At 51.5% G+C, this 144,179-nt stretch overlaps 1 protein-coding gene across 5 annotated transcripts; it reads right to left on the reverse strand.

The window, feature by feature from the left end:
• Positions 1-8,821: 8,821 nt before the first annotated feature.
• On the reverse strand, positions 8,822-117,825 carry dnpep (aspartyl aminopeptidase). 5 transcript variants are annotated; one of them, XM_087989360.1, is made up of 15 exons: positions 117,767-117,825; positions 66,053-66,143; positions 51,381-51,469; positions 45,750-45,863; positions 38,224-38,349; positions 37,604-37,728; positions 34,833-34,917; positions 32,296-32,403; positions 28,983-29,060; positions 27,768-27,851; positions 25,169-25,329; positions 21,962-22,001; positions 18,829-18,930; positions 15,942-16,109; positions 8,822-10,131 (listed from the first exon to the last, which is right to left on the reverse strand). In XM_087989360.1, the coding sequence occupies exons 2-15, from the start codon at positions 66,138-66,140 to the stop codon at positions 10,081-10,083; spliced, it is 1,419 nt and encodes a 472-aa protein (XP_087845486.1). In that variant the 5' UTR covers positions 66,141-66,143; positions 117,767-117,825; the 3' UTR covers positions 8,822-10,080. The 5 variants fall into 5 exon arrangements, with proteins under 5 accessions (XP_087845486.1, XP_087845484.1, XP_087845485.1 ...); XM_087989358.1 differs by lacking the exon at positions 117,767-117,825 and adding an exon at positions 79,848-79,870; XM_087989359.1 differs by lacking the exon at positions 117,767-117,825 and adding an exon at positions 72,499-72,644.
• Positions 117,826-144,179: the final 26,354 nt, after the last annotated feature.

The raw sequence follows: 144,179 nt of genomic DNA on the forward strand, positions 1-144,179 counted from the left end.
CACACACAAACACACACACAATCGCTTCCACACTTCCACACACAAACACAATCACTTGCACACACACAGTCACTTCCACACACAAACACACACACACAATCACTTCCACACACACACACACAATCACTTCCACACACAAACACACACACAATCTCTTCCACACACAATCACTTGAACACACACGCATGCACAATCACTTCCACACACACACAATCACTTCCACACACAAACACACACACAATCGCTTCCACACTTCCACACACAAACACAATCACTTGCACACACACACAATCACTTCCACACACAAACACACACACAATCTCTTCTACACACAATCACTTGAACACACACGCATGCACAATCACTTCCACACACAAACACACAACCACTCTCACACACATCCTCATAACAGCTAACCAGACAGCCCTGCATTCAAAACTGGCATCTAATTCACATTTGTACAAATCTCCTTCTTACACACAAATCCAATTCAGATGAGAAAACAAGAATGCTGAAGAGTGGAAAACAGTCAGCGATTGCTGGAGAAACCTAGCAGGTCTGTGGATATAGAAACAGAGTTAATGTTTTGAGTCCAGTGTGCCTCTTCTTCAGAATAATGGTCATCACCACAGTCTTAACCAAACCATTTGTCACACACCCTCTGTATTTGTGTAATATTAATTGTGGATTCAAGTGCTGTGTTTATATACTGGTATTAAAGATAATGTTATCAAAGCCCTGCTCTCTCACTGGAGAGTGACAACTGGTGGTGGTTTAACCTGAGGGTCACCATGTGTCAGGCACAGGCAGAGGTTCAGAAGGAGAGTCCTCGACGGTAACCTCGGCATGTGTGGGAATTGAACTTATACAGTTAGGATCACCCTGCATTGTCAACCAATCATCCAGCCAACTGAGTTTACCTCCCCCAATATCACATGGGTGGCACAGTGGTTAGCACTGCTGCCTCACAGCGCCAGGGACCCGGGTTCAATTCCCGACTCAGGCGACTCTCTGTGTTGAGTTTGCACATTCTCCCTGTGTCTGCCTGGGTTTCCTCCGGATGCTCCGGTTTCCTCCCACAGTCCAAAGATGTGCAGGTTAGGTGAATTGGCCATGCTAAATTGCCCGTAGTGTTAGGTGAAGGGGTAAATGTAGGGGAATGGGTCTGGGTGGGTGGTAGGTCGGTGTGGACTTGTTGGGCCGAAAGGCCTGTTTGCACACTGTAAGTAATCTTAAAAAAAATCTAAATTTGTATATTTGAAAGATAGATTTTTTAAGCAACTTCTAAAAAAATCATTCACAGGATGAGGGCATTACCAACTAGGCCAGCATTTACTGCCCATCCCTAATTGCCGAGAGGGCAGTTAAGAGCCAATCACCTGGCTGTAGTCTGGAGTCACATGTAGGTCAGACTAGGTAAGGATGGCGGTTCCCATCCCTGAAGGATATTCGTGACCCAGATAGGGTTTACCAAAAATCATCAATAGCTTCATGGCCATCAGCAGACCCTTAATTCCAGATTCTTTATTAAATGCAAATTCCACCATCAGCCATGGCAGGATTCAAACCTCGGGTCCCCAGAACATAGTCTGGGTCTCTTGATTGACAGTCCAGTGATAATAACACTCGTCCATCACTTTCCCTTTATCCACCTGTAAACATCATAAAAGCTTCCAAAGCACTTCACAGGGCATTACAGAGTAAATGTCACATGCTATTATGACCAAGCAAGGAATCAAATCCCCTCTTGGTCGGTTACTATAAATATTTTTTATTTTCTTTTTAGCACACAGCTATCACATTGCATTTACGACATTATCGATTCGATCAAAATGAAATAACTAGATTATAAGGTTTGGTAAAACAAAGGAATTTTATTACCTATCAACCCTGGAAAAAAGTCATTCATACACATGAATGCAAGTAATAAGTTTTAAAATATACCCAAGTACATAGAGGAAGATAGATGAATTGCAGTTTAAAGTTCTTTGAGTCCTTGTGTTGTGTGAATGACAGTTTAGCTACTGTCTTGTTTCATCAGCAGTGATGAATTTTGAAGATATCCTTGAGTTTTTGCTGGAATGTTGGTTCTTCAAGGATTTTCTTCACCAGATATTGATTTCTGAAATTCACGAAGGGAAAGGCAGAGAGCAAGAGATTGTCTTCCAGTTCATGTTTGCAAACCCATTAATCCTTGCTCGGCAATGCTGTTCCAAATCTGCTGTTGAGAAATAGTTCAGTGCGTATTCTGGAGTCTCGTTCTATTGTCTTTCCAAGCCAGCTGATTTATTCCCTTATTTTGTCACAGGAGATTTGAACAGATAGGAATTAAACCAGTTTGAAATGTTCAGCTGCCTTTATATATAGTGAACGTGCGTTTGTAATGAGTGGGCATAGAATCATAGAATTCCTACAGTGTGGAAACAAGCCGTTTGGCCCAACAAGTTCACACCGACCCTCCGAAGAGTATCCCACCCAGACCCAAACCCCTACTCTATTACTCGACATTTACCCCTGACTAATGCACCTAACCTACACATCCCTGAACACTATGGGGCAATTTAGCGTGGCCAATTCACCTAACCTGCACATCTTTGGATTGTGGGAGGAAACCAGAGCACCTGGAGGAAACACACACAGACACAGGGAGAATGAGCAAACTCCATTCACTCAAGGCTGGGATCAAACTTGGGTCCCAGCGCTGTGAGGCAGGAATCTGGATATATTTCCAGGAAAGGTCTGAAGTTGCATTTAATAAAATCAAATGAGCCTCTCTGGGAACAGCCTCTACCTTACATAAAATTCTTGAAAGACTTGAATCCATTAGGAGATGTAGATCTGAGTTTCAGTCTTTTAATAGAGATATTAACTTCAAACCTGTTTTCTGATGGTTTCATGAGGTTGGCTAAATCTGATTAGGTGAGGACAGCAGCCATTTTAGGCTAACATTTGTTGTCTTCCAAGGTCAACTTAGTCCAACTATGTCTCAGGCAGGAATAACAGGTGAAGAAAGTTGAGTATTGATTGTCCACATTTACTCGTACCATAACAGTCTATATGTTATGTGAAGTGACTGAAAGGATTGATCAATAGAGCAGGTTTTAAGGTGTGTTAGAAAGGAGAAAAGCATTGATGAGGAAAGGAAATGGTGAGCATGTACAAATCTGCTACTTTCAATTTGAAAAGTTCTGAAATGTACTTCATATTGAAATTTTATTTCCAGTTAAGAAGTAGGGATGCCTTACGGCAGTTATACAGGGCCATGGTGAGACCATACCTGGAGCATTGTGTGCACTTCTGATCTCCTTCCTGAGAGAGGGTGGACTTGCTATAGACAGAGATTGGTGTCAAGATTAGAGTGGTGCTGGAAAAGCACAGCACGTCAGGCAGCATCCAAGGAGCAGGAAAATCAACATTTCAGGCAGAAGCCCTTCATTGGGAACGCAAAAGAGGCAGTGAAGTGGAGGGTCACTGGGCAAATACCAGGGATGTAGACACAAAAAAAACCCCTGCAAATGCTGGAATCCAATGTTGACAGGCAGGAGGCTGGGAGAACACAGCAAGGCAGGCAGCATCAGGAGGGAGAGGAACACAGCAAGGCAGGCAGTATCAGGAGGGAGAGGGACACAGCAAGGCAGGCAGCATCAGGAGGGAGAGGGACACAGCAAGGCAGGCAGCATCAGGAGGGAGAGGGACACAGCAAGGCAGGCAGTATCAGGAGGGAGAGGGACACAGCAAGGCAGGCAGCATCAGGAGGGAGGGGAACACAGCAAGGCAGGCAGCATCAGGAGGGAGAGGGACACAGCAAGGCAGGCAGCATCAGGAGGGAGAGGGACACAGCAAGGCAGGCAGTATCAGGAGGGAGAGGGACACAGCAAGGCAGGCAGTATCAGGAGGGAGAGGGACACAGCAAGGCAGGCAGCATCAGGACAGAGAGGGACACAGCAAGGCAGGCAGCATCAGGAGGGAGAGGAACACAGCAAGGCAGGCAGTATCAGGAGGGAGAGGGACACAGCAAGGCAGGCAGTATCAGGAGGGAGAGGGACACAGCAAGGCAGGCAGCATCAGGAGGGAGAGGGACACAGCAAGGCAGGCAGTATCAGGAGGGAGAGGGACACAGCAAGGCAGGCAGCATCAGGACAGAGAGGGACACAGCAAGGCAGGCAGCATCAGGAGGCTGGGAGAACACAGCAAGGCAGGCAGCATCAGGAGGGAGGGGGACACAGCAAGGCAGGCAGCATCAGGACAGAAAGGGACACAGCAAGGCAGGCAGCATTAGGAGGGAGAGGGACACAGCAAGGCAGGCAGCATCAGGAGGGAGAGGAACACAGCAAGGCAGGCAGCATCAGGAGAGAGAGGGACACAACAAGGCAGGCAGCATCAGGAGGGAGAGGGACACAGCAAGGCAGGCAGTATCAGGAGGGAGAGGGACACAGCAAGGCAGGCAGCATCAGGAGGGAGAGGGACACAGCAAGGCAGGCAGCATCAGGAGGTGGAGAGGTCAACGTTTCAGGTCTAACCATTCTATGTCTCCTGCCTGTCTACTTCTGATACCAGGGATGGCAGGCTGGTCCTATGAAGACAGGCGTGTTCAACTGTTCTGTGGAAGGGTCACTCATCTCGAAACGTTAACAGATACTGCCAGACATGCCAGTAATTTCTGGGGTTTTTTTGTTTCTGTCCAACTGGGCCTGTATTCACAAGAGCTTAAAAGGATGAGGAAAGGTCTGACTGAAATGTATAAAATTCTAACAGGGCTGGACAGACTAGATGTGGGGAGGATGGTTTTCCCCTGACAGGGGAGTCTAGAACCAGGCGACACAGTCTCAGCGTACAGGTGATAGAATGGGGATGATGAAAGAATCCTTCACTCAGGGTGTAGCCAACCAGTGGAATTCCCTGTCACAGAAAGCTGTGGAGGCCAGGTCATGGAGTACATTGAAACAAGGATCGACACATTTTCAGATTTTACAGGCATCAAGAGGTATGGGGAGAAAGCGGGAATATAGTGTCCAGAAAAAGGAACAGCCATGACCATAGTGAATGACAGAACAGGCTTGAAGGGCCAAAAGGCCTACTCCTGCCCCTAGTTTCTAAGTCCTCTATGTCATTAGATGAGGTCTCTGGGATGGGATGTGGGCTCAACAGCAGCTGGTGGCAGTTAAATTTAATTAAGGAATCTGGAATTGAAAGCTGCTATCAGTGTCCGTGACCATGACAACTGTTGTTTGTTGTAAAAACTTATCAGGTTCGTCAATGCCTTTTCAGGAAAGGGATCTGCTGTCCCCACCTGGTCTGATTTCCATGTGACTCCAGACTCACAGCAATATGGTTACAGCGAGTTTTGAGAAGATTTGTAGCTCAGGTTGAGGTTTTGGATGTAGGTTTGCTCGCTGAGCTGGAAGGTTCATTTCCAGACGTTTCGTTACCTTACTGGGTAACATCTTCAGTGGTGACTGCAGATGCTGGAAACCAGATTCTGGATTAGTAGTGCTGGAAGAGCACAGCAGTTCAGGCAGCATCGAACATCTTCAGTGGGCCTCAGGTTTAGCAATGCTGAAAATTCCTGCTTTCTATTTATATGTTTGGGTTTCTTTGGGTTGATGATGTCATTTCCTGTGGTGAAGTCACTTCCTGTTCCTTTTCTCAGGGGGTGGTAGATGGGATCTAACTTGATGTGTTTGTTGATAGAGTTCCAGTTGGAATGCCGTGCTTCTAGGAATGAGGGGCTTCTGCCCGAAATGTCAATTTTCCTGCTCCTCGGATGCTGCCTGACCTGCTGTACTTTTCCAGCACCACACTCTCGACTCTGATCTCCAGCATCTGCAGTCCTCACTTGCTCCCCGTCAACTATTTATAATCCATCTTAATGACCTGGATGTGGGGATAAAGTGCACCGTCGCCAAATTTGCAGATCAGACTAAAGTAGGTGGGAAAGTAAGTGGTGATGGAGAAATAAGAAACGTACAAATAGACATAGATAGATTAGGTGAATGGGCCAAAATGTGGCAGATGAAGCTTATCGTGAAGAAGTGTGAGATTATCCAGTGTGGTCAGAGGAATAGGAAGCCAACTTATTATCTGAATGGAGAGAAGCTTCACATTCGGAATGCATCAGTGCAGTGGGATCTGGATGTCCTTGCGGATGTATCACTGCAAACTGGTCTGCAGGTACTGCAGGCAATAAGGAAGGCAAATGGAATTTTGGCATTCATTGCTAAAAGCACAGAATATAAAAGTGGGGAAGTGCTGCTACAAAGCATTAGTGAGATCACACTTGGGGTTTTGTGTACAATTTTGGTCCCCTTGAGAAGGGATATGATTAGATTAGATTCCCTACAGTGTGGAAACAGGCCCTTTGTCCCAACAAGTCCCAACACCGACCCTCTGAAGAGCAACCCACCCAGACCCATTCCCCTACATTCACCCCTGAATAAGACACCTAACACTAGGGCAATTTAGCATGGCCAATTCACCTGACCTGCACATCTTTGGACTGAGGGAGGAAACCCACGCAGACACGGGGAGAATGTGCAAACTCCACACAGACAGTTGCCCGAGGCGGGAATTGAACCTGGGTCCCTGGTGCTGTGAGGCAGCAGTGCTAACCATCGAGCCACCGTGCTGCCCCAAAGGATGTAGGTGCATTGGAGGCAGCTCAGAACAGGTTCACTCGATCGATTGCAGAGGTGAGGGGTTTGTCTTATGCAGAGAGATCGAGCAGTTTAGGCCAATACTCTCTGGAGTTTAGGAGAGGAAATCTAATTGAGGTCAATAAGATGCTAAAGTGGATTGACAGAGTAGATGTTGAGAGAAAACACTCTTAACGTGGAGCAATCTAGAATGGGAGGGCACCATTTTAGGATTTAAGCGGAGCTGAGGAGGAATTACTTCTCTCAAAGAATCGCGAATTTGTGGAACTCACTCCCCAAGAGTGTAGTAGATACTGGGGCATGGAGTAAATTTAAGGAGCATTTTTAATTAGTAACAGGTTGAAGGGTTATGGAGAGTGGAGTTGAGTCTGAGCTGAGGTCAGCCGTGATTGTGTTGAATGGCCTCCTCCTGCACCTAGGTCTTTTTTTCATCTGCCTCTTTATTAAGACATTAAATACAAAGCCTGATGAAGGCTGATGGACAATTTTTTTTTAAGATTACTTACAGTGTGGAAACAGGCCCTTCGGCCCAACAAGTCCACACCGACCCACCGAAGCGCAACGCACCCATTCCCCTACATTTACCCCTTACCTAACACTATGGGCAATTTAGCATGGCCAATTCACCTGACCTGCACATCTTTGGACTGTGGGAGGAAACCGGAGCACCCGGAGGAAACCCACGCAGACACGGGGAGAATGTGCAAACTCCACAGTCAGTCGCCTGAGGCGGGAATTGAACCCGGGTCTCTGGCGCTGTGAGGCAGCAGTGCTAACCACTGTGCCACCGTGCCACCCATTATTAGCCATTTTTGAATGATTGGCAACAAGCTCCTCCCACTCATTAATGTCGATGATGTCTTCCTTCAAGGAGGGTTTCAGACTGTCTTTGGGGTGTTTTCCTTGATCTCCCATGGAATGCATTACAGACTGAGAAATCACAAGATGGCAGGAGCTGCTTTTCAACCACCCGGATACAGTGACCTATCCTGATGCTGCAAGTGTTGCCTGAATGCTTCAAGAAGGATGCAGGTGTTTGATAATCCTCCATTGATTCTGGAAGGTGCTGTAGAGGCGTTGCTGGTGGCATGTTACAGCTGCCTGTATGTCACTGATTCACAATCCAGGTCTCACTGCAATGTGGCAGGGTGATGGAAATGACTGCCCTGTACACCAGGAACTGTGCGGGCTTGTGGAGATCATTGTTGTCAAACACCATGTTGTAGTTTGTAGACGGCTACGCTGGCAGTGTTAGATCTCCTTGTGAATGGTGGCCTTACCAGAGATTATTGCAAAGGTACAGAGCGTGCTCAACATATTCCAGAGTCTCACTTAGCTGGTGGAATGTTTGACTGGTACAGCTCTGGGTTGATACGAGGTCTGTTTTGACAACGTTTAAGTAGAGGCTCTCTCTCTTGTTTTGCAGGATTGTAGAGATTGGGTGTGGCTTGTATATCAGGAGCAGTGAGAATGTGAGGTGAGCTAAAGCTTGGTCAAAGAGGTAGCATCTGGAGAAGCCTCTTAAAAGGAGTAAAGGGAGGCAGACAGACAGAGAGCTTTGGAAAGGAATTCCCGAGTTTAGGAGCCAGGCACAGCAAGCAATGGTGGAGTGATGGGAATGGAGAAATGTGCAAATGGCCAGGAACACAGGGTGCTGCCTGTTGGACTTGCTCCAATCTCCATTCACTTGGCCACAAGTGGTTGCTGCGGGCCCATCCAACTGAGACATAGAGGGACCAGTGTGATTCAGAGTTTGACCTTCATTCGACCTTACCTTACAGCTGCTTTGCAACAGCAAAGGCTCGTATTGTGAATCTATGTAAGTTCTCCTGTCACTGCTCTGGCTGATGTCTCAGCTGAGGTGATTTAATTGTACAGACTACCAATCAAAACTCTTCTGTAATTCTGGTCCAACATTTCTACACTCAGACTGTGAGGAATAGAGAGTTGAGACAGATGGCCAGCCTGAAAAAATAGTTTTCTTTTACTCATTTATAGGACATGGATGTCACGGGCCAGGCCAGCATTTATTGCCCATCCCTAATTACCCAGAGGGCAGTTAAGAGTCAACCACATCGCTGTGGGTCTGGAGTCACATGTAGGCCAAACCCAGGTAAGGATGGCAGTTTCCTTCCCTAAAAGACATTAGTGAACATAGAACATGCCCATCTCTAACTGCCTTAGAAAAGTGAGATGCCTTCTTGAGCCACTACAGGTGGGAGGGAGATGGTGGTACACTGAACTAGTCAACCCAGAGGTGGAAAGGTGGGTTTGAGTTACAGGTAGATCAGCCATGATCTTACTGAATGACGGAACAGGCTCAAGGGGCCACACAGAATGACTACTCCTGCTCCTGATTGGTACATTCTTGTGAACTGGAACATTACTTTTTTTTTACAATGATAACTTGCATTTATAGAGTGCCTTCATCTCAAGCACTTTCAGGAGCATTTGTATCACAGTGAGAATAAGTAAGATTTTGCATCCAAGACCAACTTTGATTTCTAATGTTTATTCTTTTAAACGTGATCTATTTTAAAGAGACATGCAGGTGATTTCATAGTGAGAAAAAGTGATAAATTTCCTTCAGTCTGTACCTGAGTGTGTCTCTATATCTGAGAATCTTCCAGAGCAGTGTTGATAATTGTTCCTGAGATTGAAGTCAGAGTGCTGGAGACCATTCAGCCCATCTTGCTTGTATCAGAGATAGGATTTTCAGGTGGAGTTAATTACCAAAGCCCCATGCACTGCAGAAAATCTCTTGTCAACCCGTAACAGAGTGAAGAGTGAGTCATCGTTGTACTGGCAAGACACGAACTACCTTCAAACATCCTGCCTCACTTTATCTGGGTATGATGCCAGAGATGCAGCTGTATTTAGCTGAGCGAGATTAATGTGGTAATGTTAATTGCATTTGTCCATTGCGAGTCCTGAGAGAACTGGGAGAATGCCAGTGTTACGTCTGTCTGATGCTGCTCTCTGCTGACATGACTGGGAGTGCTGCAGGTGTGTACGAGAGTCCGAGTCTGTCAACATGTGTGGGAACAAGTTACCTACTATGGTGCATGAGTCTGTCCTGTAGCAGGCCGTGTAGAGACATCACCAGGCTAAGCTTTCTAAATACACAACTGGATAAGGTTGGAACAGGACTCCCAAAACTCCAAGTGCAAAAACGTTTAGGAATAGCAGGAAAATCACTGAGCTGAACACATCATTCGTTGCTGTGAAATATCAACTAGCAAGTTATTAATTGTTTTCAAATTTTGGTTGATTAAAGAAAGTTGCATACTTAAAGGTTACTGTCCTTCAGAGGGTTTCATGCGGTGGGGTGTGCGTTTGACCCACTGTGCTCGAGGTGTCCAGGCCAAAGACCCTGTGCACTGCCAGACAGCCCTCTGACCCTCCTGGAGCAACGAAGCCGCTGAGCTCAGTCAACCGTCATGTTGCTGATCACAGATGGGAAGAGGTCAAAGAAACCCTAGGATTAAACAGAGATGAAATGGACCATGCAGTAAAGGAAGGAGCCCTCCAACTCCCCACCGCCATCGTAAAGTGCTGAAGCGTTGAATATCGCTGAAGCTTTTCATCACAAACTCATCAGGGACAAACCCAAGAGTGTCCAATTCCAGACCGTTACAGCTTAAAAATACGGGGTAGACCATTTAGGACGGAGCTCAGGAGAAACTTCTTCACCCAGAGAGTGGTGGCTGCGTGGAATGCTCTGCCCCAGAGGGCAGTAGAGGCCCAGTCTCTGGATTCATTTAAGAAGGAGTTGGATAGAGCTCTCAAAGATAGTGGAATCAAGGGTTATGGAGATAAGGCAGGAACAGGATACTGATTAAGAATGATCAGCCATGATCATATTGAATGGCGGTGCAGGCTCGAAGGGCTGAATGGCCTACTCCTGCACCTATTGTCTATTGTCTAATTTATGTTACATGGGAAAAGAGTGTGGATTGGTTATCAAAGGTATTGCCATAGAGAAAGCAATGGGAAGTGAAGCCTTAGTAACCACCCCTCCCCCACCATGCTCCTGGGTAATTCAGGAAAGAACGGAGACTGAACATATTCTGTTTGTTTTTATTCATTCACGGGATGAGGGCGTCGCTGGCTAGGTCAGCATTTATTGCCCACCCCTAGTTGTCAAGATAAGAGTCAACCTCATTGTTGTGAGTCTGGAGTCACATGTAGGCTAGACCAGGTAAGGATGGCAGTTTCCTTCCCTGAAGGACATTAGTGAACCAGATGGGGGTTTTTCCAACCATTGACCATGGTTTCATGGTCATCAGTAAACTATTAATTTTTAAAATTGAATTCCAACTCCACCACCTGCCACGGTGGGATTCAAACCTGGGTACCCATGTCATTATTTGAATCTTTGGATTAACAGTTCAGAGATTATACCACTAGGCCATTGCCTCCCCTTGCTGAGAATGGCTATATTACCATATGGGTGTATACATAATGGTCAGCATGGACTGGGTGGATCGTAGGGTCTGTTTCCGTGCTGCTTGACTCTGCATTCAACTCTCGCGAAACCTTTTGAGATATTTTGCTCTTCCAGGTCAACTTGCCAATCATTCTTTCTGGCTCAGTATAAATTGACTGGGACCATTTGAATTTTGACATTCTTGGATTTGTCCTGATGAGTGTGAAGGCAAAAAGGTTCGATGATATGCCTCTCTTTTCAGCAAGATTCAAGTTTTGTACTAACACTGTCAACAGGGGTGGTACCAGGGGACTGGAGAGTGGCGAATGTTGTGCCCCTGTTCAAAAAAGGGAATAGGGATAACCCTGGGAATTACAGGCCAGTTAGTCTTACTTCGGTGGTAGGCAAAGTAATGGAAAGGGTACTGAGGGATAGGATTTATGAGTATCTGGAAAGACACTGCTTGATTAGGGACAGCCAGCACGGATTTGTGAAGGGTAGGTCTTGCCTTACAAATCTTATTGAATTCTTTGAGGAGGTGACCAAGCATGTGGATGAGGGTAGAGCAGTGGATGTAGTATACATGGATTTTAGTAAGGCATTTGATAAGGTTCCCCATGGTAGGCTTATGCGGAAAGTCAGGAGGCATGGGATAGAGGGAAGTTTGGCCAGTTGGATAAAAAGCTGGCTAACCGGTCGAAGTCAGAGAGTGGTGGTAGATGGTAAATATTCAGCCTGGAGCCCAGTTACAAGTGGAGTTCCGCAGGGATCAGTTCTGGGTCCACTGCTGTTTATAATTTTTATTAATGACTTGGAAGAGGAGTCGAAGGGTGGGTCAGTAAATTTGCAGATGATACGAAGATTAGTGGAGTTGTGGATAGTGAGGAGGGCTGTTGTCAGCTGCAAAGGGACTTAGATATGATGCAGAGCTAGGCTGAGGAGTGGCAGATGGAGTTCAACCCTGCCAAGTGTGAGGTTGTCCATTTTGGAAGGACAAATAAGAATGCGGAATACAGGGTTAACGGTAGGGTTCTTAGTAAGGTGGAGGAGCAGAGGGATCTTGGGGTCTATGTTCATAGATCTTTGAAAGTTGCCACTCAGGTGGATAAAGCTTGTAAGAAGGCCTATGGTGTATTAGCGTTCATTAGCAGAGGGATTGAATTCAAGAGTCGTGAGGTGATGTTGCAGCTGTACAGGACTTTGGTTAGGCCACATTTGGAGTACTGTGTGCAGTTCTGGTCACCTCACTTTAGGAAAGATGTGGAAGCTTTGGAGAGGGTGCAGAGAAGATTTACCAGGATGTTGCCTGGAATGGAGAATAGGTCATACGAGGATAGGTTGAGAGTGCTAGGCCTTTTCTCATTGGAACGGAGAAGGATGAGGGGTGACTTGATAGAGGTGTATAAGATGATCAGGGGGATAGAGTAGACAGTCAGAAACCTTTTCCCCGGGTACAACAGAGTGTTACAAGGGGACATAAATTTAAGGTGAAGGGTGGAAGGTATAGAGGAGATGTCAGGGGTAGGTTCTTTACCCAGAGAGTGGTGGGGGCATGGAATGCGCTGCCTGTGGGAGTGGCAGAGTCAGAATCATTGGTGACCTTTAAGCGGCAATTGGATAGGTACATGGATGGGTGCTTAAGCTAGGACAAATGTTCGGCACAACATCGTGGGCCGAAGGGCCTGTTCTGTGCTGTACTGTTCTATGTTCTATGTTCTAAAACAACCACAATCACGGGTTAGCGTAATAAGAACACAAATGATGACGTCTGTTGAATATAACCCTGTGACAATCTGCTAGGATGTGGAGGTGCTGGTGTTGGGCTGGGGTGGGCAAACTCAAAAGTCACATGACACCAGGGTATAGTCCAACAGGTTTATTTGAAATCAGTGCTCTGAAAGCTTGCAATTTCAATTGTACCTGGTGGACTATAACCTGGTGTCATGTGACTTCTGACAAACTGTTGAGTTAGAGTTAACTGTAGTTCAGTCACTCGGGTGAAGTGTTCTTGCGCTCAAGTCGCAATCCAGAGACAGAGGCACTCAATCCAGGTTTCTACTCCCAGTGTAACAATTATGCATTTCTTGAGATACTAAACCTCTATCGGCAAATCCCACGGTACAGCCTTGAGGTCCAGGCAAACTTCTCCCCACTCCCCTGGTTAATATTCCTCTTTCAACCAAAACCACTTAAATAAAGAATTAATCTGCAAATTGTCCCATTTGTGTGTTTGTTTGGGATCTTGCTGTGTGCAAATTCACTACCCTATCTCTTACATTACGACCGTGATTACAGTCTTATTGAAAAAAAATGACTTCTCTGGTTGCAAAGTGCTGTGGGTCATCCTTAGGAGGTGAAAGGTGCCATATAAATGCACGTCTTTCCTCCCCATTCTGGACTTGCCCCCACTGGGAGAAATCAAAGAATTTTCATGTCCAGTTGTGGCCCAAACTCCGAGGGTCAGGCAATGGGACACCACGTGATGAAGGAGCACTGCCACAGACAGTGGCCTCTTGCTGTGCCTTTGCTGCACTGATTTTCAGGGAGCGGGGTACAGCGTTAGGGCCACGTCCTGGAGCAAACGTTTCCTCAGACCCCCCTGAAGTCGGTGGTCCTCCGCTGCTTTTCCAGGAGGTGACCACCATGTGTGGACTCTGTTTCCAGGGGGCTGCGGTTTGCACTGTTTGGCGTTTGATAAATCAGTCAGACGCTTGGCTTTGTCCGATTAACTCAAGATAAACAATCTTTGTGAGACTGAGTGTCACTGCCACCGTCTGGTGGGTATCATGTATGCAGCTTCCACAGAACAACACAGACACACAGCACCATGGACACAACCAGCTCAGAGCTGGGCTGAGTTTAGATTAGATTAGATTCCCCTACAATGTGGAAACAGGCCCTTCGGCCCAACAAGTCCACACTGACCTCCGAAGAATAACCCACCCAGACCCATTTCCCTCTGACTAATGCACCTAACACTACGGGTAATTTCCCATGGCCAATTCACCTAACTTGCACATCTTTGGACTGTGGGAGGAAACCGGAGCACCCGGAGGAAACCCACGCAGACACGGGGAGAATGTACAAACTTCCACACAGACAGTCGCCCAAGGCTGGAATCGAACCTGGGACCTTGGTGCTGTGAGACAGCAGTGCTAACCACTGAGCATTCATGAGGAAGGGAAATTAAACATACTGATTCCCTACAACTCTCCATGAGCACTGCACACACAGAATCATTCCATGATACAAGTAGGCCATTCAGCCCATCATGTCTGCGCTGACTCGACATCTAAAAATCTAAATCTAATCTTTAAAAAGAACTGCTGTGGGTGTGGCAGCATAAACGTCCCTTCCATATGTCAGCTCTGATGAAGAATCATCTAGACTCCATGGATGCTGCCTGACCCGCTGTGATTTCCAGCATTACTTGTTCTCTGTATAGAATCATAGAATCCCTACAGTGTGGAAACAGACCCTTCGGCCCAACACTGACCCTCTGAAGAGTAACCCACTCAGACCCATTCCCCGAACCTATTACTCTACATTTTTGCCCCTAACTAATGCACCTCACCTACACATCCCTGAACTCTACAGGCAGTTTCCCATGGCCAATCCACCCCAACCTGCACATCTTTGGACTGTGGGAGGAAACCGGAGCACCCGGAGGGAACCCACGCAGACACAGGGAGAATGTGCAAACTCCACACAGTCAGTCGCCTGAGGCTGCCTTTCCCCTGCTCTCGTTCTATAAAACACTTCTCAAAACCTGCCTCGTTTACGATGTTTTTGGTCACCGGGTTCTACCCGGTTTGGTATCACATGTTCTCTGTTAACACTCTTGTGTAGACCCGCAGGGATATTTCAGCACATTTAAGATGCTATGCAAATGCAAGCTGTCACGATGTCAAAATGGAATTAAACTGGGGGGAGTGGGGGAGGGGCAGGGGTATTGGAGCCCTCACCATCAATGTCATCAGGAACATCAGCGCATCTTCACTGCATTTAGTTGCCTCAATTTCACAGAAACCTGGGTCTAAATTCTATGACGGTGTCCCCCTGTTTGGGGATTCTCTCTTGGACAAGGGTCTGCGTTTATCACCGTACCTGCCAACCACTGTGTCAGCCAACGAGATGGAGGGGAGGTTAGGTAGAACAGCAAGGCTCTCTGCAAAATGAGTCTACTTCCATAGAGGGCAGCACAGTGGCTCAGTGGTTAGCACTGCTGTCTCACAGTGCCAGGGACCCAGGTTTGATTCCTGCCTTGGGCAACTGTCTGTGTGGACTTTGCACATTCGCCCCGTGTCTGTGTGGACTTCCTCCGGATTCTCTGGTTTCCTCCCACAGTCCAAAGATGAACAGGTTAGGTGAATTGGCCATGCTAAACTGCCCATCGTGATCAGGGACGTGTAGGTTAGGTCAGGGATAAACGTAGAGTAATAAGGTAGGGGAATGGGTTTGGGTGGGTTACTCTTCAGAGGGTTGGTGTGGACTTGTTGGGCCAAATGGCCTGTTTCCACACTGTAGGGATTCTATGAAAAAGAGTCCCTCCAAACTACAGCAAGCCCAGTCTGCAGGTTTAAACTGGAGGCCACAACAGCAACGAAAGCCCACTGATAAAATCTGGCGTTATCTCTGGCAAAATGTAGCAAGTACAGATCCTTGACAGCATACAGAATGTGTAAGTAAAGCCAAGCCATTCACTGCTGCACAGTTACCAGGTGACACTGACACAGTGGGGACAACGTAACCAAACAGGTCCATACTGGCTGTGACTATAAACAGCACTATTTGTATATCACTGACACTACGAGTAGTTAACCTTCTCAGTGCTCACCAGGGAGCAGGGTGGCGCTTACCTTGAATAATGTGATGGTTTGCAATACACTCGATGTACAACACATCTCTCGGATAGAGTGCATGGCCAACTGTGGGGAACCCATGTCCAATACCTTCAGCCCAAGGCCAGAGGCGAGGATTGGTCCGATGGTAGTACCACAGGGACTGTCGTTCCTCACCATGACATCCTGAAAGGAATTTGATTTGGAAGTTGTTTAAACTTCATTGAGATTAAGGTCGAGTGATCTGTGCAGAAGCTAGGATTATTGAAACGCAGTGGTGATTTAATAGAATTGTTCAGGGTTAGAAGGGGTCAGCAGCTATAAAACAAAGACATATTTATTCATCCAGGAGATTACAGATTACATTACAGTGTGGAAACAGGCCCTTTGGCCCAACAAGTCCACACCGACCCGCCGAAGCGCAACCCACCCATACCCCTACATTTACCCCCTTACCTAACACTACGGGCAATTTAGCATGGCCAATTCACCTGACCTGCACATCTTTGGACTGTGGGAGGAAACCGGAGCACCCGGAGGAAACCCACGCAGACACGGGGAGAACGTGCAAACTCCACACAGTCAGTCGCCTGAGATGTAATTGTCATTGGACAGGTCACAGTATTTCACCTCAAATTACCCTTGAGAAAGTGGAATAGAAGAGTCAAAGTTTCGGGCATAAGCTCTTCATCAGGAATGTCCTGACGAAGGGCTCATGCCTGAAACATCGACTCTCCTGCTTCTTGGATGCCGCCTGACCGGCTGTGCTTTTCCAGTGCCACACTTTTCGACTCTGACTTTCCAGCATCTGCCGTCCTCACCTTCTCTCAAGGTGGTGGTGAGCCACTTTCTTGAACTGCTGCAGTCCGTGTTGGTGATGGTGAGGAATAGTTATGCCCATGGCATAGTTACCAAGGATTTTGACCGAGCGACTGTATAAGAACAGCATTATTGTTTCAAATAAGGACGGTACCCAGTTTGGATGGGATTTTTCAGATGACGGTGTGCCCCTGTCCTTGCTACCTCATACATTTAGATGATAGAGGCCTGAGATTTGGAAGGTAGTGTTGAAGGAGCCATAGGAAGTTACTGTAGTGCTTGCTTTAGATGTTACACACTATTACACTGTGTGTTACTGTCGGAGGGTTAAATGCTTGAAGTAGTGTAGGTGGTACTGATTAAGTAGCTTTTTGAGTGTTATCATCATTTAGGTAAGTGGAAAGTATTTCAGCACATGTCTGACTTGAGTCGTTTGGGTTCCAACTGATGGCAGTGCTGGACATGTCAGAGCTCAGAGTGAAACCTTGCTTGATAGATTTTTTTTGCAATTTATTTACCATGGCTGTCCATCACTCAACATACTGTCACAAGTCAAAAAGTGTGGTGCTGGAAAAGCACAGCCAGTCAGGCAGCATCCGAGGAGCAGGAGAATCGATGTTTCGGGCATAAGCTCTTCATCAGGAATGTGATGAAGGGCTTATGCCCGAGATGTCGACTCTCCTGCTCCTCGGATGCTGCCTGACCTGCTGTGCCTTTCCAGCACCACACTTTTTGACTCTGATCTCCAGTATCTGCAGTCTACACTTTCCCCTATATTATCACAAGGGCTGCTAATGTACTTTTAATAAAATGGTGTAAATTTATTATATAAAAGAAACAAAAACATAAGTCAAATTGGAAAGATCTTATCAAAAGTTGCAACCAGATAGATCCCTTTTACGAGCAACAGCCTTTACAGATAATCAACCCCAGTGAGGTATAACTCCTGCCTTTGCTCTAATTTCTTATGCAACTGGTGAGGTTGCAAATGTTTCCTTTCTTTGACATTTGACACCTTCACTGGATGTGGCGGCCCACTTGATGGGCAGACTGGCCTACTTCTAATCCTATATTTTATGTGATTATCTCCATCTCACTCTGTAATACATGATAGCCCTCAGGTTAAAAAAAAACAGATCTTTTTTCAGTTACTTTGAGGCTGCTAGAGGACACATCTCCTGATGAGTATCTTTTCTTCTGAACTGAACCTGTCTCTGGCCTCTCTTTCTCTGGTTTGTTAAAGTGCAACTTCAGAAACACTTCAGTGATGATCTCACCAGGTAGCTTGTCTCTTTAGATTAGATTAGATTAGATTACTTACCGTGTGGAAACAGACTCTTCGGCCCAACAAGTCCACACCGACCCGCCGAAGCGCAATCCACCCATACCCCTACATTTACTCCTTCACCTAACACTAGGGGCAATTTAGCCTGGCCAATTCACCTGACCTGCACATTTTTGGACTGTGGGAGGAAACCGGAGCACCCGGAGGAAACCCACGCAGACACGGGGAGAATGTGCAAACTCCACACAGTCAGTTGCCTGAGGCGGGAATTGAACCTGGGTCTCTGGCGCTGTGAGGCAACAGTACTAACCACTGTAGCTCAGATTTCTTAGAAATGACCCACAGCAAAAAAAAGAGCTTTTGAGCCTTCAAAAGGAAAAAAAAATGTCAACCTGATAGAACTGAAAGCCCATGATCCTCTACCCTGAGGCACAGGCACCCCCCCCCAACCCCGAAGAAAAAATTACAAAAGGCATCACAACACGGATTTAGAAGGCAAGCTACTTAAGACAGAACGCCTCGCCTCTGAACTGATTCTGTAGTTAAAGTATTGATGTGGTCAATTCCATGAAGTTTTTCGTTGATGGTCATGCTCAGGATGTTGATTGGTTCCACTTCCCTCAGTCAAAAAAAACACCCACTGTTTTCAATATGAACAGTTTAATTACTTCCCATCTCGCTCCAGCATCCCTAGTTTTATGGGGAATGAATTTCAAATTTCCACAACATCTTTCACTGTCTGTCAGACCTCAGCCAGGAAATTGGAGGGTAGGTGTGGGAAGAGTTGGGGAGCAGTCTTACCTGGAGTGGGACATCCACACGGTTAGCAATCTCTCGCACTATGGCGGCAGTGACAGCATTTGAGGCGTATCGCTGGTTACTGTTAAATTTAAGCACTGGCCCCTGGATGGCGATAAAAAGGAGCATCGTTAGTGCATCTCATGAAAGCAGCAAAGTGCAAGGGCTGACCAGTCCATTGGCCCCAGCACAGAGCACAACCTGCCACATTCCCGTTTTATAAATCTCTCCAGCCGTACAAGAGTCCATGGCCTGGTCTCATCAGTATCCCCAATCTTTAATCATTTCATTACTGACAACCATTCACTTAAGGGGGCTGGCCTTACTGATGTTTATAAAACCATGAGGGGCACGGGATAAAATGAATGAGAAGGCTCTTTTCCCTCGGGTGGAGGAGTTCAAAACGAGGAGGCATATTTTTAAGGTGAGGGGAGAAAGATTTAAAAATGACCTAAGAGGCGACTTTTTCATGCAGAGAGTGGTTGTATGTGGAATGAACTGCCAGAGGAAGTGGTCGACGCGGGTACTTTTATTAAAAGTCATTTCAATAAATTTACGAATTAGAAAGGTTTGGGCCAAGTGCTGGCCATTTTAGTTTGGTCAGCATGGACTGGTTGGACCCCCGAAGGGTCTGTTTCGGTGCTGTATGACTGAAAGGGCCCTAACCTCTGGAATTCCCTCCTTACAGCTCACCAGCTCTCTCTTCACCTTTAAGGTCCTCTTTCAAACCTCTCGCTTTTCGAAAACTTTTGTTTATCTTCCCCCCCGCAGTATCTCTGGAAGTGGCCAAGTCATATTTTATTGATATTGCTAAAACCATGTGACTAGGACTAGGGGACATAGCCTTATGTGGCCGGCCCCTTATTTGGAGACGGAGCTGAGCAGGCATTTCCACTCTTAGACTGGGTGGTAATTCTGAGAAATTCTCTGCACCAGAGAGCAGTCACTGAACAAGCCAAATACGGAAAACCAAAGATTTATAGATACTAATAACATCAAGGGAAATGGGGACAGCACAGATAAACATTCAGCATAATTGCACAGAATGGTGGAGCAGACTCAAAGGGCTGAACAGCCTCTTGTTGTTTCTAACATCCCAAATATCGCTGTGATGCATCTTTAGGAATTACTACGCTATAGATACCACATAAAAACATTCAACAGGCTAATTTCAGCAAGTACTGAACATGGGTTAGTGCTTAATGGAATGGAATTCTGTACGTGTGTTTGTGTAGTTTGTGGGGGGCATGGTGTGGGCTTGGTGTTGGGAGGGCTTAGTGTGGGGTGGGGCTGTGGTGTGTAGGTGTAGGCGTGACATGGGAGGGCTTGATGTGGGGGGTAGCTGTAGTGTGTGGATAGAGGCGTGGTGCAGAGGGGGATGGTGTGGGGGTGTTGTGGTGTGTGGGTGGAGGCGTGGCATGGGGGCTTGATGTGGGGTGGCTGGAGTCTGTAGGTGGAGGGGGTGTGGTGTGGGGGGTTGCAGTGTGTGGGTAGAGAGGTGGGGTGGGGGGGGTTGTAGTGTGGGGGGGGGTTGTAGTGTGGGGGGGGGGTTGTAGTGTGGGGAGGGGCGCGTGGTGGGGGTTATGATGTGAAGAGGTCGTGGTATGGGGGTGGAGACATGGCATGGGGGGACTTGGTATTTGGGACCTTGCTGGGGAGGGTAGTGGTATGTGGCTGCAGGTGTGGATTGCGGGGGGCTTGGTGTGGCGTGGCCGTCAGTGGGGCATGGTGTGGGTCGTGTGGTGTGGGTGGGGTGTGGTGCAGGCGGGGCGTGGGGGTGTGCGCCCTATGAACTTTCAGTACAGCTCTGAAGTTCAACATAATAAATATGGAATTTTATTCATCTTCATGTCAATGCAGGTATTTAAAAGTCCAATGGCTTCACCCAGCTTGTAGTGTGAGAAATGGGACTTAGGTCCATTTTGTCTGATCAATGTTAAAGATCCCATGACACCACTCAGTGAAGTATGTTTTCTCAAGGTGTCTCATCCAATACTGCTTCTGTAACAGTGGTGTAGCAGTTATTGGACAAATAATCCAGAGACCATGAGTACAAATCCCACAACAGCATGGACGGGTGGGACCAAAGTGCCTGTTTCTGTGCTGTATATCTCTATGACAGCTGCTGGTTCATTTCTTTCAGCTTTTAAAACATCTGCAAAAACAAGGAGAGAAGTCCAAGCCCCAAGGACATTGCGTCTGGTTCCAGGAGCTCTGAGTAGGACATTGAGGTGATCATTGTTTGGGTAATCTAGAATTGTGAGAATGCCACCTTAAATCCTCTGACTGTATTTCAGGCTCTGGATCCAACCTCAAAAGACAACTGAGCAAACACCAAACTAGTGTCACTCAGATTGACTGTGGAGTTGTCAAATTGTAGTCAGAGATTCATAGATGGAAATGTGTTGCTGGAAAAGCACAGCAGGTCAGGCAGCATCTAGGGAACAGGAGAATCGACGTTTCGGGCATTAGCCCTTCTTCAGGAATCTCCAGTCAGAGATTCATAGCCAATGCTCGACGAGAGGCTGTACAGAGAACGATGTAATTGTTCCTGGAGCTGTGTTTCAACTCCACAAACATCAAGGCAACAAACTAGCAGCAGCTCTGGAAGTGTCAGGGGTAACTGAAGGGGTAATAAGAAAATTACAGGCTGAAATACAGCAGGCATTGTATGAAAGGATGGTGGGAGTATCCATAAACAATGACCTACAAAGGAAATTGGTTAGATATTTGAAAAGGAAAAAAAAATTGCAGGGTTACACACAGTTGATCAAGGGAGCGGGACTTATTGGACAGTTCTTTCAAAGAGCTAGTGCAGGTATGATGGGCAGAGTGGCCTCTTACTTTGTTGCATCCCTGTCTCGCTGCATTGCTAAAGGAATAAATCTTGGTCAGGGCAAGAGAGGGCCCTCACCTCTATTTAAAAGTGCCATGAGATCTTTAACATTGGCTACAACAGCTGGGGAAGCAGGGAATGGAGGGGATCAGGTCTGACAGAAATAGAGAACTCAGTGAAAGACAAGAGAAGCAATACACTTGATTTGTAAAAACAAAAGATACAACTTGACCCGTTAATTTGACAGGACGACCCAGAGGCTCACTCTTACAGGGTTTGACACGGGTCGGTAAAGCTCACCTTGTGAAGGGCTGGCCTGTGATTTTCCTCATGCTTGTCTCTGAAAGTATTCAAAACACAAGGTCAATTTCACTCAATCTGGGACTTGTTTAGAATCACAGAATCCCTACAGTGTGGAAACAGGCTCTTCAGTCCATACCTATTCTCCGAAGGTAAAAAACAACTCTACTCCAGAACCTATTCTTTGAAGAGATCCATTCCCCTATCCTAACCACTGAGCCACCGTGCCACCCAAAGCTGGAGGTTTTCATCCTGTTCCTGAGGACCAACCCCATTTACCCCTGACTAATGCACCTAACCTACACATCCCTGAATGCTACGGACAATTTAGCATGGCCAATTCACCTAACCTGCACATTTTTGGATTGTGGGAGGAAACCAGAGCACCCGGAGGAAACCCACGCAGAGACGGGGAGAATGTACAAACTCCACACAGACAGCTGCCCGAGGCTGGAATCGAACCTGGGTCCCTGTCACTGTGAGGCAGCAGTGAGCCACCGTGCCACCCAAAGCTGGAGGTTTTCATCCTGTTCCTGAGGACCAACCCCATACCCTCCTGCACCCCACACGCTCACCCGCATTATAAGTGATTCATGAACCCTGTTAAAAAGTGTTTTTTTTCCCTATCAACATACTTAAAAGCCCATTATAAACTGATGCACAGCAAGATCCCACAACAGCTAACCAAGTGAATCACCATAAGTGACGTTCCTAAGATCCTGATACATTTTGAAGACGTGGGCCAAACCTAACAAATAGGACGAGATGAATTGAGGAAATCCGGTCAGCGTGGATCAGTTGGACTGAGAGGTCTGCTTCCATGCTGTACAGCTTTATGACTCTCTCAGTCTTAAACGGCTTGACTCTCATCCTGAGAATGTGTCCCCTTGTTCTAGAGTCACTGGCCAACCAAGTTCACCCTACAATATCCTGTAGGGGTGCTGTAAACTTCAATGAGCTCACCCTTCAGTCGTCAAAGCTCGAGAGAATACAGACCTGGTTTACTCACTCTCTCTTCTAAGGTGACTAAAGCTGATCACAATCTACCAGGTGAAACCTCATCAAGACTTGATACAACTGCAGCAAGAAATCTTTATTTCTGTATTCAAATCCCCTTGAAATCCAACATCTTCTTGCTGACAATAAAATGTCAACAATTTGCCTTTCTGATTGCTTGCTGCAGACGCATGCTGGCGTTCAGAGACTCATGGACAGGGACAGCTTGATCCCTTTGGCAATCTGCACTTCCTGACCTTTCAACATTTAAAACAAAAAGAATCTGCCCTTCTGTTTTGAAGTAAGTAGCTTCGCATCTATGCTCCTTCTGCTGGTCCATTCACCTAGCCTGTCCAGGTCCGCCTGAAGCCTCCCCACAGCTCAGACTGCCATCCAATTTGGTGGAACCAGCAAAGCCGGAAATGTTATAATAAAAGCAAAATACTGCAGACACTGAAGATTTGCTGAAATAGAAACAAGAAGCACTGGAGAAACTCAGTGGGTCTAGCAGCATCACTGGAGAGAGAAACAGGGTTCACATTTCAAGTCCAGTATGTCTCTCCTTCAGTGATACATCAGACCAGTGTCCCAATACAGAATGCTGCCAGACCTACTGGGTTTGCCCAGCACCTTCTGTTTTATACCTTTGCTCGTTATTCATTCTCGGATGTTGGTAGTTGCTGGCTAGGGCAGCATTTATTGCCAATTCCTAATGGCCTTTGAGAGATGATGATGAACCACTTAAAACAATTGCTGTCTGTGCCCATGTATGAAGATAAAGTGAGGGCTGCAGATGCTGGAGATCAGAGCTGAAAATGTGTTGCTGGAAAAGCGCAGCAGGTCAGGCAGCATCCAAGGAACAGGAGAATCAACGTTTCAGGCATAAGCCTGAAGAAGGGCTTATGCCCGAAACGTCGATTCTCCTGTTCCTTGGATGCTGCCTGACCTGCTGCGCTTTTCCAGCAACACATTTTCAGCCATGTATGAAGATACTCTCACAATGCTGTTGGGAACAGATTTCCAGTTTTGACCTACAGAACTAGTACCACAGCAGTTACGTTACTGGAATGGTAACCCAGAGGACTAATGATCTCGAGATGCATATTCAAACCTTATGTTAGCCACTGGGGAGTTTTGATTCAATTAAAGAAACTGAAAGAAAATATTACTCTCATTAATTATAATAATTTAACTATCAGACTGTCATAGAAACCCATCTGGTCCAGAAGGAAATCTGCCATCCTTTCAGGCTCTGGCCTGTGCTTATTCAAAACATATTCCTTCTGATCAGTTCATAAAGACTAGTCCTCACTAACTCAAATCAAGCCAAAACGGTTGTGGAATGTGAAGTTTTCGAGCATGCAAAGGATATTCATGGTCTTGCCTTTGTCTGAACTGCTCAGATTTGCAGATCCACAGCAACATGGATGGCACTCAACTGATGTTTGAAAACTAGGTGGAAGTGGGTACTCCAGATGCTGGAGATTAGAGTCAAGGTTACAGTGGTGCTGGAAAAGCACAGCAGGTCAGGCAACATCCAATGCTGCTGCATGCTGCCTAACCTGCCTTGCTTTTCCAGCACCACTCTAATCCTGATCTTTGGAAACATTGTGACAAAATACTAAGCTGCATCAAATCATGCAGAAAAGTTAGAACCTACAGGTAACAGGTGGCATGGTGGCTCAGTGGTTAGCGCTGCTGCCTCACAGTGCCAGAGACTTGGGTTCAATTCCAGCCTTGGCCAACTGATTTGTGTGGAGTTTGCACATTCTCCTCCTGTGTGCGAGCTTCTGCTGGGTGCTCCGCTTTCCTCCCACAGTCCAAAGACTTGCAGGGTAGGGTGGATTGGCCGTGGGGAATTACCCAGAGTGTTCAGGAATGTGTAGGTTAGGTGTGTTAGCCATGGGAAATGCCAGGTTACAGCCATAGGGTAGGGGCATAGGTCTGGGCGGAAAGTCCTTCAGACAGTTGGTGTGGACTCGTTGGGCTGAATGGCCTGTTTCCACACTGTGTGGGGATTCTAAAAACAAAATACATTGTTCTTTCTGTCTTAAATGACAGTCCAATGCAGCACTGCCCTAGACTGCTTCTTGACTAATTACTAAGTGCACATTATTTCCATCATTACTGATCTAGACAATAGCCAGGGATGATCTGACTAGCAACACCATGTCATTCTGTAAAAGCAGAATTGGAAATGGAAGCACTCACGTGTAGTTGGGGTGTACAGCATGCGCCATGTCCGAGCTGATCATGAATGACTTGGGAATGGCTTCTTCAAACGCAGTCGGGTTGTCGCAACAGGAAGCCAGGCGACGTAGAACTAACTCCGTCAAGGAGGAGCCTGCCCCCTGAGCACTCTCGCTGCCCACCTTTCAACGACCACAAAGCAGAAGGCAGAGGGAGAAAGAACAAGATTAGAAATAAAAAGAACCATGGGCGCTGAAAGTAGAAATAAAAACAGAAATAGGTGGAAAAACCCGGCAGGTCTGGCAGCACCTGTGGAGAGAAAGTCGTCATTGTCTACAGGTTTAGTACCAGAGGACTGGAGGATTGCAAATGTTGTGCCCTTGTTCAAGAAGGGCAGGTAATTATAGATCAGTGAGCCTTACTTCTGTTGTAGGAAAAGTTTTGGAAAGGATTATAAGTGATAGGATTTATAATCATCGAGCAAGCAACAATTTGATGGGAGATAGTCAACATGGTTTCGTCAAGGGCAGATCGTGTCTCACAAACCTCATCGAGTGTTTTGAGAAGGTGATGAAGCATGTAGATGAGGGTAGGACAGTTGACGTGGTGTACACGGACTTCAGTAAAGCTTTGATAAGATTCCACATAGTAGGCTGTTGGAGAAAATGCAGAGACATGGGATTGAGGGTGAGTTAGCAGTTTGGATTAGAAACTGGCTTTTGGAAACAAGGCAGCGAGCGGTGGTTGATGGAAAATATTCCGCCTGGAGTCCGGTTATTAGTAATGTGCCACAAGGATCTGTTTTGGGACCACAGCTGTTTGTCATTTTTATAAATGACTTAGACACAGGCAGAGGTAGATGGGTCAGTAAGTTTGCAGATGATACTAAAGTCGTGGAGTAGTGGACAGTGTGGAAGAATGTTACAGGAGGACTTGGATAAACTGCAGAATTGGGCTGAGAGATAGCAAATGGAGTTCAATGCAGATAAGTGTGAGGGCTTCACTTTGGGAAGAATAACAGGAAGGCAGAGTACTGGGTCAATGGAAAGATTCTTGGCAGTGTGGATGTGCAGAGGGATCTTGGAGTCCATGTGCATAGATCCCTGAAAGTTGCCACCCAGGTTGATAGTGCTGTTAAGAAGGCATACGGTGTGTTAGGTTTTATTGGTAGAGGGATTGAGTTCCGGAGCCGTAATGTCATGCTGCAACTATACAAAACGCTGATGCGGCCACACTTGGACTATTGTGTACAGTTCTGGTCGCCATATTTCGGGAAGGATGTGGACGCATTGGAAAGGGTGCAGAGGAGATTTACCAGGATGTTGCCTGGTCTAGAGGGAAGGTCTTATGAGGAAAGGCTAAGAGACTTGGGTCTGTTCTCATTGGAAAGAAGAAGGCTCAGAGGGGATTTAATAGAGACATACACGATGATCAGAGGATTAGATAGGCCAGACAGTGAAAGTCTTTATCCTCAGCTTGTACGAGGGGCATAACCACAAATTGAGGTGTGATAAATTTAAGACAGATGTCAGAGGCAGGCTCTTCACACAGACAGTGGTAAGGACATGGAATGCCCTGCCTGCCAATGTAATTAACTCAACCACATTAGGGAGATTTAACCAATCCTTGGATAAGCACATGGACGATGATGGGATAGTGTAGGGGTATGGGCTTAGATTAGTTCACAGGTCAGCGCAACATCGAAGGCCGAAGGGCCTGCTCTGCGCTGTACTGTTCTATGTTCGGTGTTCTAAAGCAGAGTTAACGTTTCAGGTTCTGTGATCCTTCTTCAGAACAGTTCTGCAAATTGGTCATCATATTTGAGGAAGGCACTATCCATTTGTAAATCTATCCTTATTTCATCAGATGCAGGGAATGTGATAACGTGTTCGCTGATCTTCTCCATGTTAAGAATGAAATAAATATCTGTTCCAAAATCAGACAGAACCCGAATGGCCTCGTTCTAAAGTAATTCTCATCTCCACCTGAGAAGGCAGCCCCACAGATCACAAATGATATTCTGAGATGAACTTCCTCCAGTTATGTATATATGAGCTCAGTAGGGTAGATGACTATCATGAGGTTCAGACAGAGAGATGCCAACAGTGCAGGTTCAACTCCCACACTGGCTGCAGTAGTTTAAGGAGGCCCTGCCTCCTCACTCTACCGTATGATAGATATAGGACCCCCAAAGCTCGGTTATCAATGGTCTCTCTCTCTAGACAGATGCCATTGATACTTTGTAGACTACACTTGGATATACTTATTAAGTTTGCATAAGTCATGTGGGCCTTTTGACTTTCATCCGTCTTACAGAGCACTCACACAGGAACAGGTCATTTCTCCAGTTGGCAAGCACTCATATAACTGCTCCTTCCCACTCTCCCATCTCATTGTATAACCTGTCATTCTAATCCTTTCTCCATTATGTGTTTCCTCTTTAATTCCATCCACGTTACTCGCTTCAACTGCTCCCTGTGGGAGTGGGCTCCACATTCTCATCACTTTCTGAGTAACAAAATTTCTCCTGAATTTCCAATTGGATTTGTTACTGTCTCACACTAGTCCTGATCTTATGCACAAACATCTTCGCAATGTCCATCATATCAAATGAACCTACCTCTTCATTGTCAAACAGCGTAACCACTCGGATATTGCTGTCCTCAGCCAGTGTGCCTTGCTCCTCGGATGATTCAATCAGGGCCTGTAAAGGATGCAGAAAGGGGTCTTACCACAGAGACACCAAAACAAGGAATGGAAAAGCCATATATGCCACTTTGGTTTGGCACTTGTCCCCTTGAGTTAGAAGGTTGTGGAACAGCATGCCAGGACTTTTACTCGTGTTTCTGCTGTGCACAGCTCAGTGGGAGAGCTGAACCCATAACCTTTTGACACTGAGGTGAGAGCACTGGCCATCTCACCATGGCTAATACAAAAGCAGGGGGTTGAGTCAGTCTCACACCAATGTTGAGAAACAAGAGAGCATTTCCAGGAACAAATTAATTCTCACTTATGCAGTGCCTTTAATATAAAACAGCATCCCAAAGGAACGAACGGGAGCACTGTAAAACTAAATGCAGCACAAGCCACAGTGCTGATATTAATCCAGGTGACCAAAAGCTTGGTCAAAGAGGTATGCTTTAAGGATTAATTTAAAGAAGGTGGAGAGGTTTACAGAGGGAATTGCAGATCGTAAGGTCTAGGCAGCTGAAGGCACTGGTGAGCTGAAGGCACTGGGGGATATGCAAGATGCCAGAGTTGGAGGAACACAACAATCTCAGAGAGTTGGAATGGCAGAATGAGATTTTAGAGCGACGGGCAAAACCACAGGGGCATTTGAAAACAAGGACGAGAAATTTAAAAGCGAGGTGCTGTTGGACTAGGAAACAATGTGGCTAGCGAGCCCGGTGATGAGTGAACACCTCCTGGCGAGGGTCAAATCATAGCGAGTAACCAAAGTGAACGCAACAGAGTGGGAGAGTGCAGAAGTGGTCTAAATAACTCGTGAATAAAGGACCAACAGGAACACCACCATTAGCTGTACGTTGTTAATGTTTCAAGTTGGATATTTGGAATGCTGCGTGGCTAGCAAAATAATATATACTTCTTTTACCACTTTAACTGTGCTATATATGTCCAAGTCCTTTAGACAGGTGCTACCAATGTAGGTTTGTCACTCAGCCACCTAAGACGATTTGGGAATGATAATCTTGGAAGTTGGTTTGAAGATGCAATACAAACAAGAGAGACAAATCGGGGCACAGGGAGGGAGAGGAATTCCGGCAATGTGTTCCTTTTTCTTGACTACGTGTTGAAGTGGGTTAATGCACATTACCTGCAAGGCACAGTAACAGCTGTGTAAATTATCCAACCGTGGAGCAAATATAAACTCCTTGAAGACGCCACCCAGAGCCTGGAAGGAAGAACAAGGTGGCTGGTGAAGCACAGTCAGAACAGCAATGACAATACCACCCCCCCACTGCTCAGATGTAAACAGCCGATTCTCACAGTGACCAACGCAGCCAGTAATAGTGAAGGAAAGCAATATTTCCATGGTGCAAAAGGAATCAAGAGTTAGGGGGTTGGATCTTTTAGCCCTGTGCTGGAGGACAGGGTCTGGGAGGGAGGACATATAATATCAGCCTATCGCCTTCTCATCCACATCTGCCCATTCCCCGTACATATCCTAAACCAGAACAAAGGATCACGGATACTGGAGATCTGAAATAATCAAAAACAGAAAATGGGTGATTGGAACTCAAAGCGTTAATTCTCCACAAGTGCTGCCAGACCCACTGAGTTTCTTCAGTTATTCCTGTTTTTAATCAACTTGTTTCAGATACATTTCTGGTGCAGTTGGGTCTTGAACCTGTGTCCCCTGGTTCAGAGGTAGGGACAATAAGACTGCCCAAAAGGAGCCCTTCCCACTACGTAATATGGAGGAGCTGGTGTTGGAATGGGAAGGACCAGGTCAGAAGTCACATGACACCAGGTTATAGTCCAACAGGTTCATTTGAAATCACAAGCTTTCAGAGAGTAACTCCTTTTGAATAAACCTGTTGGAATATAAACTGGTGTCATATGAGTTCTGACTTTGCACAACATAATATGTTTGGAGTTAGCAGGCAGAAGAGAGCAGGTAGTCCATCATTTTAACCAAATTCTTTAAACGAAGGTAAATTGAGTGCATTAGAGGCACCTCTCCCTCATCCTTACAAAGATGATACCCTGCCATCTGTAATTTCAAGCCTGTCTGCTGCACCCCACCAACCACGTCTCCATTCTCCTTAGCATAGCTGGTCCTTACTTGTCCAAATTCCAGCCCAAAATCCAGGATTTACTGGGTCCAGATGCTCTGGCTGGGGCTAGTCTCAGCAGTGCCCATTCGGGGTTTGCTGCTCTGGTCACACTGCAAGTCAGATTTGCCAGCAGCTTGAGAACAGGACATCCTCCTGCCAATGTGTGCACTGTTCACGCGTACTGAAGGCTGCCTCCATGATTGGTGCAGAGTAACCCTATTTTACATACACACCTGACATTGCGTCTGGGCTGGGAAGGCAAGCAGGATACCTCCTTACCCTGCAACATTCAGTCCAGTACTGCAGGTCAATGATATTTCAGAAAGACCTCCATAATTGTTTTCTTCACAATTTAAATGTTACTCATTTGGGAGGGGGGGGGGGGGGGTGGTAAGACCACCATTTATTGCCCATCCTGAAATGCCATTGAGTAGGTGATAGTGAATATAACTGAGGCCAATTCGAAGGTCAGTTCAGAGTCAGTTCATTGATGTGGAACTGGATGGCACAAAGATGGCTGATTTTCTTCCTTGAAGAATGTTAGTGAGTGAGATGGGTTGTTACGTCAATTGGCAGGAGAATCGATGTTTCGGGCATGAGCCTTTCTTCAGGAGCCTTCCTGAAGAAGGGCTCATGCCCGAAACGTCGATTCTCCTGCTCCTTGGATGCTGCCTGACCTGCTGCTCTTTTCCAGCAACACATTTTCAGCTCTGATCTCCAGCATCTGCAGTCCTCACTTTCTCCTGTTACGTCAATTGACTACTTTTACTGGTTGTCATTACCGATACTGGCTTTGTGTCTTACAATTATTTATTTAATTGATTTTTTTAAAAAAATTCATTAATGGATCATGAGCATTGTTGGAAATGCTGCATTTCTCCCTATTTTACAAAGGGCAGCTAACACTGCTGTAGCTCTGCACTCACAGACGCTGAAGCCTCTGGGGATGACTGTGTGCAAGTAGCTGACACCTTTACAACATTAAAACAGCGACTACACTTTAAAAGCACATCACTGACTATAAAGTACATCTTTGCCTTTAAGAGTGGCCTAGTGACAATGTCACTGGTCTAGTGATCCAGAGGTAAAAACAAGGACTGCAGATGCTGGAAACCAGATTCTAGATTTGAGTGGTGCTGGAAAAGCACAGCAGGTCAGGCAGCATCCGAGGAGCAGGAGAATCAACGTTTCGGGCCGGAGCCTTTCATCAGGCTCATGTTCTGGGGACAAGGGTTCAAATCCCGTCACGGCAGCAGGTGGAATTGAAAGGCAACTCATGATCGTGGAACTGAAGTCGAGTCTCAGTGATGGTGACCATGGAACTATAATCACTTGTTGCTAAGGCTCAGCTGGTACATGAATGTCTTCAATGGTCTGGCCTACTTGTGACTCCAGACTCACAGCAATGCAGGTGACTCGGAACTGCCCATTGACCAACATCCACTCAAAGCTGTGCAGCTGCTGGGAAACATGGCACGCGCGGGTCAGTGGGTCAAGGAACAGTTTCGGCTTTCAGAAGCCACTGTCGCACATGGATCTCTGAGTCCACACTGCGTTCGAAACAAAACTACATCAAGTCTTTCCTAAGAACCAGCACAGTAATCCGCTTAGAGTCATAGAGCTGTACAGCATGGAAACACACCCTTTGATCCAACTTGTCCATGCCAACTAGATATTCTAAATTACTCTAGTCCCATTTGCCAGCACTTGGCCCATATCCCTCTCAACCCTTCCTATTCATATACCCATCCAGATGCTTTTTAAATATTGTAATTGTACCAGCCTCCACCAGTTCCTCTGGCACCTCGTTCCATACACACACGACCCTCTGCGTGAAAAAGTTGCCCCTTAGGTCCCTTTTATATCTTTCCCCTCTCACCCTAAACCTATGCCCCCTAGTCCTCGATTCTCCCACCCTGGTAAGGAAACCTTGGTTATTCACCTTATCCATGCCCTTCATGATTATATAAACCTCTGTAGGGTCACCCCTCAGCATCTGACACTCCAGACAAAACAGCCCCTGCCTATTCAGCCTCTCCCTGTTTCTTAAACCCTCCAATCCTCTCCTGTACCCTTTCAAATTTAACAACTTCCTTCCCAGTTAGTTCACTTAGTTCAAGGGCAATGCTAATCATACCGGCGTTATCACATCCAAAGCAACAATAAAAACACCTTGGGAAGGTTTTGAAAGGCAGTATATGAACGCAAGTGACTCCCTCTCTATGTGTTTGTGTTGTGAGTTGCACCATTCCACACTCCCACTTACCATCCGATCGTCACCAATTCATCATTCCAACTCTGATCCACAATGATCACGCTGTCGGAACCTTTTCACAGAAACAGACTTACCCCAGGCTGAGTATCGGCCAGACATAGCTCAAAGTCAATGATTTTGTCCACATTGACTCCCAGTTGAGCACAGAGCAGGTTCAGCAGGACAGAGTGGTGCTTCTCGGACTGTGGATGAAAGCAAATCAACAAAAACACTGTGTCACACAATAATTACAGTGCAGGAGAAGGCTGCTCGGCCCATCGTGCCTGTACTGGCTCCTTTATCCAGAACCAACTTTTTAACTATTCCCCAGATCCCTGCACATTGTTTTTATCCCGATTATTAATGGTAAGGTCCTAGGGAGTGTTGCTGAACAAAGAGACCTTGGAGTGCAGGTTCATAGCTCCTTGAAAGTGGAGTCGTAGGTAGATAGGATAGTGAAGAAGGCGTTTGGTATGCTTTCCTTTATTGGTCAGAGTATTGAGTATTGGGAGGTCATGTTGCGGCTGTACAGGACATTGGTTAGGCCACTGTTGGAATATTACGTGCAATTCTGGTCTCTTTCCTATCGGAAAGGTGTTGTGAAGCTGAAAGGGTTCAGAAAAGATTTACAAGGATGTTGTCAGGGTTGGAGAATTTGAGCTATAGGGAGAGACTGAACAGGCTGGGGCTGTTTTCCCTGGAGTGTCAGAGGCTGAGGGGTGACCTTATAGAGGTTTACAAAATTATGAGGGGCATGGATAGGATAAATAGGCAAAGTCTTTTCCCTGGGGTCGAGGAGTCCAGAACTAGAGGGCATAGGCTTAGGGTGAGAGGGGAAAGTTATAAAAGAACCCTACGGGGCAACTTTTTCACGCAGAGAGTGGTACGTGTATGGCAGAGGATGTGGTGGAGGCTGGTACAATTACAACATTTAAAAGGCATTTGGATGGGTATATAAATAGGAAGGGTTTGGAGGGATATGGGCCGGGTGCTGGCAGGTGGGACTAGATTGGGTTGGGATATCTGGTCGGCATGGATGGGTTGGAACGAAGGGTCTGTTTCCATGCTGTCCATCTCTATGACTCTATACCCATCCAATGTCCCTCTTGAATGCCTTAATTGATCCTGCCTGCATCACAATTCCAGGCAGTACATTCCAGACCGTAACTACAACTTGTGAAAAAACTTTTTCGCACATCTCCATTGCTTCAATTGCACATCACTTAAAATCTATGCCCTCTTGTCTCGTTCCTTTTACAAACAGAGAACATTTTACACTACCCACTGTGTCCAGCCTGTTCATGATTTTTGTTTTATTCACTAGTGGGCGTGGGTGCTGCTGGCTTGGCCAGTATTTACTGCTGGGCCCTAATGCCCCTTGAGAAGGTGGTGGTGAGCTGCCTTCTTGAACAGGGGAGGTGACGGCCTGTATTACTGCTGGACGGTTACTCCAGAGAGTGAGGTAATGTCCTGGGGAACTGGGTTAGAATCCTGCCATGGCAGATACCGGAATTTGAAATCAATTTTAAAAATTGGGAATTAAGAGTCTAATGATGACCAGGAATCCACTGTCAATTGTTGGAAAAACCCAACTGGTTCACGAACGTCCCTTAGGGAAGAAAACTGCCATCCTTACTCAGGAGAGGCCTATACGTGACTCTAGACCCACAGCAATATGGCTGACTCTTAACTGCCCTGTGGGGTGGGCAACAAATGCTGGCCTAGCCAGCGATGCCCCCATCCCTTGGATGAGCAATAAATAATAGTGCTGTATGCTGTCCACATATCCAATTGGCTTTCCTCCAAGCAGGACAATTGGTGTCTCAACCCCATGTCCAACCAATGCTGGTTTCAGCAGTCACTGACCCTGATGGTCCCAGGGATCCACGCAGAGGGAACATAGGGCAGACGGAGAGATGATGAATTATTTCAAAAGGGCACTTGAAGGAATCAAACTTACAGGGACACAGAGTTACAGCAAGCAATGGAACTGGATTCTGCACAGTATGAGCATGGACTGGATGGGCTGAATGGCCACTTTCACAACTGCACGTTTCTATGACTCACAGTTGTACTCTCCAAAAAGCTTATTTTTAAACGTCCAGCACTCCCCTCCATCACTGATGCTCAGAACAGTAATGGGTATTATCAACAAGATGCACTGCAGAATTTCACAGAGGCATCTCAGACAGCACCTTCCAAATTCACAACCATTTCCATCGAGAAGGACAAGGACAGCATGGGAACCCCACCCCTGCAGGTTCCCCGCCAAGCCACCTACCATCCTGACTTGCAAATATATCGCCGTTCCTTTCGTGTCACTGGGTCAGAATCCTGGAAGTCCCTCCCTAAGGGCATTGTGGGTCAACCTACAGCAGATGGACTGCAGCGGTTCAAGAAGGCAGCTCACCCCCACCTTCTCTAGGGGCAATTAGTGACGGGTAATAAATGCTGGCTCAGGCAGGGCAACCATCAATAAATAATCATATCTAAGCACTGTTTCTTTATTCTGTGCTACACAGCGTGACAGTTGTAGACTTCCACCACTGAATAATAAACCTATCCATTTCACAATATGAATTACACAGATCCACTTGGTACTTTTGAAACAATAACGGGTAGGAGCACTTACCATTTGAGAGGCATCACAGGCATTTCCAGTAGATTTCGCTCCCAGTTCTAGCTGCTCCTTTACAGCTGTAGCTATGATTGGAACCCTTTGAAGGAAATACACAGTTAACATGCAGCTGATTTGGGGGCACGGAATCTCAGCGGTTAGCACTGCTGCCTCACAGCGCCAGGGACCCGGGTTCGATTCCAGCCTCGGGTGACTGTCTGTGTGGAGTTTGCACGTTCTCCCCGTGTCTGCGTGGGTTTGCTCCGAGTGCTCCGGTTTCCTCCCACAGTCCAACGATGTGCAGGTTAGGTGAATTGGCCACGCTAAATTGCCCGTGGTGTGTAGGCTAGGTGCATTAGTTAGGGGCAAATATAGGGTAGGGGAATGGGTCTGGGTGGGTTACTCTTCGGAGGGTCGGTGTGGACTTATTGGGCCGAAGGGCCTGTTTCCACACTGTAGGGGTTCTGTGATTGTATGATTTCAGAAATACTCTATATGACCAGTGCGTTTTCAGAAATACTCTAAATCATAGAAACCTGCTGATGACCAACTGTGATTAAATGGAGGTTTTGCCACATAACGTTTCCCCATTCTCCAGCCATTAGTTGGTCACACACCCACACTTATGTGCTACTCCCTAAATAATTGGAAAGCAAAAAGGCTCATTAACCAACTGGATATTATCACTGTCAGCTGGCGTTTTATTTCCCCCATTTTCAATACTTTGACATCTGGCAAAGGGAAATGTTGAAAAAGACTTTTTAAAAGATTGATTAGGTTTTGCTATGCCCTGTGATTTTTCTCCAGGGTGGCATACAACCAGTGTCTTGGAGACTGACTGGCCACCCTATTACAGACTTCGGGTGAAATTGGCAGGCAAAGTTCAATATAGATATCTGCTAAATGCTCACAGGAGGAACAAGGAGGCTACATACTCCTTGGAAAGTAAGTGTCCAGACAAGAGGAACAGGGAGACTTACAGGAAGGTTACAGATACACAAATCCTCACAAGTAATGATGCAGATTAATATTCCCACTAAAACAACAAACTCAGGTTCACGTTAACAGGGATAGAATTGAAGGGCAGAAAGTTGTGTGGATCTGGATGTAGGTTTGCTCGCTGAGCTGGAAAGTTCATTTTCAGACATTTCATCACCATACTAGGTAACTTCTTCAGTGGACCCCTGAACGAGGCTTCATCCAGAGACTCACTGAAGATGTTAGCTAGTATGGTGATGAAATGTCTGAAAATGAACCTTCCAGCTCAGCGAACAAATCTACATCCAGAACCTCGACCTGAGCTACAAATCTCCTCAAAACTCACTAGTTGTGTGGATCTCGCATCCAAATTTGGATGATGGTGAACCGTTGTGGTCTTCACACTATAAAAACGATACGCAGCACTTGAGAAAGTGCAAAAAAGATTTGCAAGAATTATAGTTGAACTGATTGGTTAGCTCTATCAGAAAGTAGATAAGCAGGAGGCTGGAAGAACACAGCAATCCTAGCAGCATCAGGAGATGGAGAAGTCAACGTTTCAGTTATAACCCTTCTCCAGTCCTGTAGAAAGGTTATACCTGAAACATTGACTTTGCCACCTCCTGATGCTGCCTGGCTTGCTGTGTTCTTCCAGCCTCCTGCTTGTCTACTTTGGATTTTAGCATCTGCAGTTTTTTTGCCTCTAGCTCTATCAGAAAAGCAAAGGTTGGACAGTCTGAAGCTCTCTCTCTAGAAAAGTGAAAGAGTAGAGGTCTTTAAAGTTATTAAAGGGCTTGATACAGTGGATGTGGGGAAGGTGGTCCTGCTTAAATGAAAGTTCAAAAATATAAACATAGATGATCACTAAGTACAATAATTTACTCAGTTAAAAATCTCACAACACCAGGTTATAGTCCAACAGGTTTACTTGGAAGCTCTAGCTATCGGAGCGCTGCTCCTTCATCAGGTAGTTGTGGAGCAGGACCATGAGACACAGAATTTATAGCAAACGATCACAGCGTCATGTAACTAAAATGATATAATGAACAGCACACATGTGCACTCACGCTCTCTCATACAGGTGCACACACATATAAGTATATGGGGTGAATTTGTAATTGCAGAATTATATTTGCAGATACATTCAATTTTGCTCAAAAATGCACAATCTGTAGGCAGTTAATCCAGGTAATATTTTGTAAATTCCACTTTGGAAATAGAACCATTCTGACTCAAGATTGGTATACAGACAGACTGTAACCTCATACCTTTAATGTATTGTCTGAGCTGAGATGTCACCTTTTGCTATAAAACCTTAAGTTATCTTGAGAATGTGACTTAAAAGAAGTTCTGGGATTTACATATTAAAGAACCAAAACTTGCATCCCATTCTAAAGATGAAAGACTTAACAACAATCTAGGTTTGTTCAATATATCATTTCAGTTGCATGACACTGCAATCTCTTGCTATAAATTCTATGCCTTATGGTCCTGCTCCACAGCTACCTGATGAAGGAGCAGCGCTCCGAAAGCTAGTGCTTCCAAATAAACCTGCTGGACTATAGCCCGGTGTCGTGAGATTTTTAACTTTGTCCACCCTAGTCCAACACCAGCTCCTCCACATCATAATTTACTCAATTAGTGGTGAGAATGTGGAACACAATACTGGATGATGTCGAGTTGAGATGAGGAGTGTCGATACTGTTCAAAGGAAAGTGAGGGATAGGAGGATATGATAACTGGATGACTAAATGTCAGGGGCTGGGTAGGTGTCAGCCATTACCAAGCCTGCTGACCATGCTGCTTACAGGTGGTTCTCCTTGTTGGGTCCAAAGTTGTCATTAATCTCTCTCTGCAGGTGGATGGCCAGGTGAGGAATACGAAGGACTGGGTCAGCCACATTGATCAGGCGATGCTCCATTTTGTCTCCATTCTAGAAGCAGAAGAGAGGCAGAGAGGTCTAAAGCAACTCAAAATTGGCCTGTCAAATCATCCACACCAAGCTGACATGCAATTGTGTGCACAGAAGAGACTGCAGCAGCAACAACTTGCAATTGCACAGCACAAAAATCCCTGAGGCACTTCACAAGTGGGTTTCCTCTTAACAACATAAGGATACAGGAGGACAGGTGACCAAAGCCTTAGTCAGAGAGGTAGGTCTCAAAGAGAGTCAGAAAGGAGAGGAGGTTTGGAGGTTGGAGAAGGAAGTACAGAGTTCAGGCCTCAGCATCTGACAGCCTAGTCACAAGTGATGGAAATTGGAATGCACAGGGGGCTAAAGCTTGAAGCACTCAGGAATCCTGAAGGGTCATAGGACCAGTGGAGGTGACAGAGATGAGGTGGGGGTGGGGGGGTGCAAGGTTATGGCTGCTTAAGGAAACAAATGCGAGAATTTCAAATTTGAGATGTTTACGGACTAGCAACCTACCTTTAGCACAACCCTGCCGGCTATGGTGAGGTCCCGGTCAAACCAAGTATTCCAGATTCCGCCACCATAGCACTCCACTCCGACTTGTAGGTAACCCACCTGCGTTTTCTTCGACCTGACTTTCACCTGGCAACAGAAAGATATTCAAACAAATTCAATACCAGTTTATATTGATAAGACCCAGGTGTAGAAATAGGCCACTCTGCCCATCGAGTCTGCTCTGCCATTCAATGAGTGATCGGGTAATCCTCAAATCCACTTTCCTGCCTTTTCCCCACAATCCTCAATTTCCTTACTGAGTAGAAATGTCTATCTCGGCTTACTCAATGACCCAGCCTAGAGAACCCGCTGCAATAAAATAAATTTCACAGTTTAACTACCTTCTGACAGAAAAATAATTCCTCATCACTGTCCTCACAGTACAATCCCTTATTCTGAGATGCTGTCCTCTGGTCCTATATTTTCCTACGGGGGGGGGAAACAACTTGTCCATTTCTATCCTGTCAACTCTCCTTAGACTCTTGTATGTTTCAGTAAGGTCTCCTGTCAGTCTTCCGCATTCCATTAACCTTTCCTTAGAAGACAGTCCCTCCATACCCGGAATGGACCGAGTGAACCCTCCCCAGATTGCCTCAAGCTAATCACTAGAAGGATGAAGCAGTTCCAAACCTGCCCGGCAGGGCCACAGTGGAAACAAAGTGACACCAAAGTCAAGAACAGACTGAACAAATCCAGGACTGTTCCTGGGGGATGTTGGAGTCAACGGATAGTGATCAGTGTAGAGCAGGCACAACCTTCAGTTAGAGGTGGTTATTGTTCGTCCAGCGCTGGATGAGTGGATGGGCAGCCTGATAACCTAACAGTGGAGGAGTCCAGATGGATGCTGGCAGAGAGGTGACTTTAGCAGGAAGTGGGTACTGCAGACGCTGGAGATTAGTGTCAAGCCTGGAGTGGTGCTGGAAAAGCACAGCAGGTCAGGCAGCATCCGAGGAGCAGGAGAGTTGACGTTTCGACAGAAGCCCTTCATCAGGAACCTGATAGTTCATTCCTGATGAAGGGCTTTTGCCAGAAATGTCGATTTCCCTGCTCCTCGGATGCTGCCCGACCTGCTGTGCTTTTCCAGCACCACTCTAAGCTTGACTTTAGCAGGCAGTGCTGAGTGGATGATCCATTATAGCCTCCTCCAGAGGTCCCCAGCATCACAGATACCAGTCTTCAGATAGTTTGATTCACTCCATGTGATGTCAAGATACGGTTGGGGTTACTGTATATTGCAAAGGCCCCCGACAACATTTCGGCAACAGTACTGAAGACTTGCGCTCCAGAACTCGCTGCTCCCTTAGCCAAGCTGTGCCAGTACAGTTACAACACTGGCATCTACCTGACAATAGAACATAGAACATAGAACAATACAGCACAGAACAGGCCCTTCGGCCCACGATGTTGTGCCGAACATTTGTCCTAGCTTAAGCACCCATCCATGTACCTATCCAATTGCCGCTTAAAGGTCACCAAAGATTCTGACTCTACCACTCCCACGGGCAGCGCATTCCATGCCCCCACCACTCTCTGGGTAAAGAACCCACCCCTGACATCTCCCCTATACCTTCCACCCTTCACCTTAAATTTATGTCCCCTTGTAACACTCTGTTGTACCCGGGGAAAAAGTTTCTGACTATCTACTCTATCTATTCCCCTGATCATCTTATAAACCTCTATCAAGTCACCCCTCATCCTTCGCCGTTCCAATGAGAAAAGGCCTAGCACTCTCAACCTATCCTTGTACGACCTATTCTCCATTCCAGGCAACATCCTGGTAAATCTTCTCCAAAGCTTCCACATCTTTCCTAAAGTGAGGTGACCAGAACTGCACACAGTACTCCAAATGTGGCCTAACTAAAGTCCTGTACAGCTGCAACATCACTTCACGACTCTTGAATTCAATCCCTCTGCTAATGAACACTAATACACCATAGGCCTTCTTACAAGCTCTATTCACCTGAGTGGCAACTTTCAAAGACCTATGAACATAGACCCCAAGATCCCTCTGTTCCTCCACCTTACTAAGAACCCTACCGTTAACCCTGTATTCCGCATTCTTATTTGTCTTTCCAAAATGGACAACCTCACACTTGGCAGGGTTGAACTCCATCTGCCACTCCGCAGCCTAGCTCTGCATCATATCCAAGTCCCTTTGCAGCCGACAAGAGCCCTCCTCACTATCCACAACTCCACCAATCTTCGTATCATCTGCAAATTTACTGACCCACCCTTCGACTCCCTCATCCAAGTCATTAATAAAAATTACGAACAGCAGTGGACCCAGAACTGACCCCTGCGGAACTCTACTTGTAACTGGGCTCCAGGCTGAATATTTACCTTCTACCACCACTCTCTGGCTTTGACCGGTTAGCCAGTTTTCTATCCACTTGGCCAAATTTCCCTCTATCCCATGCCTCCTGACTTTCCGCATAAGCCTACCATGGGGAACCTTATCAAATGCCTTACTAAAATCCATGTACACTACATCCACTGCTCTACCCTCATCCACATGCTTGGTCACCTCCTCAAAGAATTCAATCAGACTTGTAAGGCAAGACCGACCCTTCACAAATCCGTGCTGGCTGTCCCTAATCAAGCAGTGTCTTTCCAGATACTCATAAATCCTATCCCTCAGTACTCTTTCCATTACTTTACCTACCACCGAAGTAAGACTAACTGGCGTGTAATTCCCAGGGTTATCCCTATTCCCTTTTTTGAACAGGGGCACAACATTCGCCACTCTCCAGTCCCCTGGTACCACCCCTGTTGACAGTGAAGATGAAAAGATCATTGCCAACGGTACTGCAATTTCCTCTCTTGTTTCCCACATAATCCTAGGATATATCCTATCAGGCCCGGGGGACTTGTCTATCCTCAAGTTGTTCAAAATGTCCAACACATCTTCCTTCCGAACATGTATCTCCTCTAGCTTACCAGTCAGTTTCACACTCACCTCTTCAACAATACGGTCCCTCTCGTTTGTAAATACTGAAGAAAAGTACTCATTCAAGACCTCTCCTATCTCTTCCGACTCAATACACAGTCTCCCACGACTGTCCTTGATTGGACCTACCCTCGTTCTCGTCATTCTCATGTTTCTCACATACGCATAAAATGCCTTTGGGTTATCCTTGATCCTATCTGCCAAAGATTTTTCATGCCCTCTCTTAGCTCTCCTAATCCCTTTCTTCAGGTCCCTTCTGGCTATCCTGTATCCCTCCACTGCTCTGTCTGAACCCTGTTTCCTCAACCTTATGTAAGCCTCCTTCTTCCTCTTTACAAGACATTCAACCTCCCTCGTCAACCAAGGTTCCCTCACATGACCATCTCTTTCCTGTCTGACAGGTACATACGTATCAAGGACATGTCGTATCTGTTCCTTGAAAAAGTTTCACATTTCCACGACATCCTTCCCCGACAGCCTATGCTCCCAACTTATGCTCCTCAGATCCTGTCTTACAGCATCATAATTACCCTTCCCCCAATTGTAAAACCTACCCTGTTTCTCGCACCTATCTCTCTCCATAACCAAGGTGAAAGTCACAGAATTGTGGTCACCACCACCAAAATGTTCACCCACTAACAAGCCCATCACTTGTCCCGGTTCATTACTGAGTACCAAATCCAATATGGCCTCTCCTCTGGTCAGACAATCTACATACTGTGTTAGAAAAGCTTCCTGGACACACTGCACAAACACCGCCCCATCCAATCTACTTGATCTAAAGAGCTTCCAATCAATATTTGGGAAGTTGAAATCACCCATGACTACTACCCTGTGGCTTCTGCACCTTTCCAAAATCTGTTTCCCAATCTGTTTCTCCACATCTCTGCTGCTATTGGGGGGCCTATAGTAAACACCCAACAAGGTGACTGCACCTTTCCTGTTTCTGACTTCAGCCCATACTACCTCTAAAGGCAGATCCCCCTCGAACTGCCTTTCTGCAGCCGTTATACCATTTCTAATTAGCAACGCCACCCCCTCTTCTTTTTTACCACCCTCCCTAATCTTACTGAAACATCTGTAACCAGGAACCTCCAACAACCATTCCTGTCCCTCTTCTATCCACTTTTCCGTGATGGCCACAACATCGTAGTCCCAGGTACCTATCCACGCCTTAAGTTCACCGACCTTATTTCTGATACTCCTTGCGTTGAAGTATACGCACTTGAACCCATCTCTGTGTCCGCAAGTATTCCCTGTCAGTGCTACCTTCTCCACAGCCTCCCTACATTCTTGGACATCCTGACAAACAGCTAGCCTACTTGCTGCACTACAAGTCCGGATCCCATCCCCCTGCCAAATTAGTTTAAACCCCCCCTTCGAAGAGTGCTAGCAAACCTACCCCCCAGGATATTGGTGCCCTTCTGGTTCAGGTGCAACCCGTCCTGCTTGTACAGGTCCCACCTTCCCCAGAATGCAGTCCAATTGTCCAAATATCTGAAGCCCTCCCTCCTACACCGTCCTTGCAGCCACGTGTTCAACTGCACTCGCTCCCTATTCCTTGCCTCACTGTCACGTGGCACCGGCAACAACCCAGAGATGACGACTCTGTCCGTCCTAGCTTTTAGCTTCCAGCCTAACTCCCTGAGCTCCTGAATGTAGTAAATGTAGAAAATCCAGGTACGTCCTGTAACCAAAAAGCAGGACAAATCCAACTCAGCCAATTATCGCCTCATCAGTCTACTGTCGATCATCAATAAAGTGGTGGATGGTGAGAGTAACAGAGCTATCAAGCAGCACCTGCTCAGCAATAACCTGCTCAGTGACGCCCAGTTTGGGCTCCCCTATGGCCACTCAGCTCCTGACCCCATTACAGCCTTGGGTCAAACATGGACAAAAGAGCAGAATCCCAGAGGGGAGGGAGAGGGACAGCCCTTGACATCAAGGCTGCATTCGACCGGGTGTGGCATCAAGGAGCCCGGGCAAAACTGGAATCAGTGGGCATCAGAGGGCAAACTCTCCCCTGCTTAGAGTCATACCTGGCACGTAAGAAGATGTTTGTGGTTGTTGGAGGTCAGTCATCTCAGCTAAAGGACATTCGCTGCAGGAGTTCCTCAGGGGAGAGTCCTCGACCCAACTACCTTCAGCTGCTTCATCAATGACCCTCCCTCCATGATAAAATCAGAAATGGGATGTTTGCCAATGACTGTGTAGGGTTCAGCACCATTTGAGACTCCTCAGATACCGAAGCAACCTATGCTGATATCACAAGATCTGGGTTGACGAGTGGCAAGTAATGTTCACACCACTAAATTGACAGGCAATGATCATTACCAATAAAAGAGAACATAAATATCACCCCTTGACATTCACTGTCATTACCCCACCATCAACATCATTAACCAGAAACTCAACTGGACTCACCACATAAACACAGCGGCTCCAAGAGTAGGTCAGAGACTACAAACACCATGACAAGTAACTCACCTGCTGATTTCCCAAAACTTGTCCTCCATCTACAAAGTACAGGTCAGGAATGTGATGGAATACTTCCCACTTGTACTTAGTTCACTCAAGCAGCATTCACAAACAGCTCACGCGGTATCTTGAGCCTCACCACAGTTGCCCCGGGTGCAGCTCCAACAACACAAGAAGTTTGACATCTTTCAGGAGCCCATGGAAAAAAGCAGCCCGTTTTGATTGGGACCACATCCACAAGAAACCATTTATTCCAGCACCGACGCTCAGTAGCAGCAGTGTGTACTATCTACAAGATGCACTGCAGAAATTCAGCAAAGATCCTCAGACAATATCTTCTAAACCCGTGACCTCTGCATCTAGGAAAATGGCAGCAGATCCATGGGAACACCATTATCTTCAAGTTCCCCTCCAACCCACTCACCATCCTGACTTGGAAATATATTGCCGTTGCTTCAGTGTCACTGGGTCAGAATCCTGGAATTCCCTCCCTAAGGGCATTGTGGACTGCAGCAGTTCAAGAAGGCAGCTCACCACTACCTTCCCAAGGGGCAAATGGTAATGGGTAATAAATGCTGGCTCAACTAGAGATGCCACATCCCAGGAGTGTTTTAAAAAAAGCTGATAATTGTCAGTCTACATGCAAAAAACAGACACAGTGCCTTCGGGCAATGTCACAAAGGGTCACCTATAAACAGGAGGCCACCAGAGGCAACACACAGGAGCAGTTAGAGAAGCCATTGCAAATGATTCTCTGGCTATTATTAGAGAGATAAGAATGAACCAATGCAAGTTATCATTGCTACATCTGAATCCTTTCTTCCAGGCTATCGACTGGGAGTGTTTCAGTGGCAAGACTGGGGGCAGTTATCGAATGCTGGGGTTAGTTCACTCAGGCAGCACTCACGTTGTATCTTAAGCCTCATCACACCTGCCCTGGGAACACTCAACCCAAGCTCGGGTGGTAACAAGTTAGGAAAGGTATTTCACTCTCATCACTGACATCCTCACCTGGAGAAGCCTATCTACACAAAGTAAGGGAAAAGAGAATTTAGAAAGAGGAAATCAGGTGGGCTTGGATGGGAGACAGCAGCATAAAGAAAGAGGAATGGAAGTTGAAAATTAGTTTTCTAAACCGGGTAAGTACTGAAAATAACCACTGCTTCCTAAAGTCCTCTTCCCTGAAACAGCTATCCACACAAATTCTCCTTCCCACAGGCCTAACATTTATTTTTTACAAAATAATTACTGGACAGTACAGAACTTGAATATTGTCAAGAAGAAAGACATGTAAGCCCAAGGGTTTTGTCTTCCGTTCATCAGGAATGCAAGAAAGCCAAATTTCGCAACAGGTTTGAAAACTCAGCTCATAACATGTTCCGTTGCATTTGCACTTAACTAGAAGCCATGTCCATTCACACCCAGGGACCCATTCTCTGCAAACAGAAGGACTATATTCAAGCCTTTTGTGGATTACCTGGGAGCTTGGTAAACCTATATTTCCACATTGTTTCCTCCATGGCCACACATTATTCAGGTTCAACCTGCCAACTAAATAACGTTATCATCTCCGGGAGTATAAAACATTGAGAGATTATTTGAAATTTGGCATTCTTGAGTTTTCCCTGGTGAGCGCAAGACAGGACGTGTCAGCAACATGTCTCCTTCCAGCAGTTTCTTTCCCATTCAAGGTTTGAGCCAATTCCTTTCTGTCCATAATGGCGTGAAGTTGGTTTGTTTAGAGAGTGTGTGCCTATCTCAGAAGAACAACAGCTCTCCTCTGACAGAAGAACCCTGTATCCATTGCCCAGTTTTATCCCCTCCCTCAATTATCTCTCAGACCTATTCTGGGAAAAATTACCATGTAAATAATGTTGTTTCATTACAGTGCCTATTCAAACCAATCACTTCCCCTCCAATATCAACAGTGCTCACAGAGCAGGGTGAATTATATTTGCTGTTTGTTTCATGTGTTGTATTCAGCAGAAAGCCCCTCCCTTGGATTTTCTTGCCTGCCCGACGTATGTTACCAGAACCATGTTGGGTGATATTCCGCACTTACCCGTAGGCAGGGGCTGTCTGTATGAGCTCCAATCATGCTAAATCCATTCCCTGGTTTGTACTTGGCTCCCACCGCAAAGGCAATTATTGTGGAGTAGTTCCTTGTCAGGTAATACTGAATAAAGCAAAGCAGAATTACACGGAGTTTAGTCAGCAATCTGTGCAGTGTGCCCAGCAGCTTTATTTTGAGTTATCAACCAAATTTAATGGACTCAGAATTCTTGGATGGAGTAACTGGAGGGATAAGAACAATGAACAAAGTACAATATAGCTCAGGGACAGGCCTTTTGGCCCTCCAACTCATTTTGCCCTTCCATACTAAAACTGCCTTCCCTTACAGGATCCATATCCCTCTGTTCCCTTCCTATTCATGTGTTCATCCAGGTGTTCCTGAATGCTGCTACTGTGTCTGCTTCCACCCCCTCCTCTGGCAGTGTGTTCCACACACTCACCATCCTTTGCGTGAAAAACATGCCTCGCACATCTCTTTTAAACACCCCCCCTTGCACCTTGAACCTGTGTCACCTAGAAAGTGACCCCTACACCCTGGGAAAAAGCCTCATTCTTTCCACTCTATGGAATGGATAAGGGTAGTGCAATTAAAAATGTATATATGAACCTTCATAAGATATTTAACAATAGTCAACAATGCCAAAGCCCATGGGGTGTAAGAGAAACTAGCAGCATGAATAAAAAACTGGCAAAAGGACAGAAAGCAGGGAATTGTGGTGAATGCTTGTTTCGGATGGAGGGAAGTATACAACACAAGATATCCAACACAAGGTTTTGTGCTGCTGTTCTTTTCAAAGTACCTTGGTCCTCGGGATACAGTCATCATTTGAAAGTTTGTAGATGATATGAAAATGGACATGTGGTGCTCGATGACAAAGATGGATTTGACACAGACAGGCTGGTGACATGGGCAGAAGTGTGACAGATCAAAGGAGTGAGAAGTTACATTTTGGCAAGGAGAATGAACAGTGCCAATGTCAACTAAATAGTGCAATTTTAGAATACGGACAGGAACAGTGATACCTGTGGATGTACACACAAACGAAGGCATGACTGCTGAAAGGCTTTTTTTTAAAACAAAAATACTTAAGGTCTTGGGCTTTATTTATAAATGCATAGGGTAAAAATGCAAGGCTCTTTTGTTAAACCTTTAGAAAATACTACTTAGGCTTCAGCTGGAATTTTGTGCCCAATACTGGACCATATTTTAAGACGACCTTGCAGGGGAGATTAATACCAAGGATGAAGAAGTTAAAAATCACACAACACCAGGTTATAGTCCAACAGGTTTAATTGGAAGCACTAGCTTTTGGAGCTCTGCTCCTTCATCAGGTGGTTCATCAGGATCAGCGTTCCGAAAGCTAGTGCTTCCAATTAAACCTGTTGGACTGTAACCTGGTGCTGTGTGATTTTTAACTTTGTACACCCCAGTCCAACACCGGCATCTCCAAAGGATGATGAACAAAAGTTAGAGAGAGAGAAACTGGAGAAGCTGAGATTATTTTCCTTAAAGCAAGGGGTTTTCAAAATATTTAATAGAAGTAAAAAACTCACAAATGGTTTGGTAAAGTAAATAAGGAAAAACCGTGCCCAGAGGTGGAAGAAGGGTCAATAATCAAAGGATACAGATTTAAGATGATTGGCAAAATAACCAGAAGTGACATCAAATCACAGAATGGCAAAGCACAGCATTCCGGCAACAAAGAGAGAAGTTGCTGGAAAAGCTCAGCAGGCCTGGCAGCATCCGAGAAGACAAATCGAAGTTGACGTTTCGGGTCCAGTGACCTCTCCTCACAAACGTTAGCTTTGATTTCTCTTCACGGATGTTGCCAGACCTGTTGAGCTTTTCCAGAAACTTCTGCTTTACAGCATCCACAGTTCTTTTGGTGTTTAGGCCAGTTGGTATGTCACAGATTTGTGTATTCAGCCGCATGGTTCTTTAAAATACCACAAAACAGGTGCAGAAAATAGTCCAGAATGTTCATGGAGTGCTGGCTTTCATATCTAAAGGGCTGGGTACATAAGGATACAGATATTGTGCTGCAGTTATACAAAACCCAAGTTAGGCCCCACTTAGACTACTGTGAGCAGATCTCGGCACCTCACCTCAGTAAGGAGGTTTAGGCCCGGGAGGAAGTTTAACACAGGTTCACAAGAATGATAACTGGACATCCGGGGGTTAAATCATGAGGAGAGATTAGGCAAATCAGACCTTTATTATCGAGAATTTAGAAGATTAAAGGATGATTTAATCAAGGTCATCAGGATATTAACAGGGAAGGACAGGGTACATAAAGATAAACTATTTCCACTGGTTGAAGATTCTCGACCCAGAGGTCAGACTATTCTGGGGAGATGTTAGAAAGCACTTTTACACAAAAAGGGCAGTGGAGATTTGAAACTCTCTTCCACAAAATGGCATTGAATGCTAATTCAATTATTAAACTTAAATCTATGAGAGACAAGTTTTTACTAAATGAGGATATCAAGGGATATGGGCCCAAGGCAGGCATATGAAGTCAATCCACAGATCAGCCACAATTTTACTGACTGGCACAGCAACTCGAGGGGCTGAATGGCCTTCTCCTGTTCCTATGAATTCATATAGTGACTGCACTGTCCCTCTGAATTAACAGTTCACCCAGTGGCACTCCCCCATTTTCTTCCCATAACCCCACACGTTCTTCCATTTCAGATAATAATTTAATCCTCTCTTGAATAGCACAATACAGAATCTGTCTCCACCACACCCTCCAGACTCTCACTACTCGCTGTGTGATTTTGAACACCTTGATCAAATCTCCTCTCAGCCTACTCCAAGGAGCATAGTTCCAATTGTCCAATCTATCCATGTAACTGATGCTCCTCATCCCAGTAATCATATTCATCTTTTTATATCATCTCATTGCCTTCATGTCCTTCCTAAACTGTGGCTTCCTGAATCAACACAATAGTCGTGTTTCATCCAAGTTTAACATAACTTCCTTGCTCCTGCACTCTATGAACCACTCTCCCATCTACAATGGTTTACGCACATACTACACCCAGGTTGCTCTGCTCCTACACCCCGTTTGAAATTGTGGTCTTTATTTAATATGGCCTTTTCTACTGGAACTAACCACTTCCACATACTCAGCATTAAATGTCATCGACCACCATCTGCCCAGTCAACCAACCCATGTCTTTTGAAATTCTACATTATTGTCCTCACAATTTCAAGTTTTGTATTGACTGCAAACTTTGAAAATGTGCCTCATACATCAAGATCCAGATGATTCATATTCTTAAGGTCCCAGCAATGACCCCGAGACAACTGCATTTCAAACCTTCCCTCCAGTCCAAAAAAAATCCATTAACCTCACAATCCATTTGGTATCAATGTTGCTCCTGTCTCTTTTATGCAATGAATTCTAACATTCCTCCAGTCTTGTACATCAGCTTAGCAGGATCAGCCTGGTCAACATCCTGTCACATCATCACCTTGGGCAGACAATGACCTGGCAGTATTATCACTGGACAGTTAAACCAGAGTCCCGGGTAATGTTGTGGGGAACAGGTTTGAATCCTGCCATGGCAGATGGTGAAATTTGACAGAAAGAATTCTGGAATTAAGAATCTGATTATGACCACAAAACTATTGTCAATTGTTAAGAAACCCCATCTGGTTCACCAATGCCCTTCAGGGAAGGAAACTGCCATCCTTACCTGGTCTAGCCTACATGTGACTCCACACCCACAGCAATGTGGCTGACACTTAACTGGCCTCTGGGTAATTAGGGATGGGCAATAAATGCTGTCCCAGCCAGTGATGCCCTCATCCCAGGAATGAATAAAAAATCTCACACAAGTTGTAGCAGCAGGTATAAAACAGTTATGAGAAGGAATTATTATCCCAAAGGTTTGTGAATCTGTGGAATTCATCACCCCAGAGTGTAGTGGATGCTGTGACACTGAATAAATTTAAAGAGGAGACAGACCGATTTTTAGCTGGCAATTAGTTAACGGATTATGGAGAGCAGCCTGGAAAGTGGAGTTGAGGCTGAGTTGAGATCAGCTACGTCAGTATTGAATCGCGAGGAGCTGAACTGCTTACTCCGGCTCCCAGACCTTATGCCATAGAGTCACAGAGATGTACAGCACGGAAACAGACCCTTCGGTCCAACCCGTCCATGCCGACCAGATATCCCAACCCAATCTAGTCCCACCTGCCAGCACCTGGCCCATATCCCTCCAAACCCTTCCTATTCATATACCCATCCAAATGCCTCTTAAATGTTGTAATTGTACCAGCCTCCACCACATCCTCTGGCAGCTCATTCCATACACGTACCACCCTCTGTGTGAATAGGTTGCCCCTTGGATCTCTTTTATATCTTTCCCCTCTCACCCTAAACTTACACCCTGTAAGTCTGAACTCCCCTACCCTTGGGAAGAGACTTTGTCTATTTATCCTATCCATGTCCCTCATGATTTTATAAACCTCTATAAGGTCACCCCTCAGCCTCTGACGCTCCAGGGAAAACAGCCCCAGCCTGTTCAGCCTCTCCCTATAGCTCAAATCCTCCAACCCTGGCAACATCTTTGTAAATCTTTACTGAACCCTTTCAAGTTCCAAAACATCTTTCTGAAAGGAAGGAGACCAGAATTGCACGCAATATTCCAACAGTGGCCTAACCAATGTCCTGTACAGCCGCAACATGACCTGCCAACTCCTATACTCTGACCAATTATGTTTTTAAACCCAATTTGTCCTCACTAATCCATGTCTAATTTTCCTGAATGAATCGTCATGTCTGGAAGCTTCCCCAGTACCAAGATTAAACGGACTGGGCTGCAGCTACAGTTCCTTTGAGGAAGATTTTTGTTTTAAGCACAGCCAGTTGTTGCGATCTGGAATAACTGTTTGAAAGGGTGATGGAAGCATATTCAATAGCAACATTTGGAAGAGAATTGAATAAATATTTGGAGGGAAAGAATATGTAGGCAAATGGCAAAACCGCAGGGAAGAGGAACTAACTGGATTGCTTCAGTATAGAGCTTGCACAGACATGACAGACTGATTGGCCTCCTGCTTTGTTTTATCAATCTTTGATTCTAAGGGAAAAGGCGGCCATTGTTGGAAGCAATTGATTCAGTCTGCAGGTGCTAGGGAAGAGGAGATCCCAGTAATGATTAAACAGAATTTCTCCTATTTCATGGAAAACGCTGGATGTTCTGAAAGCCAAAGGAGAATTAAGGGGTGAGTGCAGATTTGTAGCAAGCAGTCAATGCCAACACTGGGCTGCCTGCTGAAAACCAGCCACGTAGGCAAGGCTGGCCTCAGTTAGTCAAACTGGAGATCAGCCACAGGGTCCAGGAGGGACTGGGAGTGAAATGAAAAGCACTTTTCAATCAATACTTAAGTTCAAGCTGGGGGCGTGTGGTCAGGGAAGAAGACTAAAGCTCAGTACGGACAGATTGGGCTGAAGGGTTTGTTCGATTTCTGTTTATTTCTCCACAAGTACTGGAACTCTATAAGCATACTGATCACCAGGCGGCAGGGTTATGTATTGCTTTGTTTTTAGTGGAAATTCCTGAGGGAGGGAGTTGCCCAGGCTGCAAGCTCCCACCTGACACTCACCTTGTTGGAAGGTTTCAGGTCCCAGTGGTCGACCTCCTTTAGCTCCTGGAAGCCAGCTGAACAAAGTCGTCGCTTGCACTCTTCAACGACTGCAGGAAGAAAGCCGTGAATTGATCATTCATCCACATTCAGCTTAATATGGAAAATCATCATCTACCCTGGAATACATTCTTGGTCATTCTGAGTAGCAGGTTCTCTGAGAACCCTGGTCTAGGAACACTGAGATAGTAGAAACGAGAGCCACCATCTGGAACCATTCAGGGCTGATCAGCACTTGAGCCCCACTCCTTTTTAGGGGAGAAAGTGAGGACTGCAGATGCTGGAGATCAGAGCTGGAAATGTGTTGCTGGAAAAGCGCAGCAGGTCAGGCAGCATCCAGGGAACAGGAGAATCGACGTTTCGGGCATAAGCCTTCCTGAAGAAGGTCTTATGCCCGAAACGTCAATTCTCCTGATCCTTGGATGCTGCCTGACCTGCTGCGCTTTTCCAGCACCACATTTTCAGCCCCACTCCTTTTTATTCATTCTCAGGATGTAGGTGTTTCACTGATGAGTATTACACATCCTTAAATGTTGCTATCTTGAAACCTACAGTACAAATGAGTGGTTTGCTTGGCCATTTCAGAGGGTATTTAAATGTCAACCATATTGCAGTAGGGTTTACGTAGGCCAGACCAGGTAAGGATGACAGGTTTCCCTCCCCAAACGGCAATAGTGGGTTTTTACAACAATGTTTGTGGATGTGGTGCCAGCCCACGTGATTGAGACCACATCCACAAACATCCACTCCCTCAACTACTGATGCTCAGTGAACAATTTACAAAATGCGCTTCAGAAAATCACCAAGGCACCTTAGAAGACACCTTCCAAACCCACAACTATCACCATCTAGAAGGACAAGGCCAGCAGATACCTGGGAAACACCACTACCTGAAGGTTCCCCTCCAAGTCACACACCATCTGATTTGGAGATATCTCAGTGTCACCGTGTTAAAAACCTTGAGCTCTGGCCCTCATGACATTGTGGGTGTCCATACACCACATGGAATTCAATAGTTTAAAAAGGCAGCAAGCCATGGGGAATGAGCTAGTGATGCCCATACCATTGGAGTGAACGCAAAATGTCAACAATGGTGACCATTACTCAAATGGCTGGGAACCTCACCAGAACAAGGACAGCACCTGTAAGGCAGGGCTGAAAATGGGAAGGGTGAGGGAACTAGGTTTAAAAAAAAATGTTGAATGGCCCAATAGACTCATGGTATTATCCTCGTAGCTTTTAATCAGCTTCATCAAGGGGAATAAATATTTGGAGAGATTGCAGCAGTCTGTAAAACATTGTTGCACAATCTGAACTCGACAATCAACAGCTTCAAAACGTTCTGAGGTGGATGAGTGATTTGAAAGGTACAGGCTCCAAAGTAGCAATCAGTCATAAAAGGGGAGCTCAATGAGTGGCTTTTGAAGAAGCCTCTTAGCTTCAGTGGGATCTATGGCCCTTTGAGCAGACTCCCAATGCGTTTCATTTTCCACCAGCTGGATAGGATTTTACAGGACAAGCAATGAATGTGAAAAGCAGTGTTTTGGCAGCGGTTTTGACAGGGGATGGTGAAGGGGTACACAGCACTGCTGTCCTAACATTATCAACAAGTGGTTATGTGCAATTTCCATCACCGAGTCACACATTTTACAGACACTGCTTCAGATCAAACATTTTATTATGTCTATTTCCCACCACCCCACCCTCATGCAAGTTTCATGTCAGACATTAGACTAATGTCAAAAGCTAATGAACAGGTACAAAAAATAATGGTAGGATGTTGAATTTTACTTACAGCGGCTGGGATGCAGATGGTACAAGTTATAAAAATTCAGACTGATGGCCACATCCCAGGGGGATAGATTGACTTCTTACTGTAGACCTTACACTGTAGACCAGGGAGAATGTGCAAAATCCACACAGACAGTCGCTCGAGGCTGGAATTGAACCTGGGTCCCTGGCGCTGTGAGGTAGCAGTGCTAACCACTGAGCCACCGTGCTGCCCTAGCTACAAGAACATATTAAAAGCTAATAATCCTGCAACAAGTAACTCAACACCTGGCTCCCCAAAGCCTGACCACACTTGTCCTCCAACCACAAGGGATGAATGTAGATTTCTCCAGCTTGCTCATTTCCCCTCCCCCCACCTGATCTCAGTCCCAACCCTCAGACTCAGCACCGCCTTCTTGACCTGTAATCTTCTTCCCGACCTCTCCGCCCCCACCCCCTCTCCGGCCTATCACCCTCACCCTCACCTCCTTCCACCTATCATATTCCCAGCGCCCCTGCCCCAAATTCCCTCCCCCCTACCTTTTATCTCAGCCCGCCTGCCTCACCAGCCTCATTCCTGAAGAATGGCATATGCCCGAAACGTCGATTCTCCTGCTCCTCGGATGCTGCCTGGCCTGCTGCATTTTTTCAGCACCACATTTTTCACACTTACAACAGACAGTATAGAACATAGAAAAGTACAGCACAGAACAGGCCTTTGGCCCACGATGTTGTGCCGAGATTTAATCCTAATGTATAATATAGTAACCTAACCTACACACCCCTCAACTCACTGCTATCCATGTGCATGTCCAGCAGTCATGTCCGTAAATGTCCGTAATGACTCTGCTTCCACCACCACCGCTGGCAACGCATTCCATACATTCACAACTCTCTGTGTAAAGAACCTGCCTCTGACGCCTCCTTTATACCTTCCTCCTAATATCTTCAAACTATGACTTCTCGTACCAGTCAGTCCTGCCCTGGGGAAAAGTCTCTGGCTATTGACTCTATCTATCCTTCTCATTATTTTGTACAGCTCGATCAGGTCTCCTCTCTTCCTCCTTCTCTCCAGAGAGAAAAGTCTGAGCTTTTTCAACCTTTCTTCATAAGGCAAACCCTCCAGTCCAGGCAGCATCCTGGTGAACCTTCTTTTGCACCCTCTCCAAAGCCTCTGTATCTTTCCTATAGTAGGGCGACCCAAACTGGACACAATATTCCAAGTGTGATAAGCATGATGGAACCCCCCCTCATTTGTCTAGATGAATTCAGCTCCAATAACATTCGAGAGCTCGATACCATTCAGGACTAAACCACCACCTGATTTATTCCACATCCACAAACATGCACTTCTTCCACCGACGCTCAGTAGCAGCAACGTGTACCATCTACAAGATGCATTCCATCAAGTGCTTCAGTCCATATCGTGTAGGTACACTCATAGTGCAGTTAGGGAGGGAGTTCCAGGACTTTGACTCAGCAATGGTGAAGGAACGACAATATAATTCCAATTCAGGATGGTGTGTGACTTGGAGGAAAATTTGTCGGTGCTAGTATTCCCATGTATATGCAACCTTTGTCCTTCCAGATGCTAATTGTCTTGTGTTCAGAAGGTGTTGTTTAAAAAGCCTTCATGAGTTGCTGCAATGCATCTTGTAGATGGTAAACACTGTGCATTGGTGGAGAATGAAGTGAATATTGAAGGTAGTGGATATAGTGCCAATCAGGTGCCTTTATCCTGGATGGTGTTGAGCTTCTTGAGTGTTGTTGGAGCTGCACCCATCCAGGCAAGTGGGGAGTGTTCCATCACCCTCCTGACTTATGCCTTTTGAATGACTGACAGACCTTTGGGAGACAGGAAGTGAATTGGTCACTGCAGAACTCCCAGCCTCTAACGGACTTGTAGCTACTGTGTTTATAGGGTTAGCCCCAGCATTTCCTGGTCAATAATATGCCCCAGGATGTTAATAGTGGGGGCTTCAGAGGTAATAATGCCATTACATGTAAAGACATGATTGAGGGAGGATCGTTTTCCAAACTGGCTGGGTCTAGGACACGATCGTGAGAAACATCTGCAAAAATGTCCTTACTTTTGCCACATGCTTGTTTTGGAAGGAGGGTTGGCAGGAATGGTGTAAGGATTATTGCTACAACTGCTCTGATCTCATTGAAGCTATCAGAATCAGACAGGCTGGAATTATACCTTACAGCTACATTCAGTACCATGGCCAGCGACAACCAAATCAAACAGCCAAATAAGGAATGAGAATAGGCCACATGACCCTTTGGGCCTGATCTGCCTTTCAATTAGATCAAGGTCATTCCAATCTGAACCCCAACTCTATTATCCTGCATATCCCCAGTAATCTTTCATCCCATCGCTAATCAGGAATCTGTCTCTGCCTGACAAGATATATAAAGAGTCTGCATCCATTGCCTTTTATGGTAGGGAATCCCGAAGACTCAAAACCCCAACAGTAAAAAACGTTTCCTCTTCTCTTAAATGGATGATCGCTTATTTTTAAACCATGGCCGTGGTTCTAGATTCTCCCAGAAGAGGGAACTTCAACATCTACCCAGGAAATACTGCATTAATTCTGGTCTTCCTACTATAGGAAGGATGGTGTGAAACTTGAAAGGATTCTGGGTAATTCAAGATGGAGGACAGGAAAAACTTCTGGCTGTAACGGCTGCTCCTTTTTTTTGGAGTTATTTTAGGTCTTGGAGGCGATTTCCTCGAATTGCAGGAGCAGAAATTACTGTTTTATATGCTGCTGCATTGTTTTGGAACTTTTGGAGAGAAAGAAAGTCAAAACAACAGCAGTTTTAAAAGGGAGAGGAACAGACAAAGGCAGCACAGGGTGAGACAGTTAGAGGCAATGAGGTATTTTCAAAAGCAAGGGGATGTGATGGATGGCAGTTATAGGAAGGGGGAACAGTCACAGATAGTCACATAGATGGGTTAACTCCAGGCAAGGTAAGAGAGGTAGGCAGGTAGTACAGGAGTCTTCTGTGGCTACTTCAAACAAGTATACTGTTTTGGAAAATGTAGGGGGTGATGGATTCATTGGGGAACGTAGCACGAACAGCCACATTTCTGGCATTGAGACTGGCTCTAATGTAATACGGGGTACGTCAGGTTCCAAGCGATCGACTGTGTCAGGGGACTCTCTAATTCAAGGTACAGATAGACGTTTCTGTGGCCAGCAGTGAAAAATCAGAATGGTGTGTTGCTTCCCTGGTACCAGGATCAAGGATGTCTCAGAGAGGGTGCAGAATGTTCTCAAGGGGGGGAGGGGCCAGCAGGAGGTCATTGTCCACATTGGAACCAACGACATAGGAAAGGAAAAGGTTGAGATTCTGAAGGGAGAATACAGAGAGTTACGCAGGAATTTACAAAGCAGATCCTTAAGAGTAGTAATATCTGGATTACTCGGTGCTATGAGGGCAGGAATAGGAGGATAGCGCAGATGAATCCATGGCTGAGGAGCTGGTGTAAGGGAGAAGGATTCACATTTTTGGATCATTGGAAGCTCTTTTGGGGTACAAGTGACCTGTACAAGATGGATGGATTGCACCTAAATTGGAAGGGGACTAATATACTGGCAGGGAGATTTGCTAGAGCTGCTCAGAAGGATTTAAATTAGTAAGGTAGTGGGGTGGGACCCAGAGAGATAGTGAGGAAAGAGATCAATCTGAGACTGGTACAGTTGGGAAAAGGAGCGAGTCAAACAGTCAGGGCAGGCAGGGTCAAAGCAGAGAACAGGTAGGACTGATAAATTAAACTGCATTTATTTCAATGCAAGGGGCCTAACAGGGAAGGCAGAGGAACTCAGGGCATGGTTAGGAACATGGGACTGGGATATCATAGCAATTACAGAAACATGGCTCAAGGATGGACAGGACTGGCAGATTAATGTTCCAGGACACAAATGCTACAGGAAGGATAGAAAGACAGGCAGGGGAAGAGGGAGAGTGGTATTTTTGATAAGGGATAGCATTACAGCTGTACTTAGCGAGGATATTCCCAGAAATACATCCAGGGAAGTTATTTGGGTGAAACAGAGAAATAAGAAAGGGATGATCGCCTCTTGGGATTGTATTATAGACCCCCTAATAGTCAGAAGGAAATTGAGAAACATATTTGTAAGGAGATCTAGGTTATCTGTAAGAATAATAGGGTATTTATGGTAGGGGATTTTAACTTTCCAAACATAGACTGGGACTGCCATAGTGTTAAGGGTTCAGATGGAGAGGAATTTGTTAAGTGTGTACAAGACAATTTTCTGATTCTCAAGTTTGTGAGACATGATTTCCCACGCACAAAGCCATGTTGACTATCCCTAATCAGTCCTTGCCTTTCCAAATACATGTTATCTTGTCTCTCAGGATTCTCTCCAACAACTTGCCCATCACTGAAGTCAGGCTCACCAGTCTATAATTCCCTGGCTTGTCTTTACCACCCTTCTTAAACAGTGGCACCACATTAGCCAACATCCAGTCTTCCGGCACCTCACCTGTGACTATCGATGATACAAATGTCTCAGCAAGAGGCCCAGCAATCACTTCTCTAGCTTCCCACAGAGTTCTAGGGTACACCTGATCAAGTACTGGGGATTTATCCACGTTTATGTGTTTCAAGACATCCAGCACCCCCTCCTCTGTAATATGGACATTTTTCAAGATGTCACCATCTATTTCCCTATATCTTCCATGTCCTTTTCCACAGTAAATACTGATGCAAAATATTCATTTAGTATCGCCCCCATCTCCTGTGGCTCCACACAAAGGCCGCCTTGCTGATCTTTGAGGGGCCCTATTGTCTCTCTCGTTACCCTTTTGTCCTTAATGTATTTGTAAAAACCCTTTAGACTCTCCTTAACTCTATTTGCCAAAGCTATCTTATGTCCCCTTTTTGCCCTCCTGATTTCCCTCTTAAGTATACTCCTACTACCTTAATACTCTTCTCAGGATTCACTCGATCTATCCTGTCTATACCTTACATATGCTTCCTTCTTTTTCTTAACCAAACCCTCAAATTCTTTAATCATTCAGCATTCCCCATACCTACCAGCCTTTCCTTTCACCCTGACAGGAATATACTTTCTCTGGATTCTCATTATCTCATTTCTGAAGGCTTCCCATTTTTCAGTTGTTCTTTTATCTGCCCCAGTCAGCTTTGGAAAGTTCTTGCCGAATACCATCAAAATTGGTCTTCCTTCAATTTAAAACTTCAACTTTTAAATCTGGTCTATCCTTTTCCATCACTATTTTAAAACTAATAGAATTATGGTCGCTGGTCTCAAAGTGCTCCCCCACTGACACCTCAGTCACCTGCCCTGCCTTATTTCCCAACAGTAGGTCAAGTTTTGATCCTTCTCTAGCAGGTACATCCATATATTGAATCAGAAAATTTTCTTGTACACCCGTAACAAATTCCTCTCCATCTAAGCCCTTGACACTACGGCAGTCCCAGTCTATGTTTGGAAACTTAAAATCTCCGACTATAACCACCCTATTATTCTTACAGATAACTGAGATCGCCTTCGACCTGCTAACTTTCTCCAGAATTTCCAAATCTGCAGTACTTTTCCTTTACAGCTGGTTAAAAACCCTGCCCAGAAGACAAATGGAGTCCATCTGCATGTCGATTAGTGCATTAGTTGGAATAAAATGCAGGACAATGTAAAGCAGCCATTCATAAGCACGGGGAATATTTGTATGTCAGGTCCTTGAAATTACACTCCTGTATGGGGTCGTACTTCGAAGTACAAATGTTTTTTAAGTCAGATGTTCAAACACTGGGGATCTCCTCTATTCATTATCAGCAGTTCCTTCGAACTGGTCTCAAAAATAGCACCCATATAAAAAGCCAACCCCGCCTTACCTTTTACCTTTGGTCTCTAAACCTAACTTTCACACAAGTACATATGGTACTTCAATCGGTCAGTTTAAGGGTTTAATATGTGCAGCTGTTACATTTATTGTGAGAGAGATGCCAGGATACACAGCACCCAATCATTGCAATAAACTTTTAATATCACTAATTAATCATCCCCCAGGAATATAAGATATTGCAAACGTGAAGCACTTTACAAGTGGATGTAATGGGTGGAACCAACAGCAAGTGGAATGGGAGCGAGCTGCAGAATGGCATGAGAAGTGGGGGTTATGAAATGGAGAGTCTGGAATGGGGTTGGGTTTGCATAAGGAGGGCTCGAAAGGAGGATGGGTTATATGATAGTGATTCTGGATCAGTGGTGCTGGAAGAGCACAGCAATTCAGGCAGCATCCGAGGAAGAATTAATAATTAAAAAATTCCATGGCAATAGTTAAACAAGTACAGGTTGTTCCTTCTGGTTTTAAACAGCATTCCACCTTCATTGTAAAGGTCATTGTGTTGTCAGCAAACATTCAGAATACAGCTTTTCTTTTTCTTTTTCTTTCTGATGACAAGTTACACACAAAACAGTAATTATCTATCTTTCATGGACAATTAATATTCTTGGCATCTGACCTTCCCTCCTTTCAGATTGATGACATTTATAGTATATCCCTTTAGCCTTTCATGTAATAATTTCTCTTTCAATATTACGTTTAACGAGCATAGAGCCAAGAGGTATCTATGGTGCAATAACTTTAAGGTGACAGTACTAGAGTACTTCTGACAGGAGAACCACTATGTCAAGGCTTTTCACCTTGTACTCATCAGGACAAACGCGTGAATCCCAAATTTCAAACAATCACAACAGGTTAAACTGCAGGACAAATTGTGCTGACTTGCCAAGTTTGGCAATGTGTCTCTCTACTAGATCCTTACCCCATACCATTCTGTCCTTCCCATACCATCACTATCATATAGGTAAAAACAATGACTGCAGATGCTGGAAACCAGATTCTGGATCAGTGGTGCTGGAAGAGCACAGCAATTCAGGCAGCATCCGAGGACAGGCACCATCAAAGTTTTACCTGCACATCCACTAATATCATCTATTGTATCCGTTGCTCCCGATGCGGTCTCCTCTACATTGGGGAGACTGGACGCCTCCTAGCAGAGCGCTTTAGGGAACATCTCCGAGACACCCGCACCAATCAACCACATCGTCCAGTGGCTGGTTGATTGGTGCGGGTGTCTCGGAGATGTTCCCTAAAGCGCTCTGCTAGGAGGCGTCCAGTCTCCCCAATGTAGAGGAGACCGCATCGGGAGCAACGGATACAATAGATGATATTAGTGGATGTGCAGGTAAAACTTTGATGGTGCCTGTCCTCGGATGCTGCCTGAATTGCTGTGCTCTTCCAGCACCACTGATCCAGAATCTGGTTTCCAGCATCTGCAGTCATTGTTTTTACCTATATGATAGTGATGGTATGGGAAGGACAGAATGGTATGGGGTAAGGATCTAGTAGAGAGACACATTGCCAAACTTGGCAAGTCAGCACAATTTGTCCTGCAGTTTAACCTGTTGCGATTGTTTGAAATTTGGGATTCACGCGTTTGTCCTGATGAGTACAAGGTGAAAAGCCTTGACATAGTGGTTCTCCTGTCAGAAGTACTCTAGTACTGTCACCTTAAAGTTATTGCACCATAGATACCTCTTGGCTCTATGCTCGTTAAACATAATATTGAAAGAGAAATTATTACATGAAAGGCTAAAGGGATATACTATAAATGTCATCAATCTGAAAGGAGGGAAGGTCAGATGCCAAGAATATTAATTGTCCATGAAAGATAGATAATTACTGTTTTGTGTGTAACTTGTCATCAGAAAGAAAAAGAAAAAGAAAAGCTTTATTCTGAATGTTTGCTGACAACACAATGACCTTTACAATGAAGGTGGAATGCTGTTTAAAACCAGAAGGAACAACCTGTACTTGTTTAACTATTGCCATGGAATTTTTCAATTATTAATTCTTTTACGGGATGTGGGTGTAATTGGCACAAGTATGCGCTGCCCATTCCTAATTTCCCTGCAACTGAGTGACTGGCGAGGCTATTTCAGAGAGCAGGCCCTACCCTTTCCCCAAACCCATGCAAATTGTTTACAGTTCAGGTGCTTCACCTAGCCCTTTTGGGAAGTTGCTCTGTGCAAACTTAGATAGCATTGTAATCGCATTACAATCAACCAGGAACTTATCACAGGTAATGTCTGCACTCTAGAGAAGAGGAGCTGGTGTATGGGAGAAGGATTCATAGTTTTGGATCGTTGGAATCTCTTTTGTGGTCGAAGTGACCTGTACAAGAAGGACGGATTGCACCTAACTTGGAAGGCGATTAATGTACTGGCAGGGAGATTTGCTAGAACTGCTTGGGAGGATTTAAACTAGTAAGGTGGGGGTGGGTGGAACCTCGGGAGATAGTGAGGAAAGAGATCGATCTGAGACGGGTACAGCTGAGAACAGAAGTGAGTCAAACAGTCAGGGCAGGCAGGGACAAGGTAGGACTAATAAATTAAACTGCATTTATTTCAATGCAAGGCCTAACAGGGAAGGCAGAGGAACTCAGGGCGTGGTTAGGAACATGGAACTGGGATATCATAGCAATTATGGAAACATGGCTCAGGGATGGGCAGGACTGGCAGTTAATGTTCCAGGATACAAATGCTACAGGAAGGATAGAAAGGGAGGCAAGAGAGGAGGGGGAGTGGCATTTTTGATAAGGGATAACATTACAGCTGTGCTGAGGGAGGATATTCCCGGAAATACATCCATGGAAGTTATTTGGGTGGAACTGAGAAATAAGAAAGGGATGATCACCTTATTGGGATTGTATTATAGACCCCCCAATAGTCAGAGGGAAATTGAGAAACAAACTTGTAAGGAGATCTCAGCTGTGTGTAAGAATAATAGGGTAGTTATGGTAGGGGATTTTAACTTTCCAAATATAGACTGGGACTGCCATAGTGTTAAAGGTTTAGTTGGAGAGGAATTTGTTAAGTGTGTACAAGACAATTTTCTGATTCAGTATGTGGATGTACTTATGAGAGAAGGTGCAAAACTGACCTACTCTTGGGAAAGGGCAGGACATGTGACTGAGGTGTCAGTGGGGGAGCACTTTGGGACCAGCGACCATAATTCTATTTGTTTTAAAATAGTGATGGAAAAGGATAGACCAGATCTAAAAGATGAAGTTCTAAATTGGACAAATGCCAATTTTGACGGTATTAGGCAAGAACTTTCGAAAGCTATTTGGAGGCAGATGTTCGCAGGTAAAGGGATGGCTGGAAAATGGGAAGCCTTCAGAAATGGATAACAAGAATCCAGAGAAAGTATATTCCTGTCAGGGTGAAAGGAAAGGCTGGTAGGTATAGGGAATGCTGGATGACTAAAGAAATTGAGGTTTGGTTAAGAAAAAGGAAGCATATGTCAGGTACAGACAGGATAGATCGAGTGAATCCTTAGAAGAGAATAAAGGAAGTAGGAGTATACTTAAGAGGGAAATCAAGAGGGCAAAAAGGGGACATGAGATAGCTTTGGCAAACAGAATTAAGGAGAATCCAAAGGGTTTTTACAAATATATTAAGGACAAAAGGGTAACTACGGAGAGAATAGGGCCCCTCAAAGATCAGCAAGATCGACCTTTGTGTGGAGCCACAGAAAATGGGTGAGATACTAAATGAATATTTTGCATCAGTATTTACTGTGGAAAAGGATATGGAAGATATAGACTGTAGGGAAATAGATGGTGACATCTTGCAAAATGTCCAGATTACAGAGGAGAAAGTGCTGGATGTCTTGAAACGGTTAAAGGTGGATAAATCCCCAGGACCTGATCAGGTGTACCCGAGAACTCTGTGGGAAGCTCGAGAAGTGATTGCTGGGCCTCTTGCTGAGATATTTGTATCATGGATAGTCACAGGTGAGGTGCCAGAAGACTGGATGTTGGCAAACGTGGTGCCACTGTTTAAGAAGGGCAGTAAGGACAAGCCAGGGAACTACAGACCAGTGAGCCTGACCTCAGTGGTAGGCAAGTTGTTGGAAGGAATCCTGAGGGACAGGACGCACATGTGTTTGGAAAAGCAAGGACTGATTAGGGATAGTCAACATGGCTTTGTGCGTGGGAAATCATGTCTCACAAACTTGATTGAGTTTTTTGAAGGTGTAACAAGATTGATGAGGGCAGAGCAGTAGATGTGATCTATATGGACTTCAGTAAGGCATTCGACAAGGTTCCCCATGGGAGACTGGTTAGCAAGGTTAGATCTCATGGAATACAGAGAGAACTAGCCATTTGGATACAGAACTGGCTCAAAGGTAGAAGACAGAGGGTGGTGGTGGAGGGTTGTTTTTCAGACTGGAGGCCTGTGACCAGTGGAGTGCCACAAGGATCGGTGCTGGGTCCTCTACTTTTGTCATTTATATAAATGATTTGGATGCGAGCATAAGAGGTACAGTTAGTAAGTTTGCAGATGACACCAAAATTGGAAGTATAATGGACAGCAAAGAGGGTTACCTCAGATTACAACAGGATCTTGACCAGATGAGCCATTGTGCTGAGGAGTGGTAGATGGAGTTTAATTCAGATAAATGCGAGGTGCTGCATTTTGGGAAAGCAAATCTTAGCAGGACTTATACACTTAATGGTAAGGTCCTAGGGAGTGTTGCTGAACAAAGAGACCTTGGGAGTGCAGGTTCATAGCTCCTTGAAAATGGAGTCGCAAGTAGATAGGATAGTGAAGAAGGTGTTTGGTATGCTTTCCTTTATTGGTCAGAGTATTGAGTACAGGAGTTGGGAGGTCATGTTGCGGCTGTACAGGACATTGGTTAGGCCACTGTTGGAATATTGCATGCAATTCTGGTCTCCTTCCTATCGGAAAGATGTTGTGAAACTTGTAAGGGTTCAGAAAAGAATTACAAGGATGTTGCCAGAGTTGGAGGATTTGAGCTACAGGGAGAGGCAGAACAGGCTGGGGCTGTTTTCCCTGGAGCGTCAGAGGCTGAGGGGTGACCTTATAGAGGTTTACAAAATTATGAGGGGCATGAATAGGATAAATAGACACCCCCCTGGGGTGGGGGAATCTAGAATGAGAGGACATAGGTTTTGGGTGAGAGGGGAAAGATATAAAAGGGACCTAAAGGACAACTTTTTCATGCAGAGGGTGGTACGTGTATGGAATGAGCTGCCAGAGGATGTGGTGGAGGCTGGTACAATTGCAACATTTAAGAGGCATTTGGATGGGTATATGAATAGGAAGGGTTTGGAGGGATATGGGCCGGGTGCTGGCAGGTGGGACTAGATTGGGTTGGGATATCTGGTCGGCATGGACGGGTTGGACCGAAGGGTCTGTTTCCATGCTGTACATCTCTATGACTCTATTTCTGGAGGACATTGCTGGTGCGTAACAATATATTATCATTTCGGACTTTTAAAAAAAGAAAGAGATAAGATGTTGGGTTGTCCTGTGAAAGTGTTTGTTATTTTAAAAAGTTCAGAAAGTCCATTTCGAAGAGTGATTTAAACATATCATTGTTAAGAGATGTGAGTTCAATCAACTACCCACCAGACCCATGCAGTGTTAATGGAATAAACATTTAGACTGTGATTCTGGAGAAGATTTATAGCTCAGTTTGTGGATCAGGCTGTAAGTTGTAACTCTTACAACGCAAGCATTTAGAGTTTATGACAGGCAGAGTAAACAAAGGCCTGAAGTTTTGAGAAGATTTATAGCTCAGCTTGATGCTAAGTATGCAAGTTAGCTTGCTGAGCTGGAAGGCTTGTTTTTAGACGTTTCGTCACCATGTTAGGTAACATCATCAGTGACAGTTTCTAGTTCACCGGAGATGCTCACTGATGATGTCACCTAGTCATGGCGACGAAACATCTGAAAACAAACCTTCCAGCTCAGTGAGCTAACTTACATACTAAGTTTTGAGTTCAGAACAGAAGGATCAAGGAGTCGGTTCAGAATAATCAAGCATTCAGAATAACCAAGGGGCAGCACGGTGGCTCAGTGATTAGCACTGCAGCCTCACAGCACCAGGGTCCCAGGTTCGATTCCACCTCGGGTGATTGTCTGAGTGGAGTTTGCACATTCTCCCCGTGTCTGTGTGGGTTTCCTCCAGGTGCTCCGGTTTCCTCCCACAGTCCATAGATGTGCAGGTCAGATGAACTGGCCATGCTAAATTGCCCATCGTGTTGGGTGCATTAGTCAGAGAGAAATGGGTCTGGTTGGGTTACTCTTTGGAGGGTCGGTATGGACTGGTTGGGCCAAAGGGCTGTTTCTACACTGTAGAGAATCCAATCTAATTTAGTTCAGGGGAACCAGTCACCACAGCAGAAGTGGTTTTTAGTCTATGAAGTTTCCAAGCCAAATCAGAATAGATAGAGGTTCATGCCAGGAGACTTGGAAAGGTAAAATGGTCTCTGCAATCCAAGGAAAATAAACCGAGTCTGTTGAGAGAGTTAAAAGAGGAGGAAAATTTCTCTGGAACTGAGCAGCTGTAAGAAGATAGTATTGGGAAACAGATTTAAATATTGTTTTGCTGGTGGTGTCAGGTTTGTATTCTCTATTTTTGAGAAATAAAATTCTGTTGTTAAACACCTCCCGCCTCATGTGAAAATGTTTAGCGATTAACCAATGGTAACCAATTGTAAATATTACACACCAGAATTAGAATTAGAATCCCTATAGTGTGGAAACAGGCGGCTTGGCCCAACTTGACCACACTGACCATCCAATTTGGTCCTTGAAACCAGATTTCATTCTGGAATCTGACCTGTTTCGTATTAACATCAGCTGGGATCAGAACACTGGATGTTTATTGGTGAATGAAACTGGAACTACTGTAAATCAGAAGCAGTCATTGAAAATCTCCCTCACGACTATGCCATAATCTGCAAGTAATCAAATGAAATGATGACTTACCATGGTAGGGGGACACCCCTTTATCCACAAAGGAGAGGAACTCCTTGGCAGCGTTCTGCATTGCGTCTTTCAAACCTTTCGTGCCCATAGCCTGAGTGATGAAGAGGAAATGTTTTAAATCAGATGCTGGCTAATATCTACCCCAAGCACCAAACCAGTCCAGGATTCAGGTCAGAAACAAGTGGTTAATCAATTATGGTTTTTTGGGCCTTTTAAATAGAAGCATACCATACAAAGTGAAGAATTTATTCTCCATCTTTATAAGTCACTGGTCTGCTGTAAACGAAGCACTGTGTCCAGTTCTGGAGACCACACTTCCAACAGCAACATCAATGCTTCAGCAAGGCTGGAGAGGTATTAAACCTGTGCAAGGTCACACAAACAAGTTGGAATTCTTATCTTTGGCGCAGATGTTAGCAGGGAGTAGATCAGGATGTCGTAAGTGGTAAAAAGCCTTTCATAGTTTCTGAAAGGAATCCCACAGTTAATCAGACATTAACTATCGGGTTCAACCCTGCCCTTATGCAAAGTGTCAAGGTATTCTTTACCAACAGGACTCAATCACAATCAAACGTGGGCACAGTAGCGATGAGATTTTGGTAGCACTTTCACCTGATTCAGAGGGTTGAGTGTTCAAATGCAATTTCAGGACCTGAGCACAAAAGCAAGATTGACACTCCAGTGAAGTACTGACAGAGTGTTAACATTGTTGGAAGTGCTGTCTTCAGGTGAGACATTAAACCAATGTCCTAGCTGTGCTCCCAGATGGATGGACATGATCCCACTGTATTATTCCGCAGAACAGAAGGGGAGTTCTCTGTGCCCTAGTCAATACTTTCTTTTTCCATGTTTCTACGTATGGGAAGACAGTGGGAGGATAGTACTGAGATGGTGGATCAGCCGTGATCATGCTGAACAGCAAAGCAAGCTTGATGGGCCAAATGGTCCACTTGTGCTGCTATTTTCTATGTATCCCCTTTGTCAACGTCACAAAGTATTTACTTAGTTCTCATCACATTGTTGTTTGTGGGAGCTTGCTTACACACTGTCCCTTACATCAAAAGCACTTAATTGTTTGAATCCGGTAGTCACGAGGGGCTAAATAAACACAAGCCTTTTGTTATCTTTTCTCATTTCAAACTGCCCCAGTCCTACCCTGTCTACGACACCCAGTCCAGATTACTCACCCTTACAGCAACCACAGGATTTGCTCCCAATCAGTGAAGTGGCCCAACCCTGACATGAAAACAACACAAAGTAGTTTAAAAACCTGCAGAACCAGCTCCAGGGTTTTACTTTCGTTAAAAGCTTTCACCTCCACCCAAAAGTTTCCTTTCCTGATGAAGGAGCAGCCCTCCGAAAGCTAGTGCTTCCAAATAAACCTATTGGACTATAACCTGGCGTTGAGTGATTTTTAACTGTGCCTCTCAAGAGGTATTCTCTCCCATCAGGAGAAGCAAACTTACTTTCAGACTATAAGGAGTAAGAACAGGAGAAGACTCTTCAATCCCTCCAGCCTGCTCCCTCCTTCAATAGGATCCTGGCTGATCCAACATTCCTCACACCCACTTTTCTGCCCTTTCCCCCAAACACTATGATTTCCCGAATGATCAAGAATTGAGAAAGATAGAATATCCCTGCTGTGAGGAAACAGACCCTTTGGCCCAGCAAGTCCACACCGACCCTTTGAAGAGTAACCCACCCAGAGCCATTCTCCTATTCCTCTATGTTTGACCCTGACTCATGCACCTAATCTACACCTCCCTGAACACTGTGGGCAATTTCCTACGGCTAATCCACCCTAACCGGCACATCTTTGGATTGTCGGAGGAAACTGGAGTACCCGGTGGAAAGTCACGCAGACACAGGGAGAACGTGCAGAGCTAACCACTGAGCCACCATGCCGTCCCTAATCTAACTTTAGCCTTAAATATGCACAGGGACTCGGCACAACACCTCTCCAAAGCAAGAAGCTCCAAAGACTCAGAATCCTCAGACAAGCAGTCCAAAGATGTGCAGGTTAGGGTGAATTGGCCATGCTACATTGCCCGTAGAATTAGGTGCATTAGTTAGGGGGAATCGGTCTGGGTGGGTTACTCTTCGGAGGGTCGGTGTGGACTAGTTGGGCCGAAGGGCCTGTTTTCACACTGTAGGGAATCTAATCTAATCTAATCTATAGATACTCCTCTGCATCTCAGTCTTAAATCAGCCTTTATTCTGACAGGACGCCCTCTTGTCCCAGACTGTCCCATAAGGGGAGGCATCCTCTTAGCATTACGCTATAAATATTGATGGCTATTGTAATCTTGGATATTGTTTAATACTATATTCTTAACTACTTATGGATAGTCCTAAATAAATGCAAAGAGGGGTCATATAAAAGTAGTAGACAAAGAAGCAGGCTTAAGGGCTAGGAACAGTTTTTTTAATCATAAAAAAAAGTTTGATAAAGAGGGGTAAAACAGAGTATGACAGTAAACTTGTCAGGAACATAAAAGCAGACTATAACAGTCTATCTTAATGTGTGAAAAAAAAATTAATGAATACAAATGTAGAGGGACAAGGAAATGGCAGAGCAATTAAACAATTACTTTGTTCTGTACTCACAGAAGACACGGAAGGTTTCTCTGAAATGCTGGGAAGCATCTTTTGGGAAAGAGGATTAGATTAGATTCCTGACAGTGAGGAAACAGGCCCTTTGGCCCAACAAGTCCACACCGACCCTCTGAAGACTAACCCACCCAGACCCTCTATTTACCCCTGATTAATGCACCGAACACTATGGGCAATTTAGCATGGCCAATTCACCTGACCTGCACATCTTTGGGTTGTGGGAGGAAACCGGAGCACAGGGAGGAAACCCACGCAGACACGGGGAGAATGTGCAAACTCCATACAGTCGCCTGAGGCTGGAATCGAACCTGGGACCCTGGCGCTGTGAGGCAGCAGTGCTAAGCACTGAGCCACCGTGCTAAATTGAAGGAATTTAATATTACTAAAACAAATTGTGCTGGAGAAATTCATGGGGCTGAAATCTGATAAATCTCGGGGCCTGACGAACAGGACAACCAGGACAGACTACAGATTCAAAACTGCCTGATGATCTACATCCTAGCCTGCTAAATGAGGTGGCCATGGAAGTAGGGGATGCATTGGTTACCAGCTTCCAAATTGCTGCAGATTCTGGAACAATCCTGACAGATTGGAGAGTGATAAATATAACTCCACCTAAAAAGAGGAAGGAAGGGAAAAAAATGCAGGGAATTATTGACCAGCGAACCCAACATCAATAGTTGGGAAAATGCTGGAATCTTTATAAAGGAAGTGATAGCAGGTCACTTAAAAATACCATCTGGATTCCACAAAGTCAACATGGACTTATGAAAGGGAGATTGTGTTTGAGAAACCTACTGGAATTTTTTTTAAGAATGTAACTAGCAATATGGGTAAGAGTAAAGGTACCGTAGGGCTGTTCTCTCATTAGAGCGATATGACCGGTGATGGTATAGCCTGAGGGTCACTATATCTCAGGAATTTCAAAGAATTGCTCCATGATAACCCAAGCCAAGGGAACTGAACTCTTGCAGCATTGCAAATTAGCCATTCTGCTAACTGAGCTTGGGCCACAGATATTCACCATTATAGAATCCCTACAGTGTAGAAGCAAGCCTTTCCGCCCATAGAATCCACACCAGCCTTCCAAAGAGCATCCCACCCAGACCCTGCCCCTTATCCTATCCCTGTAACCCTGCACTTCCCATGGCCAATCCATATAACCTACACATCTTTAGGCTGTGGGAGGAAACCGGAGCACCCGGAGGAAACCCACACAGACATGGGGAAAAGGTTCAAACTCAACACAGACAGTCGCCCGAGGATGGAATTGAAGCTGGGTCCCTGGTGCTGTGTCGCAGCAGTCCTAACCACTGAGCCACTGTGTCGCCCTAACAAAATACATCAATGATCTGGATGAGAAAATCAAGTTTAATATTTTCAATTTTGCTGGTAGCACAAAGCTACATGTGTGTAATGAGAATAATGCAAAAAGGCTTCAGGGAAAGTTAGACAAGTCGAGTCAGTGAGAAAATGCACAGCAGATGTAGTACAATGCAGATAAATGCAAAGTCCAATTCTGTAGGAGGAAAAAGAATGGCAGAGTATTATTGAAATGGTTGACTGGGGGAAATGTTCATGTACAGAGAGACCTGGATGACCTGGTCCACCAGTCATCGAAAGCAAGCAAGCAGGAGTGGCGAACAGTTAGGAAGGCCATTGGCATAGAATCATACAGATGTACAGCATGGAAACAGACCCTTCGGTCCAACCCGTCCATGCCGACCAGATATTCCAACCCAATCTAGTCCCACCAGCCAGCACCCGGCCCGTATCCCTCCAAACCCTTCCTATTCCTGTGTGTTGGCCTTCATTGCCAAAAGGGTTGAAACGCAGCAACAGGGAAGTCTTGCTGCAGCTGTCCACGCACTTGGTGAGATCACACCTGAAGTACTGTGTGCAGTTTTGGTCTCCTTACTCAAGAAATGATATAACCAGACTGATGTCTAGAACGGCAGGTTTGTTGTATGAGCAGAGCAGAGATTGGGTGGACAGAGCTGTGAATCATTGGCGTTTAGAAGAATGAGAGGGGTTCTCACTGAAACATATAAAATTCCGACAGGACTGAACATTCTAAATGCAGAGACTTCTAACAAATTCATTCACAGGATGAGGGCATCACTGGCTAGGCCACATTTTTATTGACAATCCCTAATTGCATGGTGGTGCCGTGGTTAGCACTGCTGTTTTGGTGAAATAGTGCCGAATCCATCCACGAGGGCAGATGGCACCTTGGTTTAACCTTTCACCTGAAGGATGTCATCCCCCTGACAGTACTTCACTGGAATTTGTACCAACCTGGATTTGTGCTCCAATCTCTTGATTGTGGCTTGATGGGGACCTCAGAGTGTATTGTACAGAAGCTACTAGCGTGCTCTGATATTCAGATACTTTGTTAACATGATCGTGAAGTAATTTGAGGAACAGCTGAAACTTTGCCTAGAGTTAGTCTGCTACAGTATTGTGAATTGATATAGGGAGACATTGTGTGAAACCTCTCATGGTTGAATGCCTAAAATGTTGCAAGGGGAGACTAAATCCCTTCAAAATTGTGCCTGAATTTCCAAAGAAAACCTCGTAGGGTGGACGTTTTCTTCTGATTTTCAATTCACAGGGTTTCTATATTTTGAAAGAATGATGGACACTCATCAGTGATAATTGATCAGTTATGTGATAGTAAATATTTGTAATTCCAAGTGAAGTTTCAATAAGTTAAGGTACTGATTTTTTGAATAATCATCCTGCATAACCTACAGTTGTAGCTTTTTTGTAATAATCTGGGGCATCTAATCTCATGACTATTTAGTCTGAATTTTTGTTTGGTCTTTTGTACAAGCATGTATAAAAATGTTGGAGGTCGGAGCAAATACCCTTGGCATTGCTCTCCATTCCAAAATAAAGAAAAGAAATGACTATTATTTAAATGGAGAAAAACAGCAGAAAGCTGGAACACAAAGGGACTTGTAAATGAAACACAGAAAGCTAGCACCCGGGCCAGCAGGAAGGCCAATGGAATGTCGACTCTTATTTCAAGGAGTCAAGACTAGAGTGGTGCTGGAAAAGCACAGCAGGTTCCGAGGAGCAGGAACATCGACGTTTCGGGCAAAAGCCCTTCATCAGGGCCTTGTGCAGACCCACAAGGATATTTCAGCGCACTTAAGATACCATGCAAATGCAAAGCTGTCACAATGACAAAATGGAAACTGGGGGGAGTGGGAGAGGGGCAGGGGTGTGGAGCCCTCACCATCAATGCAATCAGGAACATCGCGCATCTTCACTGCATTCGGTTGCCTCAATTTCACAGAAACCTGCCAAACAAATTTCTATCAATCGCTGATTTGATTCTATTAACTGACTCCTATTCTCAACAGCACTTTTGGAGTATAAAAGTAGAGATGTCTGACTACAACTGTACATGGTGCTGGGGAGACCACATCTAGAGAACTGTGAGCAGTTTTAGACCCCTTATTTAAGAAGATATTGTTTCACTGGAGGCAGTTCAGAGAAGGTTTGTTACAATTATCCTGGGCGCGGAGGGACTGTCTTACAAGCAAAGGCGAAACAGGATGAGTGCTTGCATATATTTAAAGCTGAGATGGATAGATTCTTGATCAGTTGGGAAATCAAGGGTTATGGGGGAAAAGGGCAGGAAAGCAGACACGAGGAACGTTGGATCAGCCGTGATCCTATTGAAGAGGGGAGCAGGCTCGAGGGACTGAACTGCCTACTCCTGTTCCTATTTCTAATGAACATCACACAGCATCAAGAAGATCTAACAAAACTCAACTCAAATCAAAGGGAATCAGGGAACGCTCTGCTATTTGGAGCCATACCTAGCACAAAGGAAGGTGGTTGTGGATACAACACAGGAACAGGACCATTAAACTGTTGGAAGCCAATCATCTCAACTCCAGGACATCCTGACAGGACTTCCTCGGGATAGTGTCCTCGGCCTGATCAATGTCAGCTGTTTCGTTAATGACCTTCTCTCTGTCATGAGGTCAGAAAGTTGGGATGTTTAGGGACAGTGGTACAACTAGCACTATTTCACAACTCGTCAGATACCGAAGCAGTCTGCATCCAGAAAATCCTGGATTATATCTTTTTTATTCCTTCATGATGTGAATGTCACTGGCTGGATAAACATTTATTGCCCATCGGGCAGTTCAAAGTCAATCACTTTGCTGTGGACCTGTAGGCAGGTACGGGTGGCAGTTCCCTGCCCTAAAGGACACTAGTGACCCAGATGGGATTTCCTGACAATCAGCGGGGGTTTCATGGTCGTTTCCAGATTATTACTGAATTCAAATTCCAACATCTGCCAGGGTGGAATGCAAACACAGGTCCCCAGAATAGTACCTGGGTCTCTGGGTTAATAATCTCATGATAATACCACTAGGACATCGCCTATGCCCACACATCATCTAGCTCTGGGCTAATAGGTGGCAATAATTATTTATATCACACACCCTCCAGCAATGGCCATCTCCAACAGAAATCAAACCATTGCCTTTGACAATAAATCACATTACCATCATAGACACAGGCTCTGGGGGATGGGGGGAGAAGACACAGGGTCTTGGGGGGTGGGGGGGAGAGACATAGGGTCTTGGGGGGGGGGGGGGAAGAGACACAGTGTCAGGGGATGGACAGAGGAGACACAGGGTCTTGGGGGGATGGGGGGGGGAGACACAGGGTCTTGGGGGGGAGAGACACGGGGTCTGGGGGTAGAGACACAGGGTCTGGGGGTGGGGGGGGAGAGGTACAGGGTCTGGGGTGGGGGGAGAAGAGACACAGGGTCTGGGGGGGTGGGGGAGAGACACAGGCTCTGGGGGTGGGGAGGAGAGATACAGGGCCTGGGGGGGTGGGGGAGGCGAGACACAGGGTCTGGGGAGGAGAGACACAGGGTCTGGGGGGTGGGGGGAGAGACACAGGGTCTGGAGGGTGGGGGAGGAGAGACACAGGGTCTGGAGGGTGGGGGGGAGAGGAGAGACACAGGGTCTGGGGGGGGAGAGACACAAGGTCTGGGGGTGGGGGAGGAGAGACACAGGATCTGGGGGGTGGGGAGGAGAGACACAGTGTCTGGGGGGTGGGGGAGGAGAGACACAGGGTCTGGGGGGGGGAGAGACACAGGGTCTGGGGGGTGGGGGAGGAGAGACACAGGGTCTGGGGGGGGGAGAGACACAGGGTCTGGGGGGTGGGGGAGGAGAGACACAGTGTCTGGGGGGGGAGACACACAGGGTCTGGGGGGGTGGGGGAGAAGAGACACAGGGTCGGGGGGGTGGGGGAGGAGAGACACAGGGTCTGGGGGGGGAGAGACACAGGGTCTGGGGGGGTGGGGGAGGAGAGACACAGGGTCTGGGGGGTGGGGGAGGAGAGACACAGGGTCGGGGGTGGGGGAGGAGAGACACAGGGTCTGGGGGGTGGGGGGGGGAGAGACACAGGGTCTGGGGGGTGGGGGAGGAGAGACACATGGTCTGCGGGGTGGGGGGGGGAGAGACACAGGGTCTGGGGGGTGGGGGGGGAGAGACACAGGGTCTGGGGGGTGGGGGAGGAGAGACACAGGGTCGGGGGGTGGGGGAGGAGAGACACAGGGTCTGGGGGGTGGGGGAGGAGAGACACAGGGTCTGGAGGGTGGGGGAGGAGAGACACAGGGTCTGGGGGGTGGGGGAGGAGAGACACATGGTCTGCGGGGTGGGGGGGGGAGAGACACAGGGTCTGGGGGGGGAGAGACACAGGGTCTGGGGGGTGGGGGAGGAGAGACACAGGGTCTGGGGGGTGGGGGTAGAGAGACAGGGTCTGGGGGGTGGGGGAGGAGAGACACAGGGTCTGGGGGGGGGAGAGACACATGGTCTGGGGGGTGGGGGAGGAGAGACACAGGGTCTGGGGGGGGGAGAGACACATGGTCTGGGGGGTGGGGGAGGAGAGACACAGGGTCTGGGGGGTGGGGGAGGAGAGACACAGGGTCTGAGGGTGGGGGAGGAGAGACACAGGGTATGGGGGGGTGGGGAAGACACGGGGTTTGGGGGGGAGAGACACAGGGTCTGGGGGAGGAGAGACACAGGGTCTGGTGGGTGGGGGGAGAGACACAGGGTCTGGGGGTGGGGGAGGAGAGACACAGGGTCTGGAGGGTGGGGAGGAGAGACACAGGGTCTGGGGGGTGGGGGGAGAGACACAGGGTCTGGGGGTGGGGGAGGAGAGACACAGGGTCTGGGGGGTAGGGGGGAGAGACACAGAGTCTGGGGGGTGGGGGAGGAGAGACACAGGGACTGGGGGGTGGGGGAGGAGAGACACAGGGTCTGGGGGGTGGGGGGAGAGAGACAGGGTCTGGGGGATGGGGGGAGAGAGACAGGGTCTGGGGGGTGGGGGAGGAGAGACACAGGGTCTGGGGGGTGGGGGGAGAGACACAGGGTCTGGCGGAGGGGGAGGAGAGACACAGGGTCTGGGGGGTGGGGGAGGAGAGACACAGGGTCTGGGGGGTGGGGGAGGAGAGACACAGGGTCTGGGGGGTGGGGGAGGAGAGACACAGGGTCTGGGGGGTGGGGGGAGAGACACAGGGTCTGGCGGAGGGGGAGGAGAGACACAGGGTCTGGGGGGTGGGGGAGGAGAGACACAGGGTCTGGGGGGTGGGGGAGGAGAGACACAGGGTCTGGGGGGTGGGGGGAGAGACACAGGGTCTGGGGGGTGGGGGGAGAGACACAGGGTCTGGGGGGTGGGGGGGGAGAGACACAGGGTCTGGGGGGTGGGGGGAGAGACACAGTGTCTGGGGGTGGGGGAGGAGAGACACAGGGTCTGGGGGTGGGGGAGGAGAGACACAGGGTCTGGGGGGTGGGGGAGGAGAGACACAGGGACTGAGGGTGGGGGAGGAGAGACACAGGGTATGGGGGGGTGGGGAAGACACGGGGTCTGGGGGGGAGAGACACAGGGTCTGGGGGAGGAGAGACACAGGGTCTGGTGGGTGGGGGGAGAGACACAGGGTCTGGGGGTGGGGGAGGAGAGACACAGGGTCTGGGGGGTGGGAGGAGAGACACAGGGTCTGGGGGGTGGGGGGAGAGACACAGGGTCTGGGGGGTGGGGGAGGAGAGACACAGGGTCTGGGGGGTGGGGGGGAGAGACACAGGGTCTGGGGGGTGGGGGGGAGAGACACAGTGTCTGGGGGTGGGGGAGGAGAGACACAGGGTCTGGGGGGTGGGGGAGGAGAGACACAGGGACTGAGGGTGGGGGAGGAGAGACACAGGGTATGGGGGGGTGGGGAAGACACGGGGTCTGGGGGGGAGAGACACAGGGTCTGGGGGAGGAGAGACACAGGGTCTGGTGGGTGGGGGGAGAGACACAGGGTCTGGGGGTGGGGGAGGAGAGACACAGGGTCTGGAGGGTGGGGGAGGAGAGATACAGGGTCTGGGGGGTGGGGGGAGAGACACAGGGTCTGGCGGAGGGGGAGGAGACACAGGGTCTGGGGGGTGGGGGAGGAGAGACACAGGGTCTGGGGGTGGGGGAGGAGAGACACAGGGTCTGGGGGGTGGGGGGAGAGACACAGGGTCTGGGGGTGGGGGAGGAGAGACACAGGGTCTGGGGGGTGGGGGGAGAGAAACAGGGTCTGGGGGAGGGGGGGAGAGACACAGGGTCTGGGGGAGGGGGGGAGAGACACAGGGTCTGGGGGGTGGGGGAGGAGAGACACAGGGTCTGGGGGGTGGGGGAGGAGAGACACAGGGTCTGGGGGTGGGGGGGGAGAGACACAGGATCTGGGGGGTGGGGGAGGAGAGACACAGGATCTGGGGGGTGGGGGAGGAGAGACACAGGATCTGGGGGGTGGGGGAGGAGAGACACAGGGTCTGGGGGGGGAGAGACACAGGGTCTGGGGGGGGGGAGAGACACAGGGTCTGGGGGGAGGAGAGACACAGGATCTGGGGGAGGAGAGACACAGGGTCTGGGGGAGGAGAGACACAGGGTCTGGGGGGTGGGGGAGGAGAGACACAGTGTCGGGGGATGGACGGAGGAGACACAGGGTCGGGGGGAGGAGAGACACAGGGTCTGGGGGGGGAGAGACACAAGGTCTGGGGGTGGGGGAGGAGAGACACAGGATCTGGGGGGTGGGGAGGAGAGACACAGGGTCTGGGGGGTGGGGGAGGAGAGACACAGTGTCGGGGTATGGACGGAGGAGACAGAGGGTCGGGGGGTGGGGGAGGAGAGACACAGGGTCGGGGGGAGGAGAGACACAGGGTCTGGGGGGTGGGGGAGGAGAGACACAGGGTCTGGGGGGGTGGGAGAGGAGAGACACAGGGTCGGGGGGGTGGGGGAGGAGAGACACAGGGTTTGGGGGGTGGGGTGAGAGAGACTGGGTCTGGGGGGTGGGGGAGGAGAGACACAGGGTCTGGGGGGGTGGGGGAGGAGAGACACAGGGTCGGGGGGTGGGGGAGGAGAGACACAGGGTCTGGGGGTGGGGGAGGAGAGACACAGGGTCTGGGGGGTGGGGGGAGGAGAGACACAGGGTCTAGGGGGTGGGGGGGGAGAGACACAGGGTCTGGGGGGTGGGGGGGGAGAGACACAGGGTCTGGGGGGGAGAGACACAGGGTCTGGGGGGTGGGGGAGGAGAGACACAGGGTCTGGGGAGGAGAGACACAGGGTCTGGGGGGTGGGGGAGGAGAGACACAGGGTCTGGGGGGTGCGGGAGGAGAGACACAGGGTCTGGGGGGTGGGGGAGGAGAGACACATGGTCTGGGGGGTGGGGGAGGAGAGACACAGGGTCTGGTGGGTGGGGGAGGAGAGACACAGGGACTGAGGGTGGGGGAGGAGAGACACAGGGTATGGGGGGTGGGGAAGACACGGGGTCTGGGGGGGAGAGACACAGGGTCTGGTGGGTGGGGGGAGAGACACAGGGTCTGGGGGTGGGGGAAGGAGAGACACAGGGTCTGGGGGGTGGGGGGAGAGACACAGGGTCTGGGGGTGGGGGAGGAGAGACACAGGGTCTGGGGGGTGGGGGGAGAGACACAGGGTCTGGGGGTGGGGGAGGAGAGACACAGGGTCGGGGGGGTTGGGGGGAGAGACACAGGGTCTGGGGGGTGGGGGAGGAGAGACACAGGGTCTGGGGGGGTGGGGGAGGAGAGACACAGGGTCGGGGGGGTGGGGGAGGAGAGACACAGGGTCTGGGGGGTGGGGTGAGAGACACAGGGTCTGGGAGGTGGGGGAGGAGAGACACAGGGTCTGGGAGGGTGGGGGAGGAGAGACACAGGGTCGGGGGGTGGGGGAGGAGAGACACAGGGTCTGGGGGGTGGGGGAGGAGAGACACAGGGTCTGGGGGTGGGGGAGGAGAGACACAGGGTCTGGGGGGTGGGGGGAGGAGAGACACAGGGTCTAGGGGGTGGGGGGGGGAGACACAGGGTCTAGGGGGTGGGGGGGGGAGACACAGGGTCTAGGGGGTGGGGGGGGGAGACACAGGGTCTGGGGGGTGGGGGGGGAGAGACACAGGGTCTGGGGGGGGAGAGACACAGGGTCTGGGGTGTGCGGGAGGAGAGACACAGGGTCTGGGGGGTGGGGGAGGAGAGACACAGGGTCTGGGGGGTGCGGGAGGAGAGACACAGGGTCTGGGGGGTGGGGGAGGAGAGACACAGGGTCTGGGGGGTGGGGGAGGAGAGACACAGGGTCTGGGGGGTGGGGGAGGAGAGACACAGGGTCTGGGGGGTGGGGGAGGAGAGACACAGGGACTGAGGGTGGGGGAGGAGAGACACAGGGTCTGGGGGGGTGGGGGGAGAGAGACACAGGGTCTGGGAGGTGGGGGGAGAGAGACACAGGGTCTGGGGGGTGGGGGGAGAGACACAGGGTCTGGGGGGTGGGGGGAGAGACACAGGGTCTGGGGGGTGGGGGAGGAGAGACACAGGGTCTGGCGGAGGGGGAGGAGAGACACAGGGTCTGGGGGGTGGGGGGAGGAGAGACACAGGGTCTGGGGGGTGGAGGGAGAGACACAGGGTCTGGGGGTGGGGGAGGAGAGACACAGGGTCTGGGGGTGGGGGAGGAGAGACACAGGGTCTGGGGGGTGGGGGGGGAGAGACACAGGGTCTGGGGGTGGGGGAGGAGAGACACAGGGTCTGGGGGTGGGGGAGGAGAGACACAGGGTCTGGGGGGTGGGGGGAGAGACACAGGATCTGGGGGAGGGAGAGACACAGGGTGTGGGGGTGGGGGGGGGAGAGACACAGGGTGTGGGGGTGGGGGGGGGAGACACAGGGTCTGGGGGTGGGGGGGGAGAGACACAGCGTCTGGGGGTGGGGGGGGGAAGAGACACAGGGTCTGGGGGTGGGGAAGAGACACAGGGTCTGGGGGTGGGGGAGGAGAGACAGGGTCTGGGGGGTGGGGGGAGAGAAACAGGGTCTGGGGGGTGGGGGAGGAGAGACACAGGGTCTGGGGGGTGGGGGAGGAGAGACACAGGGTCTGGGGGTGGGGGGAGGAGAGACACAGGGTCTGGGGGTGGGGGGAGGAGAGACACAGGGTCTGGGGGTGCGGGGGGGAGAGACACAGGATCTGGGGGTGGGGGAGGAGAGACACAGGATCTGGGGGTGGGGGAGGAGAGACACAGGATCTGGGGGGTGGGGGAGGAGAGACACAGGGTCTGGGGGTGGGGAGGAGAGACACAGGTCTGGGGGGGGGAGGAGAGACACAGGGTCTGGGGGGTGGGGGAGGAGAGACACAGGATCTGGGGGGTGGGGGGGGAGAGACACAGGGTCTGGGGGGTGGGGGAGGAGAGACACAGGATCTGGGGGGTGGGGGGGGAGAGACACAGGGTCTGGGGGGTGGGGGGGGGAGAGACACAGGGTCTGGGGGGTGGGGGAGGAGAGACACAGGGTCTGGGGGGTGGGGGGAGAGACACAGGGTCTGGGGGGTGGGGGAGGAGAGACACAGGGTCTGGGGGTGGGGGAGGAGAGACACAGGGTCTGGGGGTGGGGGAGGAGAGACACAAGGTCTGGGGGGTGGGGGAGGAGAGACACAGGGTCTGGGGGGGGGAGAGACACAGGGTCTGGGGGGTGGGGGGAGAGACACAGGGTCTGGGGGGTGGGGGGAGAGACACAGGGTCTGGGGGGTGGGGGACACGGGTGCCGTGTTAGCACTTCCCCCGCCCCCCGAGACACGGCTCTACCCCCCGGGGGTGGGGGTGGGGGGGTGCCCTCTCCGTCCCCCCACCCCCGGGACCCACCTGCATCGCGCCGTCTCTCTCTCTCCGCCACCGCCAACTGCAGCGCCACCTCCAGCCCGGGAGGAGGAACTGCAGCACCATTCACCCTCACTCAGCACAGTCCCACCCCCAGAACACCCCCCCCACACACACACCCCCCAAAACACACTCACCCCCCAAAACACACACACCCCCCAAAGCACACTCACTCCAAAACACTCATCCCCATCCCCAAAACACACTCACCCCAAAACACACTCACCCCAAAACACACTCACCCCAAAACACACTCACCCCAAAACACACTCACCCCCAACCCCAAAACACACTCACCCCAAAACACACTCACCCCCACCCCAAAACACACTCACCCCAAAACACACTCACCCCCATCCCCAAAACACACACCCCAAAACACACTCACCCCCATCCCCAAAACACACTCACCCCCACCCCCAAAACACACTCACCCCAAAACACACTCACCCCCATCCCCAAAACACACTCACCCCCAACCCCAAAACACACTCACCCCAAAACACACTCACCCCCATCCCCAAAACACACTCACCCCAAAACACACTCACCCCCATCCCCAAAACACACTCACCCCAAAACACACTCACCCCCATCCCCAAAACACACTCACCCCAAAACACACTCACCCCCAACCCCAAAACACACTCACCCCAAAACACACTCACCCCCAACCCCAAAACACACTCACCCCAAAACACACTCACCCCCATCCCCAAAACACACTCACCCCAAAACACACTCACCCCCATCCCCAAAACACACTCACCCCAAAACACACTCACCCCCATCCCCAAAACACACTCACCCCAAAACACACTCACCCCCATCCCCAAAACACACTCACCCCAAAACACACTCACCCCCATCCCCAAAACACACTCACCCCAAAACACACTCACCCCCATCCCCAAAACACACTCACCCCAAAACACACTCACCCCCATCCCCAAAACACACTCACCCCCAACCCCAAAACACACTCACCCCAAAACACACTCACCCCCATCCCCAAAACACACTCACCCCAAAACACACTCACCCCCATCCCCAAAACACACTCACCCCAAAACACACTCACCCCCAACCCCAAAACACACTCACCCCAACCCCAAAACACTCACCCCCAACCCCAAAACACACACCCCCACCCCCAAAACACACTCACCCCAAAACACTCACCCCCAACCCCAAAACACACTCACCCCCAACCCCAAAACACACTCACCCCAACCCCAAAACACACTCATCCCCACCCCCAAAACACAGTCACCCACAAAACACACTCACCCCCAAAACATACACCCCCAAAGCACACTCACCCCACCCCCATCCCAAAACACACTCACCCCCAAAACACACTCACCCCACCTCCATCCCCAAAATATACTCATCCCCAAAACACACTCACCCCAAAACACTCACCCCAACCCCAAAACACACTCACCCCACCCCCAAAACACACTCACCCCCAACCCCAAAACACACTCCCCCCCACCCCCAAAACACTCACCCCCAACCCCAAAACACACACCCCCACCCCCAAAACACACTCACCCCGAAACACTTACCCCCAACCCCAAAACACACTCACCCCAAAACACACTCACCCCAACCCCAAAACACACTCACCCCAACCCCAAAACACAATCACCCCACCCCCAAAACACACTCCGCCCCACCCCCAAAACACTCACCCCCAACCCCAAAACACACACCCCCACCCCCAAAACACACTCACCCCGAAACACTCACCCCCAACCCCAAAACACACACCACCACCCCCAAAACACTCACCCCCAACCCCAAAACACATACCCCAACCCCCAAAACACACTCACCCCAAAACACTCACCCCCAACCCCAAAACACACTCACCCCAAAACACACTCACCCCCAACCCCAAAATACACTCACCCCCAACCCCAAAACACACTCACCCCAACCCCAAACACACTCACCCCAACCCCAAAACACTCACCCCCAACCCCAAAACACACTCACCCCAACCCCAAAACACACTCACCCCCAAAACACACTCACCCCAAAACATACACACCCAAATCACACTCACCCCACCCCCATCCCAAAACACACTCACCCCCAAAACACACTCACCTCCAACCCCAAAACACTCAGCCCCAACCCCAAAACACACTCACCCCCAACCCCAAAACACACTCACCCCCAACCCCAAAACACACTCACTCCCAACCCCAAAACACACTCATCCCCACCCCCAAAACACACTCACTCCCACCCCCAAAACACACTCACCCCCAAAACACACACCCCATCCCCAAAACACACTCACCCCCAAAACACTTCACCCCCACTCCCAAAACACACTCACCCCCACACCCAAAACACACTCACCCCCAAAACATACACCCCCAAAACACACTCACCCCACCCCCATCCCAAAACACACTTACCCCCCAAAACACACTCACCCCACCACCACCCCCAAAACATACTCATCCCCAAAACACACTCACCCCCAAAACACACTCACCCCACCTCCATCCCCAAAATATACTCATCCCCAAAACACACTCACCCCAAAACACTCACCCCAACCCCAAAACACACTCACCCCACCCCCAAAACACACTCACCCCCAACCCCAAAACACACTCCCCCCCACCCCCAAAACACTCACCCCCAACCCCAAAACACACACCCCCACCCCCAAAACACACTCACCCCGAAACACTTACCCCCAACCCCAAAACACACTCACCCCAAAACACACTCACCCCAACCCCAAAACACACTCACCCCCAACCCCAAAACACAATCACCCCACCCCCAATACACACTCCGCCCCACCCCCAAAACACTCACCCCCAACCCCAAAACACACACCCCCACCCCCAAAACACACTCACCCCGAAACACTCACCCCCAACCCCAAAACACACACCCCCACCCCCAAAACACTCACCCCCAACCCCAAAACACATACCCCAACCCCCAAAACACATTCACCCCAAAACACTCACCCCCAACCCCAAAACACACTCACCCCAAAACACACTCACCCCCAACCCCAAAATACACTCACCCCCAACCCCAAAACACACTCACCCCCACCTCAAAACACACTCACCCCAACCCCAAAACACTCACCCCCAACCCCACAACACTCACCCCAACCCCAAAACACACTCACCCCAACCCCAAAACACACTCATCCCCACCCCCAAAACACACTCAATTCCACCCCCAAAACACACTCACCCCCAAAACACAGTCACCCCCAAAACATACACCCCCAAAACACACTCATCCCACCCCCATCCCAAAACACACTCACCCCCAAAACACACTCACCCCACCTCCACCCCCAAAACATACTCATCCCCAAAACACACTCACCCCAAAACACTCACCCCCAACCCCAAAACACACTCACCCCACCCCCAAAACACACTCACCCCCAACCCCAAAACACACTCACCCCACCCCCAAAACACACTCACCTCCAACCCCAAAACACACTCCCCCCCACCCCCAAAACACTCACCCCCAACCCCAAAACACACACCCCCACCCCCAAAACACACTCACCCCGAAACACTTACCCCCAACCCCAAAACACACTCACCCCAAAACACACTCACCCCAACCCCAAAACACACTCACCCCAACCCCAAAACACAATCACCCCACCCCCAAAACACACTCCGCCCCACCCCCAAAACACTCACCCCCAACCCCAAAACACACACCCCCACCCCCAAAACACACTCACCCCGAAACACTCACCCCCAACCCCAAAACACACACCACCACCCCCAAAACACTCACCCCCAACCCCAAAACACATACCCCAACCCCCAAAACACACTCACCCCAAAACACTCACCCCCAACCCCAAAACACACTCACCCCAAAACACACTCACCCCCAACCCCAAAATACACTCACCCCCAACCCCAAAACACACTCACCCCAACCCCAAACACACTCACCCCAACCCCAAAACACTCACCCCCAACCCCAAAACACACTCACCCCAACCCCAAAACACACTCACCCCCAAAACACACTCACCCCAAAACATACACACCCAAATCACACTCACCCCACCCCCATCCCAAAACACACTCACCCCCAAAACACACTCACCTCCAACCCCAAAACACTCAGCCCCAACCCCAAAACACACTCACCCCCAACCCCAAAACACACTCACCCCCAACCCCAAAACACACTCACTCCCAACCCCAAAACACACTCATCCCCACCCCCAAAACACACTCACTCCCACCCCCAAAACACACTCACCCCCAAAACACACACCCCATCCCCAAAACACACTCACCCCCAAAACACTTCACCCCCACTCCCAAAACACACTCACCCCCACACCCAAAACACACTCACCCCCAAAACATACACCCCCAAAACACACTCACCCCACCCCCATCCCAAAACACACTTACCCCCAAAACACACTCACCCCACCACCACCCCCAAAACATACTCATCCCCAAAACACACTCACCCCCAAAACACACTCACCCCACCTCCATCCCCAAAATATACTCATCCCCAAAACACACTCACCCCAAAACACTCACCCCAACCCCAAAACACACTCACCCCACCCCCAAAACACACTCACCCCCAACCCCAAAACACACTCCCCCCCACCCCCAAAACACTCACCCCCAACCCCAAAACACACACCCCCACCCCCAAAACACACTCACCCCGAAACACTTACCCCCAACCCCAAAACACACTCACCCCAAAACACACTCACCCCAACCCCAAAACACACTCACCCCCAACCCCAAAACACAATCACCCCACCCCCAATACACACTCCGCCCCACCCCCAAAACACTCACCCCCAACCCCAAAACACACACCCCCACCCCCAAAACACACTCACCCCGAAACACTCACCCCCAACCCCAAAACACACACCCCCACCCCCAAAACACTCACCCCCAACCCCAAAACACATACCCCAACCCCCAAAACACATTCACCCCAAAACACTCACCCCCAACCCCAAAACACACTCACCCCAAAACACACTCACCCCCAACCCCAAAATACACTCACCCCCAACCCCAAAACACACTCACCCCCACCTCAAAACACACTCACCCCAACCCCAAAACACTCACCCCCAACCCCACAACACTCACCCCAACCCCAAAACACACTCACCCCAACCCCAAAACACACTCATCCCCACCCCCAAAACACACTCAATTCCACCCCCAAAACACACTCACCCCCAAAACACAGTCACCCCCAAAACATACACCCCCAAAACACACTCATCCCACCCCCATCCCAAAACACACTCACCCCCAAAACACACTCACCCCACCTCCACCCCCAAAACATACTCATCCCCAAAACACACTCACCCCAAAACACTCACCCCCAACCCCAAAACACACTCACCCCACCCCCAAAACACACTCACCCCCAACCCCAAAACACACTCACCCCACCCCCAAAACACACTCACCTCCAACCCCAAAACACTCACTCCCAACCCCAAAACACACCCACTCCCAACCCCAAAACACACTCATCCCCACCCCCAAAACACACTCACTCCCACCCCCAAAACACACTCACCCCCAAAACACACACCCCATCCCCAAAACACACTCACCCCCAAAACACTTCACCCCCACTCCCAAAACACACTCACCCCCAACCCCAAAATACACTCACCCCCAACCCCAAAACACACTCACCCCAACCCCAAAACACACTCACCCCCAACCCCAAAACACTCACCCCCAACCCAAAAACACACTCACCCCAACCCCAAAACACACTCACCCCCAAAACACACTCACCCCAAAACATACACCCCCAAAACACACTCACCCCACCCCCATCCCAAAACATACTCACCCCCAAAACACACTCACCTCCAACCCCAAAACACTCAGCCCCAACCCCAAAACACACTCACTCCAACCCCAAAAACACACTCACCCCCAACCCCAAAACACACTCACTCCCAACCCCAAAACACACTCATCCCCACCCCCAAAACACACTCACTCCCACCCCCAAAACACACTCACCCCCAAAACACACTCACCCCCACTCCCAAAACACACTCACCCCCACCCCCAAAACATACACCCCCAAAACACACTCACCCCACCCCCACCCCCAAAACATACTCATCCCCAAAACACACTCACCCCCACCCCCAAAACACACTCACCCCAAAACACACTCACCCCCACTCCCAAAACACACTCACCCCCACCCCCAAAACACACTCACCCCCAAAACATACACCTCCAAAACACGCTCACCCCACCCCCACCCCAAAACACACACCCCCAAAACACACTCACCCCACCCCCACCCCAAAACACATACCCCAACCCCCAAAACACACTCACCCCAAAACACCCACCCCCAACCCCAAAACACACTCACCCCAAAACACACTCACCCCCAACCCCAAAACACACTCACCCCAAAACACACTCACCCCCACTCCCAAAACACACTCACCCCCACCCCCAAAACACACTCACCCCCAAAACATACACCTCCAAAACACGCTCACCACACCCCCACCCCAAAACACACACCCCCAAAACACACTCACCCCACCCCCACCCCAAAACACACTCACCCCACCCCCAACCCCAAAACACACTCACTCCCAACCCCAAAACACACTCATCCCCACCCCCAAAACACACTCACTCCCACCCCCAAAACACACTCACCCCCAAAACACACACCCCATCCCCAAAACACACTCACCCCCACCCCCAAAACACACTCACCCCCAAAACATACACCTCCAAAACACGCTCACCACACCCCCACCCCAAAACACACACCCCCAAAACACACTCACCCCACCCCCACCCCAAAACACACTCACCCCACCCCCAACCCCAAAACACACTCACTCCCAACCCCAAAACACACTCATCCCCACCCCCAAAACACACTCACTCCCACCCCCAAAACACACTCACCCCCAAAACACACACCCCATCCCCAAAACACACTCACCCCCAAAACACACTCACCCCCACTCCCAAAGCACACTCACCCCCACACCCAAAACACACTCACCCCCAAAACATACACCCCCAAAACACACTCACCCCACCCCCACCCCCAAAACATACTCATCCCCAAAACACACTCACCCCAAAACACACTCAACCCCACTCCCAAAACACACTCACCCCACCCCCAAAATACACTCACCCCCAAAACAAACACCTCCAAAACACGCTCACCCCACCTCCACCCCAAAACACACTCACCGCCCGAAATACCTCATCCCACCCCCACCCCAAAACACACCCACCCCACTCCCACTCCCAAAACACACTCACCCCCACACCCAAAACACACTCACCCCCAAAGCATACACCCCCAAAACACACTCACCCCACCCCCATACCAAAACACACTCACCCCCAACACACACTCACCCCACCCCCACCCCCAAAACATACTCATCCCCAAAACACACTCACCCCCACCCCCAAAACACACTCACCCCAAAACACACTCACCCCCACCCCAAAACATACTCATCCCCAAAACACACTCACCCCCACCCCCAAAACACACTCACCCCAAAACACACTCACCCCCACTCCCAAAACCCACTCACCCCCACCCCCAAAACACACACCCGCAAAACATACACCCCCAAAACACGCTCACCCCACCCCCACCCAAAAACACACACCCCCAAAACACACTCACCCCACCCCCACCCCAAAACACACTCACCCCCAAAACACACCCACCCCACCCACACCCCAAAACATACTCACCCCCAAAACACACCCACCCCACCTCCACCCCAAAACACACTCACCCCCAAAAAAACCTCATCCCACCCCAACCTCAAAACACACCCACCCCACTCCCACCCCGAAAACACCCCCACTTCACCCCCACCCCCAAAACACACTCACCCCCACCCGCAAAACACACTCACCCCCAAAACACACAACCCCACCCCCAAAACACACTCACCCCGAAAACACACACCCACACCCCCAAAACACACTCACCCCCACACCAAAAACACACTCACCCCCTAAACATACATCCCCAAAACACACTCACCCCACCCCCACCCCAAAACACACTCACCACCAAAACACACTCACCCCACCCCCACCTCCAAAACACACTCACCCCCAAAACACACTCACCCCCAGCCCCAAAACACACTCACCCCCACTCCCAAAACACACTCACCCCCACCCCCAAAATATACACCCCCAAAACACACTCAACCCACCCCCACCTCCAAAACACACTCACCCCCAAAACACACTCACCCTCATCCCCAAAACACACACCCCCAAAACACACTCACCCCCACCCCCAAAACACACTCACTCCCACCCCCAAAACACACTCACCCCCAAAACACACTCACCCCCACCCCCAAAACACACTCACCCCCACCCCTACAACACACTCACCCCCAAAACACACTCACCCCCACTCCCAAAACACACTCACCCCCACACCAAAAACACACTCACCCCCAAAACATACATCCCCAAAACACACTCACCCCACCCCCACCCCAAAACACACTCACCCCCAAAACACACTCACCCCACCCCCACCTCCAAAACACACTCACCCCAAAACACACTCACCCCCACCCCCAAAACACACTCACCCCCAAAACACACTCACCCCCATCCCCAAAACTTACACCCCCAAAAACACACTCACCCCACCCCCACCCCAAAACACCCCCCCCAAACAGACTCACCCCACCCCCACCCCAAAACACACTCAACCCCAAAACACACCCACCCCACCCACACCCCAAAACATACTCACCCCCAAAACACACCCACCCCAAAACACACTCACCCCCAAAGAAATCTCATCCCACCCCCACCGCAAAACACACCCACCCCACCTCCACCCCAAAACATACTCACCCCCAAAACACACCCACCCCAAAACACACTCACCCCCCAAAAAACCTCATCCCACCCCCACCCCAAAACACACCCTCCCCACTCCCACCCCCAAAACACACTCACCCCATCCCCAAAACACACCCACACCCAAAACACACTCACCCCCATCCCCAAAACACCCCCACCCCAAAACACCCCCACCCCCAAAACACACTCACCCCCACCCCCTAAACACACTCACCCCAAAACACACTCAAACCCACTCCCAAAACACACTCACCCCCACCCCCAAAACACACTCACCTCCAAAACATACACCCCCAAAACACGATCACCCCACCCCCACCCCAAAACACACACCCCCAAAACACACTCAACCCACCCCACCCCAAAACACTCTCACCCCAAAACACATCCACCCCACCCACACCCCAAAACATACTCACCCCAAAACACACCCACCCTACCTCCACCCCAAAACACACTCACCCCAAAACACACCCACCCCACCCACACCCCAAAACACACCCTCCCCACTCCCACCCCCAAAACACCCCCACTTCACCCCCAACCCCAAAACACACTCACCCCCACCCGCAAAACACACTCACCCCCAAAACACACAACCCCACCCCCAAAACACATTCACCCCGAAAACACACACCCACTCCCCCAAAACACACTCACCCCACCTCCAAAACACACACCCCCCAAAACACACTCACCCTCACCCCCAAAACACACTCACGCCACCCCCACCTCCAAAACACCCCCCCAAAACACACTCAACCCCACCCCCAAAACACACTCACTCCCAACCCCAAAACACACTCACCCCCAAAACACACTCACCCCCACCCCAAAATACACTCACCCCCAAAACATACTCACCCCCACCCCTAAAACACACTCACCCCCAAAACACACTCACCCCACCCCCAAAACACACTCACCCCCAAAACACACACCCCCATCCACAAAACACACTCACCCCCAAAACACACTCACCCCCACTCCGAAAACAGACTCACCCCGACACCAAAAACACACTCACCCCAAAAACATACATCCCCAAAACACACTCACCTAACCCCCACCCCAAAACACACTCACCCCCAAAACACACTCACTCCCACCCCCAAAACACACTCACCCCCAAAACACACTCACCCCCACTCCCAAAACACACTCACACCCACCCCCAAAACATACACCCCCAAAACACACACACCCCACCCCCAACCCAAAACACACACCCCCAAAACACACTCACCCCACCCCCACCCCAAAACACACTCACTCCCAAAACACACCCACCCCACCTCCACACCAAAACACACTCACCCCCAAAAAAACCTCATCCCACCCCCACCCCAAAACACACCCTCCCCACCTCCACCCCAAAGCACACTCACCCCCCAAAAAACCTCATCCCACCCCCACCCCAAAACGCACCCACCCCACCTCCACCCCAAAACACACTCACCCCCCAAAAAACCTCATCACAACCCCAGCCCAAAACACACCCTCCCCACTCCCACCCCCTAAACACACTCACCCCACCCCCAAAACACACCCACACCCAAAACACACTCACCCCCATCCGCAAAACACCCGACCCTACCCCCAAAACACACCCACCCCAAAACACACTCACCCCCACCCCCAAAACACCCCCACCCCACCCCCACCCGCAAATCAAACCCACCCCCACAACACCTCCACCCCACAACTACCCCCAAAACACACTCACCCCAAAACACACTCACCCCACCCCACCCCAAAACACACTCACCCCACCCCAAAACACACTCACCCCACCCAATCCCAAAACACACCCACCTCAACCCACCCCCAAAACACACTCACCCCCAAAACACACTCACCCCACCCCAACCCAAAACACGCACACCCCCAAAACACACTCACCCCTTCCCCACCCCCAAACACACTCACCCCCAAAACACACTCACCCCACCCCCACCCGCAAAACACACTCACTCCCAAAACACACTCACCCCCACCCCCAAAACACACTCACTCCCACCCGCAAAACACACTCACCCCCAAAACACACTCACCCCCACCCCAAAACACACTCACCCCCAAGACATACTCACCCCATCCCAAAACATACTCACCCCCACCCCTAAAACACACTCACCCCCAAAACACACTCACCCCCTCTCCAAAAACACACTCACCCCCACACCAAAAACACACTCACCCCCAAAACATACATCCCCAAAACACACTCACCCCACCCCCACCCCAAAACACACTCACCCCCAAAACACACTTACCCCACCCCCACCTCCAAAACACACTCACCCCAAAAACACACTCACCCCCACCCCCAAAACACACTCACCCCCAAAACACACTCACCCCCACTCCCAAAAACACTCACCCCCACCCCCAAAACATACACCCCCAAAACACACTCAACCCACCCCCACCCCAAAACACGCCCGCCCAAAACACACTCACCACACCCCCACCCCAAAACACGCTCAACCCCAAAACTTACCCCACCCCACCCACACCCCAAAATATACTGACCCCCAAAACACACCCACCCCACCTCCACCCCAAAACACACTCACCCCCAAAACACACTCACCCCCTCTCCAAAAACACACTCACCCCCACACCAAAAACACACTCACCCCCAAAACATACATCCCCAAAACACACTCACCCCACCCCCACCCCAAAACACACTCACCCCCAAAACACACTCACCCCACCCCCACCTCCAAAACACACTCACCCCAAAAACACACTCACCCCCACCCCAAAAACACACTCACCCCCAAAACACACTCACCCCCACTCCCAAAAACACTCACCCCCACCCCCAAAACATACACCCCCAAAACACACTCAACCCACCCCCACCCCAAAACACGCCCGCCCAAAACACACTCACCACACCCCCACCCCAAAACACGCTCAACCCCAAAACTCACCCCACCCCACCCACACCCCAAAATATACTCACCCCCAAAACACACCCACCCCACCTCCACCCCAAAACACACTCACCCCCAAAAAATCCTCATCCCACCCCCACCCCAAAACACAACCTCCCCACCTCCACCCCAAAACACACTCACCCCCCAAAAAGCCTCATCCCACCCCCACCCCAAAACACACCCACCCCACCTCCACCCCAAAACACACTCACCCCCAAAAAATCCTCATCCCACCCCCACCCCAAAACACAACCTCCCCACCTCCACCCCAAAACACACTCACCCCCAAAAAATCCTCATCCCACCCCCACCCCAAAACACAACCTCCCCACCTCCACCCCAAAACACACTCACCCCCCAAAAAGCCTCATCCCACCCCCACCCCAAAACACACCCACCCCACCTCCACCCCAAAACACACTCACCCCCAAAAAATCCTCATCCCACCCCCACCCCAAAACACACCCACCCCACCTCCACCCCAAAACACACTCACCCCCCAAAAAACCTCATCCCACCCCCACCCCAAAACACACTCTCCCCACTCCCACCCCCAAAACACACTCACCCCACCCCCAAAACACACCCACACCCAAAACACACTCACCCCCATCCCCAAAACACCTCCACCCCCTAAGCACACTCACCCCAAAACACACTCACCCCCATTCCCAAAACACACTCACCCCCACCCCCAAAACACACACACCTCCAAAACATGCACCCCCAAAACACACCCACCCCACCTCCACCCCAAAACACACTCACCCCCAAAAAAACTTCAAACCACCCCCACCCCAAAACACACCCTCCCCACTCCTGCCCCCAAAACACCCCCACTTCACCCCCAAAACACACCCACCCCCAAAACACACTCACCCCCACCCGCAAAACACCCCCACCCCACCCCCAAAACACCCCCAACCCCAAAACACACTCACCCCCACCCCCAAAACACCCCCACCCCACCCCCACCCGCAAATCAAACCCACCCCCAAAACACCCCCACCCCACCACTACCCCCAAAACACACCCACCCCAAAACACACTCACCCCACCCCACCCCAAAACACACTCACCCCACCCCAAAACACACTCACCCCACCCAATCCCAAAACACACCCACCCCAACCCACCCCCAAAACACACTCACCCCCAAAACACACTCACACCACCCCCACCCCAAAACACGCACACCCCCAAAACACACTCACCCGTTCCCCACCCCCAAACACACTTACCCCCAAAACACTCTCATACCACCCCCACCCCCAAACACACTCACCCCAAAACACACTCACCCCCAACCCCAAAATACACTCACCCCCAACCCCAAAACACACTCACCCCAACCCCAAACACACTCACCCCAACCCCAAAACACTCACCCCCAACCCCAAAACACACTCACCCCAACCCCAAAACACACTCACCCCAACCCCAAAACACACTCACCCCCAAAACACACTCACCCCAAAACATACACACCCAAATCACACTCACCCCACCCCCATCCCAAAACACACTCACCCCCAAAACACACTCACCTCCAACCCCAAAACACTCAGCCCCAACCCCAAAACACACTCACCCCCAACCCCAAAACACACTCACCCCCAACCCCAAAACACACTCACTCCCAACCCCAAAACACACTCATCCCCACCCCCAAAACACACTCACTCCCACCCCCAAAACACACTCACCCCCAAAACACACACCCCATCCCCAAAACACACTCACCCCCAAAACACTTCACCCCCACTCCCAAAACACACTCACCCCCACACCCAAAACACACTCACCCCCAAAACATACACCCCCAAAACACACTCACCCCACCCCCATCCCAAAACACACTTACCCCCAAAACACACTCACCCCACCCCCACCCCCAAAACATACTCATCCCCAAAACACACTCACCCCAAAACACACTCACCCCCACTCCCAAAACACACTCACCCCCACCCCCAAAATACACTCACCCCCAAAACAAACACCTCCAAAACACGCTCACCCCACCTCCACCCCAAAACACACTCACCGCCCGAAAAACCTCATCCCACCCCCACCCCAAAACACACCCACCCCACCTCCACCCCAAAACACACTCACCCCCCAAAAAAACCTCATCCCACCCCCACCCCAAAACACACCCTCCCCACTCCCACTCCCAAAACACACTCACCCCCACACCCAAAACACACTCACCCCCAAAGCATACACCCCCAAAACACACTCACCCCACCCCCATACCAAAACACACTCACCCCCAACACACACTCACCCCACCCCCACCCCCAAAACATACTCATCCCCAAAACACACTCACCCCCACCCCCAAAACACACTCACCCCCACCCCCAAAACACACTCACTCCCACCCCCAAAACACACTCACCCCAAAAACACACTCACCCCCACTCCCAAAACACACTCACCCCCACACCAAAAACACACTCACCCCCAAAACATACATCCCCAAAACACACTCACCCCACCCCCACCCCAAAACACACTCACCCCCAAAACACACTCACACCACCCCCACCTCCAAAACACACTCACCCCAAAACACACTCACCCCCACCTCCAAAACACACACCCCCCCAAAACACACTCAACCCTACCCCCAAAACACACTCACTCCCAACCCCAAAACACAATCACCCCCAAAACACACTCACCCCCACCCCAAAATACACTCACCCCCAAAACATACTCACCCCCACCCCTAAAACACACTCACCCCCAAAACACACTCACCCCACCCCGAAAACACACTCACCCCCAAAACACACACCCCCAACCACAAAACACACTCACCCCCAAAACACACTCACCCCCACTCCGAAAACAGACTCACCCCGACACCAAAAACACACTCACCCCAAAAACATACATCCCCAAAACACATTCACCTCACCCCCACCCCAAAACACACTCACCCCCAAAACACACTCACCCCCACTCCCAAAACACACTCACCCCCACACCAAAAACACACTCACCCCCAAAACATACATCCCCAAAACACACTCACCCCACCCCACCCCAAAACACACTCACCCCCAAAACACACTCACACCACCCCCACCTCCAAAACACACTCACCCCCAAAACACACTCACCCCCACCCCCAAAACACACTCACCCCCAAAACACACTCACCCCCACCCCCAAAACACACTCACCCCCAAAACACACAACCCCACCCCCAAAACACACTCACCCCGAAAACACACACCCACACCCCCAAAACACACTCACCCCCACTCCGAAAACAGACTCACCCCGACACCAAAAACACACTCACCCCCTAAACATACATCCCCAAAACACACTCACCCCACCCCCACCCCAAAACACGCTCACCCCCAAAACACACTCACCCCACCCCCACCTCCAAAACACACTCACCCCAAAACACACTCACCCCCACCCCCAAAACACACTCACCCCCAAAACACACTCACCCCCAACCCCAAAACTTACACCCCCAAAACACACTCACCCCACCTCCACCCCAAAACACCCCCCCAAACAGACTCACCCCAGCCTCACCCCAAAACACACTCAACCCCAAAACACACCCACCCCACCCACACCCCAAAACATACTCACCCCCAAAACACACCCACCCCAAAACACACTCACCCCCAAAGAAATCTCATCCCACCCCCACCGCAAAACACACCCACCCCACCTCCACTCCAAAACACACTCACCCCCCAAAAAACCTCATCCCACCCCCACCCAAAAACACACCTTCCCCACTCCCACCCCCAAAACACACTCACCCCACCCCCAAAACACACCCTCACCCAAAACACACTTACCCCCATCCCCAAAACACCCCCACCCCAAAACACCCCCACCCCCAAAACACACTCACCCCCACCCCCTAAACACACTCACCCCAAAACACACTCAACCCCACTCCCAAAACACACTCACCCCCACCCCCAAAACACACTCACCTCCAAAACATACACCCCCAAAACACGATCACCCCACCCCCACCCCAAAACACACACTCCCAAAACACACTCAACCCACCCCACCCCAAAACACACTCACCCCAAAACACACCCACCCCACCCACACCCCAAAACATACTCACCCCAAAACACACCCACCCTACCTCCACCCCAAAACACACTCACCCCAAAACACACCCACCCCACCCACACCCCAAAACACACCCTCCCCGCTCCCACCCCCAAAACACCCCCACTTCACCCCCACCCCCAAAACACACTCACCCCCACCCGCAAAACACACTCACCCCCAAAACACACAACCCCACTCCCAAAACACACTCACCCCCACCCCCAAAACACACTCACCTCCAAAACATACACCCCCAAAACACGATCACCCCACCCCCACCCCAAAACACACACTCCCAAAACACACTCAACCCACCCTACCCCAAAACACACTCACCCCAAAACACACCCACCCCACCCACACCTCCAAAACATGCACCCCCAAAACACACCCACCCCACCTCCACCCCAAAACACACTCACCCCCAAAAAAACTTCAAACCACCCCCACCCCAAAACACACCCTCCCCACTCCTGCCCCCAAAACACCCCCACTTCACCCCCAAAACACACCCACCCCCAAAACACACTCACCCCCACCCGCAAAACACCCCCACCCCACCCCCAAAACACCCCCAACCCCAAAACACACTCACCCCCACCCCCAAAACACCCCCACCCCACCCCCACCCGCAAATCAAACCCACCCCCAAAACACCCCCACCCCACCACTACCCCCAAAACACACCCACCCCAAAACACACTCACCCCACCCCACCCCAAAACACACTCACCCCACCCCAAAACACACTCACCCCACCCAATCCCAAAACACACCCACCCCAACCCACCCCCAAAACACACTCACCCCCAAAACACACTCACACCACCCCCACCCCAAAACACGCACACCCCCAAAACACACTCACCCGTTCCCCACCCCCAAACACACTTACCCCCAAAACACTCTCATACCACCCCCACCCCCAAACACACTCACCCCCAAAATACACTCACCACACCCCCACCCCAAAACACACTCACCCTACCCCCACCCTCAAACACACTCACCCCTTCCCCACCCCCAAACACACTTACCCCCAAAACACTCTCATACCACCCCCACCCCCAAACACACTCAACCCCAAAACACACTCACCACACCCCCACCCCAAAACACACTCACCCTACCCCCACCCTCAAACACACTCACCCCACCCCCACCCCCACCCCCAAAACACACTCACACCACCCCCACCCCAAAACACACTCACCCCCAAAACACACTCACCCCACCCCCACCCGCAAAACACACTCACTCCCAAAACACACTCACCCCTACCCCCAAAACACACTCACTCCCACCCCCAAAACACACTCACCCCCAAAACACACTCACCCCCACCCCAAAACACACTCACCCCCAAAACATACTCAACCCCACCCCCAAAACACACTCACCCCCACCCCTAAAACACACTCACCCCCAAAACACACTCACCCCCTCTCCCAAAACACACTCACCCCCACACCAAAAACACACTCACCCCCAAAACATACATCCCCAAAACACACTCACCCCACCCCCACCCCAAAACACACTCACCCCCAAAACACACTCACCCCACCCCCACACCCAAAACACACTCACCCCCAAAACACACTCACCCCCACCCCCAAAACATACTCACCCCCACCCCCAAAACATACACCCCCAAAACACACTCAACCCACCCCCACCCCAAAACACACACCCCCAAAACAAACTCACCCCACCCCTACCCCAAAACACACTCAACCCCAAAACTCACCCACCCCACCCCCACCTCCAAAACACACTCACCCCCAAAACACACTCACCCCCACTCCCAAAACACACTCACCCCCAACCCCAAAACACACTCACCCCCAAAACACGCTCACCCCACCCCCACCCCAAAACACACACCCCCAAAACACACTCACCCCACCCCACCCCAAAACACATACCCCAACCCCCAAAACACACTCACCCCAAAACACTCACCCCCAACCCCAAAACACACTCACCCCAAAACACACTCACCCCCAACCCCAAAATACACTCACCCCCAACCCCAAAACACACTCACCCCAACCCCAAACACACTCACCCCAACCCCAAAACACTCACCCCCAACCCCAAAACACACTCACCCCAACCCCAAAACACACTCACCCCAACCCCAAAACACACTCACCCCCAAAACACACTCACCCCAAAACATACACACCCAAATCACACTCACCCCACCCCCATCCCAAAACACACTCACCCCCAAAACACACTCACCTCCAACCCCAAAACACTCAGCCCCAACCCCAAAACACACTCACCCCCAACCCCAAAACACACTCACCCCCAACCCCAAAACACACTCACTCCCAACCCCAAAACACACTCATCCCCACCCCCAAAACACACTCACTCCCACCCCCAAAACACACTCACCCCCAAAACACACACCCCATCCCCAAAACACACTCACCCCCAAAACACTTCACCCCCACTCCCAAAACACACTCACCCCCACACCCAAAACACACTCACCCCCAAAACATACACCCCCAAAACACACTCACCCCACCCCCATCCCAAAACACACTTACCCCCAAAACACACTCACCCCACCCCCACCCCCAAAACATACTCATCCCCAAAACACACTCACCCCAAAACACACTCACCCCCACTCCCAAAACACACTCACCCCCACCCCCAAAATACACTCACCCCCAAAACAAACACCTCCAAAACACGCTCACCCCACCTCCACCCCAAAACACACTCACCGCCCGAAAAACCTCATCCCACCCCCACCCCAAAACACACCCACCCCACCTCCACCCCAAAACACACTCACCCCCCAAAAAAACCTCATCCCACCCCCACCCCAAAACACACCCTCCCCACTCCCACTCCCAAAACACACTCACCCCCACACCCAAAACACACTCACCCCCAAAGCATACACCCCCAAAACACACTCACCCCACCCCCATACCAAAACACACTCACCCCCAACACACACTCACCCCACCCCCACCCCCAAAACATACTCATCCCCAAAACACACTCACCCCCACCCCCAAAACACACTCACCCCCACCCCCAAAACACACTCACTCCCACCCCCAAAACACACTCACCCCAAAAACACACTCACCCCCACTCCCAAAACACACTCACCCCCACACCAAAAACACACTCACCCCCAAAACATACATCCCCAAAACACACTCACCCCACCCCCACCCCAAAACACACTCACCCCCAAAACACACTCACACCACCCCCACCTCCAAAACACACTCACCCCAAAACACACTCACCCCCACCTCCAAAACACACACCCCCCCAAAACACACTCAACCCTACCCCCAAAACACACTCACTCCCAACCCCAAAACACAATCACCCCCAAAACACACTCACCCCCACCCCAAAATACACTCACCCCCAAAACATACTCACCCCCACCCCTAAAACACACTCACCCCCAAAACACACTCACCCCACCCCGAAAACACACTCACCCCCAAAACACACACCCCCAACCACAAAACACACTCACCCCCAAAACACACTCACCCCCACTCCGAAAACAGACTCACCCCGACACCAAAAACACACTCACCCCAAAAACATACATCCCCAAAACACATTCACCTCACCCCCACCCCAAAACACACTCACCCCCAAAACACACTCACCCCCACTCCCAAAACACACTCACCCCCACACCAAAAACACACTCACCCCCAAAACATACATCCCCAAAACACACTCACCCCACCCCACCCCAAAACACACTCACCCCCAAAACACACTCACACCACCCCCACCTCCAAAACACACTCACCCCCAAAACACACTCACCCCCACCCCCAAAACACACTCACCCCCAAAACACACTCACCCCCACCCCCAAAACACACTCACCCCCAAAACACACAACCCCACCCCCAAAACACACTCACCCCGAAAACACACACCCACACCCCCAAAACACACTCACCCCCACTCCGAAAACAGACTCACCCCGACACCAAAAACACACTCACCCCCTAAACATACATCCCCAAAACACACTCACCCCACCCCCACCCCAAAACACACTCACCCCCAAAACACACTCACCCCACCCCCACCTCCAAAACACACTCACCCCAAAACACACTCACCCCCACCCCCAAAACACACTCACCCCCAAAACACACTCACCCCCAACCCCAAAACTTACACCCCCAAAACACACTCACCCCACCTCCACCCCAAAACACCCCCCCAAACAGACTCACCCCAGCCTCACCCCAAAACACACTCAACCCCAAAACACACCCACCCCACCCACACCCCAAAACATACTCACCCCCAAAACACACCCACCCCAAAACACACTCACCCCCAAAGAAATCTCATCCCACCCCCACCGCAAAACACACCCACCCCACCTCCACTCCAAAACACACTCACCCCCCAAAAAACCTCATCCCACCCCCACCCAAAAACACACCTTCCCCACTCCCACCCCCAAAACACACTCACCCCACCCCCAAAACACACCCTCACCCAAAACACACTTACCCCCATCCCCAAAACACCCCCACCCCAAAACACCCCCACCCCCAAAACACACTCACCCCCACCCCCTAAACACACTCACCCCAAAACACACTCAACCCCACTCCCAAAACACACTCACCCCCACCCCCAAAACACACTCACCTCCAAAACATACACCCCCAAAACACGATCACCCCACCCCCACCCCAAAACACACACTCCCAAAACACACTCAACCCACCCCACCCCAAAACACACTCACCCCAAAACACACCCACCCCACCCACACCCCAAAACATACTCACCCCAAAACACACCCACCCTACCTCCACCCCAAAACACACTCACCCCAAAACACACCCACCCCACCCACACCCCAAAACACACCCTCCCCACTCCCACCCCCAAAACACCCCCACTTCACCCCCACCCCCAAAACACACTCACCCCCACCCGCAAAACACACTCACCCCCAAAACACACAACCCCACCCCCAAAACACATTCACCCCGAAAACACACACCCACACCCCCAAAACACACTCACCCCACCTCCAAAACACACACCCCCCAAAACACACTCACCCTCACCCCCAAAACACACCCCCCCAAACACACTCACACCACCCCCACCTCCAAAACACCCCCCCAAAACACACTCAACCCCACCCCCAAAACACACTCACTCCCAACCCCAAAACACACTCACCCCCAAAACACACTCACCCCCACCCCAAAATACACTCACCCCCAAAACATACTCACCCCCACCCCTAAAACACACTCACCCCCAAAACACACTCACCCCACCCCCAAAACACACTCACCCCCAAAACAGACACCCCCATCCACAAAACACACTCACCCCCAAAACACACTCACCCCCACTCCGAAAACAGACTCACCCCGACACCAAAAACACACTCACCCCAAAAACATACATCCCCAAAACACACTCACCTCACCCCCACCCCAAAACACACTCACCCCCAAAACACACTCACCCCCACCCCCAAAACACACTCACCCCCAAAACACACTCACCCCCACTCCCAAAACACACTCACACCCACCCCCAAAACATACACCCCCAAAACACACACACCCCACCCCCAACCCAAAACACACACCCCCAAAACACACTCACCCCACCCCCACCCCAAAACACACTCACTCCCAAAACACACCCACCCCACCTCCACACCAAAACACACTCACCCCCAAAAAAACCTCATCCCACCCCCACCCCAAAACACACCCTCCCCACCTCCACCCCAAAACACACTCACCCCCCAAAAAACCTCATCCCACCCCCACCCCAAAACGCACCCACCCCACCTCCACCCCAAAACACACTCACCCCCCAAAAAACCTCATCACAACCCCAGCCCAAAACACACCCTCCCCACTCCCACCCCCTAAACACACTCACCCCACCCCCAAAACACACCCACACCCAAAACACACTCACCCCATGCCCAAAACACCCCCACCCCCAAAACACCCCCACCCCCAAAACACACTCACCCCCATCCGCAAAACACCCCCACCCTACCCCCAAAACACACCCACCCAAAAACACACTCACCCCCACCCCCAAAACACCCCCACCCCACCCCCACCCGCAAATCAAACCCACCCCCACAACACCTCCACCCCACCACTACCCCCAAAACACACCCACCCCAAAACACACTCACCCCACCCCACCCCAAAACACACTCACCCCACCCCAAAACACACTCACCCCACCCAATCCCAAAACACACCCACCCCAACCCACCCCCAAAACACACTCACCCCCAAAACACACTCACCCCTTCCCCACCCCCAAACACACTCACCCCCAAAACACACTCACCCCACCCCCACCCGCAAAACACACTCACTCCCAAAACACACTCACCCCCACCCCCAAAACACACTCACTCCCACCCGCAAAACACACTCACCCCCAAAACACACTCACCCCCACCCCAAAACACACTCACCCCCAAATCATACTCACCCCACCCCCAAAGCACACACACCCCCACCCCTAAAACACACTCACCCCCAAAACACACTCACCCCCTCTCCAAAAACACACTCACCCCCACACCAAAAACACACTCACCCCCAAAACATACATCCCCAAAACACACTCACCCCACCCCCACCCCAAAACACACTCACCCCCAAAACACACTCACCCCACCCCCACCTCCAAAACACACACCCCAAAAACACACTCACCCCCACCCCCAAAACACACTCACCCCCAAAACACACTCACCCCCACTCCCAAAAACACTCACCCCCACCCCCAAAACATACACCCCCAAAACACACTCAACCCACCCCCACCGCAAAACCCGCCCGCCCAAAACACACTCACCACACCCCCACCCCAAAACACGCTCAACCCCAAAACTCACCCCACCCCACCTCCACCCCAAAACACACTCACCCCCAAAAAATCCTCATCCCACCCCCACCCCAAAACACAACCTCCCCACCTCCACCCCAAAACACACTCACCCCCCAAAAAACCTCATCCCACCCCCACCCCAAAACACACCCTCCCCACTCCCACCCCCAAAACACACTCACCCCACCCCCAAAACACACCCACACCCAAAACACACTCACCCCCATCCCCAAAACACCCCCACCCCCAAAACACACTCACCCCCATCCCCAAAACACCTCCACCCCAAAACACCTCCACCCCAAAACACCCCCACCCCCTAAGCACACTCACCCCAAAACACACTCACCCCCATTCCCAAAACACACTCACCCCCACCCCCAAAACACACACACCTCCAAAACATACACCCCCAAAACACACTCACCCCACCCCACCCCAAAACATACTCACCCCAAAACACACTCACCCCCATTCCCAAAACACACTCACCCCCACCCCCAAAACACACACACCTCCAAAACATACACCCCCAAAACACACTCACCCTACCCCCACCCTCAAACACACTCACCCCACCCCCACCCCCAAAACACACTCACACCACCCCCACCCCAAAACACACTCACCCCCAAAACACACTCACCCCACCCCCACCCGCAAAACACACTCACTCCCAAAACACACTCACCCCCACCCCCAAAACACACTCACTCCCACCCCCAAAACACACTCACCCCCAAAACACACTCACCCCCACCCCAAAACACACACACCCCCAAAACATACTCACCCCCACCCCCAAAACACACTCACCCCCACACCAAAAACACACTCACCCCCAAAACATACATCCCCCAAAACACACTCACCCCACCCCCACCCCAAAACACACCCACCCCCAAAACACACTCACCCCCACCCGCAAAACACCCCCACCACAACACCACCCCCAAAACACGCCCACCCCCAAAACACACTCACCCCCACCCCCAAAACACCTCCACCCCACCCCCACCCGCAAATCAAACCCACCCCCAAAACACCCCCACCCCACCACTACCCCGAAAACACACCCACCCCAACCCACCCCGAAAACACACTCACCCCCAAAACACACTCACCCCACCCCCACCCCAAAACACGCACACCCCCAAAACACACTCACCCCTTCCCCACCCCCAAACACACTTACCCCCAAAACACACTCACCCCACCCCCACCCCAAAACACACTCACCCCACCCCCACCCTCAAACACACTCACCCCACCCCCACCCGCAAAACACACGCACCCCCAAAACACACTCACACCACCTCCACCCCAAAACACACTCACCCCCAAAACACACTCACCCCACCCCCACCCGCAAAACACACTCACTCCCAAAACACACTAACCCCCACCCCCAAAACATACACCCCCAAAACACACTCACCCCACCCCACCCCAAAACACACATCCCCAAAACACACTCACCCCACTTCCACCCCAAAACACACTCACCCCCAAAACACACCCACCCCACCCACACCCCAAAACATACTCACCCCCAAAACACCTCCACCCCAAAACACACTCACCCCCAAAACACACTCACCCCACCCCCACCCCAAAACACACTCACCCCCAAAACACACTCACCCCACCCCCACCCCAAAACACACTCACCCCCAAAACACACTCAGACCACCCCCAAAACATACACCCACAAAACACCCTCACCCCACCCTCACCCCAACACATCCCCGCCCAAAACACACTACACCACACCCCCACCCCAAAACACACTCACCCCCAAAACACACCCACCCCACCCACTCCCCAAAACATACTCACCCCCAAAACACACCCACCCCACCTCCACCCCAAAACACACTCACCCCCAAAAAAACCTCATCCCACCCCCAAACCAAAACACACCCTCCCCACTCCCACCCCCAAAACTCACTCACCCCACCTCCAAAACACACCCACCCCCAAAACACACTCACCCCCACCCGCAAAACACCCCCACCCCAATCCCACCCCCAAAACACCCCCACCCGCAAATCACACCCACCCCCAAAACACCCCCACCCCACCACTACCCCCAAAACACACCCACCCCACCCCAAAACACACTCACCCCACCCAATCCCAAAACACACCCACCCCCAAAACACACTCACCCCCACCCGCAAAACACCCACACCCCCACCCGCAAAACACCCACACCCCAACCCCACCCCCAAAACACACCCACCCCAAAACACACTCACCCCACCCCAAAACACACTCACCCCCACTCCCAAAACACACCCACCCCAACCCACCCCCAAAACACACTCACCCCCATAACACACTCACCCCACCCCCACCCCAAAACACACTTACCCCCAAAACACTCTCATGCCACCTCCACCCCCAAAACACACTCACCGCAACCCCAACCTCAAACACACTCACCCCACCCCCACCCGCAAAACACACTCACCCCCACCCGCAAAACACACTCACCCCCAAAACACACTCACCCCACCCCCGCGCCCACCCTCTCCCCCAAAACACATTCACCCCCAAAACACACTCCACCCCAAAACACACACCCCACCCCAAAACACAATCACCCCCAAAACACACTCACCCCACCCCCACCCCAAAACACACACCCCCAAAACACACTCACCCCACTTCCACCCCAAAACACACTCACCCCCAAAACACACCCTCCCCACCTCCACCCCAAAACACACTCCACCCCAAAACACACACCCCACCCCAAAACACAATCACCCCCAAAACACACTCACCCCACCCCCACCCCAAAACACACCCCCCCAAAACACACTCACCCCACTTCCACCCCAAAACACACTCACCCCCAAAACACACCCTCCCCACCTCCACCCCAAAACACACTCATCCCCAAAAAACCTCATCCCACCTCACCCCCAAAACACACCCTCCCCACCTCCACCTCCAAAACACACCCACACCCAAAACACACTCACCCCCAAAACACCCCCACCCCCAAAACACCCCCACCCCCAAAGCACCCCCACCCCACCCCCAAAACACACCCACCCCCAAAACACACTCACCCCCACCCGCAAAACACCCCCACCCCAACCCCACCCCCAAAACACGCCACCCCCAAAACACACTCACCCCCACCCCCAAAACACCCCCACCCGCAAATCACACCCACCCCGAAACACCCCCACCCCACCACTACCCCCAAAACACACCCACCCCACCCCAAAACACACTCACCCCACCCAATCCCAAAACACCCCCACCCCCAAAACACCCACACCCCAACCCCACCCCAAAAACACACCCACCCCCAAAACACACTCACCCCCACCCCCAAAACACCCCCGCCCCACCCTCACCCGCAAATCACACCCACACCCAAAACACCCCCACCCTACCCCACCCCAAAACACACTCACCCCACCCCAAAACACACTCACCCCCACCCAATCCCAAAACACACCGACCCCAACCCACCCCCAAAACACACTCACCCCCAAAACACACTCACCCCACCCCCACCCCAAAACACGCACACCCTCAAAACACACTCACCCCTTCCCCACCCCCAAACACACTTACCCCCAAAACACACTCACCCCACCCCCACCCGCAAAACACACTCACTCCCAAAACACACTCACCCCCACCCCCAAAACATACACCCCCAAAACACACTCACCCCACCCCCACCCCCAAACACACACCCCCAAAACACACTCATCGCACTTCCACCCCAAAACACACTCACCCCCAAAACACACCCACCCCACCCACACCCCAAAACATACTCACCCCCAAAACACACTCACACCAACCCCACCCTCAAACACACTCACCCCACCACCCGCAAAACACACTCACTCCCAAAACACACTCACCCTCACCCCCAAAACATACACCCACACAACACACTCACTCCACCCCCACCCCAAAACACACCCCCAAAACAAACTACACCACACCCCCACCCCAAAACACACTCACCCCCAAAACACACCCACCCCACCTCCACCCCAAAACACACTCACCCCCAAAACACACCGACCCCAACCCACCCCCAAAACACACTCACCCCCAAAACACACTCACCCCACCCCCACCCCAAAACACGCACACCCTCAAAACACACTCACCCCTTCCCCACCCCCAAACACACTTACCCCCAAAACACACTCACCCCACCCCCACCCGCAAAACACACTCACTCCCAAAACACACTCACCCCCACCCCCAAAACATACACCCCCAAAACACACTCACCCCACCCCCACCCCCAAACACACACCCCCAAAACACACTCATCGCACTTCCACCCCAAAACACACTCACCCCCAAAACACACCCACCCCACCCACACCCCAAAACATACTCACCCCCAAAACACACTCACACCAACCCCACCCTCAAACACACTCACCCCACCACCCGCAAAACACACTCACTCCCAAAACACACTCACCCTCACCCCCAAAACATACACCCACACAACACACTCACTCCACCCCCACCCCAAAACACACCCCCAAAACAAACTACACCACACCCCCACCCCAAAACACACTCACCCCCAAAACACACCCACCCCACCTCCACCCCAAAACACACTCACCCCCAAAACACACCCACCCCACCTCCACCCCAAAACACACTCACCCCCAAAAAACCTCATCCCACCCCCACCCCCAAAACACACCCACCCCCAAAACACACCCACCCCACCTCCACCCCAAAACACACTCACCCCCAAAACACACCCACCCCACCTCCACCCCAAAACACACTCACCCCCAAAACACACCCACCCCACCTCCACCCCCAAAACACACTCACCCCCAAAACACACCCACCCCACCTCCACCCCAAAACACACTCACCCCCAAAACACACCCACCCCACCTCCACCCCAAAACACACTCACCCCCAAAAAACCTCATCCCACCCCCACCCCCAAAACACACCCACCCCCAAAACACACCCACCCCACCTCCACCCCAAAACACACTCATCCCCAAAACACACCCACCCCACCTCCACCCCAAAACACACTCACCCCCAAAACACACCCACCCCACCTCCACCCCCAAAACACACTCACCCCCAAAACACACCCACCCCACCCCCACCCCAAAACACACTCACCCCCAAAACACACCCACCCCACCTCCACCCCCAAAAGACACTCACCCCCAAAAAACCTCATCCCACCCCCACCCCAAAACACACCCTACCCACTCCCACCCCCAAAACACACTCACCCCATCCCCAAAACACAACCACACCCAAAACACACTCACCCCCAAAACACACTCACCCCCAAAACACCCCCACCCCCAAAACACACTCACCCCCAAAACACACTCACCCCCAAAACACCCCCACCCCCAAAACACACTCACCCCCATGCCCAAAACACCCCACCCCCAAAACACACCCACCCCCAAAACACACTCACCCCCACCCGCAAAACACCCCCACCCCACCCCAAAAACACACCCACTCCCAAAACACACCCACCCCCACCCGCAAAACACCCCCACCCCAACCACACCCCCAAAACACCCCCACCCCCAAAACACACTCACCCCACCCCCAAAACACCCCCACCCCCAAAACACACTCACCCCCAGCCCCAAAACACCCCCACCCCATCACTACCCCCAAAACACACCCACCCCACCCCAAAACACACTCACCCCACCCAATCCCAAAACACACCCACCCCCAAAACACCCACACCCCAACCCCACCCCAAAAACACACCCACCCCCAAAACACACTCACCCCCACCCCCAAAACACCCCCGCCCCACCCTCACCCGCAAATCACACCCACACCCAAAACACCCCCACCCTACCCCACCCCAAAACACACTCACCCCACCCCAAAACACACTCACCCCCACCCAATCCCAAAACACACCGACCCCAACCCACCCCCAAAACACACTCACCCCCAAAACACACTCACCCCACCCCCACCCCAAAACACGCACACCCTCAAAACACACTCACCCCTTCCCCACCCCCAAACACACTTACCCCCAAAACACACTCACCCCACCCCCACCCGCAAAACACACTCACTCCCAAAACACACTCACCCCCACCCCCAAAACATACACCCCCAAAACACACTCACCCCACCCCCACCCCCAAACACACACCCCCAAAACACACTCATCGCACTTCCACCCCAAAACACACTCACCCCCAAAACACACCCACCCCACCCACACCCCAAAACATACTCACCCCCAAAACACACTCACACCAACCCCACCCTCAAACACACTCACCCCACCACCCGCAAAACACACTCACTCCCAAAACACACTCACCCTCACCCCCAAAACATACACCCACACAACACACTCACTCCACCCCCACCCCAAAACACACCCCCAAAACAAACTACACCACACCCCCACCCCAAAACACACTCACCCCCAAAACACACCCACCCCACCTCCACCCCAAAACACACTCACCCCCAAAACACACCGACCCCAACCCACCCCCAAAACACACTCACCCCCAAAACACACTCACCCCACCCCCACCCCAAAACACGCACACCCTCAAAACACACTCACCCCTTCCCCACCCCCAAACACACTTACCCCCAAAACACACTCACCCCACCCCCACCCGCAAAACACACTCACTCCCAAAACACACTCACCCCCACCCCCAAAACATACACCCCCAAAACACACTCACCCCACCCCCACCCCCAAACACACACCCCCAAAACACACTCATCGCACTTCCACCCCAAAACACACTCACCCCCAAAACACACCCACCCCACCCACACCCCAAAACATACTCACCCCCAAAACACACTCACACCAACCCCACCCTCAAACACACTCACCCCACCACCCGCAAAACACACTCACTCCCAAAACACACTCACCCTCACCCCCAAAACATACACCCACACAACACACTCACTCCACCCCCACCCCAAAACACACCCCCAAAACAAACTACACCACACCCCCACCCCAAAACACACTCACCCCCAAAACACACCCACCCCACCTCCACCCCAAAACACACTCACCCCCAAAACACACCCACCCCACCTCCACCCCAAAACACACTCACCCCCAAAAAACCTCATCCCACCCCCACCCCCAAAACACACCCACCCCCAAAACACACCCACCCCACCTCCACCCCAAAACACACTCACCCCCAAAACACACCCACCCCACCTCCACCCCAAAACACACTCACCCCCAAAACACACCCACCCCACCTCCACCCCCAAAACACACTCACCCCCAAAACACACCCACCCCACCTCCACCCCAAAACACACTCACCCCCAAAACACACCCACCCCACCTCCACCCCAAAACACACTCACCCCCAAAAAACCTCATCCCACCCCCACCCCCAAAACACACCCACCCCCAAAACACACCCACCCCACCTCCACCCCAAAACACACTCATCCCCAAAACACACCCACCCCACCTCCACCCCAAAACACACTCACCCCCAAAACACACCCACCCCACCTCCACCCCCAAAACACACTCACCCCCAAAACACACCCACCCCACCCCCACCCCAAAACACACTCACCCCCAAAACACACCCACCCCACCTCCACCCCCAAAAGACACTCACCCCCAAAAAACCTCATCCCACCCCCACCCCAAAACACACCCTACCTACTCCCACCCCCAAAACACACTCACCCCATCCCCAAAACACAACCACACCCAAAACACACTCACCCCCAAAACACACTCACCCCCAAAACACCCCCACCCCCAAAACACACTCACCCCCAAAACACACTCACCCCCAAAACACCCCCACCCCCAAAACACACTCACCCCCATGCCCAAAACACCCCACCCCCAAAACACACCCACCCCCAAAACACACTCACCCCCACCCGCAAAACACCCCCACCCCACCCCAAAAACACACCCACTCCCAAAACACACCCACCCCCACCCGCAAAACACCCCCACCCCAACCACACCCCCAAAACACCCCCACCCCCAAAACACACTCACCCCACCCCCAAAACACCCCCACCCCCAAAACACACTCACCCCCAGCCCCAAAACACCCCCACCCCATCACTACCCCCAAAACACACCCACCCCACCCCAAAACACACTCACCCCACCCAATCCCAAAACACACCCACCCCCAAAACACACTCACCCCCACCCCCAAAACACCCCCACCCCATCACTACCCCCAAAACACACCCACCCCACCCCAAAACACACTCACCCCACCCAATCCCAAAACACACCCACCCCCAAAACACACTCACCCCCACCCCCAAAACACCACCACCCCACCCCCACCCGCAAATCACACCCACACCCAAAACACCCCCACCCCACCCCACCCCAAAACACACTCACCCCACCCAAAAACACACTCACCCCACCCAATCCCAAAACACACCCACCCCAACCCACCCCCAAAACACACTCACCCCCATAACACACTCACACCACCCCACCCTCAAACACACTCACCCCACACCCACCCGCAAAACACACTCACTCCCAAAACACACTCACCCCACCCCCGCGCCCACCCTCTCCCCCAAAACACATTCACCCCCAAAACACACTCCACCCCAAAACACACTCACCCCACCCCAAAACACAATCACCCCCAAAACACACTCAACCCCAAAAAACACACAGCCCACCCCAAAACCCACTCACCCCCAAAACACACTCACCCCACCCCCACCACACCCCAAAACACACTCACCTCACCGCCACCACACCCCAAAACACACTCACCCCCAAAACACTCTCACCCCAAAACACACTCACCCCACCCCCGCCCCAAAACACACTCACCCCCAAAACACACTCACCCCACCACCACCCCAAAACCCACTCACCCCCAAAACACACTCACCCCATCCTCAACCCCACCCCAAAACACACTCACCCCCAAAACACACTCAACCCCAAAACACACTCACCCCACCCCCACCACACCCCAAAACACACTCACCCCACCCCCACCACACCCCAAAACACACTCACCCCCAAAACATACTTACCCCAAAACACACTCACTCCACCCCCCACCCCAAAACACACTCACCCCCAAAACACACTCACCCCACCACCACCCCAAAACACACTCACCCCCAAAACACACTCACCCCATCCTCAACCCCACCCCAAAACACATTCATCCCCAAAACACACTGACCCCAACACACACTGACCCCACCCCCACCCCAAAACACACTCACCCCAAAACACACTCAACCCCAAAACACACTCACCCAACCCCAAAACACACTCACCCCCAAAACACACTCAACCCCAAAACACACTCACCCCACCCCCAAAATGCACTCACCCCACCCCCCACCCCAAAACACACTCACCCCCAAAACACACTCACCCCACCACCACCCCAAAACACACTCACCCCCAAAACACACTCACCCCATCCTCAACCCCACCCCAAAACACACTCACCCCCAAAACACACTCACCCCATCCTCAACCCCACCCCAAAACACATTCATCCCCAAAACACACTGACCCCAACACACACTGACCCCACCCCCACCCCAAAACACACTCACCCCAAAACACACTCAACCCCAAAACACACTCACCCCACCCCAAAACACACTCACCCCCAAAACACACTCAACCCCAAAACACACACACCCCACCCGCAAAACACACTCACCCCACCCCCACGTCCACCCCCTCCCTCATGCCCACCCCCTCCCCAAAACACATTCACCACCAAAATACACTCCAGCCCAAAACACACTCACCCCACCCCCCACCCCAAAACACACTCACCCGCAAAACACACTCACCCCACCACCACCCCAAAACACACTCACCCCCAAAACACACTCACCCCATCCTCAACCCCACCCCAAAACACATTCATCCCCAAAACACACTGACCCCAACACACACTGACCCCACCCCCACCCCAAAACACACTCACCCCAAAACACACTCAACCCCAAAACACACTCACCCCACCCCAAAACACACTCTCCCCCAAAACACACTCAACCCCAAAACACACACACCCCACCCGCAAAACACACTCACCCCCAAAACACACTCACCCCACCCCCAAAATGCACTCACCCCACCCCCACGTCCAACCCCTCCCCCATGCCCACCCCCTCCCCAAAACACATTCACCACCAAAACACACTCCAGCCCAAAACACACTCACCCCACCCCAAAACACACTCACCCCACCCCAAAACACACTCACCCCCAAAACCCACTCACCCCACCCCCATCCCAAAACACTCACCTCCAAAACACACTCACCCCACCACCACCCCAAAACACACTCACCCCCAAAACACACTCACCCCATCCTCAACCCCACCCCAAAACACACTCACCCCCAAAACACACTGACCCCAAAACACACTCACCCCAAAACACACTCACCCCCAAAACACACTGACCCCAAAACACACTCACCCCAAAACACACTCACCCCCAAAACACACCCACCCCACCCACACCCCAAAACATACTCACCCCCAAAACACACCCACCCTACCTTCACCCCAAAACACACTCACCCCCAAAACACACTCACCCCACCCCCACCCCAAAACACACTCACCCCCAAAACACACTCACCCCACCCCCACCCTCAAACACACTCACCCCACCCCCACCCGCAAAACACACTCACTCCCAAAACACACCCACCCTCACCCCCATATCATACACCCCAAAACACACTCACCCCAGCCCCACCCCAAAACACCCCCCCCAAACACACTGACCCCACCCCCACCCCAAAACACACTCACCCCCAAAACACACCCACCCCACCCACACCCCAAAACATACTCACCCCAAAACACACCCACCCCACCTCCACCCCAAAACACACTCATCACCAAAAAACCTCATCCCACCCCCACCCCAAAACACACCCTACCCACTCCCACCCCCAAAACACACCCACACCCAAAACACACTCACCCCCATGCCCAAAACATCCCCACCCCCAAAACACACTCACCCTCACCTGCAAAACACCCCCACCCCACCCCCAAAACACCCCCACCCCCAAAACACACTCACCCCCACCCGCAAAACACCCCCACCCCAATCCCACCCCCAAAACACCCCCAACCCCAAAACATACTCACCCCCACCCCCAAAACACCCCCACCCGCAAATCACACCCACCCCCAAAACACCCCCACCCCACCACTACCCCCAAAACACACCCACCCCACCCCAAAACACACTCACCCCACCCAATCCCAAAACACACCCACCCCCAAAACACACTCACCCCCACCCGCAAAACACCCACACCCCAACCCCAGCCCCAAAACACACTCACCCCAAAACACACTCACCCCACCCCAAAACACACTCACCCCACCCCAAAACACACTCACCCCACCCAATCCCAAAACGCACCCACCCCAACCCACCCCCAAAACATACTCACCCCCATAACACACTCACCCCACCCCAAAACACACTCACCCCACCCCAAAACACACTCACCCCACCCAATCCCAAAACGCACCCACCCCAACCCACCCCCAAAACACGCACACCCCCAAAACACACTCACCCCTTCCCCACCCCCAAACACACTTACCCCCAAAACACTCTCATACCACCCCCACCCTCAAACACACTCACCCCACCCCCACCCGCAAAACACACTCACCCCCCAAAAAAACTCACCCCACCCCCGCGCCCACCCTCTCCCCCAAAACACATTCACCCCCAAAACACACTCCACCCCAAAACACACTCACCCCACCCCAAAACACAATCACCCCCAAAACACACTCAACCCCAAAAAACACACACCCCACCCCAAAACCCACTCACCTTCAAAACACACTCACCCCCACCCCCACCACACCCCAAAACACACTCACCTCACCCCCACCACACCCCAAAACACACTCACCCCCAAAACACACTCACCCCAAAACACACTCACCCCACCCCCGCCCCAAAACACACTCACCCCCAAAACACACTCACCCCACCACCACCCCAAAACACACTCACCCCCAAAGCATACTCAACCCCAAAACACATACACCCCACCCCAAAACCCACTCACCCCCAAAACACACTCATCCCATCCTCAACCCCACCCCAAAACACACTCACCCCCAAAACACACTCACCCCACCCCCACCCCAAAACACACTCACCCCCAAAACACACTCAACCCCAAAACACACTCACCCCACCCCCACCACACCCCAAAACACACTCACCCCACCCCCACCACACCCCAAAACACACTCACCCCCAAAACATACTTACCCCAAAACACACTCACTCCACCCCCCACCCCAAAACACACTCACCCCCAAAACACACTCACCCCACCACCACCCCAAAACACACTCACCCCCAAAACACACTCACCCCATCCTCAACCCCACCCCAAAACACATTCATCCCCAAAACACACTGACCCCAACACACACTGACCCCACCCCCACCCCAAAACACACTCACCCCAAAACACACTCAACCCCAAAACACACTCACCCAACCCCAAAACACACTCACCCCCAAAACACACTCAACCCCAAAACACACTCACCCCACCCCCAAAATGCACTCACCCCACCCCCACGTCCACCCCCTCCCCCACGCCCACCCCCTCCCCAAAACACATTCACCACCAAAACACACCCCAGCCCAAAACACACTCACCCCCAAAACCCACTCACCCCACCCCCATCCCAAAATACACTCACCCCAAAACACCGTCACCCCACCCCCACACACTCACCCCCAAAACACACTCACCCCACCCCCCCAAAACACACTCACCCCACCCCCACCCCAAAGCACACTCACCCCCAAAACACACTCACCCCACCCCCACCCCCAAAACACACTCACCCTCACCCCCAAAACACACCCTCCCAAAACACACTCACCCACCCCCACTGCAAACCACACTCACCCCCTACACCGCAACACACTCAACGCACCCCCACCCTCAAAACACATTCACCCCAGCCCTACCACACCCCTAAAAAGGGGTTGGTCACTCTGTCCATCCATGGGGGGAAAGGGTGGTCTCTCTGACTGTCCCTGGGGTTGGGGTGGTCTCTCTGACTGTCCCTGGGGTTGGGGTGGTCTCTCTGACTGTCCCTGGGGTTGGGGTGGTCTCTCTGACTGTCCCTGGGGTTGGGGTGGTCTCTCTGACTGTCCCTGAGGTTGGGGTGGTCTCTCTGACTGTCCCTGGGGTTGGGGTGGTCTCTCTAACTGTTTTTGTAAGGTTGGTCACTCTCTCAATCCTGGGAAGAGGTGGTCACTTGACTCGTTCTTATAGAGTCATATTCGAGGAGCAATATAGCATGCACAGAGGCCCTTCAGCCCATCATGTTTGCACTGGTCATCCAGCACCTATCACTCTAATCTCATCTTCCAGCACTTGGCTTATATCCTTATGTGCTCTCGAACTTCAAATGATCACCTAAACATTTCATAGACATTGTGTTGGTTCCTGTCTCGATAGCATTTTAAGGGAGCGAGTTCCAAATACCTCCCAAACCTCTGAGTGATAAAGAAAAATCCTTAAAACTATCTAATGGTCTTTGGAGGGTTGGTGTGGACTCGATGGGTTGAATGGTCTGCTTCCACACTATAGGGATTCTATGATTGATTCTATGATTCTAATCATCCTATGATTTCTGGTAATAGGGCCCTCCATTGAGAGGAAAAGGTTTGTTCCTATTCCCCATATCAAAGTCCCTCATGATCTTGTCGCCTTCAATCAGATTATCCCTTGGCCATCTCTGATCCAAGGATCCCTGGCCTGTCACTTAGCTCAGTTGGCTGGATGGCTGGTTTGTAATGCTGAGTGATGTTGATGGTGAGGTTACCATGAAAGACTCTCCTTCTCAAACTCTTCCTTCACCTGAGCTGCGGTGACCTGCAGAATAAACCACCACTAGTTGCCTCTCTCTAATGAGAAAAGTGGTCCTATAGACTATGGTGACTTTACCTTTTGTCTCTCCACTGGGCTGGAATGGTTTCTCTCGCTGCAGACAGAGCTGTTCTGGCTGAGGTGTATTCAGGATTAGATTCCCTACAGTGTGGAAACAGGCCCTTCGGCCCAGCAAGTCCACGCCGACCCTCAGAAGAGCAACTCACCCAGACCCATTCCCCAAACTTACCCCTTCAGCTAACATTCTGAGCAACTTAGCATGGCCAATTCACTTAACCCGCACATCTTTAGACTGTGGGAGGAAACCGGAGCACCCGGAGGAAACCCACGCAGACACGGGGAGAATGTGCAAACTCCGCACAGACAGTTGCCTGAGGCAGGAATTGAACCCAGGTCTCTGGTGCTGTGAGGCAGCAGTGCTAACCACTGTGCCACCATGGGTAGGACAAAGGGGACTTGCCTCTTTGACCTACCCATGATGGATAGCAGTCCCCTCAGCGCCACATTCTGAAAAGCCTGCACCTCAGGCTCCAGCTCATCAACTCCAAACTGAGGGTCCTCCAAGGTCAGAAGTCACACGACATCAGGTTATAGTCCAATAGGTTGATTCGAAAGTGGCGACTTCATCTGACAAAGGGACAGTGTTCTGAAAGCTTGTGATTTCAAATAAACCTGTTGGGCTATAACCTGGTATCATGTGACTTTTGACTTTGTCCGCCCCAGTTCAACACCAGCAAGTCCACATTGCGGATCCTCCAGACACTGATCTTCACACTCTCCACCATGCGTCAGGCCAGACGCATTGCTTCCCCTGTACAGCCCTGTTTAATGCATTCGATTGATTAACGGCTGTTTGCGTACTCAACTTCTCTAGTTATCAATCTTTTAACTAATTACTTAATCTTAGCTTTAGTTTTGGGTAAATTTAATCAGTTACTTACCTGTAAAATGATCGATTACAAAAATGGAAGGCACAAAGCAGCACTTCCTGCAGTGAATTCCCAACAATTGCACTCTGTTTGCGAAGTCAGCTTGTTTATGAATCCTTTGTGTATCAGCAGGTCCTGTTTTATTACACCTTTACAAGCCACTCCTAATCTACAAATGCTCAGTCAGCTCCCAGCAGTTAGAGATTCAGTTAATAATCACAAATTGATTGACTGCTGACTGGTAGTTCTGCAGATGGCCAGCTTCCAGTAAGCGTTGGCTAAGCTACAGAGTCCATTCCAGTTTTTAAAGCTCCACATTAACTTTGAAAAGCTAAGATGGTATTACATGCCTCTGGAGCAGGTGGGGCTTGAACCCGGTCTCCTAGCTCAAAGGTACTACCAATGCTCCACAAGACCCCTTTTTGTTCATATAATCTGTCAAGCCTTGCGAAAACAAGAAAGATGGTAAAAGAGAAAGGATTTATTGAGTTGCGTTGACAAAACGTGAATCACAAAGTCCAGGAGCAGACCAGCAATGTGCTGGAGGGTCTCGAATGAAGAAATTTGGAGTTGGAGGTGCCTAAGAGAATTGTCCCGACTCAGCATGCAACACTCACACTGTCCACTAGATGTCAGGAGTGCGTCCAGTCTGAAGTTGGTCACACTTGCTGGCAGTGAGTACTTTAAGACATCAGTTTCTCACCTGATAATAAATAAAAGGTTTGAACTTCTTCAAGTGCATGAATCACAAGGGTAGAGGTCTCTTCAAGATTCAGTCTGAACTCAGCCACCAACTTGGGCGACACAGTGGCTCGCACTGCTGCCTCACAGGGCCAGGGACCTGGGTTCAATTCCAGCCTTGGGTGACTGTCTGTGTGGGTTTCCTCTCTGTGCTCCAGTTTCCACCCACAATCCAAAAGGTTGGGTGGATTGGTCATGCTAAGTTGGCCAAAGTGTTCAGGGAAGTGCAGGCAAGGTGGATGAGCCATGGGAAATGCAGGGTTCCCATAGTCGGTCTGGGTGGGATGCTATTGAGAGGATCGGTGTGGAGCTGTTGTGTTGAATGTCCTCTCCCCACCCTGTAGGGATTCTATGACATTTATTACTGATGCAGCAACAATCTGCGTCAGTCTACAGCGAAGAAGGTTATCTCAGAATACAGTAGGATCTGGACCAGATGGGCCAATGGGCTGAGAAGTGGCAGATGGAGTTTAATTCAGATAAATGCGAAGTGCTGCATTTTGGGAAAGCAAATCTTAGCAGGACTTATACACTTAATGGTAAGGTCCTAGGGAGTGTTGCTGAACAAAGAGACCTTGGAGTACAGGTTCATAGCTCCTTGAAAGTGGAGTCACAGGTAGATAGGATAGTGAAGGCGGCATTTGGTATGCTTTCCTTTATTGAGTATTGAGTACAGGAGTTGGGAGGTCATGTTGCGGCTGTACAGGACATTGATTAGGCCACTGTTGGAATATTGCATGCAATTCTGGTCTCCTTCCTATCGGAAAGATGTTGTGAAACTTGAAACGGTTCAGAAAAGATTTACAAGGATGTTGCCAGGGTTGGAGGATCTGAGCTATAGGGAGAGGCTGAACAGGCTGGGGCTGTTTTCCCTGGAGCGTTGGAGGCTGAGGGGTGACCTTATAGAGGTTTACAAAATTATGTGGGGCATGGATAGGATAAATAGACAAAATCTTTTCCCTGGTGTCGGGGAGTCCAGAACTAGAGGGCATAGATTTAGGGTGAGAGGGGAAAGGTATAAAAGAGACCTAAGGGGCAACTTTTTCATGCAGAGGGTGGTACGTGTGTGGAATGAGCTGCCAGAGGATGTGGTGGAGGCTGGTACAATTGCAACATTTAAGAGACATTTGGATGGGTATATGAATAGGAAGGGTTTGGAGAGATATGGGCTGGGTGCTGGCAGGTGGGACTAGATTGGGTTGGGATATCTGGTCGGCATGGACGGGTTGGACCGAAGGGTCTGTTTCCATGCTGTACATCTCTACGACTTTATTTCGATAGCACCCTTTAACGTCACTAGGCGCTTCACAAGAGCCTTAACTATAATTGTCACTTGGCACCAAGCCAACTAAGGAAGCAGCAAGATGGTCTATTGGTTAAAGGGTTGAGAGTGAAGCATAGCAGGTCAGGTAGCATCCAAGGAGCAGGAGAGTCGACGTTTCGAGCAAAGGCCCTTCATCAGGATTGTGGGCCGGGGGGCTGAGAGATAAATGGGAGGAGGGGTGTGGAGTGGGGTGGGGTGGGGTTGGGGGGAAGGTAGCTGAGAATGCAATAGATGGATGGAGGTTGGAGGTGATGGTGATAGATCAGAGAGGATGGTGGAGCGGAGAGGTGGGAAAGGTGATGGACAGGTCGTGAGGGCGGTGCCGAGTCGGAGGCTTGGGACTGGGCTAATGGGGGGGGGGGGGGGAGGGGAAATGAGGAAACTGGTGAAGTCCACATTTACCCCGTGTGGTTGGAGGGTCCAGAGCCGGAAGATGAGACATTCTTCCTCCAGGCTTTGGGTGGTGAGGGTGTGGTGATGGAGAAGGTCCGACCTATCACCTTCACTCCCATCTTCATCTACCTATTGCATTCCCAGCTACCTTCCCCCCCAGCCCCCACCCTCCCATTTATCTCTCAGCCGCCCGGCCCACTAGCCTCATTCCTGATGAAGGGTTCCTGCCCGAAACGTCGATTCTCCTGGTCCTCGGATGCTGCCTGACCCGCTGTGCTTTTCCAGCACCACACTCTCGACCCTGCTCTCCAGCATCCGCAGTCCTCACTGTCTCCTACTGGTTAAAGGGTTAAGGGTCGAATCAGCATTGCAGAGGGGAGGGAGGTGAAGGTGATTGGAGAGGGGATTATGAGGTCTCAGTCTGTCTACAGTTGTGGCCCAGCTCAGTGTGGCATGGCCAAGGGGCCTGAGTCGGACACAGCGATCTGGCAGGAGCCTGTGTACAGAGACAGGGAGGGGAGAGGCTGTGTAGGGTTAGAGCAGATGTGCCCTGGGGTGGGTCCTTACGTACAACCTGTTACAGGGCAGACTGAGAAAGGCCAGCCAAGTGAGCAGGATTATCCCCAACTACATAAATACTGGAGTACGGTGTACCTACAGAAAGCAGTAATGGTGAACCTTCACAGAACACTGACACAGTGAGTTTGAGAAGGACATAACACCAGTGCTTCACCAGAGGCTCACTGATGATGTTACTGAGCACGGTGACGAAACATCTGAAAACGAACCTTCCAGCTCAGCGAGCAAGCCTACAGCCTGAACACTGACACAGCCTCATACTGACCTCAATTCTGTGCACTGCAGTTTAGACACGCCATTCCCCAAACCCACCCCACCCCCATTCATTCAGACGCCCATCCCCGTAGCCCCCATCTGGTGGAGTGCCCCCACCCCCCCATTCAGACCCATGGCAGACTAACCCCTGGCCCGCCTACTAAATTCGCCCCACCCAATGGCCCTCTGTGTTGAGCAGACGACTCAGGGAGGAGACTCTGAGCAATCCCCTCAGTTCATTGCCCTGAAGAATCCAGGGTAAATAAGGGGTGGGGGGGGGGGGGGGAGTGGCAGGAAGGAAAATTCTGGGCCATTCGGGAAGATCAGGCACGATGGGTGTCACCCAGCTCAAGGATCTGGATGGCACAGATCACGGGCAATAGAGGAAAGAATGAAGAGGCACAAGGAGGTGAAGCATTTTCACATGACAAGGGGTTCGGCTCTGGGAGGGGCTTCCTGAGAGATTGTTGGTGGTGGATTCCATTGAGGCTTTCGAAAGGGAACTGCATTATGATGCACCAGGGAAACGGTTGCAGGTTTACAGGAGGGAGGGAATTGTGGTGAGATGTACTTGGAGAGCGCTAGCGCACGCCTGACTGGCTCTGTCATAACTCCTGGATTCCTACCACATCTTCGCCAACACCAGGACATCCCACAGTGGCTCACAGCCAACAAAATGTTTCTGTACATTCAGTCACCGTCCCAACACCCAATTTACACTCAGAAAGCTCCTCATCGTGAGTTAATAACGAGGCTGCCAGGTTTAATGTTTCTGAGTGCCCTCTTGCTCTTGTACAGGATGTGGGCCTTACTCACAAAACACATATTCACTGCCCATGAGCAGACTGGTTCTCTGTGGGACAACCACACTGCTGTGGGTGTGGAGTTATGTGTAGGACAGACCAGGTAAGGGCAGAAGCTTTAACACATTTCACTACAGTGACCCAGACGGGTTCTCACAACAATGGTAGTTTTCTGCACACCTCTGCGATGGGGTGAGTCAAACCTGATAATATTCGCCTAGAGTTTTGGGTTACTGGACCAGAGACATTATCACTGCCTCCACTGAAGGTTAAGGGGTAAATACGAGACAGGACACCTGCCTAATCAACCACCCCCTGCTGATCTCAAAACAGCCACAGGATACAACAGGGGAGGCAGCATTATTGTATTGGATTGAAAAGCTAGGACCACTGACAGTGCGGCACTCTCTCAGTATGACACGACTGGATCAGATTGGAATATGTGCTCAGAAGAAGGGATACAACGCACAATCTCTGGGTTTTGGAGAGTGAGAGGCCATTATGCCTGGAGTGCCGGCAAACAGGGACAGGGTGTGTGCCTTTGACATGTACTCAGGGAGACCGGAGTGTGTATTCACAGCTGCTGGTGGAACGGACCTGACTGTGTCGAAGGGCCATCTGTTAAAGATAACCCTTGTGTTTAGGGTTTCTATTTAAAGAGGGATGGTTGCCAAGTCAAGAGGAATGTCACAGGCTGAGCTGAAGCAGCCTAGAATAGAGATCTCTGTAGGACAGCACCAAGACATTACCCACAGCACAACACTTGTGCTCTTGGAGCACCTGTCCATTTAAATCTCTGCACATCTTGAACCGTGTCTGCGGAGGTGTATGTCCCTGTTTGTGAGCGAATATTATCGGATCAAATCACTAATCCAGAGACCCAAATGGAAAATGTATCACACACCTCCCAAATGCGCTAACAAGGGAGTGCCGCACTGTCAGGGGGTCAGGGCTGAGGGAGTGCGACACTGTCGGAGGTCAGTGCTGAGGGAGTGCTGCACTGTCAGAGGGTCAGTGCTGAGGGAGTGCCACACTGTCAGAGGGTCAGTACTGAGGGAGTGCTGCACTGTCGGAGGGTCAGTGCTGAGGGAGTGCCTCACTGTCAGAGGGTCAGTGCTGAGGGAGTGCCACACTGTCAGAGGGTCAGTACTGAGGGAGTGCCGCACTGTCAGAGGGTCAGTGCTGAGGGAGTGCCGCACTGTCAGAGGGTCAGTGCTGAGGGAGTGCCGCACTGTCAGAGGATCAGTGCTGAGGGAGTGCCACACTGTCAGAGGGTCAGTACTGAGGGAGTGCCAGACTGTCAGAGGGTCAGTACTGAGGGAGTGCCGCACTGTCAGAGGATCAGTGCTGAGGGAGTGCCACATTGTCAGAGGGTCAGTACTGAGGGAGTGCCACACTGTCAGAGGGTCAGTGCTGAGGTGGTGCCGCACTGTGAGAGGGTCAGAACTGAGGGAGTGCCACACTGTCAGAGGGTCAGTGCTGAGGGAGTGCCACACTGTCGGATGGTCAGTGTGGAAGGAGTGCCACACTGTCAGAGGGTCAGTGCTGAGGGAGTGCCACACTGTCGGAGGGTCAGTACTGAGGGAGTGCCGCACTGTCAGAGGGTCAGTGCTGAGGGAGTGTTAGGGGGTCAGTGCTGAGGGAGTGCTGCACTGTCGGAGGGTCAGTACTGAGGGAGTGCCGCACGGTCGGAGGGTCAGTGCTGAGGGAGTGCCACACTGTCGGATGGTCAGTGTGGAAGGAGTGCCGCACTGTCAGAGGGTCAGCGCTGAGGGAGTGCCACACTGTCAGAGAATCAGTGCTGAGGGAGTGCCGCACTGTCAGAGGGTCAGTGCTGAGAGAGTGCCACACTGTCAGAGGGTCAGCGCTGAGGGAGTGCCACACTGTCAGAGGGTCAGTGCTGAGAGAGTGCCACACTGTCAGAGGGTCAGTGCTGAGGGAGTGCCACACTGTCAGGGGGTCAGTACTGAGGGAGTGCCGCACTGTCAGAGGGTCAGTGCTGAGGGAGTGCCACACTGTCAGAGGGTCAGTACTGAGGGAGTGCCGCACTGTCAGGGGGTCAGTACTGAGGGAGTGCCACACTGTCAGGAGGTCAGTGCTGAGGGAATGCCGCACTGTCAGGAGGTCAGTGCTGAGGGAGTGCCACACTGTCAGAGGGTCAGTACTGAGGGAGTGCCGCGCTGTCAGGGGGTCAGTACTGAGGGAGTGCCACACTGTCAGGAGGTCAGTGCTGAGGGAATGCCGCACTGTCAGAGGGTCAGTGCTGAGGGAGTGCCGCACTGTCGGAGGATCAGTGCTGAGGGAGTGCCGCACTGTCGGATGGTCAGTGTGGAAGGAGTGTCACACTGTCAGAGGGTCAGTGCTGAGGGAGTGCCACACTGTCGGAGGATCAGTGCTGAGGGAGTGCCGCACTGTCGGATGGTCAGTGTGGAAGGAGTGTCACACTGTCAGAGGGTCAGGGCTGAGGGAGTGCTGCACTGTCGGAGGATCTGTGCTGAGGGAGTGCCGCACTGTCAGGGGGTCAGTGCTGAGGGAGTGCCGCACTGTCGGAGGGTCAGTGCTGAGGGAGTTCCACACCGTCAGGGGGGCAGTGCTGAGGGAGTGCCACATTGACAGGGGGTCAGTGCTGAGGGAGTGCTGCTCGTTTGGAGGGTCAGTACTGAGGGAGTGCCACACTGTCAGAGGGTCAGTACTGAGGGAGTGCCACACAGTTAAGGGGTCAGTGCTGAGGGAGTGCCGCACTTTCACAGGGTCAGTACTGAGGGAGTGCCACACTGTTGGAGGGTCAGTGCTGAGGGAGTGCCACACTGTCAGAGGATCAGTGCTGAGGGAGTGCCTCACTGTCAGAGGGTCAGTGCTGAGGGAGTGCCACACTGTCAGAGGGTCAGTACTGAGGGAGTGCCGCACTGTCAGAGGGTCAGTGCTGAGGGAGTGCCGCACTGTCAGAGGGTCAGTGCTGAGGGAGTGCCACACTGTCAGAGGGTCAGTGCTGAGGGAGTGCCGCACTGTCAGAGGATCAGTGCTGAGGGAGTGCTACACTGTCAGAGGGTCAGTACTGAGGGAGTGCCACACTGTCAGAGGGTCAGTACTGAGGGAGTGCCGCACTGTCAGAGGATCAGTGCTGAGGGAGTGCCACATTGTCAGAGGGTCAGTACTGAGGGAGTGCCACACTGTCAGAGGGTCAGTGCTGAGGTGGTGCCGCACTGTCAGAGGGTCAGAACTGAGGGAGTGCCACACTGTCAGAGGGTCAGTGCTGAGGGAGTGCCACACTGTCGGATGGTCAGTGTGGAAGGAGTGCCACACTGTCAGAGGGTCAGTGCTGAGGGAGTGCCACACTGTCGGAGGGTCAGTACTGAGGGAGTGCCGCACTGTCAGAGGGTCAGTGCTGAGGGAGTGCTGCACTGTCAGAGGGTCTGTGCTGAGGGAGTGCCACACTGTCAGAGGGTCAGCGCTGAGGGAGAGCCGCACTGTCAGAGGGTGAGTACTGAGGGAGCGCCACACTGTCAGAGGGTCAGTGCTGAGGGAGTGCCACACTGTCAGAGGGTCAGTGTTGAGGGAGTGCCACGCTGTCGGATGGTCAGTGCTGAGGGAGTGCCACACTGTGAGAGGGTCAGTGCTGAGGGAGTGCCGCACTGTTGGAGGGTCAGTACTGAGGGAGTGCTGCACTGTCAGGAGGTCAGTGCTGAGGGAATGCTGCACTGTCAGAGGGTCAGTGCTGAGGGAGTGCCGCACTGTCAGAGGGTCAGGGCTGAGGGAGTGCTGCACTGTCAGGAGGTCAGTGCTGAGGGAATGCTGCACTGTCAGAGAGTCAGTGCTGAGGGAGTGCCGCACTGTCAGAGGGTCAGTGCTGAGGGAGTGCTGCACTGTCAGAGGGTCAGTGCTGAGGGAGTGCCACACTGTCAGAGGGTCAGTGCTGAGAGAGTGCCACACTGTCAGAGTGTCAGTGCTGAGGGAGTGCCACACTGTCAGGGGGTCAGTACTGAGGGAGTGCCGCACTGTCAGAGGGTCAGTGCTGAGGGAGTGCCACACTGTCAGAGGGTCAGTACTGAGGGAGTGCCGCACTGTCAGAGGGTCAGTGCTGAGGGAGTGCTGCACTGTCAGGAGGTCAGTGCTGAGGGAATGCTGCACTGTCAGAGAGTCAGTGCTGAGGGAGTGCCGCACTGTCAGAGGGTCAGTGCTGAGGGAGTGCTGCACTGTCAGAGGGTCAGTGCTGAGAGAGTGCCGCACTGTCAGAGGCTCATTACTGAGGGAGTCTTAGGGGATCAGTGCTGAGGGAGTGCTGCACTGTCGGAGGGTCAGTACTGAGGGAGTGCCGCACTGTCGGAGGGTCAGTGCTGAGGGAGTGCCACACTGTCGGATGGTCAGTGTGGAAGGAGTGCCGCACTGTCAGAGGGTCAGCGCTGAGGGAGTGCCACACTGTCAGAGAATCAGTGCTGAGGGAGTGCCACACTGTCAGAGGGTCAGTGCTGAGAGAGTGCCACACTGTCAGAGGGTCAGCGCTGAGGGAGTGCCACACTGTCAGAGGGTCAGTGCTGAGAGAGTGCCACACTGTCAGAGGGTCAGTGCTGAGGGAGTGCCACACTGTCAGGGGGTCAGTACTGAGGGAGTGCCGCACTGTCAGAGGGTCAGTGCTGAGGGAGTGCCACACTGTCAGAGGGTCAGTACTGAGGGAGTGCCGCACTGTCAGGGGGTCAGTACTGAGGGAGTGCCACACTGTCAGAGGGTCAGTACTGAGGGAGTGCCGCGCTGTCAGGGGGTCAGTACTGAGGGAGTGCCACACTGTCAGGAGGTCAGTGCTGAGGGAATGCCGCACTGTCAGAGGGTCAGTGCTGAGGGAGTGCCGCACTGTCGGATGGTCAGTGTGGAAGGAGTGCCACACTGTCAGAGGGTCAGGGCTGAGGGAGTGCTGCACTGTCGGAGGATCAGTGCTGAGGGAGTGCCGCACTGTCAGAGGGTCAGTACTGAGGGAGTGCCACACAGTTAAGGGGTCAGTGCTGAGGGAGTGCCGCACTTTCACAGGGTCAGTACTGAGGGAGTGCCACACTGTTGGAGGGTCAGTGCTGAGGGAGTGCCACACTGTCGGAGGATCAGTGCTGAGGGAGTGCCTCACTGTCAGAGGGTCAGTGCTGAGGGAGTGCCACACTGTCAGGGGGTCAGTGCTGAGAGAGTGCCACACTGTCAGAGGGTCAGTGCTGAGGGAGTTCCACACCGTCAGGGGGGCAGTGCTGAGGGAGTGCCACATTGACAGGGGGTCAGTGCTGAGGGAGTGCTGCTCTGTTGGAGGGTCAGTACTGAGGGAGTGCCACACTGTCAGAGGGTCAGTACTGAGGGAGTGCCACACAGTTGAGGGGTCAGTGCTGAGGGAGTGCCGCACTTTCACAGGGTCAGTACTGAGGGAGTGCCACACTGTTGGAGGGTCAGTGCTGAGGGAGTGCCTCACTGTCAGGGGGTCAGGGCTGAGGGAGTGCCACACTGTCAGAGGGTCAGTACTGAGGGAGTGCCGCTCTGTCGGAGGGTCAGTGCTGAGGGAGTGCTGCACTGTTGGAGGGTCAGTGCTGAGGGTGTGCTGCACTGAGGGAGAGTCAATGCTGAGAGAGTGCCACACAGTTGGATGGTAAGTACTAAGGTGTGCCAAAGTGTCAGGCGGTCAGTGCTGAGGGAGTGCTGCACTGTCGGAGGGTCAGTACTAAGGGAGTGCTGCACTATCAGACGATCAGTGCCGAGGGGGTGCCACACTGTCAGAGGGTCAGGGCTGAGGGAGTGCCGCACTGTCAGAGGGTCAGGGCTGAGGGAGTGCTGCACTGTCAGGAGGTCAGTGCTGAGGGAATGCTGCACTGTCAGAGAGTCAGTGCTGAGGGAGTGCCGCACTGTCAGAGGGTCAGTGCTGAGGGAGTGCTGCACTGTCAGAGGGTCAGTGCTGAGAGAGTGCCGCACTGTCAGAGGCTCATTACTGAGGGAGTGCTGCACTGTCAGAGGGTCAGTAATGTGGGAGTGCCGGACTGTCAGGAGGTCAGTACTGAGGGTGTGCCACACTGAGGGAGGGTCAATGCTGAGAGAGTGCCACACTGTTGAATGGTCAGTACTAAGGTGTGCCAAAGTGTTAGGGGGTCAATGCTGATGGAGTGCTGCACTGTCGGAGGGTCAGTACTGAGGGAGTGCCGCACTGTCGGAGGGTCAGTGCTGAGGGAGTGCCACACTGTCGGATGGTCAGTGTGGAAGGAGTGCCGCACTGTCAGAGGGTCAGCGCTGAGGGAGTGCCACACTGTCAGAGAATCAGTGCTGAGGGAGTGCCGCACTGTCAGAGGGTCAGTGCTGAGAGAGTGCCACACTGTCAGAGGGTCAGCGCTGAGGGAGTGCCACACTGTCAGAGGGTCAGTGCTGAGGGAGTGCCACACTGTCAGAGGGTCAGTGCTGAGGGAGTGCCACACTGTCAGGGGGTCAGTACTGAGGGAGTGCCGCACTGTCAGAGGGTCAGTGCTGAGGGAGTGCCACACTGTCAGAGGGTCAGTACTGAGGGAGTGCCGCACTGTCAGGGGGTCAGTACTGAGGGAGTGCCACACTGTCAGGAGGTCAGTGCTGAGGGAATGCCGCACTGTCAGGAGGTCAGTGCTGAGGGAGTGCCACACTGTCAGAGGGTCAGTACTGAGGGAGTGCCGCGCTGTCAGGGGGTCAGTACTGAGGGAGTGCCACACTGTCAGGAGGTCAGTGCTGAGGGAATGCCGCACTGTCAGAGGGTCAGTGCTGAGGGAGTGCCGCACTGTCGGATGGTCAGTGTGGAAGGAGTGCCACACTGTCAGAGGGTCAGTGCTGAGGGAGTGCCACACTGTCGGAGGATCAGTGCTGAGGGAGTGCCGCACTGTCGGATGGTCAGTACTGAAGGAGTGTCACACTGTCAGAGGGTCAGGGCTGAGGGAGTGCTGCACTGTCGGAGGATCTGTGCTGAGGGAGTGCCGCACTGTCAGGGGGTCAGTGCTGAGGGAGTGCCGCACTGTCGGAGGGTCAGTGCTGAGGGAGTTCCACACCGTCAGGGGGGCAGTGCTGAGGGAGTGCCACATTGACAGGGGGTCAGTGCTGAGGGAGTGCTGCTCGTTTGGAGGGTCAGTACTGAGGGAGTGCCACACTGTCAGAGGGTCAGTACTGAGGGAGTGCCACACAGTTAAGGGGTCAGTGCTGAGGGAGTGCCGCACTTTCACAGGGTCAGTACTGAGGGAGTGCCACACTGTTGGAGGGTCAGTGCTGAGGGAGTGCCACACTGTCAGAGGATCAGTGCTGAGGGAGTGCCTCACTGTCAGAGGGTCAGTGCTGAGGGAGTGCCACACTGTCAGAGGGTCAGTACTGAGGGAGTGCCGCACTGTCAGAGGGTCAGTGCTGAGGGAGTGCCGCACTGTCAGAGGGTCAGTGCTGAGGGAGTGCCGCACTGTCAGAGGATCAGTGCTGAGGGAGTGCTACACTGTCAGAGGGTCAGTACTGAGGGAGTGCCACACTGTCAGAGGGTCAGTACTGAGGGAGTGCCGCACTGTCAGAGGATCAGTGCTGAGGGAGTGCCACATTGTCAGAGGGTCAGTACTGAGGGAGTGCCACACTGTCAGAGGGTCAGTGCTGAGGTGGTGCCGCACTGTCAGAGGGTCAGAACTGAGGGAGTGCCACACTGTCAGAGGGTCAGTGCTGAGGGAGTGCCACACTGTCGGATGGTCAGTGTGGAAGGAGTGCCACACTGTCAGAGGGTCAGTGCTGAGGGAGTGCCACACTGTCGGAGGGTCAGTACTGAGGGAGTGCCGCACTGTCAGAGGGTCAGTGCTGAGGGAGTGCTGCACTGTCAGAGGGTCTGTGCTGAGGGAGTGCCACACTGTCAGAGGGTCAGCGCTGAGGGAGAGCCGCACTGTCAGAGGGTGAGTACTGAGGGAGCGCCACACTGTCAGAGGGTCAGTGCTGAGGGAGTGCCACACTGTCAGAGGGTCAGTGTTGAGGGAGTGCCACGCTGTCGGATGGTCAGTGCTGAGGGAGTGCCACACTGTGAGAGGGTCAGTGCTGAGGGAGTGCCGCACTGTTGGAGGGTCAGTACTGAGGGAGTGCTGCACTGTCAGGAGGTCAGTGCTGAGGGAATGCTGCACTGTCAGAGGGTCAGTGCTGAGGGAGTGCCGCACTGTCAGAGGGTCAGGGCTGAGGGAGTGCTGCACTGTCAGGAGGTCAGTGCTGAGGGAATGCTGCACTGTCAGAGAGTCAGTGCTGAGGGAGTGCCGCACTGTCAGAGGGTCAGTGCTGAGGGAGTGCTGCACTGTCAGAGGGTCAGTGCTGAGGGAGTGCCACACTGTCAGAGGGTCAGTGCTGAGAGAGTGCCACACTGTCAGAGTGTCAGTGCTGAGGGAGTGCCACACTGTCAGGGGGTCAGTACTGAGGGAGTGCCGCACTGTCAGAGGGTCAGTGCTGAGGGAGTGCCACACTGTCAGAGGGTCAGTACTGAGGGAGTGCCGCACTGTCAGAGGGTCAGTGCTGAGGGAGTGCTGCACTGTCAGGAGGTCAGTGCTGAGGGAATGCTGCACTGTCAGAGAGTCAGTGCTGAGGGAGTGCCGCACTGTCAGAGGGTCAGTGCTGAGGGAGTGCTGCACTGTCAGAGGGTCAGTGCTGAGAGAGTGCCGCACTGTCAGAGGCTCATTACTGAGGGAGTCTTAGGGGATCAGTGCTGAGGGAGTGCTGCACTGTCGGAGGGTCAGTACTGAGGGAGTGCCGCACTGTCGGAGGGTCAGTGCTGAGGGAGTGCCACACTGTCGGATGGTCAGTGTGGAAGGAGTGCCGCACTGTCAGAGGGTCAGCGCTGAGGGAGTGCCACACCGTCAGAGAATCAGTGCTGAGGGAGTGCCACACTGTCAGAGGGTCAGTGCTGAGAGAGTGCCACACTGTCAGAGGGTCAGCGCTGAGGGAGTGCCACACTGTCAGAGGGTCAGTGCTGAGAGAGTGCCACACTGTCAGAGGGTCAGTGCTGAGGGAGTGCCACACTGTCAGGGGGTCAGTACTGAGGGAGTGCCGCACTGTCAGAGGGTCAGTGCTGAGGGAGTGCCACACTGTCAGAGGGTCAGTACTGAGGGAGTGCCGCACTGTCAGGGGGTCAGTACTGAGGGAGTGCCACACTGTCAGGAGGTCAGTGCTGAGGGAATGCCGCACTGTCAGGAGGTCAGTGCTGAGGGAGTGCCACACTGTTAGAGGGTCAGTACTGAGGGAGTGCCGCGCTGTCAGGGGGTCAGTACTGAGGGAGTGCCACACTGTCAGGAGGTCAGTGCTGAGGGAATGCCGCACTGTCAGAGGGTCAGTGCTGAGGGAGTGCCGCACTGTCGGATGGTCAGTGTGGAAGGAGTGCCACACTGTCAGAGGGTCAGTGCTGAGGGAGTGCCACACTGTCGGAGGATCAGTGCTGAGTGAGTGCCGCACTGTCGGATGGTCAGTGTGGAAGGAGTGCCACACTGTCAGAGGGTCAGGGCTGAGGGAGTGCTGCACTGTCGGAGGATCTGTGCTGAGGGAGTGCCGCACTGTCAGGGGGTCAGTGCTGAGGGAGTGCCGCACTGTCGGAGGGTCAGTGCTGAGGGAGTTCCACACCGTCAGGGGGGCAGTGCTGAGGGAGTGCCACATTGACAGGGGGTCAGTGCTGAGGGAGTGCTGCTCTGTTGGAGGGTCAGTACTGAGGGAGTGCCACACTGTCAGAGGGTCAGTACTGAGGGAGTGCCACACAGTTAAGGGGTCAGTGCTGAGGGAGTGCCGCACTTTCACAGGGTCAGTACTGAGGGAGTGCCACACTGTTGGAGGGTCAGTGCTGAGGGAGTGCCACACTGTCGGAGGATCAGTGCTGAGGGAGTGCCTCACTGTCAGAGGGTCAGTGCTGAGGGAGTGCCACACTGTCAGGGGGTCAGTGCTGAGAGAGTGCCGCACTGTCAGAGGGTCAGTGCTGAGGGAGTGCCACACTGTCAGAGGGTCAGTGCTGAGGGAGTTCCACACCGTCAGGGGGGCAGTGCTGAGGGAGTGCCACATTGACAGGGGGTCAGTGCTGAGGGAGTGCTGCTCTGTTGGAGGGTCAGTACTGAGGGAGTGCCACACTGTCAGAGGGTCAGTACTGAGGGAGTGCCACACAGTTGAGGGGTCAGTGCTGAGGGAGTGCCGCACTTTCACAGGGTCAGTACTGAGGGAGTGCCACACTGTTGGAGGGTCAGTGCTGAGGGAGTGCCTCACTGTCAGGGGGTCAGGGCTGAGGGAGTGCCACACTGTCAGAGGGTCAGTACTGAGGGAGTGCCGCTCTGTCGGAGGGTCAGTGCTGAGGGAGTGCTGCACTGTTGGAGGGTCAGTGCTGAGGGTGTGCTGCACTGAGGGAGAGTCAATGCTGAGAGAGTGCCACACTGTTGGATGGTCAGTACTAAGGTGTGCCAAAGTGTCAGGCGGTCAGTGCTGAGGGAGTGCTGCACTGTCGGAGGGTCAGTACTAAGGGAGTGCTGCACTATCAGACGATCAGTGCCGAGGGGGTGCCACACTGTCAGAGGGTCAGGGCTGAGGGAGTGCCGCACTGTCAGAGGGTCAGGGCTGAGGGAGTGCTGCACTGTCAGGAGGTCAGTGCTGAGGGAATGCTGCACTGTCAGAGAGTCAGTGCTGAGGGAGTGCCGCACTGTCAGAGGGTCAGTGCTGAGGGAGTGCTGCACTGTCAGAGGGTCAGTGCTGAGAGAGTGCCGCACTGTCAGAGGCTCATTACTGAGGGAGTGCTGCACTGTCAGAGGGTCAGTAATGTGGGAGTGCCGGACTGTCAGGAGGTCAGTACTGAGGGTGTGCCACACTGAGGGAGGGTCAATGCTGAGAGAGTGCCACACTGTTGAATGGTCAGTACTAAGGTGTGCCAAAGTGTTAGGGGGTCAATGCTGAGGGAGTGCTGCACTGTCGGAGGGTCAGTACTGAGGGAGTGCCGCACTGTCGGAGGGTCAGTGCTGAGGGAGTGCCACACTGTCGGATGGTCAGTGTGGAAGGAGTGCCGCACTGTCAGAGGGTCAGCGCTGAGGGAGTGCCACACTGTCAGAGAATCAGTGCTGAGGGAGTGCCGCACTGTCAGAGGGTCAGTGCTGAGAGAGTGCCACACTGTCAGAGGGTCAGCGCTGAGGGAGTGCCACACTGTCAGAGGGTCAGTGCTGAGGGAGTGTCACACTGTCAGAGGGTCAGTACTGAGAGAGTGCCGCGCTGTCAGGGGGTCAGTACTGAGGGAGTGCGCACTGTCGGAGGGTCAGTGCTGAGGGAGTGCCACACTGTCAGAGGGTCAGTGCTGAGAGAGTGCCACACTGTCAGAGGGTCAGTGCTGAGGGAGTGCCACACTGTCAGGGGGTCAGTACTGAGGGAGTGCCGCACTGTCAGAGGGTCAGTGCTGAGGGAGTGCCACACTGTCAGAGGGTCAGTACTGAGGGAGTGCCGCACTGTCAGGGGGTCAGTACTGAGGGAGTGCCACACTGTCAGGAGGTCAGTGCTGAGGGAATGCCGCACTGTCAGGAGGTCAGTGCTGAGGGAGTGCCACACTGTCAGAGGGTCAGTACTGAGGGAGTGCCGCGCTGTCAGGGGGTCAGTACTGAGGGAGTGCCACACTGTCAGGAGGTCTGTGCTGAGGGAATGCCGCACTGTCAGAGGGTCAGTGCTGAGGGAGTGCCGCACTGTCGGATGGTCAGTGTGGAAGGAGTGCCACACTGTCAGAGGGTCAGTGCTGAGGGAGTGCCACACTGTCGGAGGATCAGTGCTGAGGGAGTGCCGCACTGTCGGATGGTCAGTGTGGAAGGAGTGCCACACTGTCAGAGGGTCAGGGCTGAGGGAGTGCTGCACTGTCGGCGGATCTGTGCTGAGGGAGTGCCGCACTGTCAGGGGGTCAGTGCTGAGGGAGTGCCGCACTGTCGGAGGGTCAGTGCTGAGGGAGTTCCACACCGTCAGGGGGGCAGTGCTGAGGGAGTGCCACATTGACAGGGGGTCAGTGCTGAGGGAGTGCTGCTCTGTTGGAGGGTCAGTACTGAGGGAGTGCCACACTGTCAGAGGGTCAGTACTGAGGGAGTGCCACACAGTTGAGGGGTCAGTGCTGAGGGAGTGCCGCACTTTCACAGGGTCAGTACTGAGGGAGTGCCACACTGTTGGAGGGTCAGTGCTGAGGGAGTGCCGCACTGTCGGATGGTCAGTGTGGAAGGAGTGCCACACTGTCAGAGGGTCAGGGCTGAGGGAGTGCTGCACTGTCGGAGGATCTGTGCTGAGGGAGTGCCGCACTGTCAGGGGGTCAGTGCTGAGGGAGTGCCGCACTGTCGGAGGGTCAGTGCTGAGGGAGTTCCACACCGTCAGGGGGGCAGTGCTGAGGGAGTGCCACATTGACAGGGGGTCAGTGCTGAGGGAGTGCTGCTCTGTTGGAGGGTCAGTACTGAGGGAGTGCCACACTGTCAGAGGGTCAGTACTGAGGGAGTGCCACACAGTTGAGGGGTCAGTGCTGAGGGAGTGCCGCACTTTCACAGGGTCAGTACTGAGGGAGTGCCACACTGTTGGAGGGTCAGTGCTGAGGGAGTGCCTCACTGTCAGGGGGTCAGGGCTGAGGGAGTGCCGCTCTGTCGGAGGGTCAGTGCTGAGGGAGTGCTGCACTGTTGGAGGGTCAGTGCTGAGGGTGTGCTGCACTGAGGGAGAGTCAATGCTGAGAGAGTGCCACACTGTTGGATGGTCAGTACTAAGGTGTGCCAAAGTGTCAGGCGGTCAGTGCTGAGGGAGTGCTGCACTGTCGGAGGGTCAGTACTAAGGGAGTGCTGCACTATCAGACGATCAGTGCCGAGGGGGTGCCACACTGTCAGAGGGTCAGGGCTGAGGGAGTGCCGCACTGTCAGAGGGTCAGGGCTGAGGGAGTGCTGCACTGTCAGGAGGTCAGTGCTGAGGGAATGCTGCACTGTCAGAGAGTCAGTGCTGAGGGAGTGCCGCACTGTCAGAGGGTCAGTGCTGAGGGAGTGCTGCACTGTCAGAGGGTCAGTGCTGAAAGAGTGCCGCACTGTCAGAGGCTCATTACTGAGGGAGTGCTGCACTGTCAGAGGGTCAGTAATGTGGGAGTGCCGGACTGTCAGGAGGTCAGTACTGAGGGTGTGCCACACTGAGGGAGGGTCAATGCTGAGAGAGTGCCACACTGTTGAATGGTCAGTACTAAGGTGTGCCAAAGTGTTAGGGGGTCAATGCTGACGGAGTGCCGCACTGTCGGAGGGTCAGTGCTGAGGGAGTGCCACACTGTCGGATGGTCAGTGTGGAAGGAGTGCCGCACTGTCAGAGGGTCAGCGCTGAGGGAGTGCCACACTGTCAGAGAATCAGTGCTGAGGGAGTGCCGCACTGTCAGAGGGTCAGTGCTGAGAGAGTGCCACACTGTCAGAGGGTCAGCGCTGAGGGAGTGCCACACTGTCAGAGGGTCAGTGCTGAAGGAGTGCCACACTGTCAGAGGGTCAGTGCTGAGGGAGTGCCACACTGTCAGGGGGTCAGTACTGAGGGAGTGCCGCACTGTCAGAGGGTCAGTGCTGAGGGAGTGCCACACTGTCAGAGGGTCAGTACTGAGGGAGTGCCGCACTGTCAGGGGGTCAGTACTGAGGGAGTGCCGCACTGTCAGAGGGTCAGTGCTGAGGGAGTGCCGCACTGTCAGAGGGTCAGTACTGAGGGAGTGCCGCACTGTCAGGAGGTCAGTGCTGAGGGAATGCCGCACTGTCAGGAGGTCAGTGCTGAGGGAGTGCCACACTGTCAGAGGGTCAGTACTGAGGGAGTGCCGCAATGTCAGGGGGTCAGTACTGAGGGAGTGCCACACTGTCAGGAGGTCAGTGCTGAGGGAATGCCGCACTGTCAGAGGGTCAGTGCTGAGGGAGTGCCGCACTGTCGGATGGTCAGTGTGGAAGGAGTGCCACACTGTCAGAGGGTCAGTGCTGAGGGAGTGCCACACTGTCGGAGGATCAGTGCTGAGGGAGTGCCGCACTGTCGGATGGTCAGTGTGGAAGGAGTGCCACACTGTCAGAGGGTCAGGGCTGAGGGAGTGCTGCACTGTCGGCGGATCTGTGCTGAGGGAGTGCCGCACTGTCAGGGGGTCAGTGCTGAGGGAGTGCCGCACTGTCGGAGGGTCAGTGCTGAGGGAGTTCCACACCGTCAGGGGGGCAGTGCTGAGGGAGTGCTGCACTGTTGGAGGGTCAGTGCTGAGGGAGTGCCACATTGACAGGGGGTCAGTGCTGAGGGAGTGCTGCTCTGTTGGAGGGTCAGTACTGAGGGAGTGCCACACTGTCAGAGGGTCAGTACTGAGGGAGTGCCGCACTTTCACAGGGTCAGTACTGAGGGAGTGCCACACTGTCAGAGGGTCAGTGCTGAGGGAGTGCCTCACTGTCAGGGGGTCAGGGCTGAGGGAGTGCTGCACTGTCAGAGGGTCAGTGCTGAGGGAGTGTTGCACTGTCGGAGTGTCAGTACTGAGGGAGTGCCGCACTGTCGGAGGGTCAGTGCTGAGGGAGTGCTGCACTGAGGGAGAGTCAATGCTGAGAGAGTGCCACACTGTTGGATGGTCAGTACTAAGGTGTGCCAAAGTGTCAGGCGGTCAGTGCTGAGGGAGTGCTGCACTGTCGGAGGGTCAGTACTAAGGGAGTGCTGCACTATCAGACGATCAGTGCCGAGGGGGTGCCACACTGTCAGAGGGTCAGTGCTGAGGGAGTGCCACACTGTCAGAGGGTCAGTGCTGAGGGAGTGCTGCACTGTCACAGGGTCAGTGCTGAGGGAGTGCCACACTGTCAGAAGATCAGTGCTGAGGGAGTGCCACACTGTCAGAGGGTCAGTGCTGAGGGAGTGCCGCACTGTTGGAGGGTCAGTACTGAGGGAGTGCTGCACTGTCAGGAGGTCAGTGCTGAGGGAATGCTGCACTGTCAGAGGGTCAGTGCTGAGGGAGTGCCGCACTGTCAGAGGGTCAGGGCTGAGGGAGTGCTGCACTGTCAGGAGGTCAGTGCTGAGGGAATGCTGCACTGTCAGAGGGTCAGTGCTGAGGGAGTGCCGCACTGTCAGAGGGTCAGTGCTGAGGGAGTGCTGCACTGTCAGAGGGTCAGTGCTGAGAGAGTGCCGCACTGTCAGAGGCTCATTACTGAGGGAGTGCTGCACTGTCAGAGGGTCAGTAATGTGGGAGTGCCGCACTGTCAGGAGGTCAGTACTGAGGGTGTGCCACACTGAGGGAGGGTCAATGCTGAGAGAGTGCCACACTGTTGGATGGTCAGTACTAAGGTGTGCCAAAGTGTTAGGGGGTCAGTGCTGAGGGAGTGCTGCACTGTCGGAGGGTCAGTACTGAGGGAGTGCTGCACTGTCGGAGTGTCAGTGCTGAGGGAGTGCCACACTGTCGGATGGTCAGTGTGGAAGGAGTGCCGCACTGTCAGAGGGTCAGCGCTGAGGGAGTGCCACACTGTCAGAGAATCAGTGCTGAGGGAGTGCCGCACTGTCAGAGGGTCAGTGCTGAGGGAGTGCCGCACTGTTGGAGGGTCAGTACTGAGGGAGTGCTGCACTGTCAGAGGATCAGTACTGAGGGAGTGCTGCACTGTCAGAGGGTCAGTACTGAGGGAGTGCCGCACTGTCAGAGGGTCAGGGCTGAGGGAGTGCTGCACTGTCAGGAGGTCAGTGCTGAGGGAATGCTGCACTGTCAGAGGGTCAGTGCTGAGGCAGTGCCGCACTGTCAGAGGGTCAGTGCTGAGGGAGTGCTGCACTGTCAGAGGGTCAGTGCTGAGAGAGTGCCGCACTGTCAGAGGCTCATTACTGAGGGAGTGCTGCACTGTCAGAGGGTCAGTAATGTGGGAGTGCCGCACTGTCAGGAGGTCAGGACTGAGGGTGTGCCACACTGAGGGAGGGTCAATGCTGAGAGAGTGCCACACTGTTGGATGGTCAGTACTAAGGTGTGCCAAAGTGTTTGGGGGTCAGTGCTGAGGGAGTGCTGCACTGTCGGAGGGTCAGTACTGAGGGAGTGCTGCACTGTCGGAGGGTCAGTGCTGAGGGAGTGCCACACTGTCGGATGGTCAGTGTGGAAGGAGTGCCGCACTCAGAGGGTCAGCGCTGAGGGAGTGCCACACTGTCAGAGAATCAGTGCTGAGGGAGTGCCGCATTGTCAGAGGGTCAGTGCTGAGGGAGTGCCACACTGTCAGAGGGTCAGTACTGAGGGAGTGCCGCACTGTCAGGGTGTCAGTACTGAGGGAGTGCCACACTGTCAGGAGGTCAGTGCTGAGGGAATGCCGCACTGTCAGGAGGTCAGTGCTGAGGGAGTGCTGCACTGTCAGAGGGTCAGTGCTGAGGGAGTGCCGCACTGTCAGGGGGTCAGTGCTGAGGGAGTGCCGCACTGTCGGAGGGTCAGTACTGAGGGAGTGCCGCACTGTCAGGGGGTCAGTGCTGAGGGAGTGCCGCACTGTCGGAGGATCAGTGCTGAGGGAGTGCTGCACTGTCAGAGGGTCAGTGCTGAGGGAGTGCCGCACTGTCAGGGGGTCAGTGCTGAGGGAGTGCCGCACTGTCGGAGGGCCAGTGTATTTGCACATATGCTGCTTGACCTGCTGAGTTTTTCCAGCAATTTCTGCTTTTGTCTCTCAGTTTTAACTGTTTCTACCCTTGGAGGTTGGACCTGGCTTCTACGCTCTGGAAGTCCCTCCCTCAACCTCCCACCTGTCTCTCTCTCTCTCCCCCTCCTTAGACACTCCTTAAAGTTCTCGTTAGCAGTCCCGTGGTTTGAATGCTCCTCATAAAGGGTGGTCTTCTTGCCTACGAAAGGCTTGAAATCCGGTATTCCCTTCCTTCGGGATAGTGTCCAGTAGAAAGAATCATGACCTAAAGAGAAGGGAGAATCTGTCCAGTCCAGGAAGCACTTTGACAGCCAAAGGGGAGGCACTCTCTCCTCCAGGAATCTGTCAACGCTGGGGGTCAACTGAAATGTTCAAGAAATCCGAACAATGTTGTGAAACTTGAAAGGGATCACAAAAGATTTACAAGGATGTTGCCAGGGTTGGAGGATTTGAGCTACAGGGAGAGGCTGAACAGGCTGGGGCTGTTTTCCCTGGACCATCGGAGGCTGAGGGGTGACCTTGTAGAGGTTTACAAAATTATGAGGGGCATTGATAGGATAAATAGGCAAAGTCTTTTCCCTGGGGTTGGGGAGTCCAGAACTAGAGGGGCATAGGTTTAGGGTGAGAGGGGAAAGATATAAAAGAGACCTAAGGAGCAACTTTTTCACGCAGAGAGTGGCACATGTATGGCAGAGGATGTGGTGGAGGCTGGTACAATTACAACATTTAAGAGGCATCTGGATGGGTATATGAATAGGAAGGGTTTGGACAACAGCCGGAACACTGTGAACAAGCCACAGGAGGAACACTGTGAACAGGCCACAGCCGGAACACTGTGAAGAGACCACAGCGGGAACACCGTGAACAGAACACAGCCGGAACACTGTGAACAGGCCACAGGGGGAACACTGTGAACAGGCCACAGCCGGAACACTATGAACAGACCACAGCCGGAACATTTTGAACAGGCCACAGCCGGAACACCGTGAACAGGCCACAGGGGGAACACTGTGAACAGGCCACAGCCGGAACACTATGAACAGACCACAGCCGGAACACTCTGAACAGACCACAGCCGGAACACTGTGAATAGACCACAGCCGGAACACTGTGAACAGACTACAGCCGGAACACTGTGAACAGACCACAGCCGGAACACTCTGAACAGACCACAGCCGGAACACTGTGAACAGACCACAGCCGGAACACTCTGAACAGACCACAGCCGGAACACCGTGAACAGGCCACAGGGGGAACACTGTGAACAGGCCACAGCCGGAACACTATGAACAGACCACAGCCGGAACACTCTGAACAGACCACAGCCGGAACACTGTGAATAGGCCACAGCCGGAACACTGTGAACAGACTACAGCCGGAACACTGTGAACAGACCACAGCCGGAACACGGTGAACAGGCCACAGCCGGAACACTGTGAACAGACCACAGCCAGAACACTGTGAACAGGCCACAGACGGAACACCATGAACAGGCCACAGGGGGAACACTGTGAACAGACTACAGCCATAACACCGTGAACAGACCACAGCCAGAACACTGTGAACAGACCACAGGGGGATCACTGTGAACAGGCCACAGCCGGAACACTATGAACAGACCACAGCCGGAACACTGTGAACAGGCCACAGCCGGAACACCGGGAACAGACCACAGCCGGAACACTCTGAACAGACCACAGCTGGAACACTGTGAATAGACCACAGCCGGAACACTGTAAACAGACTACAGCCGGAACACCGTGAATAGACCACAGCCGGATCACTGTGAACAGGCCACAGCCGGAACACTGTGAACAGACCACAGCCAGAACACTGTGAACAGGCCACAGCCGTAACACTGTGAACAGGCCACAGCGGGAGCACTGTGAAGAGACCGCAGGGGGAACACCGTGAACAGACCACAGCCGGAACACTGTGAACAGACCACAGGGACAACACTGTGAACAGACCACAGCCGGAACACCGTGAACAGGCCACAGCAGGATCACTGTTAACAGGCCACAGAGGCAACACTGTAAACAGACCACAGCCGGAACACTGTGAACAGGCCACAGCCGGAACACTGTGAACAGACCACAGCCAGAACACTGTGAACAGGCCACAGCCGTAACACTGTGAACAGGCCACAGTGGGAACACTGTGAACAGGCCACAGCAGTAACACTGTGAACTGGCCACAGCCGGAACACTGTGAATAGGCCACAGCCGGAACACTGTGAACAGGCCACAGCCGGAACACTGTGAACAGACAACAGCCGGAAAACCGTGAACAGACCACAGTCAGAACACTGTGAACAGACCACAGCCAGAACACCGTGAACAGGCCACAAACGGAACACTGTGAACAGACTACAGCCGTAACACCGTGAACAGACCACAGCCAGAACACTGTGAACAGACAACAGACGGAACACCGTGAACAGGTCACAGCCGGAACACTGTGAACAGACCACAGCCGGAACTCTGTGAACAGACCACAGGGGGATCACTGTGAACAGGCCACAGCCGGAACACTATGAACAGACCACAGTCGGAACACTGTGAACAGGCCACAGCCGAACACCGTGAACAGACCACAGCCGGAACACTGTGAACAGACCACAGCCGGAACACCGTGAATAGACCGCAGCTGGAAGACTGTGAACAGACTACAGCCGGAACACCGTGAATAGACCACAGCCGGATCACTGTGAACAGGCCAGAGCCGGAACACCGTGAACAGACCACAGCTGGAACACAGTGTACAGGCCACAGGGGCAACACTGTGAACAGACCACAGCCAGAACACTGTGAACAGACCACAGCTGGAACACTGTGAACAGACCACATCCGGAACACTGTGAACAGAACACAGCCGGAACGCTGTGAACAGGCCACAGCCGGAAAACTGTGAGCAGGCCACAAGGGGATCACTGTGAACAGTCCACAGCGGGAACACTGTGAACAGTCTACAGCCGGAGCACTGTGAACAGACCACAGTCAGAACACCGGAACAGGCCACAGCCAGGACACCATGAATAGGCCACAGCCGGAACACCGTGAACAGACCACAGCCAGAACACTGTGAACAGGCCACAGCCGTAACACTGTGAACAGACCGCAGGGGGAACACTGTGAACAGACCACAGCCGGAACACGATGAACAGACCACAGCCGGAACACTGTGAACAGACCACAGCCGGAACACTGTGAACAGACCACAGCCGGAACACTGTGAACAGACCACAAGCGGAACACGGTGAATAGACAACAGACGGATCACCGTGAACAGACCACAGGGGCATCATTGTGAACAGACCACAGCCGGAACACCGTGAATAGACCACAGCCGGATCACTGTGAACAAGCCACAGCCGCAACACTGTGAACAGACCACAGCCGGAACACTGTGAATAGACCACAGCCGGATCACTGTGAACAGGCCTCAGCCGGAACACGGTGAACAGACCACAGCCAGAACACCGTGAACAGGCCACAGGGGCAACACTGTGAACAGGCCACAGCCGTAATACCATGAACAGACTACAGCCAGAACACCGTGAACAGGCCATAGCGGGAACACCGTGAACAGCCCACAAGGGCAACACTGTGAACAGACCACAGCCGGAACACCGTGAACAGACCACAACCGGAACACCGTGAACAGACCACAGCCGGAAAACCGTGAAAAGGCCATAGCGGGAACACTGTGAACAGGCCACAGCCCTAACACCGTGAACAGACAACAGCCGGAACACTGTGAACAAGCCACAGGAGGAACACTGTGAACAGACCACAGCGGGAACACCGTGAACAGACCACAGTGGGATCACTGTGAACAGGCCACAGCCGGATCACTGTGAACAGGCCACAGAAGGAACACTGTGAACGGGCCACAGAGGCAACACTGTAAACAGACCACTGCCGGAACACTGTGAACAGGCCACAGCCGGAAGACTGTGAACAGACCACAGCCAGAACACTGTGAACAGGCCACAGCCGGAACACTGTGAACAGGCCACAGGGACAACACTGTGAACAGACTGCAGCCGGAACACCGTGAACAGGCCACAGCAGGATCACTGTGAACAGGCCACAGAGGCAACACTGTGAACAGGCCACAGGGGGAACACTGTGAACAGACTACAGCCATAACACCGTGAACAGACCACAGCCAGAACACTGTGAACAGACCACAGCCGGAACACTGTGAACAAGCCACAGACGGAACACCGTGAACAGGTCACAGCCGGAACACTGTGAACAGACCACAGACGGAGCACCGTGAACAGGTCACAACCGGAACACTGTGAACACACCACAGCCGGAACTCTGTGAACAGACCACAGCCGGAACACTGTGAACAGGCCACAGCCGGAACACCGTGAACAGACCACAGCCGGAACACTGTGAATAGACCACAGCCGAAACACCGTGAATAGACCACAGCCGGATCACTGTGAACAGGCCACAGCCGGAACACCGTGAACAGACCACAGCCGGAACTCTGTGAACCGACCACAGGGGGAATCACTGTGAACAGGTCACAGCCGGAACACTATGAACAGACCACAGCCGGAACACTGTGAACAGGCCACAGCCGGAACACCGTGAACAGGCCACAGCCGGAACACTGTGAACAAGCCACAGGGGCAACACTGTGAACAGACCACAGCCAGAACACTGTGAACAGACCACAGCTGGAACACTGTGAACAGACCACAGCCGGAACACTGTGAACAGAACACAGCCCGAACACCGTGAACAGGCCACAGCCGGAACGCTGTGAACAGGTCACAGCCGGAACACTGTGAACAGACCACAGCCGGAACTCTGTGAACAGACCACAGGGGGATCACTGTGAACAGGCCTCAGCCGGAATACTATGAACAGACCACAGCCGGAACACTGTGAAGAGGCCACAGGTACAACACTGTGAACAGACCACAGCCGGAACACCGTGAACAGGCCACAGCAGGATCACTGAGAACAGGCCACAGAGGCAACACTGTAAACAGACCACTGCCGGAACACTGTGAACAGGCCACAGCCGGAACACTATGAACAGACCACAGCCAGAACACTGTGAACAGGCCACAGACGGAAAACTGTGAACAGGCCACAGCCGGAACACTGTGAACAGGTCACAGCCGGAACACTGTGAACAGACCACAGCCAGGACACCATGAACAGGCCACAGACGGAAAACTGTGAACAGGCCACAGCCGGAACACTGTGAACAGGTCACAGCCGGAACACTGTGAATAGACCACAGCCGGAACACTGTGAACAGGTCACAGCCGGAACACTGTGAACAGACCACAGCCAGAACACTGTGAACAGACCACAGACGGAACACAGTGAACAGGTCACAGTCGGAACACTGAGAAAAGACCACAGACGGAACACCGTGAACAGGTCACAGCCGGAACACTGTGAAAGACCACAGCCGGAACTCTGTGAACAGACCACAGGGGGATCACTGTGAACAGGCCACAGCCGGAACACTATGAACAGACCACAGCCGGAACACTGTGAACAAGCCACAGCCGGAACACTGTGAACAGACCACAGCCGGAACCGTGTGAACAGACCACAAGCGGAACACGGTGAATAGACCACAGACGGATCACCGTGAACAGACCACAGCCGGAACACCGTGAATAGACTATTGCCAGAACACCGGAACAGGTCACAGCCAGGACACCATGAATACTGTGAACAGACTATTGCCGGAACATTGTGAACAAGCCACAGCGGGAGCACTGTGAACAG

This window comes from Chiloscyllium plagiosum, unplaced genomic scaffold (assembly GCF_037043375.1).
Source record: "Chiloscyllium plagiosum isolate Xiang-an unplaced genomic scaffold, Cpla_swu_hap1 HiC_scaffold_7, whole genome shotgun sequence".
Taxonomy (NCBI): Eukaryota; Metazoa; Chordata; class Chondrichthyes; order Orectolobiformes; family Hemiscylliidae; genus Chiloscyllium; species Chiloscyllium plagiosum.

Bases quoted from the DNA above. Each gene is read 5' to 3' on its own strand.
- dnpep (XM_087989357.1), bottom strand. From the start codon at position 71,930: ATGTTCCTGATTGCATTGATG. The intron at 34,918-37,603 runs GTAAGCAGCATG...TTTCCTTCAAAG, and splicing joins CCCAACAAGGAGAACCACCT to GGTTCCAATCATAGCTACAG. The intron at 29,061-32,295 runs GTAAGTCTGTTT...TCTTCCTTCCAG, and splicing joins TGGCCGATACTCAGCCTGGG to GCTCTGGGTGGCGTCTTCAA.